This window comes from Phlebotomus papatasi, chromosome 2, assembly GCF_024763615.1.
Source record: "Phlebotomus papatasi isolate M1 chromosome 2, Ppap_2.1, whole genome shotgun sequence".
NCBI classification, from domain to species: domain Eukaryota; kingdom Metazoa; phylum Arthropoda; class Insecta; order Diptera; family Psychodidae; genus Phlebotomus; species Phlebotomus papatasi.
In genome coordinates, this window is record NC_077223.1 from 45,336,892 (window position 1) to 45,471,603 (window position 134,712).

The 134,712-nt window shown below is 33.5% G+C and overlaps 2 protein-coding genes and 1 long non-coding RNA gene across 3 annotated transcripts; 2 read left to right on the forward strand and 1 right to left on the reverse strand.

Moving 5' to 3' along the window:
• Positions 1-3,511: 3,511 nt before the first annotated feature.
• Positions 3,512-14,491, reverse strand: LOC129801252 (protein bicaudal D). The gene is made up of 5 exons (XM_055846136.1): positions 14,112-14,491; positions 9,951-10,091; positions 8,204-9,878; positions 5,051-5,225; positions 3,512-4,990 (listed from the first exon to the last, which is right to left on the reverse strand). The coding sequence occupies exons 1-5, from the start codon at positions 14,310-14,312 to the stop codon at positions 4,870-4,872; spliced, it is 2,313 nt and encodes a 770-aa protein (XP_055702111.1). The 5' UTR covers positions 14,313-14,491; the 3' UTR covers positions 3,512-4,869.
• Positions 14,492-14,800: 309 nt separating this feature from the next.
• LOC129801247 (S phase cyclin A-associated protein in the endoplasmic reticulum) lies at positions 14,801-54,554 on the forward strand. Its single transcript, XM_055846128.1, has 16 exons — positions 14,801-15,150; positions 15,216-15,397; positions 15,462-15,663; positions 15,829-18,257; positions 22,059-22,153; positions 22,219-22,387; positions 22,454-22,665; positions 22,730-22,854; positions 22,918-23,171; positions 27,403-27,542; positions 45,699-45,844; positions 45,923-46,015; positions 46,323-46,414; positions 53,677-53,841; positions 53,919-54,068; positions 54,136-54,554. The coding sequence occupies exons 1-16, from the start codon at positions 15,117-15,119 to the stop codon at positions 54,199-54,201; spliced, it is 4,554 nt and encodes a 1,517-aa protein (XP_055702103.1). The 5' UTR covers positions 14,801-15,116; the 3' UTR covers positions 54,202-54,554.
• A 24,676-nt stretch (positions 54,555-79,230) lies between these two features.
• LOC129801269 (uncharacterized) lies at positions 79,231-82,177 on the forward strand. Its single transcript, XR_008751683.1, has 3 exons — positions 79,231-79,415; positions 80,317-80,534; positions 82,067-82,177. It is a non-coding gene; the product is annotated as an uncharacterized LOC129801269 (long non-coding RNA).
• The last annotated feature ends 52,535 nt before the right edge of the window (positions 82,178-134,712 follow it).

Sequence of the window (134,712 nt, forward strand, 5' to 3'; positions counted from 1 at the left end):
AACAAAACAGCCGAATGCAACAAATTCTATTCCAACTTTCAGGAACAAATTTGTAGAAAATGATATCAACTCAAATTTGTAGACATTCCACCGTATCAAAAGGGTTCCAAATGAAAACTCTAACAAAATTGTAACTATATTTGGTAACAAAACTGTAAAGAAAACTTTTTGGAACAAACAAATATCTTCTCTAGGTACAAATTGACTCCAGAAAAAAAAATTGTTCCAACGAAAACTTGTTCCAATATTTTGGTCAGTGTCCAAAAGTTTTTACCGTGTATTGCGTGTATTTTACTGTTCGAGCTCCACGAAGAGAGCAGTAATATGATCCTTTTTTTTCATCTCCCCCCTCCCCAAAATTTTCACCATCCGTCCCGGAGATAACTTTTCTCAACAAATCTTCACGTTTCATACGATTTCTGAGAAACTGTATATAGGGATAAACGGTGGTGGAACTGAACTAGGTTTTTCAGGAGAATCTGTCTTTCCAGTGATCGTCGGATTGTTGATCAAATCCCATGAATCAAATACACAATTTCACCAGAGCTTCGACAGTTATCGCATCTTCCTCAGTGGTTCTTGGTTCTTCTTGGTTGGTCTTTTCTTTAGGATTTTTGTCACTAATTCCTCTATTTTCTTATGCATCAGTTTTTTTTTAAATTTGGTTAGTAGCGTATTTTCTTCTTTCTTGAACGGACTAGTCAAGTACCAATCCATTTGCTGTGTATAAAAGAAGAAAATTCGCTCCCAATCAAATTCAACAAACTGATGCATAAGAAAGTAGAGGAATTAGTGACAAAAATCCTAAAAAAAAACAACCAAGAACCATTGAGGAAGATACGATAAGTGTCGAAAGCTCTGGTGAAATTGTGTGTTTGATTCATAGGATTTCACCGGAAGGACAGATTGTCCTGAAAACCTAGCTCATTTCTGAGAAATGTCGTCAAGCTGTTTGTCGTGTTTGTCTATCTATCCGTGCGGATGTCGCCAGCTCTAGAGGTCAAACGAGATAGCGACTTGGGACTTTCGTGAGACCCCCCCCCCCATAAGTCAACCCAAGGATCGTTAACATGCCCTTCATTTTCCAACAAATCCTCCAAAACCATGTTTTTTTTGGGATTAATTAAAAATGTGTCGTGGGACTTTTTTTATTTTTCAACTCACTTTTTTGCGATTTTGAGATTCTAATTGGAGGTTGGTCACCTACGCCAGGCCTGAGCTAAAAGAAAACCCGAAGTGAATTTGGTGGTGCTTGTTGGAATTCTTCGAAATGCCGTGAAAATTCATGTAGAGAAAATGAGAGGTTTTTTAATGTGAAAATTGTTTAATTCCTTAGAGTTAAGTCATTTTCACAAGAAAATCCTTTTAATAATTTAGTTGAATACAGTTATTTTGGTTAATTGTGAATAATTGTCGATATTACAGCAAAAACATTGGGATGAAATTTTGAGCTGGAAGACTCATATTCTTTTGAGCTGTCCCAGAATTCAGGATATGTTTGAGAAAAACCCTTTTGTACAACACTACTTTGGTTAATAAGGAATGCAAAAGTACATATTACAAGAAGGGGCACGACCTACTAATAAGGATAAAATAGAGCAGAAAATATTTTGTCGCATTTCACAGATTTTTTGCAACCGCAGCGCCGCCTGACGTTTGTCAAGTGAGTTATTTGTGTCTCTATCTCTCTCTCGAGTTGAATTGCGCGCGATTTAAGAATTTTCCATTTTAAGTGATATTTGCATTTAATTTCTTTGTATTTCTGCAAGATTCAAGTAAAAGGGTGTGTAGTGAACAGCTATCCGTCTTCCGACAAAGATATCAAGAAGACAATTTCTTTCTATATGAGTTATTATTTCTTTTATGTCTTTTTGGCGCAAAAATATTTATCATGACACCGTGAATGAGCGGGATTAGTGTTACCAGTATGGCTATCTGTAGTTTCCATTAAAATTATCAACACAAAATTTCCAATATTACACGACTTTCAACGAGTACAGGTTTGACCTACGGGACCTACGCTAAGACGCCGGTGGGCGCAAATTATAGCTTTCTGACTTTATGATTGTATGTTTATATTTTAGGGCTGCTTCAAGAGCCTATGTTCAAAAGCATTTGTTTTTTTTTAATAAATTGAAATTGAAAATAAATCTTCATCAAATAATGCACTTAGAAAGGAAAGGATTTAAACAATTTTCACATTAAAAAACCTCTCATTTTCTCTACGTGAATTTTCGCGGCATTTCGAAGAATCCCAACAAGCACCACCAAATTCATTTCGGGTTTTCTTTTAGCTCAGGCCTGGTTTAGTTAGAGGATAAACAGGTAGACATTTCGTCCCTTTCGTCCTTATACGAAAATCTCGTTGAATTATTCCTAAGAACGGTTTTTCAAAGTCAATTGTTAAAAAGACACCAGAGAGCGCATTTATCAAGCGAATGGGGTCATGTTTGGGCTTGTTGGAAAGGTCTTGGAATTCCTGACAAGCCTGAACCGATTTCAATCTGTTATGAACCGGTAGTGAATCGGAGATGAGTGATTTATAAATCGGTTGTGATCCAATAAATTGCATAGTGTCTAATGGCCTCTACATGCTGGAGAAATTTATGTCCATATTGAAGAGTTTTTTCTACACAAGCGTAGGGAATATGCTTCAATATGGACATAATTTTCTCTAGTGTGTAGAGACCATAAGTCACAAGTTCAAGCATTTGCAAAGCTGGGAAGCTTAGTCACCCATTTTTTTTTGAAACTAAATAAATTTAAAGAAAGAAATCTACCAAAACGGAGTTTCAAAAATAGAAAAGTTAAACGACGATGATGGAGTGTTCGTAAACAGTTCAAGAAAATTAGACTCACTTATAACAACATTTTATGTGTTTATTCGCCACTTTCATCTTGTTTATTTTACATTATTTTGGGTTTATTCAATATAGATTTTTTTTTATATTTTTCTATGAGTAGGGTTAAACCAATTTTTCATCAATTTTATTCGAAAAAATGTTCTTTTTTTTCTCCACAAATTAGTGAAGTTTTGAGAAAAAAGGGCTTCGAAAATAGGGACGATTTATTTTCGTATAAAAGTTGCTTGAAACTTTCGATAGTTTCATTTTGCAATGTTAGTAAATTTATTTTGTATTGTTAAACTCTTCATTTGGAGTTACTCTATTAGTAACTGCCAGTAGAATCTCTCAATAAAATGGTTATTCACTACAAAAATTGTTGGATAACTGAGCATTGAATATTGGAAATAAAAAATGTTGCTAGATAATTTTTCATCTCTAAAGTAATATTCGTAACTTTTTTTTTCACTTTTGATGTTCTCTAAATATTCCTACATTTTTTTTTTATTTCCATTAAGCTACAATAATTTCATGCAGAGCACTAGAAGTTGATTAAAAAACAGTAGAAAATCCAAAAATTAAGTTTTATAAATTTTCCTCTACTTTATATTACTTCTTCTTTTTACAATTTCACCTTTTACTCTTCTTACTTTGCCTTCATTCTTACATTTTCTTTTTTTTTCTTGCTATCTCGTAACCGAAAAATATCCTTTCTAAGCTGGAAAATTAAACACATTTTATTAATTTTGTAAAAACATTTTTTTAAGAAAAAAGAAAAGCTGAAAATAACATTTATGCAAATATTTAACTTTTTGCTTCATAACAATTTTATTACTTTCATTGGAAGTGTTTATTGTGGCTTTATCAATTACAATATTCATTGCAAAATATATTTCGTTATTCTCAAAGGATTTTTTTATGTCTTTTTTTTTATTCTTCAAAACACACATTAATAAGGGACGGTGATATCAAAAAATCCAATTATTTCTTTTTTTTTTTATCTTGATTCTTTCGTCAATTTCATCAAAATATTTTTATTTTATGGCTCGGTATTTTAAGAAATTTCGTGAGATATTAACAATTTATTTTGCACAATTGTTCTCAACAATAACTCAAGAATTAAATTTTTTTTCTTTAATTAATTTCTTGTTTAGGACAAACGGAAGAATTTTTCAGGGAAAAACTCTTTCACAAAACATTTTTGGACGCATTTTTTTGTGTACAATTACTTTTTTTTCAATTTTAAATTCATCTTACCCTCAATTTCTTTTGTTTCCGCGAAGAGCACAATGCTGTATTACCTATCCTCTTTGCACAATTTTTTTTTATTTAATTAATTTCGTGTCATCTAAAATATTATACAATTTTTTCTCCCCAGTTAAGTATACAATTTTTTTTTCTTTCATCAATAATTTGATTTCCATTTAAGGTCAATGATGTTTAAAGATGTGATTGTTGTATTGCAATTAAATATAAATTGGTTAATAATTATAAATTCTAAGTAAATAATTGATAACAAATAATTTTTTTGTGTTTGAATAAATAAAAATATAATAATATAAAAAATATCGATTAATTAGGCAATAATTGGAGGAATATTGCAGATTTGTGTCTACACATTTTTTTTCTGCTATTTGTAAAATATAATTATTCGTGTTAGACAAGTTAATCACTTTAACCAAAAAAAAAAAAAACTACGCACAGCAACGTTCTCTCTACCCACAGCAAAGAAAATATAGAAAAAAAGAGTAATACTATTGTTCCCCATTCATAAATCTCTCTCTTTTTTGCGCGATTTCCACTCTTGGCTTTTATCAATGATCCCCCCTCCCCATCAAACAATTTTTCCCATTACGATATTTGGTCTATTTAATCTCTTTAGAGAGGAATTGTAATTTAATAAAAAAAAACGTCTCGTCTAAAGATGGACTCAAAGGTAAAAAAAAAAATAAGAAATAAGAAAAGCTTACATCTTCAGAAGAGTGGAAACTAAAGCTAAAATTTTGCGATGCATTGAGAGTTCGTGTTAGAAGAAATTATTGGGATTGGAATTGTTGCTGTTGCTACTCCTAATTGGTGTCCGTGAGAAAGATGACTTTGAACCACCCCGAGCTGGAGGCATTGGTCTTCTCGCGTGGCGCATTTCCCTGTGAAAAAAATCAATTTAGATTTTTCAAAAAAAAAAAAGATGCAAAAGAAAAACTAACCTATCCATCTCAATTTCCTCAAGACGCTGAGTAAGGGTTAGTTTCTGCTGAACTGCCAGCCGTAGCAGCTGATTGAGGGTCTTTTTCTCCTCCTCAGCTGCCACGAGTTGGTGATGGAGATCATCAACTTGAGTCACATACTCCTCACAACGCGCTGCAAACATTGCTCTCAAGCCTGCATAGCAAGAAACGAAATGGGTTCAATTTGTATTACATGGAGTTCTACTGAACAGTAAAATATTGGAATTAAACTAGCGACCGTACGTATAGACAACGTATCTGTTATAACTCTTATAACTCTGTTTATAACAGGAAAAGGTGTCTTGGATAAATGGAAAATGGTGTATGGTACGAGATAAACGGTATACTGTACATTGTTAAATATTTGAATCAAATCAGTCACAAATAGAAAGGGACAGATAATCCTAACCGGCTTAGTGTAGATGAGATTCTTAATGTGAGCTAACTCGAAATTTATACAAATTCGATTTTCAGCTGAAGTTGGGGGACGCCATTTAATTCAAAATTCGTTAAATTATACATTTTTTTGTTTAAACCAAAATATCAAGGATTTGGATGAACTGGCACAAAAGTGATATATGGGTGAAATGTAGACCAGAATGTTCTCTATAATTTTGCCATAGAACTTGATCTCATCGATTACTCAGAAGCCGAGATAATCGAGGTTGTTTGTTTCTGAACTCGTTTTTTCGACCAGAGCGCCCCAAGTATTCATTTGATGAACTTCAACTATATCAAAGAATTGTTGTATTTTGTGAGACTTTCCATTTAAAACCCTATTTTAAGTGTCTTGGTCGAGTAGAAGCAGTCAAATTGGCAACTGAGTGGTTTCAAAGCGTTATCATGGGAAAAATCAATTTTTTCACACTTAAACGGCAAAATCGGAGTGATAGCGTAGTCTGAGCGGAAAATGATGTATGGACGAAATGTAGAGACAAATGTCCAATTATGTCGAAGTAATCATCAAAATCGGTTCAGCGACAGTCGAGATAATTGAGGTTATGTGATATTGAAGTTGGTTTTTCGACTGTGGCGCCCCTGGTGTTGGTCCGACGAAGTTCAAATATTCTAGAAAGTTGTAGCATTTGGTGAGATCTTTCGTTTAAGCCCTCATTCATCAAAATCGGTCACATAGAACCGGAGATATGATTTTTTGAATTTCGTGAACTTTGACCCCTCATGTCTCCGATTCTTTTATAACCACAGCGCACTTACGCCCCATTTTGGAAACGTCCTTGACTTGACTATAACACTCTAAAATTTGATTAACTTGCACAAAGGAATTTTTGAGAAAAAAGAGTTTGAATTTCGATGAATTTTGACGCTATCGCAGCGCCTCCTGTGGTGATCTTTTGAACTTCCATCTGAATGTGCTCGAGATGAAACCAAAAAGCCAAAATTTAGGTCGATATGTTAATTAGAACCGGAGATAGAGGCCGGTCAATATTCGAACTTTGACCCCTTATAGCTCGGGTCAAGGGTTATGGATCGACTTAAGTATTTTTTATTTGGTAAGTATAATCAAGGGCTACAACATACTAAAATTTCAGCCCGATGTATAAAGGAATTTTTGAGTTATTTAACTTAGAAAATTGAAAAATCTTCTTTTTAAGAAAAATAAGCACAATGTCTTCAAATTTCCCGCGTCACGAAATTGTATACATTCAGGCGTATTTCAAAAATTGAAGCCCAAAAGTAGGCAAACTTCCATAATTGTGTGTGCATAATCTCGTCAGATGCATAATCCCGAAGTGCATAACGCCGGGACTGAGTGTATCTGTGTTATCACACTTGCACATTAAAATTTTAATATGATTCGCATTAATTGTCGCTGGTGAGAGTCCAAATGTGCAATTTATGTGTTTGAATCATTTTATATTCAAAATTTGATCTATTTGTTGATAAAAAGGTATACTTGGCCCGCAAAATTTGATACAAATTGATTTATAGCATTAATGCGATTTTCTCTTTAATTTTTTAATGTGAAAAATATTTATGCTTTAGGTAAATTTAAACTTATTTTTGCAAGCCAAGACCACTTCTTTATCAATAAATAGAAAGACCCCAAATATTAAGTGACTCAAAGACACAAATAACATATTTGGACGCTCACAGGCGACAATTAATGTGAATCACATTAAAATTTTAATGTGCAAGTGTGATAACGCCCTATGAATCGGTTCAAATCGATTGTGATCCGGTAAACGGTAAATTATGCAGTGTTTTTTTTAGGTATAGCATCTAAATCACAATTTCGAGCACTTCGTAAAGCCTAGGCCGCTTCGCCACACCTTTTACTTTGAGAAATATTTTATTCCTTGAACCGGATTTTCAACCCGGTTGCATCGATCCCAATCGATAATTAGCGGTAACCGGTTTGTTGGTATTGTTGTAAACCTGCTTTAAGGCATACCCTGCCTAGGGAATGCTGCATGGCGGTCTTTATGGGCTGAGTACCTTGCAATAGTGAATTTTAAAATTACCCCTATACTTCATGTGAGCAACTCATACTTGCAAGGAAGTAAGTCGAGTCTATTCTCGCGATGTTGGAGGGGAATTCTGTAACGCTCTGGCAATGCCATATGACAAATTGAGTTCGAATCTTAGGAGAGCTTTTTCGAAAATGCGATTCTGTAGCCGTGACATTGCCATTTCAGCTCACGTGGCATTGTTAGAAGTCACATATTTGAGATTTATGGTAATTCAAATGACAATGGATTTTGTTAAACAAATCAACAAAAACGTAATGTATTTTCATAAAATCATCAAGTAAAAGGGATTTCATTAAAAATTCTATGAATTATATTTTCGAACTCATGACAAAAAAAAGCTCGATTGGCATTGCCAGGTTTCGAACTCACGCGTGATAGTGCCACGAAAATTACAGAATTCCCCTACTGGTGCTTGTTGGAGTTAGAGGGAAATTTTCTGTGTTTTGATCCATTCAATCCATTCAGGATTTTGACTGTTTGGGATTTTGGATTTCGGGATTATAAACATGATAAATTCTCGGGAACGGTCAGAAAATACATTCTCATGGATTCTCATAAATTTTCGTGAATTCTCTCTAAAATGCTCATTTTTATCAGTGGAAAAAAAATTAAATATGCAGTAAAAATAAGCAAAACTTACTTGAGAATGTAGCTGCATCCTCCTTGAGAAGCCTAAGTTCATTTCTCAATTTGGACATTGTTTCACTAACCACAAGTTTCTCATTCTCATATTTGGACTTGAGATTAGTCAGTGCCACTTCAGCTGTATTCTTATTGGACTTGAGAACAGTTCTGAGTGTGGCAATTTGTTCCCGTTTGGCCGATAGCAAACTCTTGAGTTTAATTATCTGTTCCTGCAGATCAGAAATTTCCTCGCGATTCTCCTTATCCTCGCCACCACTGGTAGATGTACTCCTAGAGCCATGCTTATTCATATCAATGGTCTTCTCCACCGAAGCCTTCAGATATTTAATCTGATCAGCCACAGTGTCTACATACTTTCGAATCTCAATGGCATCCGACAGTGCCTGAAGATCCTCAATGGTTTGTGCCTTGGATGCAAGGGTATCGGACTTAAATTGAGCCTGAATGGCTGACAGAGAATCACTGTCAAGTTCATCACTCTTGTGATCCAGCAAAACACGATTTGGTGTCTCACCATTCACCGTACAGACTAGATGATACAATTGAGCAAGTTCATCACTGAGCACCACCAGGGTATTGCGTGCTGATCCCAAACTCTGGCCAGCATTCTGTGAAATGGCTGTTAGAATCTCTACATCAGCCTGAAGGTCGAGGGATTTCTGTTCTGTAGTCAGGAGTTTGTTCTTAAGATTGGTAATCTCATTTCTCAGCAGTACCATTGCATCGGGACAATTGAGATTCTTCTGCAATTCAATCAAGTCAGCCTTGAGTGTGTCAATTTCTTTGCCGCTCAGAAGGAACCAATTGGTATATTGGGAGACAATTGCACGAAGTTTCTCTGCAATCATATCATCCTTGGGTGTCTTCTTGGCCAAATCCTCAGCTTCAACCTGTTTCTTCAGCTGCTGCAGTGCCTCTACATGGGCACTAAGTACACTAACACGTGACATAAAGGCCTGAAGTTCACTTTGACTTTTATCCAAATTTTGCTGGGATTCCCTCAGATTTGCCGTTAGGCATTTCTTCTCATTCTCCAGGCACTCCAGTTGCTTCTCCAACTTTTTCAGTTCATTGAGATGAATCTCAGAAAATAGATCAACCTTCGTACCATCCGGAGATTTCAGTTCACTCGAGAGATCAGCTTCAATTCTCTTAAGTGCTGGCAAATCTTCATCACCATCACTATTCATATTATCTCCATCCATTCCACGGATATTGTATGCCAAATTACTGATATTATATATACTTTCCCGATTGATATGTGCATCCAGTTCCTTCTTCAGTGCATACTTGGCTTCACGTTCACCCTGAAGTGCCTCCAGTGCCTCCTCCATCTGTTTCTCAGCAATCTTCTTGAGGTTCGTCAATTCTTCCACTTGGGAATTCAACAATTCAATCTCCTCAGTCAACCGACGGATTTCATGTTTGGCACCTTCAAACTCAACCTGGGAACTCCTTAAGCTCGACACTTGCTTCTGCAACGAAATATTCTCTTCCTCCAACTCCGAATAATCCGACAGCATTCGTGTTTCGCGAAATTTCAAATCCTTCAGCTCAGCTTTGAGTTTCATCTTCTCAGCTTCCGTGTCAGATTTATCACGGCCCATATCTGAATTCTCTTGCAGCATCCGATCACGTTCATTGGCAACGCGTTCCAATTCGTGACGAAGCTATAGCAACAGCATGAGCTCTCATATTAGAAAAAGCCAAAATAAAATTTTAAAAAAACTCAATTAAATTACCTGTTTAACTTCATTCTCCAATTCCAGGATATGAAGATTGAGTGATGTCTCCATTGCGGCAGTTTCCGTAAGCAGAGATTCCTCCTGTTCAATTCCTGTCTTCGTTGTTACCTTCTGTGAGGTCTGGAATTTTGCTAGAGCCTAAAAAAATACTTCACTGTTTTAACTGTATATTAAAATTAAATACAGTAAACTCTCACTCAATCGGCTCTTATTTAATCGGGCGAAAAATTTTGTTAACAGTTTTCATGTTTAATTATGAAGCTAATTCGCTCAAATTCGCTATAGTTCTATATAGCGATTATAGATTTGGGCATCAAAGTTTGATGCCCATTTGCCCAAATGCCCATTTGAGAGAGAGTCTACTGTAAATGATTGCATTGAATTACTTAAACTTAACCCAAAACTGAAAGTCTTCTCATTTACATTGCTAGCAAAAAAAAATCACAAAAACCCACAAGATAAAATGTTCTAATAATCACTGGGCATTGCCAAAAGATGACAAAAGAACCTTGAAAATTTACAGTTTCGGGGTTATAAAATGTGAACAATAAAACAGTTCATAAATCACTTTTATAATCGATAGCGTGACGATAAAATGTTATTGATATGATAGTCTACTGGTTTTTGTGATTTTATTGGATATAGAATGTTTCAATTTTGCTACAATTTTGTCAACATTTAGAGTAAAATTGTAAAAATTCTATCATCATTTTGTCTATTTAACATTATTCATACGAGTTTTTTCGAAAAAAGAACTTCATTAATATTCATTAGAATTTTCTGTGGTTGATGGTTTGTAGTTTTTTTTAGAAATAGATCATAATAAATTAAATGCAAAATATTTAATTAAACATTCATTCAAAAAAAAAACCCGACGACAAAATTTTCAAATGTGAAAAAATTCCATTTGAAATCCCTTCAATTGCAATTGGCACCCAATATCTACTTCATCTGCTTTGTGCACTTTACTCAATCGCATGGTATTAAACCCTTTCAAATTCAATATTCCGTAATTTTTTGACACTACCCAATACAGTAGACTCTCGCTCAATCGGCTCTTTTTCAATCTCGGGCGAAAATTTTTTTTGGCAATTTTCACGTTTAATTATGAAGCAAATTTGCTCAAATTCGCTGTACACTAACGTTCAAAACTTTAAATACACCCTTCGTAAGTTTAAATACATCTGGTTTGGACCGGGAAAACGCTGCAATATCCAGTTCTATTGACTGAAATAGTTCCACATATAAACCTAAGAACAGTTTTAAACAAGATTTGAGAAAATACATGGGCTAAAAAAATTATAATTTGAGCTTCATTCAAAATGAGCTTTCTGGACAAAAATGCAAAAGTAGCTCCACATTCTAAAACTGATCTAATCTTTTAATAACCATGTAATATAAGCTAAATACTATTAGAAAATATTACTAAGTGTAAGAAAAACTGAAAATAAAACCGAGGGAATATTTTTGGTTAAAGATTATTTGGAATTTTCTCGACCAGCTGGTTTTGAGAGAAGGCGCCGACATCAGTTCTAATCTTGGTGAAAATACTTCAGGATATGTGGGCAGAGTTTCTTCAGACATTTTGGAGAAATTGATCAACAGGATGCCTCGAATATGTGAGGCGTTTATCAAAGTTAAAGGAGGATTCTTCGAGGAGTACTAAATTTGATGATTTTATTCATGTTTTTTAAATAAAATAATGAAGTTAAAGAAATGAAATTGCTACAATAATAAAGAGTAATTTGAAAAATAATTAAAAAAAATATATATGAAAAAGTAGAATTTAGGCTGAAAATTTCAATATTCAAAGAAGAAACCCCTTTCAAAATAGATCACACCGGAAACCGACCACAATCCGTACCAAAAAATATTCCCTCGGCATTATTTTCAGTTTTTCTGACTCTTAATAATATTTTCTAATAGTATTTAGCTTATATTACATGGTTATTAAAAGATTAGATCAGTTTTAGAATGTGGAGCTACTTTTGCATTTTTGTTCAGAAAGCTCATTTTTGAATGAAGCTCAAATTATAAATTTTTTAGCCCATGTATTTTCTCAAGTCTTGTTTAAAACTGTTCTTAAGTTTATATATGAAACTATTTCAGTCAATAGAATTGGATATTACAGCGTTTTCCCGGTCCAAACCAGGTGTATTTAAACTTACGAAGGGTGTATTGAATGTTTTGAACGGTAGTGTAGTTCCTCTTATTTTATCAGGATTCTTTATAATTGAGCGCTTTTTGTGGAATTTACAATGACTTAGACGCCCAATATATTGCTAATTTTGTTGACATATTGCCCCATATACCCGATTGAGAGTCTACTGTATTATGGTGACAGTCATTTTTAACATTGTAGGCGTGAAAGTGAGCTAGAATAAAGTCTGTGAATAATTTAAAAAAAAAAAACAATAGGAATTATTTAATTTTAAATAGGGGAAGTGGGTTAACTTTAAACACTTTAAATTTAAAACCCGGGGCAAAAAATCACGTAGAATATTAAATTGGCATAAAACGCCCAGTGCCGATATTCTTAATAAAAATTAAATTTTCAATTGTTTTTCCTTTCGCAAGCTCTATACAGTAGCTCTAGGGATGATAAATTCATTTTCCAATAAAGATTCTCTCATATTCACATATTTTTTCAATTTTTTGAACCAATTTTCATGTGACGAAACCTATTAGATGTTAACAAGTTATAAACTTTCGCCAAAAGAGATGTTTTGTGAATCACAAATTAGTATTTTTTTCTCTTTTGGCGAGTTTTTTTCTATCACTTTTGCAATACTGGAATATTTTGATAAATATTCAAGATATTCGCAATGTTTGGTAAACAAATGCAATTACTCGTAGAATTTATAATATCGAATAAATCGTTAAATATTCCTCGACCTTTGAAATAAAAGCTATTCAAATGTCCATTTCAGATGTCAAACTCGCTGTAAAAAAGTGGCATCTTATGCAAATTTTGTATTCTACGCTCTCTGTTTAATTCTAATAATTCTATAGCTTTGAAGCGCGATTCTTTTAAATTCACACCATTTTAAAATATTTTGTCAAACTTCTCCAAAAATATCTCCATTTTAAATTCTTGGGCCTTTTTTTAATTTAATTTACTGTTATTTTGCGATGTGATATTAAGTGAAACTTAATTTTAAAAAGTACTATGAATCTAAATTTTAGGCGAATATTTTCACAAATTTGATTATTTAATGCAAAAAAAGCTATTCAATTACTACAGTTCAGAGACTTTTAATTTTTGAAGTCTCTTTTGTTGTTGGAAACTCATCTGACTCTAACTTAACACTTGCGAACTTTGCAAAAATTCATACTCATTTCATTTCTTTCATTTAGCCCGGTCTTCTATATTTTCTTTATAATTTTAAACCATTTTTTGTGCACATAATTGGGCGTAAAATATTTTTGAGTAGAAATTATTCCTAATAATTCACTTATAATTTTTGTAGTATTTTTATTTAAATAGTACTATATTTTTTTTTAAAAATTTTCTCAAAATAAAAGCATCAGCACTGTAATTTTTCCTCAAATCTGAGATAAAATATTTCCTGGGGAAATAAGTAACTTCTCGTGAGTTTTTTATTTGCTGTCGTTTCTTTTAATTTAAAATATTTATTTGCTAACACCTAGGGAGAATGTTTTTTTGAAAATCTTAAAAATATCATTTGGCTTTATTCGGGTTTAGATTTTTTACATTTACAGAAAACTTCCAATGAGGAAAAAGTTAATGATATTGTAGTATATAAATATTTACCGAAAAATTTAATAAATTCGGGTATAAACCCTGGAATTTAAAAATAAAAGACTATACAAATGAAATTAAAAAATTGCAAATAATTTTTTACAGATAAGTCGGCAGACATAATCCAGCACTGTGGACTCCGTCTGTTTATTTCCTATCAAAATCGACAGACATTTTTTAATGGGCAAAGTCGCAAAGCAGAAAAGGGGCCAATAATGAGGGAAATTTTTCACATTTTATCTACAGAAAACTACTATTTTCTTACAAAATATTGTCGAGGGATAACCCCATGAACTCCTGGAAGAGGAATTTATATGATTTGGACCAGGAATACCCCTGAAACACAGAACTCTCCCAAAACTTCAGGAGCGCCCCATTTTCTCTTCAAATCTCACCTCCAGAGTTATATCCAGATCGTGCTTTGTGTTCTCATAGAGGGTCTCCAGCTCCTCGCATTTCTGCTGGAGATGGGCTTTCTCCTCCAGAAGCACCAGCCCATATTGTGCTGATTGGATCTTTTCGCTGCTGGCAATTTCCAAATCGCGACCCAGTCGCTCGACTTCAGCACGCAAATTTTCCACTTCACTCGCAGCCATCGTGTCAAATTCACTTATTTAACAATTATTCAATTCATTAACATTACGATTTCAGTAGATTTTATGGACGTATTGATTTCTGTTTAACATTAAAATTGGTAAGAAAAAAAGATGACTGGACGATGAGATTTTTCTTCACAAAACTTTTTTATCGATTGCAGCGCCATGAGATCCATGGAGAAAAAATTAGACAGCAGCGCTATTTAGCAACTTGTGGTGGGTATGTGAACTAAATGAAACTTCAAAAAGATGTTTTGACAACAAAATTCGTGGTAAGCCAAATGTGTGCAGAGTTTTACAGATTCTTTTGTTGGTAAAGTGCAATTTTAAGGGGATTTTTGGGGAAAAATTTGTCTTTATTTAAGATTTGGCTATAATTTTAGATTTTACTAAGATTATTGGCTAAAGTTTGTGTCATATGTTTTCAAGAATAATCACTTTTAACTAGGTTTAGTTGTTTGCCAAATTGCATCAATTTGCAATAGCTGTGTAGACATTCAATTGACCTGTGCATACAAAGGGAGATTTTTCGCTACAAAATTACAACACGTGCGATTTTAAGCTTAATTTTCTCATTTAGCTGAAGCAGACTTGAGTGTTTTGTTAAGAAAAGTATTGTGAATAAAAATATTAAGTGTTTTTTATTAAATCTGTTAAAATTGCGTTTTAATTTACTTACACAGAAGTGAGTCATTTTCACTGTCTCCTATTTGCATCGTGGGCGTTAAGTAAATTTGCCCACTAAAAGCCCCATTTTCCCATTCAAATCACACCAGAAGCACTCTGGGAGGAGTAGATGGTGCAATGGAGGGAAAGATCCTTGAGGAATCTGCCCAGAGTGAGTTCCTGGGGAAAGGGTTGCTGTGTAGAGAAGATTTGCTTGAACCTCTGTCATTCTTTCAGACATAAGAAAGCCCCCAACTGCCCCAAAGGCTTTGCTGATGGGCAAGAAACAGCCACTGCAGGGCCCCGTGTCTGTCCGGGTGCGCAGTGTTCGCAGTCGAAGTGCCTCAACGGGAAGGGATAAGAAATCAGAGCTTCAAGCCAGATACTGGGCCTTACTCTTTGGCAATCTCCAGAGAGCTGTAAGATATTGTCATTTTTACCCAGAAGATTTATTTTATAATAATTGCTTTCCTGTATTTCCAGATCAATGAGATCTATCAGACCGTAGAGTGCTATGAGAATTTGTCTTCGTGTCAGGAGACAATTTTAGTTCTAGAAAATTACATTCGGGATTTTAAGGCATTGGCCGAGTGGTTCCGGGTCTCATGGGATTATGAGTCTACTCCTCTGCCCCATAGACCCCACTCCCTAGCGTGGGAGGTCAGGAAAAGCAATCCAGTCCCCAGTAAGTCAAATATTATTCCTCTCACTTAACGCAAAACAAAAAACTCTCACTGAAAATGAATGATAGCAAAGAAAGTTCCCAAATTGACCATGAAATTATTTATTCGGGTAATTTCTTCCGCACATGTCTCAGCAATAAAATTGTCTATAATTTCTCTTTCTGCAGAAGTACGAACGAGAAACCTTTCGAGCCCGGTGGTTTCTGGTAAGTCCAGTCCAAATTATTCAGGGAAAAACAGTCCTTGTTCAGGAACTCACGAAGAAAGACGATCTCAGAGATCAAATATTCATGCATCAAATGAACAGCAGAAATTGCCCAAAGGGCCGAAGAAAATCGAAGCACCTGAAGCAATAATCGTCAATCGGAGTGTTGCTGAGAGCAAGATTGAGGATAGTCCAGGCAGTACAGATGAGAAGGAGGAAAGTGAAACTGTAAACGAGATGACACCTCGAGAAAATCACATTGAGGAGTCTCAGGTGCCTTTTGAAGAGACAGACAAAAGGATCTCCATGAATTTGGACTACAATGAATTCCTGGAGCAAGAAGAGGCCGAAAGGATGCAAGAGGAAGTCAAGAAACTCGATCAATCGGTCCAGACAAATCTCGAAGATGATCATCTAACTCTGGCCATGTATCTCGAGAAGTACAATATCCAGGGATTCTTCAAAGGAGGAACCCCAGAAAATGCTGAAGTTACTCCAACTTTGGAAGAAGCACCGCCTCCTGTGACTGTTCCTGAAATCACTGAAAAGGTGGAAGAGCCAACGGTGAAGAAACCAACTGCTCCTGTTGCAAAAGAACCAGCTAAACGTCCACCGAGCTACTCCATTGTTGTGAGTCGCGAGGAAGCCAAGACAAAACCACTTCCCACCAGGAAAGTTCCAATGAATCCCCCAGCAAAGGTACCACCTGTTCGCAAACCCCTTCAATCCCAACAATCATTCCACTTGAGCAAATCCTCATCGACTCCGGCCACTGCAACGGCTAGAACTGCCACAGTCCAGAAATCTTTGACAACTTCAAGTGTTCAGCGCGTGGGGAAGGCATCTGTGGTACAGAAGGTGACAGATAGTCGCCAGAGATTTCCCGGAGCACCGACCAATACAGCCAGACGGATTTCTGCCCGATCTAGCACGATGATTGACCTGAAGAACAACCGAACGGCCACTCAGAAGGGATTGTCCGGAAGAAGCAGTGGGAAACATTCTCAAGAAGATGTTATGAGCTCTAGTAGTACACTAAAAGCCAGTTCGGACAGTTTGAGACAAAAAAGCCGGACGGACTTGAGTTACAGAAAATCCGAACCAAAATCTCTGCCTACTGAGACAAATGATGGTTGGTTGACAGTAAAGTCTCGATCACGTCGATCAAGTCTTCACTGGTCAAATCGATTCAATCAACCTTCTGGCTATGCTAGCCTGCCGATTCTTAGCCTCCTGGATGAGACTCCAGCAGAAGAGGCTAAGGAAGAGCCTGAGAAGCAGCCAGCAGCTATCCCTGAGAAGCCAAAATCAGTAAAAAATCAACGAATTCTTGCATCTAAGCCAAAACTGCCCCTGTCAAAGTCAACAATCTCAGCCGGAAAGACTTCCAATCACCCTCCAAAAACCACAAAAGTCAATGGACTAGTCCGACAGAAATCCGATTTGGCAGAATCCAGAAGTAGGTCCTTAAGAGAATCAGCCAGAAATGAAAGATTTAAAAAGGCAGAAAACAAATTGATTGAAGTAAAGACTCCCGAGCCGGATGACGATGAAATCTACAAAGTCGATATGAATATCCAGACACTTCTTGCTGAAGATTTGAGGAATACAATAAATCTCTCAAGTTGTGACGAAATGGATGACAAAGAACTCGAAGAAAGTGATGATGATCAGAAGAAATTACTAGAGGAGCAAGAGAATCTCGAGAGACAAATCCGTGAGTTGGAAAATACCGAAATTGACGTTGACACGGAAACTGATGAGACAGACTGTGAAGTTCTCATTGATGCTGAAGACATTGATCTTGCAGTGAATGAAGATGGCTCAAAATATGGAGAAGAAGTGGATTTTTTCGATGAGAACATGACTCTGGAGATGAAATACCAATCTCTCCTCTCGGATATGTCATCAGGGGAACGTCTGGAAACCCTAGCGACTCTGCAGGCCTTTGTTGCACGTCATCCGGGTCGAGCACAGGAATTGCATCAAAAACTCTCAAGTCCCTCCAGGAGACGTTCTCTCCATGAGACTCTCAAGAAATATCAGGCTAAGCAAACAAGAGCGCAGGAAAAACGAGAATCCCTCCAGAGGGAGAAAACCCAGAAGATTCAGCAGCTACTGGCAAGAGTGGAGGATGTCAAAGCGGCTAAGCAGCAGCTGATCGAGGAGAAGAGACTGCGAATGGAGGAGAGACTCCAAAGGGCAGCTGAGAATCGTACGCAGTATTTGAAGGATAAAGTTAAGAAGGCTCACGATGAAGAAGAGAAACTCAAGGAGATTGCCTTCATTAAGAGTCTCGAAGCGCAAAACAAGAGACTGGACATCATTGAGTCCTGCAAAGAGCACGAAGGAAGACTCCAGGATTTAGAGCAGGAGCGTCAGAAACGTGTGGTAAGTAACCAATAAATTTACTCTAATATCGCACTTCTACGATTTGAGTGGCACTTTCAATTTTTTCCCATTTTTCTATTCTTACAAAATTAGAGAATTTTGTGCACTTTCAGAAACTGATTTTATCTAAAAAAAAATTGTTCTGAAAATTTCCCTTAATTTAAGATTTTCTAAACTCTTGCTTGCTAAGTGGCATTTTCAAGATTTTTTTTAAACATTAGTAAAAACATTTACGGGTACTTAGCCGATTGATTACCGATTGCGACCGATGCAATCGGGTTGGATATTTCAAGAACTTTCCAAAAAATCTAAATGTAACCAAATCGGTTGAAAAATAGGCCCTCCAAAGTGGTTTGACTTTTGAAATATTCGCATGGACCACCTCCAAAACATATTCAAAAATAAAAGAACACTGAGAAAAAAAGAGGGTGCGATTAACTTTTTTTCCTCATAACTTTAACACTTTTTAGGTGTAAAAATATATCAACATTTTTTAATGTTAATTTTACACCATTTTTAGGGTAAAATTAACATGAAAAAGGGTAACTTTAACCCCCAATACACCTAAAAAGGGTAATATTTACACCGATTTCGAATCAATACTGCAGGGTAAAATTAACATTTCCGGAATGTTATTTTAACTTTTTCGGATTTCTCTCAGTGAAATCATAGGAGCCGTTTTCGAGAAAAACAAAAAAAGAACATGGTTTTGGGGGGAGAAGTGGGTGGGGGGAATAGGAAAAATAAAAAAAAAAACATCTAGAGAGATATCCTAGAAAAGAAGATATCTAAAGAAGACCGGAGTTGATGACAATTTGGTGACAAGTTAAAAAAAGTCGATTATATAACTGCTCTCTCTTTGAGTTCGAGCAGTAATATTGCATTTTGCATAGTATACGCAGCACACAACTCAGATAATGATAATAAAATAATTATTGTGCACAATTTTTTTTTAAATAATAACTTATTTAAAAAGTTCTTGAATTAATTCTATGGAATGAGTCGTATTTACGAAAAATCTGATTTATTATTAAATTTTTAAGGCTTGTTAATATCGCCTTTGGTTTTGTGTGCTCGCTGAATTCAGTGTGTTTCCTTTATTTTTTTGTGCATGCAAAATTTTGTTTATTTTTGTTTTCATGTGTATTTAGAACTGTGTATATTAATTTTATGGAAAGTCACTTATTTTATAGTTTGTATAATATTTAATAATTTAGGTACCGTGGCCACTGACCGCCCGGTCAACCCGTCGGAACGATCAGGAGCGTATTACCTAGAGTTTTTTTTTGTAGTCCAACATCTTGTAAAAATTTTATTATTTTACTGTGACCCATAGGGTCACACAATAAAAAACTGAATTAAATCTTCAGAAATTTTAAGTGTTATAGTGGCCGTTTTTTAAGAATAAGAAAAGTACATTGCATTAAAAGAATATTTTTTACTTCAAAATATTCAAGTTTCTTCTCACAACTTTACAAATAGGCTAGAGTAGGTACTTTTGACCACTGTTAGGTTTTATGTTCTTTTGGTTCTTGTAATTTTTATATTCTTTATTTAAACAAAATGAAATTTTGTATAAAGATGCCTTGAAGCCATTTCTTCCTAATAATTCAGGAAACCTTCCGAGAATTTTTGTGTAATTTGGCCACTGTTCTAAAGTGAATTTTAATTAAATAAGAGAAGAAATAGCATTCAAACATTCAAAAATAGACAACATAACTATACTATTATTATTATTTAACACCAATTTTAGACAATTACTAGTAATGTAACTTATATAGCCGAGAAAATTAAGCTCTTTTGGCTACATCCGATTTTCATTTAATGTTTTAGAAAATCTCACTCAAGATGATATCACAATAAAATTTAGTTAATTAAGGAATGGACTTTTAGTAAATAACATCAAATATATTCATCAAAAATATGCAATAATGCAAAAGAATTTCCCTTAACGTTAACAAGTTTCAGAAGAATCCCATATTTTGTAGTGTTTTTTTACCTTGTCGAGAATTCTTTTATTAACTTGGAATTAATCTAGTCGATAAAAAAATCAAATATGGTTTTCTAGACTAGAAGTCACGAAATAATATCCATTTCCTTGTTCTACTAAATAAACATATAATTGCCTTACAATGTGATTTTACTGTTAGTCAGAAGATGTGTTCAGCAAATGACATTACTATATCTTAATAGTTAATGAAAAATTAAGTATAATAGTAACATTTCAGAAATAAAGATGCTTATTACCTATATGATAGAAGTGCCACTCAAATCATGTAAGTGCGATATTGTTTTTAGGTGGAGGATAGGTTCACCTTGTTTTACCAATTGAAAATAAATTATTATTAATGGATACCTGAAATCCGGGAAATAGACTGATCAAACGATTAAATTCGGGTAAAAGGGGTTTCCTGAATTAAGAAGCCCGAAATTAACTGTTTTTCGCTATTTTTTTTATACATTTCCATCAGTTTCTGACTAATCCGTGTCTCGGCTTTGATGGGAATGTAGTCTAATCTTTATTTTGATCATAATTGCGTTAAGCCGTCTCTCGGCTTAAGTTGTAAGTGTGTCTAGGAGGTCTAGGACAAGTCTTTATTTCTTTCAGTTGGTCCGTAGATTTTTTTGTTGTTTCCTATCGATTGAGGCACTAAAAATCGATATTGTTTAACATTGTTATAACCGGTTACGGATAAAATTCCGAAAGCAAAAAAAGAGAAAGAGAATAAAGAATATAAAGAATTTAATGAATTCGGGATTTTGGCGTTCGGGATTTTGGATTTTTCGCGATTTTGACCATTATCCAATAAGATAACGTCACAGACCATCTCGTGAATATCATTAGTTAAAAGATAAGACCTGAGAGAAATCAGAAAAAGTTAAAATAACATTCCGGAAATGTTTATTTTACCCTGCAGTATTTATCCGAAATCTTATGCTTTTTAGGTGTACTAGGGGTTAAAGTTACCCTTTTTTCATGTCAATTTTACCCTTAAAAGATGTAAAATTAACATAAAAAATGTTGATAAATTTTGACATCTAAAAAGCGTTAAAGTTACGAGGAAAAAAAGTTAATCGCACTCCTGTTTTTCTCTCAGTGTTTATACTGGGTAATAAAAGACAGAAAAGGCAAACTGGAGATAAATGGGCCGAGATTACACGCTCAGTGCAGATTTTTTTACATTATGCCTTTTAACACATTTTAGCCCAAATGGTAATTTTATTAAAAGAATTTCTGGACAGAAAACTCTTCGAAAATTCCTAAATCGGACAATGGATTCTTGTTCAGGAGCTGCAAATTATTCTGGAAACACTAATGCATATATTATGAAAAAGAAATTGATCAAAATTGAGAATTGCAGGGAAAATATTTTATAAAGAGGGTTGAGAATTTTAATTTTTTGCATTCCTGACTAAAATGCTTTTAAATTTTATACAGGAGATTTATGAAGGTTAATCTTTGGTGATAATTTTAATCTTCATTTATTTTTAATCTTCGAAGATATCGGGTTTTGAAACTTTCCAAGTTTCTTGTAAACTGCGTTATTATTTGGAGAACTCATTGATATGCAAAATTGATTAGAATCCTTGATACCACCCAGTATAATACATTCGTTTCTAAATTTACGACCAGCATGTAGTTTAAACGGTATGAGATATCAGCCTTCGGTTTTCGTTGACCACCCTTGGGCTTGAGATGTATTTTTTCCTTTTTTCCTATTTACCTCTCTAAAACGATGTTTTTTGTTATTTTTTCAATTTATTTTTGCATGTAAAGACATTTTTATATTTTTCTTCCAGGAGGAAAAGGCTGCAAAGGAGGCTGCTGCTGAAAGACGAAGATTGGAGTTACAGCAGGAACGTCAGAGGCGTCTGGAGCAAATGTGGGAGACAAAGTAAATAATATTAAAAATATTATAATTCTTTTATTTTAATTACCTATGTTATTTTGAAATTGCAGGAGAGAAAGGGAAAAGAGAGTAGGAAAGTTGCAAGATGAGAGGGAGAGGAAGCGTCAGGAGATTGCGAGGGTAAAGGCTAAAGATAGAGAAGAGAGACTTCAGGCACTCCAGGCACAGAAAATTGCAACAACTGAAGAGTTACAGAGGAAAATCATCCAAAAGCAACAAGTAGGAAAACTTTATTAGCTTTTGTCTTTAGCAATTATTCCTTCAAATCGTCATTTGGTATTTCAGGAATCGGCCAGAAGACATGAAGAAAATATTGAGCATATCCGACAGCGAGCTCAAGAATTGGGAATTCCTAATAGAAATAACGATGATCAGGCACTAAATGCCGATGGAAGCTGTGATGGTGATCTTTCCTCAACGGTCTCAGATGTGTCTGTGGAGCCAAATAAGGCTGTCAAGAAGAAACTCAAGCGACTCCGTCAAAAGCTCTCTGAGAAGTCAGTTTATATTTCAGAAGGATTTATTGAGTTAAGAAAAATAAAATATTTTTTCCATTTTCAGAACAAATGAATATTTGGCTGAAATGCCTCCACTTGCATCTCACTTCCGACGAGACAGTGAAGTTCCTAAAATCCTGAATGTAATGAATAAAGGCGGAGGACCTCAAGGAATGGAGAGACCACTTGGTAAGATGCAATTTTCTTCAGTATTTCCAGGACATTAGTTTTGTAAAATTTTCAATGTTTCAGGGCAACTTCATCGATTGGTAACGAAAGCTCAAACAGCGGATTTCCATTGTTTACTTTCACTAAATGCTCTCGAAGTGATTACAAAGGTGATTGAGGATGGGACAAAGCCCCATTCTGAGATTAGCAAGAGAGCTGTGATACTTTCGGTGCAGCTTTATAGAAATCTGTGTTCTATTTGTCCGCAAATAGCGCGACATGCAATTCTTGGCAATACCATTGTGAATCTTTTCGATGCTTTACTCTTAAGTCTTCAGGTAAGCATGTTATTTTGGTTTCACTTTTTTTTTAAAAATTCTTTTGGGACTATTTTTTGATAAAAAAAAACTATGGTTCTTATAGATAAATGTAAAAGAGATGTGAAATTGAATATCTAATTCTAAGACCATTTTTGCAAGCATCTAACTAAACCATATATTTCTTTTTAAATATTTTTTTCAATGTCATCAGAAACTGTCCAAATTAATGAAAATTTTCAAGTGCTTTAAGGGGTTACATGGGTTTCTCAGGTCAAAAAATAGGACTTTTTCTGATAATAATTTATTGTGTCGAAAATATTTTAGAAATTCCTACTTTTGGGATATGGAAGAGTAACTTTAGAACAAAATTTAAAAAAAAAATGAAAATTCGACTATTCGTAGCCGATTTTCGGAACCATTCCTCAAAAAACAGACTTGCGATAGGCAGGATTTCTCCCAGTAGGTTCATCTGACATCAAAAAAACAAATATACTCTAAGGGGATCGGTAATCTTTGTTTTTTACACTTTTGTTTTTCCCAGTTTGTCTTTGGAATCTTTGTCTTCGGTAATTTTTGTTTTTTTTGGAAACTTTGTCTTTGGAAATCTTGTCTTTCTTACATTTTGTACAAGTATCGGAAATTTTGTCTGTTAAGGTGTCTACACATCGGGAACAATTTTTGTCAAAAATTGCTTTTTTGAAGAAAATTGGCTACAGTGCTGTAAGCAGAAACGTCAAAATTCTGTCAAAAATGCAATTTTTGATGAAAATTTCTCCCAATGTGTAGAGGCTTTTATACAGAAAATTTCCCTTTATCCCAAAGGACGAAAATAAAAACTACCCAAAACACAGAAAATTTTCCTTTGCCCCAAAGGACGAAACCAAAAACTTCCCAAAAAACTGTTGTAATTTCATTATTTAATAAAATATACTTGTAATTTATAAAAGACACTTTACTTGTAATTTATAAAATACAAGATTTCCAAAGACAAAGTTTCCAAATAACAAAGATTACCGAAGACAAAGATTCCAAAGACAAACTGAGAAAAATAAATGTGTAAAAAACAAAATGAAAAAAAAACAAAGATTCCGTAAACCCTCTTTTAGAGGATTAGTTGGACCCCTGGATAAACGAAGGATTTTTCAAGAAAACAAAATTTGGATTTTTGGCAAAAGTTTTTGTATAAAAGTATCAATTTTACCCTATTTTTCAACACATTTTGTATTGTAAAAATGGTTCTGACTAATGCCTAAAGTACAATAACTTTTGTTTATTAAACATGTTTTTGGCATTTCAATGAGAATGAGTGAGATCTAGATCTAGTCATCTCGCTCATTCTCATGGGAAATTTTGAAAACGTGTTTACAAAGAAAAGCGCTAGTCATGAAGGAAGTGTAAATCCTTCGTTCAAACCGGTACAAATGTCCTGAATTCCGAGTTCGTGCCTTATTTAGAATACTCAGAATTTTTCTGAAGTTAACCCCTATCTCTGTATAATAAAGATTTAATATTATGTAACATTTTTGGTGTTTACTAAGTAAATCTTGATTGCAAGGCATAAGAATTCTGTTCACGAAATGAAATGTGAGCGTTGCTCACATGAATTATAACCTTAACGTGAAAATCTTCTAAATTGAGATTTTATGCCTTTTGCGATTTTAATAATCTATTGTTTAGATTTCAATTAAAAGTGACCAGTGATAAGCCCAGATAATCTTACGGTAGCTGAGATTCTTTACAGGTGACCTTGAAATGCGTGCAACTCGGGGTGCTTGCAACTCGGAATGCGTGAAATTTCGATTAGGAGTTGAATTTCCAGGGTAAAGAATCGCGTCGAGCCAATTTCATCCATTTTGACTGCCGAGAACAGTTTACTCGACGCGATTCTTTACCCCCAAAATTCAATTCACAATCGAATTTTCAAGTATTCCGAGTTGCAAGCACCCCGAGTTGCACGCATTTCGAGGTCACCTGTAAAGAATCTCAGCTTACATAAGCTTATCTGGGCTTATCACTGGTCATTTACTACATATTTAGGCCTTTAAGTGGTCTTCAAAGGTTTAGCCCAGTTCCTGAAGGTTTAAAAATCCTAAATAGCATTCTGGTTTTTGAAAATCTTATTGTTTATTTGCTTTCAATATTTAATCCTAAATCAAATTTTTTTCAAAAACCTTGACCAACAATAAGTAGGCTAAGTTTTACGTCTGAAGCCTGCATTACGCTTAAGGCGCTTAAACTCCAAATAGACTCAAACCGATCCTCGAGATTTTCTTACTGTAAAATTTTTTTTACCATCTGGGGAAAGGAGGGGTTGGTTGTCTTTGCTGTAAATGGATGAAATAGACTCTAGGATCCTCTCTACAACATTCAAGTGAAAGGAGGTGATAGTATTGTCTTTGATAACATTTTTCAGTACCGGTTAATTTGACCCGGTATGGTAGGAATAGGTATATAAAAATCTCGGTAGGTTTAGTGTTAAGCGCATGGAATAAAGGTTTTTTTTCCATCAATATCTCTCACCTTATATTTGGTCTCCAAAATTTTACGTGCTAAATATTCTGAAGGATCAGCCTGAGTCTATTTGGATCTTTACTTATTGGTGTATAATTGTAGTTATTATTACAGATTGACATAGAGGCCATTTACAAAGAATTCCGAAAATTATAAACGAATTTATCTAATTACCGTAAATGCGGGTGTCTTTAACACCCTCCTGTTCGTAAGCTCTTCTTCTAGAACTTAAGTATAGTCTTTACTGATCCAGTCTACCACGTCTGATCGGTGAGAACCGGTCTTAAACATTTATTAAAGAAAAGCTTGCAAACAGAAGGGGATCAAAATCACCCGCCAGAGAAGGGGACAAATTTGCACACACTTACGGTATAAATGATTTGGGACAATACAATCCTAAATTCAATGCAGCGAGACCTCATTGTAACCCCTTAGTAACCCATGCCAATCCATTGCTACGTACAAGGGCCTCTCGACATTAATTTTTTCATACGTTTTTGCATAGAAGCACTGAAACTTGATGGCAAGTTTTTTTCTAATAAGAATTGACTTATCAGTTTGATATATTTAGAAATTGTGCGTTAAAAGCCATCTAAAAATATATATTTTATAATGTTCGCCGAAATAATACAAGAACTACAAGCAAATTTGTTTCAGTCGCGGTGCAATATCTGCAAAATTTTTACAAGGAAAAGTGAAAAATAGCTTAACTTTTTATTAGGCTTGATGGTACCCTGACTAGGCACAAATTTCGGCCTAGGCAATATGATTTGAATTGTCCCAATCACGATTTTCAGAGAATTGTAATATTTTAAACTCGAAAAACCTTTAAAATTATAAGATGGTAGTAATCTACGTCACATCGCATTGTTCGCCTAGGTAAACCTTTAAACATATTTGAAAGCGATTTAAAATTGAAGCCGGCTTTTGTAATTTCACAAACAGGTTTTTTTTTCTCGTTGTGAAAAAGATTGGGAAAATTACAGTCAGCGAACCCATCTCAGGGTTGACTTATAAGGGAAACGAAATCCTTAAGCATTTATCTCTTACCGTTCTGCCTCTAACTTTGGTAATGTACATACGGACAGGTAAACATGATGGTGATATTAAGAAGCTTTCCAAAAAATCAGGTTCTCGGAATTTATTTGTAATATTTATTATTTATTATTATATTAATATTTAATAGTGGTAAATTTAGAGATATATTAAAATTTGCTATGGACTTTTTTTTAATTATCTTAAAAATATAGATAGAGTAATTTAAGGATATTACTCTATCTGTTGAGTTCGGGTAATAAAAGTCCAAATAAAAGGATTATTGTAACCAACGTGTTTTAATTTAATACATTCTATACAATTTGTCATCGCCATAATATTAAGTAAAACTTTAAAAATATCTTTAAGATCGGCATCTTACTAAAATTTAAACAATTTGTTATTATTTTATTAAACAACTTATTGAATGATTTATTTTTATTTTGAAAGTTATTATACTTAAACTTGAACTTTAAAAGAAATCGATATAAGTAATAAATTAATTATATTTTCGAATGAAGAGATGGAACTTTAAGAACATCATAGGTCATCGATCAGGAGAAGAAGGAAAAGTTTTATTTTAAAAGAATACTGTTAGATGAGGATTTTAGCATAAAAGTTGATGGTGAAATTACGCAAATTACAAAAGCTATATTCCAAACAAAATTTTATTCAAAAACTGGTACACATTTGCCTTTTGCAGTGTCCAGAGGAGAAGTCCACGAAGCAGCCCGTGGAATTATCAACAGAACTCATGTTGGCCTGCACTGTAGCTCTTTCTCCCACCTTCACGATGAAGCAGTCACACCCAAAATTGCTGGACCGCCTTCCCGATGTCATGAGGTGAGTACGAAGAGAACAGAGACAGAGACGAGTTAGATTTGTGCATGAGTGGAAGAAGTTGAGGCGAAAATGTATGGTTTTTGAGACTTGCGCACCCGAAAGCCACCCTCTTACCCTCCCCTTAAAGCTCAACAATTGAATCTCCCCAGGCATCCAATGTTTCCCTTTTCACTCATCCTCTACCCCTCAGAAAACTTGTGGGGAAAATTGGGCAATAGAACTTGTGCGTACTTTAAGGGGGATACCCTGAGAAATCTCACCACCTTTAAGAACTCTCACCCAAAAGTTTAGCTCTTTAAATACTCCATGAAATCACACTTGAAGACACATTCTACAAGCAAAAAAAAAAGAAGAAATGTTCTATAACAAAATTGATCCGGTGAACATTCTTCCATTTACGGATGGAGTTTTTGAAGAGTTACCAAAGCAAAAAAGAAATAGAATTTACCAAATATATTCATAATCATCAATGTTGTCGGAAAGGTGTAGGGAGAGCGGTGTAACGGGAAGGGTGATACAAAAAAGAGCATCAGGAGCTCGATAGTTTTGAAATGTGCTTGAGTGACGTGAATGGAAAGGGATCACCCTCCTTCAATTTTACTTCCAATTACACGGTGCGACAAAATTTACCTTTTTGTGGGTGTCTTTGACGAGAGTGCCAAAACTTGTTAGAGGGTCATTTAAGGACCTCAAATCTGCAATCCGTTTGTCCGGGTCACCTCTAGATTTTTTTGAAAAAGCATATTTAGTTTTTTGATGTTTTATAAAATTCAAAAATTCATATCTCCGGTTCTAATTATCCGGTGGTAGTCACATAAAGCTAAACTGACGCGTAATTTCATCCTCTATAACTCTTGTGAACATATCAAGCATCTACGATGAAAATGAAGTATATTTTTTAAAGATTTTTTGAAAAAGGGCACCTAAAATGGTGCATTTTTCTGTTTTTTTTCCATCTTCTAGTAATTTTCCCACTTTAATAGAGCATTTTATATGTCAAATAACTATGCCTAAAAGTTAGAGAATTTAATATTCTCTCATATCTTTTTGGTTTGAATTTTCTATCCTAATTCGTTTATTCACAATAATTTATTGAAAATAAAATGCATTATTATAAAAATAAAATCTCTTATTATATATAATTATTTGGTATCTTTGTCTAACCTACTGAAGAGCACTCTCTTTTGCACTCTCACTTACACATTTCATATAAAAAGAGGCGAAATGAAAAAAAGAGACATATATAGAAATAGAGAGAGAAGAATAGCTGTTATGAGTGCCAAAAAACTATTCATCTCTCTTTATTTCTATATACGTCTCTTTTTTTCATTTCGCCTCTTTTTATATGAAATGTGTAAGTGAGAGTGCAAAAGAGAATGCTCTTCAGTAGGTTAGACAAAGATACCAAATAACTATATATAATAAGAGATTTTATTTTTATAATAATGCATTTTATTTTCAATAAATTATTGTGAATAAACGAATTAGGATAGAAAATTCAAACCAAAAAGATATGAAAGAATATTAAATTCTCTAACTTTTAGGCATAGTTATTTGACATATAAAATGCTCTATTAAAGTAGGAAAATTACTAGAAGATGGAAAAAACACAGAAAAGTGCACCATTTTAGGTGCCCTTTTTCAAAAAATCTTTAAAAAATATACTTTATTTTCATCGTAGATGCTTGATATGTTCACAAGAGTTATAGAGGATGAAATTACGCGTCAGTTTAGCTTTATGTGACTAACATCGGATAATTAGAACCGGAGATATGGATTTTTGAATTTTATAAAACAGCAAAAAACAAAAAAAATGCTTTTCCAAAAAAATCAGAGGTGACCCGGACAAACAGATTGCAGATTTGAGGTCCTTAAATGACCATCTAACAAGTTTTGGCACTCTCGTCAAAGACACCCACAACGTGTCGCACAGTGTTATTATGCACATATGGAAATTTATTTAAAAATTAGGAAAACTCATGGGATTCAACCTTCACACATTTCTGATGCCTTGTGCATCAATTGTTATGCTCTAGCGCTGAAAGACTTGTATTTTAGGGGCATCAAACTGGATTTCTATTGATGAGTTAGTAGGAAATTTTGTGAAAACTTTGACAAGAATGTTTCATCGAAACAATGATGAAGAAAAATTTGTCGGAGTAATTGAATTCATAAAAGTTTAAGCCCTTTGCAATTTTTTTCATATTGGAATGAAAAAGGAGATAATCAACTCAAAATATTCCCATTTTTGTTAAATTTCAGCTAATAAAAATTAGTTACTGATTCATTAGCAGTTAAGATTGAATGTAGACTTTTTCGAATTTATAAACTTTTTAAATCAAAGTTATTGTACTCTATAAGTTATAGCTAGTTTTTTACATATCTTTATTTACATGTTCGGATACGTTAAAATATACCCGAAAATGAAAAAAAAATATTGGAGTCGTTTTCTAAATAAACCGATCAATGGGAACAGGGCGAAAAGAAAAATGTCCTATTCCATCCCTTCCTTATAGCCTCTACACACTAGAGATATTTTTGTCGACATTTGCCAGATTTTCCTACACAATCGTAGACAATTTGCTTCAATATGGACATATATTTCTCTATTGTGTAAAGGCCATTTGATAATACACACTTACGGAGGGAGTCACTAAATATTGACAGTCAATATCTAATACTGTTTGTCCTCTAGGCCGTAAAAGTATCTAGGACAAAAAAACCGAAAAAAGAATTTATTGCCGAAAATGTTCCAATTGAACAATGATTAGGAGCAATGTAATCTAATTGGAAATGTTAATACTTCTCAATTATGTTCGATTTTAGTCAAATCGGTTCTATGCCCTGTATTGTTCTAACTTTGACTTTATAAAATCGAAATTTCGAATACTCTGTTATACTGCTGAAAGTTGAAACTGTTCGGGTTACACTGATTTACTGTTTCGACTCAAAACCTGAAAAATTTTCGGACTAGGTATAATGCTCTTGTGTTTGAGTTCAAGCAATAAAATATGTGACGAATATTCAATGGATTTAAAAAAGGATATTGCAATAATTCTTAACATTTTGTGAACAATGGTGTTTAATAAAGCTTACGGATTACTTTATAGCTATATAAAATTTACCAATTCTGTAAAATTAATAAATTAGCACTAATTTATTGTATAATATTTGAGAGGATTTTGATTGGACCATTTCAGGTGTTAAATAGGACTTTAGCAATGTGGAAGGAATTACAATAAAAATTTTTATTAAGTAATTTCAATTGAGTAAATTAATGAATTTTGACCACTCAAAAACCTAATTTTATTAGTCAACTCAATTTTGACCAGAAAAAAATTGGATTTGGTCAGTAATGCTATCGGCACACCTTTTAGATCAGGAAAATTTCATAAAGTCAAAATTCACATTCCTGTATTCTTCAAAGGTTGTACATGTCTATCTTACTCTTTCGCACTTTTCTTCTTCTTTTAAATATCACACCAAATTAAATTTAGTTCAGTTCAATTTTGAGATCGAAAATGTGGAATGAGTGGGATAGACATATGAAAATCTTTTGAGAATTAAAGAGCAGTGAATTTTTACTTTATGAAATTTTCGTGATTTAAGAGATGTGCCAGAGCCATAAATGAATTTATCTTGCTCCACAAAGAATTATTTTTAATCAGTAAAAAAAAACGAATTTCGGCACATCTTTTAGATCAAGAAAATTTCATGAAATCAAAATTTACATTCCTTTCCTTCTGAAATGTTTTACAAATGTCCATCCCACACTTTCGCACTCAAAATTGGATTGAACTGAATTGAATTTGGTTTGATGTTTAAATTAATCACTTTTGGTCAGCAAAAAAAAATAAATTTTGGGAGTAAAGAAAATTGATTTATTGAAAATTGAATTTTGATTAGGTTAAAAAAAAAGTGGCGAGTAATAAAAATATTAATGGCTCCTGCATACCTATTAGATCAGGAAAATTTCATAAAGTCGAAATTCACATCCCTTTCTTTCTTTCTTAAAAGTTTCGCATATGTCTATCCTACTCTTTCGCACTTTTCTTCTTATTTTGAACATCACACCAAATTAAACTTTGTTCAATCTAATTTTGAGTCCGTAAGAGCGGAACAAACTTATGCAAGTCTTTTGCGAATGAAACAGAAGTGAATTTAGATTTCATGAAATTATATATCGAGCAAAAGGTGTGCCGAAGGCATAAGTAACAAAAGCATGTGGAAAATCAAATTTGCCAATAATTTCTAAAAGTTTTACAGCTACTGACAGTGCGAAAATATTTTCTTGATATTTCTAATCCAAAATTAAAAAAAAAACAATTTAATTCTATATAAATATTTTTAATTTCAGATTTTTCAAACGATTTTCAAATGAATTTAAATTGTATTTGTGTATTAAACAAGTTTTCGCATTGTATTGTTTGGATCCTATTTGGATCAATTAAGCGTAAAAATCATTCCAACTGGTAAGCCCAGTCCTATTTCCCAGGGACATTATTGAATTTCTATTAAAACGTATATAGAATCGAAAGAGAATGAAAACCACAAAATAATGGATGTTTGAGTGAAAAGTTGGGGAAACAGTGAAACTTTACTGTTTTTCTAATTTGACTCTTTTTAGCACTTAATTTTGTTCCTTTTTTTTCATTCACTCTGTGTGTGTATTAATTTAATTTCGTAGATAAATAGAGAAGCTTATTGTTTTACTTTGGAAAAAGAGGAACTGACAGAAGACACAAAAGTCTGTTATGCTGGAAATTTAAATGAAAATTAAATTTTATCCATTATGGTTGAGTATATGTAAAGTTCAAATATTGTCATTTGCGAAAATTAAACTTTTAGGATGGAATTTTTAAAATATTTTGTGTGAAATTGAAATAGATTTTTTTGTTGAATTTTAAAGACAATGAATAGAAGAAAAATTGATGATTCATTTGGCAAAAAGAAAAGTTGTATATATGCTTTGGGATTGGGCCACCAAGTGAGACGATTTTTTTTTTGGAATTTTCTTTTTAACATTAAGTGAACCAGGAGGAATATTTCACGTGTCAGTATGGCATACAAAGTGTCAGGGTGTTATTGGACAACGCTTTTCTTCAATTTTTGCCCACACAAGTTGAATGTCTGGCAACCAGAAATAAATACAAGAATTTCCTCTCAAACCAGATGGATTTTATCACTGAAATCAAATACTGAATTCGATAGTTATTTTCTCCTTCGTCTCAATATTCGCTTTTTTTGCCACCCTCTATGGTAATTAGATAATTATATATCGAACAACTATCTATGTCTAAAATTATGACAACTTGTCATACAAAACTTCCTGCATCACTGTTAAAAATTCCTCCAGGCACAGGAGTGGTTGCATCTGGTGAATTTTCCATTATGGAAAGAGTTAGACAGTGGCATTTGATGAACAAGGAACTCGCAGGAGGATTGTATACCAGAGGCAGAGGGCCAACTGGAATAATAATAAATTGAATAGTGAGGTTGTGTGGTGGGATGAGTGAGATATCATAAGCCAAAAAATGTGATTTTAATAGAGACACTGAATCGGCAACATACTGCGAGGAGTGATTTGATATTTATTTACACACAGTATGATCATCCTTCTGTCATACTTTTGTCTGCTCATTTTTGCCCTCCACATCGTTTCATTTTCATATGCAGACACACGAATTGTTCATCTCACCCTCCAGGACAATCAATCCCCTTTTTATTATCAAGTGATACAGCAAAGAGAATTAGAAAGAGAAAATAATTTTTAAGTATGATTTTATGTGACCCTTATTTAAATTTGAATTATTTACCCAACACAGGGTGGCACGTGGATAAAATCATTTCATAATAACTTGAACCTTAGACATGTATGATAGAACAATTTGGATATAATACCTTAAGTTTAAGATATGATCAGTTTCAAAGCCCGTTGTCATAAATGAACTTGCTTTTTTATCTGCATTGGATGCAAACGATGATTCAATATTGTCTCTTGCATGAAATATTGATATAAAAGAAATGCAGATACGACAATGGTCGATGCTTATTTATTTGGAGTAATTATATTATAATAATAAGCTGAAGTTAGACGGAGAGATAAATAATGTTTTTTTTATTAACAAATGCTTTAATAGCGCAAAATTTCACAATTGTTTGCTTGTTGCGTCCACTGCCATCTTAGCGTTGGTATGCAACCTTTCAAGCAAAAACGGCGGAAAACTCTTTTACAGATTGTGTAAGTTCATCAATGTGAACCTCTACACAATATTCCTCTCGGTGGCAGCCAAAATCCCGAAAAGGCCAAAATTCCGAATGTTCAAAATCTTGAGAGGGACGAAATCGACGACTCAGAATATAAGTCGAACAACTCGATTTTTTTCAAAAGGAGAATGGTCAAAAGTATATGGGCGCTGGTCCCGGAATCGCCACAAACGAGAGTAGGCGCATTTTGTAGGTACTGATATAAGATTGAAAAATTGCCGGGACCCAGGACGATAAACGTTGGGAGTCCTTCTAAAATGGCCTTTATCCTTCCGAAAAATCGTTGTTTTGACTACGAATTACGCAAGAACGACTAAAGCGATCTTGATGAAATTCGGTATAGGGTCAGTGTATGACTTAAAGTTTTTATCCATGCATACCACCCTCTCCCCCCACCCTCCATTCTGACAGCCCCCATACAAAATGGGGGCACTTTACCTTATAACTCCTTTCTAAGACGATGTAGAAAGCTGAAATTCGACAAGGGAACAAAGCTTAGGGAAGACTTTTAAACCATGTATAATATCTCCCTCCTCTGTCCCCCTTTCTGGTAGCCCTCATACAAAATGAGAGCATTTCACCTTATAACTCCTTTCTGAGAAAATATAGAAAGTTGAAATACAGCTTGGGAACAAGTCTTAAAGAAGACTTTTTAACCATACTGCCCAAACTCTTCGTCCATCACCCCTTCTGGTAACCCCCATACAAAATGAGAGCATTTCACCTAATAACTCCTTTCTAAGAGGAGGCAGAAAGCTGTAATTCGACTAGATGTCTATAAATGCATATAAAATCTAGAAAATTATTGTTAACGTTATTAGTTATTCATTTTTTTCATTCTTTTACAAACCAACTACTTCTTCTCAGAAAGGAGGTCAAAATGTTCTCATTTTGTATGGGATTACTAGAAGGGGTGGTGGAGGAGCGGGTTAACATGCATAGTTGAAAAGTCGTCCATAAGTTTTGTTCCCTTGTTGAATATCAGCTTTCTACATCCTCTTAGAAAGGAGTTATAAGGTAAAGTGCCCCCATTTTGTATGAGGGCTACCAGAACGGAGGGTGGAGGGAGGGGGTGGTATGCATAAATAAAAAGTTTAAAACATACACTGACCCTATACCGAATTTCATCAAGATCGCTTTAGCAGTTCTTGTATAATTCGTTGTCAAAACAATGATTTTTCGGAAGGATAAGGGCCTCTTTTACAAGGACTTCCAACATTTATCGTCCTGGGTCCCGGCATTTTTCTCAACCTTATATCAATATCTTCAAAATGCGTCTACTCTAATGTTTGTATGAAGATGAACCAGCGCCCATATACTTTTGATCATTCTTCATCATTGTGAAAAATAGTTTTTGTGCTCTAGAACTGTTCCTCCATGGTTTAGAACATTGATCCCAGAACAAAAGTTGTTACCTATACTAATGTCTATCCAATGACATAGGTCCCGTTTGTGGCGATTCCGGGACCGGATTTGACCATTCTCCTTTGTTTTATTCGCTTTTTGGATACTTCTTTATACCCTCTACCTTCCCTGTGAATATTATACTTGAAAGATAATTATTTTTAAAGTTATAGAGATTTTAAATGTCAAAAATCTTATACTCTGCATGTGAAATCTCAGCTTCAAATCGCTCTCCTGTAAAATTTGCCTACTGCGAGTTATTCGTTTCTTATTCTGAGCGATCGAAATTATATGGGGGAAAATGTTTAGAATAATTTTCCAAGACTCAGAAGATTTCCTGTGGTTTTCCTGTTGTCCCACAGAAGTGGGAGTAGCTATGACACTTTTAACAATTCTGGATTTTGGCTTTCGGAATTTTGACCGGGACCCTATTCCTCTTTACCTCCCCATCCGTAGAATTTCTTAAATATATTTTTTAGTTTTTTTTTAAACTATATTTCATTATTCGTCATGAATTTTAAATAACAACACTGGTAAAAATAAAAGGATCAAATTGATCCAAGTTTGATCCTTTTGCAAAGGCTGGATCAAATATTTCTTTCTTTGAATGCACATTTATTATAATAGAACATGTTAATTTGGTCCATCCTTTGAAAAAGGATCATATATTTGGATCATTTTGATCCTTTTATTTTTACAAGTGAATTAGTGGAATCGTTTGACGTTGTTATTCAATAATATTCAATAAATTTATTGCATTCAGCTTGAAACCTAGGTAAAAATCTATCTATCAAAGAAATCTATTAAAATCTTCCCAAAATTATGTTACAATAAAATTTTCTTGACAATTTTTATTTTATTAATAGTTGTAGTATTTCAGGCTCTATGCAAGGGAAGTAAATGTTGAAAAACTTTAGAATCCATTGTCTTTTAAATTGCAGTCTTTGTACATAATAAGAGCGTAGGCTTTCTATCAGCAATTTCCTAAATTCGATTCTCACATCAAAATGAATGACCCTCGATGTAATGTTAAAGGTAAAATTTGGAATCCTGGACAAACGAGATAAACCAATTTGGTTAGAAATTTTAAAATGAAATTCTAATGAGCTGGAAACTACTTAAATAATCTTCGAACTACCTTAGAATTACGTAATTATTAATTATTAGGGGAGACCGGGGTACAATTAGCCGGGGGCAGAAGTAGACAGTGGATTTTTCTCGGTTCCCTTAAAATGTACCTTGAGCAAAGTATTTTTTAATGAAAGTAGGAACACATCCCCATATTCCCAGAAATATTTATAAGTCTGATCCTGTTGTCCTACAATTTAGAAGCATTTTTACAAAATGGGTATGAAACTGCAGTTTTGATGTTTCAGTTTTTGGACCATCATTTGGTTTTCTGAGTTTGTAGTCAAGATTTCATAGTTTTACCTCGTTTCTGGTTTCATAAACCTAATTAAAAAATATTTTTCACTTGGATAATAATTATCCAATTTTTTATATAAGATGAAAAACACTAAAACAGCCCTCGGGGCAGTTGTAGCCACTCTTCCGTGGCCGGATAAAACCATCAATGATTTTTCACTAATACATGGATAATTGTTAGATGAAAGAGTACTATTGATATTCCAAGCAATATTGCCATTCGGCTGAAAAATTTGCGAAATAGATTTTTTCAGGATATTTTCATCAATTTTGCCGCAATTACAAAAATGTCATAAAAAATCGGCTAAAGCCATTTTCATTAAATCAAGTGACATATTTAGCATCAGTGGGCTTCAATGCATAAAGCGAAATAATATTTGGTATCTCCAGTTTAAAATTTCGTCTGAAAAACTGGTGGCAATTAGTACCCCAAAAATGGCTATATCTATCCAGGCCGGGGCAAGTGTAGCCAATGTGTCATACTTTTTTCATTATCTTCTCTAGGAAAAGCCAAGGATTTGAGAGCTCTGAACTATACGGTTTTATACAGCCAATATCTTAATGCTACTTATGAAACATAAAAACATTAGACAAACTTTATCATTTTTTCACAAATCATGCGCGAAAAAAAGCTTCATTTGCTGGCTAATTCTACCCCTGTCTCCCCTACTTAATTTTCGAAGTCTGATGATCCAAATTGTTTTTCGCAATTTTATGTTATACGCCCCTGTGAGTTATTATACCGGAAAGTTAATTATTCTCAACTCAAAGATATAGAGGTCCTATCCTATCTTAAAAATCCTATACTCAGCATGTAAAATCTCAGCTTGAAAACGTTCTCCTATAAAGTTGGCCATTTGACTTATTCGTTTTATATTCTGAGCTGTCGATTTGTAAATGCTACAACGATTTAGAAGAGGACACACTATGTCTTGCTCCTGGTTAATGTATAAAATCACTCGTTCTGGCAACGCGAGAAGATTTAATTAAGCAACTTTTTAAAATATTATTTACCAAATAAAGTAAACGAGAGACGAAACAGTGAATAACAGGATAGACTGGAGTAGAATTAGTTAATGGTAAAATTAGCCATTGCATTGGGTTGTTATAGTTTTCCTTTGAAAGAATATTGAGCAAATTACTTTTTATTCAGAGTCATTACCTCCCTTTCTTCATTTAAATATTTAGCAGTCTGATTGAAGGGATTGAAGCATTTTTTTTTTTACATATTATAGACAAAGAAAAATTTCATTAGCTGGCTAATTTGCCCCGGACTCCCCTATAACGATTTTGAGTTTTCTGAACACCCTCTCCCATTCCTCGTTTCTTTCTACAGATCGATTCATTCATTATTTTTATTCATTACTCTTTTTTCCAATTTATAAAAATTAGAAATTTTGGAAAAAATGCAATATAAAAATTTGAAAATGGAAATTTTTGAAATGTCTCAAAAATTCTTCCCCGTTTTTCTGAGATTCTTTTATAGTTCAAAGCTAAAAAGTTCTTTATAGCACATTTTCTAGTCAATTAAGACGAACTTAAATTCCAGTAAAAGCTTTTATATAATAACACTGTGCGACACGTTGTGGGTGTCTTTGACGAGAGTGGCAAAACTTGTTAGAGGGTCATTTAAGGACCTCAAATCTGCAATCTGTTTGTCCGGGTCACCTCTGATTTTTTTGGAAAAGCATTTTTTTGTTTTTTGCTGTTTTATAAAATTCAAAAATCCATATCTCCGGTTCTAATTATCCGATGGTAGTCACATAAAGCTAAACTGACGCGTAATTTCATCCTCTATAACTCTTGTGAACATATCAAGCATCTACGATGAAAATGAAGTATATTTTTTAAAGATTTTTTGAAAAAGGGCACCTAAAATGGTGCATTTTTCTGTGTTTTTTTCCATCTTCTAGTAATTTTCCCACAATAATAGAGCATTTTATATGTCAAATAACTATGCCCAAAAGTTAGAGAATTTAATATTCTTTCATATCTTTTTGGTTTAAATTTTCTATCCTAATTCGTTAATTCACAATAATTTATTGAAAATAAAATGCATTATTATAAAAATAAAATCTCTTATTATATATAATTATTTGGTATCTTTGTCTAACCTACTGAAGAGCATTCTCTTTTGCACTCTCACTTACAAATTTCATATAAAAAGAGGCGAAATGAAAAAAAGAGACGTATATAGAAATAAAGAGAGAAGAATAGTTTTTTGGCACTCATAACAGCTATTCTTCTCTCTCTATTTCTAAATATGTCTCTTTTCTTTCATTTCACCTCTTTTTATATGAAATGTGTAAGTGAGAGTGCAAAAGAAAATGCTCTTCAGTAGGTTAGACAAAGATACTAATATAATTATGTATAATAAGAGATTTTAATGCACTTTATTTTCAAGAAATTATTGTGAATATACGAATTATGATAGAAAATTCAAACCAAAAGAAAATGAAAGAATATTAAATTCTCTAACTTTTAGGCATAGTTATTTGACATATAAAATGCTCTATTAAAGTGGGAAAATTACTAGAAGATGGAAAAAACACAGAAAAATGCACCATTTTAGGTGCCCTTTTTCAAAAATTTTTTAAAAAATATACTTTAATTTCATCGTAGATGCTTGATATGTTCACAAGAGTTATAGAGGATGAAATTACGCGTCAGTTTAGCTTTATGTGACTACCACCGGATAATTAGAACCGGAGATATGAATTTTTGAATTTTATAAAACAGCAAAAAACAAAAAATGCTTTTCCAAAAAAATCTAGAGGTGACCCGGACAAATGGTTTGCAGATTTGAGGTCCTTAAATGACCCTCTAACAAGTTTTGGCACTCTCGTCAAAGACACCCACAAAAAGGTAAATTTTGTCGCACCATGTAATCAATGATCCGTACCCGGTTCAAATAGCATATGAATTTATTATTTGAATGACTCATCAGAAGAAAAACTTTACGAAATGCAAGAATTTGAGAAAACTATAATTTACTTCATGCGTTGGACCTTTAAAGAATTAATTATCGCAATATTTAAATTAAAACAAATTTTTATCTTTTATTTTTCTCAAATCCCAAACCGTATCTTTAAAATTTTAATTATAAAACATAAATCATGTAGAAAAATTTAAACACGTAAACTTTTAGTTCGGCTATCAACTAAAATCTGGTTTGCCTCATAAAAAAATTTTTCTCCTTTTTTTTCCTTTAATTTTTGTGTCACCCTGTGCAGACTGATACCAAATGTTGGTTAATAGAAATTTGCGACATGTGCAAACAATGAAGATGAGTCAATCAAATGCAGCGGAGAAAGAGCAGAAAGAATATGTAGATAGAGAGGACTAGTAGATAAAGTTTGAAGGAGAGATGAATGTAGAAAAGGGGCTTAATATGGGTATTTTAAATGTACCATGAATAATCTACACGCATCATTATGTGATCATCATCAATTTTACACTCTCAGCATGGTGCCATCGCAGAACAAGAGTGAGCCCCATGAAGCTTCTTATGAACCACAAATTTGGCCCATTCAGAATGGGAAATGCTGAAATTTTTACACCTTTCCAGCTGCTTCTGGAATTTATTATATTGCCACTACTGGGATTTCTTTTTTCTCCACTGTCCTTGTTAAATATTTTGACATCTCAATTATATATTACAATTCCTGGAAAATCTCTAGGTCATCGGGCTTCTCTGTGATATTTAGAGAGAGAGATTTTAAATGAAGGGAAATTTGTGGTTGTTTTTGAAGATTGAAACTAAGGTGGTAATATAATATTAATTAGTTTAGTAGAGATACCTGCACGAAAAAAAGAAATGGTAGTAGCTCTATCTTACAAGGAAGCAAGAGTTAAAAGGGTAGAGGGTTAAGTAACATCCTGCGGGTGAATCACACCCCAATTTTCGGGTATCTCCCTCAGGATTTCTCTCACTCCTCTCAATCCCATTTCATGTCCCTCCAGGCTCAATCTCTCACTGGGGTTTTACCTTCTGTTTTTGGGAGGTATTAAATCGCACTAGCTCAAGGCATTATTTGCATTTCATTATACAATTTCTCAAAAGCCACATTCAACTCTGTGCAAACGAGAATCACTTGATGAAGATGTTAATTTTACAGTGATTCATTATTTAGTAGGGGATAAGTTTTATTTGAAGTCGAAAAGGAATAAAAGTCATATGAAATTTCTTTGAGTTTAATTTTGGTTTGAATTTTTTAATTGTAATGGCTTCTGCACACCTTTTAGGTCAGGGAAATTCCATAAAATCGAAATGCACATCCCTTTTTTTCCTTAAAAATTTCTCATATGTCTATCTTACTCTTTCACACTCTTCTTCTTTTTTTGAACGTCACACCAAAGTAATTTAGTTCAGTCCAATTTTGAATACGAAAGAGTGAGACAGACTTACGCAAATCTTTTTAGAAAGAAAAGGATGCGAATTTTGATTTCATAAAATTGTATCGATCTAAAAGGTGTGCCGGAGGCATAAGAACTCAAGGGCCTTGACAGATCTGAGGATTAGCCGAGAGACGGCTTAGCGTAATTTTATTCGAAATAATGGTTAAACTTCATTTCCATAATTTTCCTTTAAGTCGTCTCTCGGCTTAAGTCGTAAGTGTGTCTAGGGCATAAGACCTGTATGTGTAGACTTTATAGTAAACGGCGGCAAACGTAATATTTTTCATATAAATTTTTATATGATAAATATCTTATTGATGAATTTAAAATAATAAAATCAAAGTTAAATATTTCTCTTATTGCAATACTTATTTAATACTTTATTTTAATATTAAATTAATTCCTTTTTATTTCGTAATTCTGTAAGTCGGGGGCTCTTTCCCCAGAAGTTTCCGAATTCATATAAATTAATGTAGTAACGCCATTATAAGTTTACTTCTTGATTTACTTAAGGGAATTAAAAAGAACCTTGCAGTGGTGCAATGAAAGGGAAATTTGTATCACTGATCCTTTGATCGAATTTAATCTATGAAGCATAACATGGACAGATGTCGAAATATCCTACCAGATAGATTTTCAATCTGTATTTATTTCTTGTCCCCCGATTGAATTTCATTGACAATTGTGAGTCATTTTGAGCGGGAACAAGCCATTGAGAGACCGTGGAGACTCTCGTTAAGTGTGCTAAACAATGCAATTGAGTATATCAATTGGTGCCCTTTTACACGCGAGACTTCTCCATGACATAACAGTCAAAGAATCACCGCCAAATGAATGGTTTTACCACTCAAAAGACCCTTTGTAGGCATATTGAGTGTATTTTGAGACAAGTTGCGCCTATAGGCACTCCTGAATAATCCTTGAAATGTTTTTCAAATACAATTCAGCGAGCTGGACAAAAAGTGGAAGCAATATTAGTTAACACATTGGCAAGTTGAGCGAAACCAAGGATTAGTTTGTTACTGTTTTTTAAATTCAATTGTATAGTTTGAATTTGCATTACAGAAAAGCACATGGTTTTGTTCATTCTAAAAATATTGAAGTACATAATCCAATTTTTGAAATGTTCCTATATAGCTCACATCCCTGATTTGACTAACTTCCCTCTTTCCTGCCTTTTCTCTTTTCCATGAATTTCCCATATGACATTCCAAATATTTTCCTCGGCGGAACTGTGAGAGGGTGAGATGACAAAGAAAAGAGCAATCTCAGGGTAGAGAGAGATGATGAAATATTATGTGATTTAGATTGCAGAAGTGGGAGTTGATTATGCACCACAGGGGTCTCCATTAACTAATGTTGGTGATGAATAAGGAATGTTATAGAATGGCTAACAAGAATGAAGTTCTTCAGCCCTAATTCAGTCGCTGTTGGACATTAATGTCTTCTTTCTATCAAGTGCTGGGGACTTGGTATTATCTAAGAAGCTTATGTAACCTCGAAACATTGAAATATGATCTTCAAGAAGTGGGTGACCCAGTTTGTACAATCATTTGTATCTAGTAATAGATTATCAACATAAGATGACTAACAATGCTAACAATTCTTCCATGATTGTTTTAAAGTTTTACTTAAAATACTTTTGTACTTAAGTATTTCATTACTTAAAGTCATTGCAATTTAATGTATATAAATTGAATTAAAAAGCAAATTTCTTAAATTGAACTCAACAAGAGTGTAGTATAATGTGGTCTATATTCTGTCGATTTTAAATATTTCGACTTTTCAGTCCCTATAATGTCCTCTACAGAGAACTTACTCCCTCCGTTTCGAAAAAGTCGTCCGATAGCTATTAGATTTTGTATGACTTTTTCTTTGGAACAGAGAGAGTAGTTATTTAATTTTAAATTTAATTTATATTGTCATTACTCTGGATTTTAATCTTACCTTATCTCGCCTTTTCTACTATTATGTCATGTTTTATATTGCCTTTATTCAAAAAAGTTCTAAAATCCAAAATGCGAAAGTTAAATTTGAAAATCACAAGTTTTGTATTTTTTAATCAAGTTCCTCTAAGGGGTTACAGAGTCATCCAAACTAAAAAATAAGATATTTGCTTTACATCTTTTTTTAACATTGAAAAATAATTGATTTGAGATCTTAAGCATAAAAAGATATAACATTTCAACTATGTTTTATGATTTTTGCATTTAAAAAATTTAGCCGCTTTAGCCCAATGAAAAATCCTATCCGTTGGGCAAGATTTCTCATTCATCTGATGCCAAAAAAACTAAATATTTCCTGCTAGTAGCTGATAAGTTAAACTCGTATTTGAACGGTGGATTTCTTTGCTTTGATCATAAATTGATCGCTCCGAATAAGAAACGAATAACTCGCAGTAGGCAAATTTTACAGGACAGCGATTTGAAGCTGAGATTTTATATGCAGAGTATAGGATTTTTGAGATTTAAAATCTCTAAAACTTTGAAATTAATTATGTTTCAAATATAATATTCACAGGGAAGGTAGAGGGTATAAAGAAGTATCCAAAAAGTGAATAAAACGATTTTTGTAAAAAATCGAGTTGTTCGACTTATATTCTGAGTTGTCGAAATATAGTCTGGAGAAATCTTGTCCATCATAATGTAAGTTTTCTTTCAAAAAGATCTCCGAAAATTAATCCCCAACGGCTGAATTTGAAAGGTTTTTAAGATAGTCATCTTATCTGTCCTATGGCCAAAAATCTTTCATAATATTTTGTTAACCCTTTAAGGACGAGACAATAAAAATTATCGGTTTATTATGATAAACTCCAGTTCGAAACTGAACTGTTGAAGCACATTATACTCGACTTACTTCGTTGCGAGTGTGAGTTGCTCACATGAAGTATAGAGGTAATTTTAAAATTCACCAATTCACGGTACTCATCCCCTAAAGAGCTCCGTACAGCATCCTCTAGGCAGGGTGTGTTTTAACTCTTTGAGGACGAGACGCTTTTCGCTGACCGAAAAAAAATGAAACCGATAAAAAAAAACTTGTGAAACGTCTTATATCTGATCTTGGAAAGTCCAAGAGAGTCTGATTCGATCTATTTTTTGCCTCTATGAACGATAGGGACAAAAATAGCCCAAAAATTTAAATCAATTTTTAGGCAATACCGATGAATGATAATTTTTGTTTTTATGCAAAATATTATGTGTAAACTTATAAAAGTTTCTAGTGTCAATCTAAGTTTCTAATTCGTCACTTTTGAGCTTAAATATTTATTACTATAACACTGAGAAAAAACTGGGGTGTGACTAACTTTTTTTCCTCATACCTTTAACACTTTTTAGGTGTAAAAATTTATCAACATTTTTTTATGTTAATTTTACACCTTTTTAAGGGTAAAATTAACCTGAAAAAGGGTAACTTCAACCCCTAATACACATAAAAAGCATAATATTTACACCGATTACGGATCAATAATGCAGGCTAAAATAAACATTTCCGGAATGTTATTTTAACTTTTTCGGATTTCTCTCACTCAGTGTATAACAAATAGTTGGAGATTCGCAAAAATATTCTAGATTCCCACAAGATCCTAATTTATGATTACGTAGAAATATTAGAAAGAAATAACTTTAGGTAGTCAGGAAAAATTATTTTCTCTAAGGGTCACGGGTGATCCAATCGTCCTTAAAGGGTTCAGCTTTTCTAGGCATAGATTTCTCTCATGCTAGCTCTTACTAAAAATTATGAAGCTACAAATATAGACTTTTATTGGAATTGTGGATAGCATTGCCTTCCGTTATACGAAAAATAACATTATTTATATTTTGTAGCATACATTTTTGCAATGCCACTCAACAGACGATTCAGTGGGTCTGATAAGTATCGTGTGTATTTGACACTTGGTACAATATTTACTCAAACACATCAGTAACAAAATCTCCTCCTGGAGAACCATCCACCAAATCTCCCAGGGATTTTAATTTCCCAATTGTGTACTTTTAAAGGGAATGAGAGAAGGTTTTGTCCCTGACAAGACACCTAAGAAAATACTCTTCTGTTCACTTTGGAACAATATGTGAATATTGGTGAGAATAGTAATTTTCCTAACGAGTTTTCTATATAGTTTTATTCGCACCCCTAATTCACTGTCACGGCGATGAAAAAAAAATGTGGATTTGAGATTTCCAACCCTGTTTGTATGCGGAATCTGGCTGTATACCCACCCACTTGAGAGTGTCATGTGCATTGATGCTGAAAATTCTCATGGTTCTTCCACAAGAAGTGTGAGAGATTTACAAGGCGGATTCCATGGTGCATTTGTTACGATTAATTCCAGCTCTCAAATCCCATTCCTCTTCCACTGTTTTGCTCTTGGGAGGACAAAAAAAAAAACAACAACATTGAGTGTGTTCCCAAGAGAGTTCATTTGTGTTGTATGTTGCACTTATGATGAGGAAGATTTTGCCGAAAGAAGAGTGGTGGGATGCAATTGATGAAAAATTCACACAATTTTATTTTCAAGTGTCTCTAAATTTTCCTTCATAACTTTATCTATCATCTTACCATTGACATAATCTTTTTGTGTGCATTAGTTCTTCCAACAAACAAATAATCTCTTTTATGAATTCTCTCAATTCTATTTGGTTATTTGTTCTTCCATCTTTTCAGCTATGCCGTTTTAATTGGCTTAATTGAGATTCTTGTGAAACGTTGTGCAAAAATTCACGAATCCGTGGAAAATCATCAGAGTGTTGTTCTTTCACTTCTTGCAACACTAGGATTACTTATGAAATTTGCTGAAATTTGTCCTAAAGGTAAGATATAATTTTCTTTTCTAATATCATTTCAGAATAATGTATTAGACATGAAAAACATTTTATCATTTACTTCAGGACCAAATGATCCCACGAAATTCCTCTCATTGGCCCAACAAACTGAACTCTTTGGATCCATCACATTACTTCATTCCACAATAGTACCAATTGGTGAGTTAAAGTCAATTTGTCTAATCAAATAATGATTGAGAAAAAAAATTAAAGTATACAAACGGAATTCCCACGAAAAACCGCCGAGAAAAATCATCAAATTCAGAAGATGTTTGTTTATATTATTTAATACCACAAATCGGTGAGAAAGAGATGTGGAACAATATTTCACATGAATCTTTAATTGACTCTATGATCTCCGATACAATAAACAACGGAGGAATATTTTGTTTTGGATATTTGAACCTAGTAATGATTTCTAATTTATGTCTTTTTTTTCTCTTCTGACTCTTTAATATGAAAACAGGGGAAAGTATTCCACCAAGAACTGTCTCTCTTGCGGCTGCGACTTTCAATTTGATTGTCACATTGGCCAATGTCGATCTCAACACTTTCCAGGTTAGTTGATTTTCTTTATGCTCTTACTTAGAATTTATGATTTTTTATGATAATGCCGTAATTTATATTATGGCAAAGATATTGCTTTAATTGTTTTATTTTTTAAATCTCAATCTTAAAGGGTGATAAAGAATCTCTGCTTTACAAAGTGCTCAAATTCGTAACTTATTATGTTTTAAAACTCGGTTGTGCTTAGATCAATTCATCAGGAAAGATATTGCGCACGCACGAGTCCCACAACTTTTTAAAACATTTTTTTTTATCTAACGGTGTTAACGGTACACAGCTAATTTAAATGAATTCAATAAATTAATTTAAATTTAAAATTTTCCAAGGTAGAAGTAATACCTACTATTGCATTTACACAGAGAAATCCAAAAAAGTTAAAATAACATTGCGGAAATGTTTATTTTACCCTGCAGTATTGATCCGAAATACGTGTAAATATTATGCTTTTTATGTGTATTAGGGGTTAAAGTTACACTTACTTTTAAAAAGTTAATCGCACCCCAGTTTTTTTCTCAGTGAGGAAAAACATTATAATGTTTATAATTAAATCATAATCGGTTGAAAACGGGTTTACACTTTTCTGAGAGATTTCAAAATCTTTCAAATGAATCCATACAATGTCTGATAAGTTAATAAATGCGTTCCCTATAGTGGTTTTTCTAGATTTGACCTTCAAAAACCCCAAAAATGAATTACTTCTGACTATTTTCGTACAAAAATAAAAGCTGGTCCGGAAAATCTACAAAATAAATAGATTCTGAAGTCTAAAAAATAATACGTTTTCGATATATTCCGGCTAACACATTAAGTACTATTAAGTATTTAATCCAGTGCACTACTTTAATTTCAAGTAGTAGAAGAACAAACTTAATAAATGTATGAAAACCAAAACATAGTCAGTAAACCCAAAATAGTCATAGGCATCGCCTTAGGGATCAGCCCAAAAAATGAGGTTTGGTGTCGGTACACTCAGGGATCATTGTAAAATTTGGAGGATCAAGCTGAATTTCAAAATCCATGAGATCTAGTGAAATTTTACGAGGATTACCGACATCAACACCAGTGGTAAAAATAGCTTTGCTTTGGGTGTTTTTGGGTACTTTTTGAAATGTCAATTGGGTGAAAAAAAACAAGGATAGTGTGACGATACGCAAGCATCGCAAGATTTTAAAATAATACACATAATACATGAAGATTGGAGAAATGGCAAAGTCAGATCAGAGTGCACATGAACATTTATTCGAAATTTATGCAAAAAGTCTAATCCTTGATCCTAATGCCGAAAATAGACACAGGCTGATCCTGGAGAATACTCAGCTCGAAAAATTTGGCGGTAAAGGATCAGCGTAAATTTCTATTAAATGTGCACATTTTGATTGCTGAAAGACTTCTTAAGTACAATATCTATGGATATATCGTACAGAAAGGAGCACTCTGATCTTTCTGTTACTCCAATCTTAGAATTTTAAGATTTTGCGATATTGCGTACCATTACTCGTTATGTGTTTGTTCACCAAATTGACATTTCTAAAAGCACCCAAAAACCCCCAAAGTTAAGCTTTTTATTTTAAGCACTGGCGCTCCTGTCGCGTAATCCCAGTAATTTCACTAGACCTCATAAATTTAGAAGATCAGCCTGATCTTCCAAATTATGGGCTGATCCGTGAGCGTATCGAAACCAATCCTCATTTTTTCGGGCTGATCCCTAAGCCAATCCCTGTGTCTATTTTGGGCTCAATATTTGATAGTTTGGGCTACCGTCAAATTTTTCGAGTTGAGTATTCTCGAGGATTAGCCTGTGTGTATTTTCGGCATAAGGGCAGCTAGAGCTTTGAAAGTATTTAGAGGTCTATCCAATCAGAGATCATAATGAAAGTAAAATATTTTAATACGATCAATATAAAAAAAAACATAGGAATTTCCAAAATTTTACTTTGGGGAATTATGAAGAATTAAAATTTTGGCAATACTAGTCTGAATTTTATGCGAATAAAAGTATGGGGAAAACTTATACCTTTAGATTTATCGTCGGTTGCATTAACAGTTGTCGTATCTGAATTTCTTTTATGCTAGCATTTGATGCAATAAATCACCTCTTCTGTTTCTTTTATAGAATTTAATAATGTTTAAGGCAATTTTTAATGGATTAATAACAATATTTAAGAAACTGAATAAAAACATACAAAATAATTTTCCTCGAAAATCTCATATCTTGTTATTCTTGATAATTGGAGTTGAAGTAATGAAGAAAATTGGGAAAATTATTTGTATAACTGCTGATGTTCTTGTTTGCAATTTACTGTGTGTGGGTTCTGTTCTATACTGTTGAGCTACTGTTTGTTCTTCCCTATTGATTGAGTTAAACATGTATACCCCATGGTTTTGTCTGCCTCAACAATATGGGTGGAAAATCCAACCACTAAAGTAAATATCGTGTTATCATTTTCTGTTTTGTTGGTGGATTTTGAATTGAGGGGAGAAAAGACACTCGAAAGAGCGATACTCTCAGAAGAAGACCATGATGGTACGATTTTTTTTTCTTTTATACTTATATCTGTGCATTTCAAAATAATTGTATTAACTTTATTTCTTTTGATCTTCACTTTTCTGGATAACATTAAGTATTTTCATACGAAGCTTCTGCGGAGACAGGAATTATTTGAATAATTCAATTGAGTGACTGAGTGAGAGATTATTTTTCAAATGTTTGTATTAATTTGTAAAGAGGACGGAAAAGAAATTATATTTCAGATTGCAAAGTTTATGATGAGATTTACGTAAACAGTAAACATTATACCAAAGACTTATATGAAGCATCTTATTGAAATTATGAGATACTTACCATCAGAAGAAGCTGATGGATTTTCTTTTTCTATGTATACTTGAAAAAAAATCATCTTTGCAAGAATATCAAATATCGAATGTAGCTTGTAAACATTATATATTATTAATTTTTTGAATATATATTCATAAGGGTGATTCAATGAAAAATACTTTGTGGATTGCTCGAATTCGTGGCTAGTTTCACATTAATATTTTAGATGAACGAATTTGTTTAGTAGCTTCTTCTCAACTTCGGGCATTTTACAGTCTTTTTTATCATCTCCCTTTTTATGTTTAGACTTTCATAAGTTATTGTAAGTGTTTGAAGTTGGTTCAAAATTATTTGATGGGAATTAGTTATCTTTCAAATGAATCCAAATTATTGCAAATGATTAATAAATAATCACTATAAAGCTTTGACCTTGAAAAATCTTTAAAACGAATAATTCAAGGTCACTGGAGTATACGGACAAATTTTTTTCATGTTTTTATTATATGTAGGAAAAGTACAACTAGAAGAAAAACATTGCCTAACTTCAATAATGAAAAGATCATCTTATGAACGCTTGTTTCTAGGATTGCAAGTGATGTTCTTTTACGTATTTGGCCTTTATCTGTGGCTGGACTGATAAAAGTATATGCATCGTAATGTCACTTTTCCGATATTATGTTCTTTTTCGCATCTTTTTCATGGAAATGTCGAAGTGTTAAAAAATAGAGGGATTATTATATGTATGTTGCTGTCTCTATTGAGTTCGAGCAATAAAAGATGTATGGCTTTAATACAATATTTATTTCAATATCCATTTGGCTTGAAACTTTGACTGTCAGAAGAGCATCTTTCTTCGGGCACTTTGTGTTGCATATAAAAATGTTCTTGTGCTTACTCACAAAATGCGAAACAACGAAGCAATTTTGAAGGCGAAAACGATCCATTTTCCGCTGAGAAAATGGAACAATGAGGGATTTTCATGAGAGTATAGACAGAAAGTGTAGAAGTGAGGGAATCTGAGGGAAGTGTTTTAGATCCCCAGAATGTAAAATGTTTGGTGTTATCAAACATTTTAGTGGGAGATAATTTATTTGTGTGGAAGCCCAATATATGTATGTGACTCATCCAGAGTGTGTCCATTGTGGAGAGTGTTTGCATTGGAATTGACGCCAGAGTGGAGACTCTCAAATTGAATAAATTTACACACATATTGAAGGATAAATTGTCAATCAAGCCAATCCCTCTGTCCTGTACTTGTAAATTCATTCACCCATCTAAAAACCCCTTTTAGAAAACGCATTTGGGCCTCGTGTCTAATTCACAAAAGGGTTAAAAGCCATACTCGAAAATTCTGTTACCTCTATACTCGTCCATCAATATTATTTCAATGATCAAAATCACATTCTGATGAAATAAACCGCAATGATTAGAAGCTGAACAAAGTTATTTAGCGTCCAGTATACAATGATTTTAAGGGATGGGGTATGGGAATACATTATATTCTTGAAAGCTAAAATGGTATTATTTATTTTTTATTTTAACATAATTTTTGAGTTTTTCTTTAATACCGTAAGTGCGTATGATTTTGTCCCCTACGCGTGACTTTGACACCCCCCTGTTCGTAAGCTTTTCTTTATTTCTAGAAGGATGATCCTTACCTTACCGATCTGACATGGTAGATCGGATCGGTAAAGACAATCCTTCTAGAAATAAAGAAAAGCATACGAATAGGTTGGTGTCAAAGTCACCCATCAGTCACGACGTGACGTAGCGTACAATGCCTAGAGGCCAAACGGATGGAGATAGAGACTTGGGACCTTCAGAGACCCTTTCCGCTGACACCATTAACATGCTCAAATTCCCCTCCAAAATCATGTTTTTTATGAATTGCCTGAAAATGCGTCATGCGTTTTCTTTTTTTTCATTTTTGAATATGGTTTAGAGGTAACCTAGGCAGATATTTCGTCCATATACGAAAATACTGTTGAAATATTCCTAACATTTCCTAATTTTACATTCTAAACGGCTGTCACAGCGTGGGCTTGTCTCTTGATTTAGTGGATATTTTCTAACATTCTTATTTTAAAGCTTTAATGAAAGATCTGTAAACAAATAATATTATTTTGGATTATATAACTTGTAATAGAGGTTATCCCTCGTTTTGGCTTTTGAGGTTGGTCACCAACACTAAGACAGCGAAGGTCGCAAGGGAGGTGAGAAGTGTCACAATCAAAATGAAAAATAAAACCATATACAGTGGCAGCCAAAATAACAGAATCACTTTGCTGCACAGCTTATATTTTTTTAACTTTTGTAGCTTTTCCCAATTTTTTGATCCCTGAGAGAAATCCGAAAAAGTTAAAATAACATTCCGGAAATGTTTATTTTACCCTGCTGTATTGATCCGAAATTGGTGTAAATATTATTCTTTTTAGGTGTATTAGGGGTTAAAGTTACACTTTTTCATGTTAATTTTCCCCTTAAAAAGGTTTAATATTAACATTAAATAATGTTGATATATTTTTACACCTAAAAAGTGTTAAAGTTATGAGGAAAAAAAGTTAATCGCACCCCCATTTTTTCTCAGTGATATAAATCTGAAGCAGAAATCTTCAAGTTATTAGAATTGTAGAATAAGGGTTGTTTTGGCCGCTAGAGATCTTTCAATAGTGAAATTCAGTTTGGCCAAAAAAATTGGAAAACTGTCATTTATTATTTCTAAATATGGCTTTATTTAAACTTATTCGATTTATAGACCACATTCTTTAATTTAAATAAAAGTGGTCCTATCGTGTTGTTCAAACCAAATTTCACTATTGATATATTCTGTGATAAATGGAGACCTCTAGCAGCCAAAACAATACTTATTTGACGTAAGGGAATTATTTGAACATTTTCTACATCAACAAACCTATTTCAACGAATTGGAATAAACAAAAATGCTAAAGGTAGTCTTTGCGGAGCTGATTCTATTATTTTTGGCGCCACTGTACATGACATAATAACGGTTTTCAAGGTTAAAAGGTCATAAAGTCTCTAGTGATCGCATTTCTCAACGAATCTCTCAGGCCATTCAAGCTGTTCATTAGACCGATTCCAATCGGTTATTATTGGTAATGAATCGGTTATAAACCGATAAGCACGAGTTGGAGCATTCCGCAAACCCGTTTCTAAATAGAAATGTGACATTGAATTCAATTCAATTCAATTTATTGTCTCGCTCTCAGTGTCTTACAAATCCATAGATTTTTCCTTAGACTAATACAATTCTTTTTTTTTCTTTGTTGTTGCAACCGACTTTGCTAGACATTATCTGCTATTAAAGCGTCTGAATCTATAATTTTTTACTTTTTACATTTTTTTTTCTAAATTTTTGACCTTGTTCAGCAATTTATTGTAAATAATTACAGATTTATTAGCGTCACAATTAGTAACGACCAGAAAAAATTTTAACTGGTTTTGTTTGTGATATACTGTTAGAGTAGAAATTCTTTAAAAATATTATTAATTTATAGGAAAGGAACGACATAGCGCAAAACATTTTTCTAAAATCAAGAAATGTTAAAAAGGCACAATCTATAAAACATTCCATGATGCGAAAAAAATACGACAAAATGTATTTCTGCCTCTATCGGGCTATTTTTTCTGCGTAATTGAAGGACTAAAATAATTAAAAATCCTTTACTAGCACCAATTCATAATATCGATTGCGCTGAAATAAATAATCCGAAATTGTCTAATTTGCATTTTTGATATCAAACGATAGGAACTAATGGATTACCACAGTTACCTCTTAATTAGCTGGAGTTGTGGATTTTTAAATTTGTTTTTTTTTATGTAAATAAAACTCAATTAGTCTTTAAAATTGTAAAAAACTACAAAAAAGTTTTTTTTTATAGAAAAATTCCTTTATTTTAAAAATAGGTGCAATCTATCCATATTGCTAAAAGGAAAGCTAGACAGCAATTTATCCCAATGTTTGCAGACAATTCATCTCCCACCCGAAGGAAAGTTTTTGATTGAATATTTTGAGAGAAAATTGAATATTCTGCAAACTTTATGGATTGGAGTTGTAAATGCACAAAAAATCCACTTGAGAGTGGAAAATGTGGGATATGTGGGTGGCAAAAGTGATGAGAACTGTATAAACACAGTGTTGAATTATTATATTTGGGTATTCTAATCAAATAGGGTGATGGAGGAAAAATCGACCCTATTATTCCTTTAACTGGGTTGCAGAAAATTTATCTAAAAGGGGAGAGGACACATTTTTCTTCTCATCTTAATTTGCAAAATAATCATTTGGTGCATGGAGAAAATATCTCTTTGCTCAGCTCTTTTTTGTGCATTGAAACGAGAAATTAATTGATTTTCAGGCTTTTCCTTTAAATATTTGCACTGAAAATCAATTCTCTGCTTTTTTTGTTTTTCTTTGCAGACAATTCTGTCCGAGGAGGTGATATCTCTCAAATTCTTAGATATTATAACGATTTTACTCAAGTATTGTGGCCCCAAGTCCAATGAAAAAGGCGAAACTCAGGCTGTGATTGTTGATCTTTTGAGCACTTTAGGATATTTCTGTGTAAATAATTCGAGGAATCAGGTGAGTTCCAAACTTTTTTAATCTTTCTTTTTGTTAATGGAAATTTTTAAAATTTGCCTTGTTTGACACTGGAATAGAATCTGATTTTCACGGAACAACTGTCGGTGGTGAAAAGTATTGTTAAGTTGCCAAAAGAAATGTCCATCCACTATTATCCTACACTAGCTACGCTTATTTGGAAGAATCCAGATGCAAAGGCCATTCTAAGTCATGAATTTGACGTTGAGGTAATGCAAAATACCTTAAAGGAAATTTTAAAAGATTAATAACGTATTTTCTTGTCACTTTTTCCAGTCCTTGGATGAATATCAAAATTCAGCTTTGGCCAAGAAAAATAAACTCCTAAATTTGCTTAATTAAAGAAAAAAAAACTTAATAAATTACTAATTAAAATATATATCAATATGCTTAAAAATAAAAGTCACCCACAATATACTCAAATTTGCAAAAAGGATTTACCAAGAAAAAGGAAAAGTTTGAAAATTAATGTTATTCATTTTGCTTTGATTTTCATCTTGAATTTACAATGCAATCTTCTTAATATTCATATCTTGATGTTACATTCATTTTATTGGCGAGAGAACAAAAAAAAAGAAGTTACTGAAGTTGAAAAATGAATTTGCGTAAAACATATAAGACTTTCAAAGAAAAATGTGTTACTAATTTAATATGTGTATATATAAAAAAAGAAAATAAATAATTTTTTACACCTACATCTGAAGATTCTTCTTAAGAGGCATCAAAGGCAAACATGAAAGACATTAAACGTTTGTTTTGTCTGCCAATTTTATGATGGTTTCGACATTTTTTCTTGTATTTTTTTTTATTCTTTTGCATTCATCTTCAATATCGCGACATTAACATTGATTTGTGCAGCAACGGTTGGATTTCAATGTGGAGAAACAGGCAATTTTTATTGTGATTTAAGTTTTCTTATTGCTCTCTGGGCGAACTCCTCAAAACGGAAATGATTTTTTTTTAAAGTGAGAAGAATATAAAAGTGGGAATTGGAATTTATTCGTGTGGGCGAAATCATTGGGGAATAATTTCGAGGTTGAATAGAAAAGTGCGAGAGAGGGTGGATCAATTGAAATTCATCCCCAGTTCCAGTAAAATGGAAATAATTGTCACACACTTCACATTTAATATCCGGCTTTTAAGTAGTTCTTCCACCTTACTGAACCTCTGCATATATTTTTCATTCGAGCACCCAAAATGTACAAAACTGGCCCTGTTTTCCATTTGAAATGAGATCGATTTCAAATCAAACAATGCAGATCGATTAGAAAATTCTTTTTTTATCAGTAGGGTAAGTTTGCCAAATTCCGACCAGCTTGCAATTTCGGCCACCTTTTTTGTTCCTCGAATTTCCATGAATTTTTAGTTTTTACATACTCTAGAGATTATACAATGAAAAAGAATAACAAAAAATGTAGCTTCGACAAATCAGATGACGTGAAAAAGATATTGGAAGAATTCCCGAAATGCAAGGACCTATGAGAATGAAGGTGGCCGAAATAGGACACCAAAGCTATGTCTATATTTTTATTCATTTTAAAATGTATTAAGAATGATTTTAGAGTAAATAAAGACGGTAAACTCTTTACAAGGTTCCAAGCAACACTCTTACAAAAGAAAGAATAAAAAAACCAATTTGTATTTAAAATATTAAATTTCAAACTTGAGTCTTTGACGCTTGCATGCAACTATGCCGAAATTTGGCACACTTACCCTAAGTGTGTTTATAAAATAAATTGAGGAAAACAACTGTTTACGTCTTCTATCTAAAGTCCTACAACTCCCCAGTTAAATTACATTATTGGGTGTTTTGTAGCCCCTAAACATATCAATTTATGAGATACTTATGACGTCTGTGTTGTGTCCTAAACGAGTCATCCCGCATATTTTATAAGTCATTAAATGCCGTCTCGAATGCACTTGGAATAAATCATAATTATGCCGATGTCAAGTGCATTATAGGAAAAAGAAATTAAAGTCAGAAGTGCATCAAAGACGAGAGGCTGACGCTGGTTTTGTCTTGCAATCAACCTGCATAACGTGGCGTCTTTCTTCCCTTTTTTCCATCTCGCTGGAGAAGAACATTTCAAGACTTCCTGCTAACACCTGCCAATTGATGGAACAATCATTTTGTGAGAAATTCTCAGAGTCACGCGGGAGCACTATAAAAAAAAAACACAGAACCACCCAATCCAAGAATAGAAGTTTCATGGGAAAAATTCAATTTTCTTGTCCATTTTACAATTATCTTGCTCCTTTCTGGCTTCTTTTCCAGCCAAACACGAGCATGTGTTTGGCCTAAGTGACTGTCGTAATTGGTGCCCTGATTGACTACTTGAGCATTCGCAAGGAAAAGAGTGGACACGGGAAAAACATTTCCTCTCTCTCTTAAGATATAATTGAATTAGCAATAAACGAAAGACAATCGAGGGGTTAATGACTAATGCACTACTTCAATTAAACTTTCGCCGTGGAGAAAGATGTGAAAAATACAATAGGAATGTAAATTTAAATTGACAAACAAAAATTTGCTGAGCGAGACAAAAAAAAGTAATTTATAAATTAGCACTGAAGTCCTATAGATTTTCTTGGAATGTAGATTTAAATTTTCTAAACAAGCTCCACCTAAAGGTATAGTTTTAAAAAACTCCCCTTGCAGGAAAGTGCTATCAACTAAAGTGGACAGTTTTAATTTTTCAATATTTATTGAAAAATACACATCCCAAAAAAATCGCATACAGTAGACTCTCTCAAATTCGGGCATATAGGACCGAAATGTCAGCCGAATTAGGCAGAAATTCGGGCGACATGTGCATATAGATATTGAGTTTACACACTCATATATAACGTAAATTGCATGAAAATCCCTCAATAATGCAAAATCACATCAAAACTAAGACAAACCATGGCAAATTTGAGCATATTTGATTCATTTGATAATCATAATGAAACTTGAAAAATGACAACAAACTTTTTTCAAATGTAACCGCTGCCCGAATTATAAAGTAGCCCGATCTTAAAAGAGCCGAATTTGCGAGAGTCTACTGTACCAAATATTTAGCTCTGTTCAGAGTCACTTTTTTATTTTTCAATAAATAAGCCACGCCCCCGTAGCATGTAACCGATTCAAAGTGAATTAAGTATCTCATTCATTCTTGAAGCCACACTCACTTGATTCTACTGCCTTAACTGAACATTTTTAATTTTTTTAATTCTTGTATTAATTGGCTTTTAAGCATTATTGGGAACAATTTTCTTCAAAAATTGCTTTTTTGAAGGGGACTACCTACAGGGTTGTAGATATAATCGTCAAAATTCCATCAAAATGCAATTTTTGACGAAAATTGTTCCCAATGTGTAGAGGACAATATTTGTAGCGCAACAAAAAAGAAAATGATGACACAAAAGGATATATTTTACAACAAAACCAAGTAGAAGAGACCGGGGAGGTTTGGGACACTTTTTCATATTTCGACTTTGAGACAGTATTCCAAAAAATCACGATAGTGTGTGACAATTTTATGCGATCTATAGGATACTCATGGGTATTGCCTTTATAAAAAGTACTCGATAGATCTCGGAAAGCAAGTTTTCTTGGAGCACATAAAATATTTAACTTGACGCTTTGTCCCAAACCTCTCCGACTTGAGGCAGTATGGGACGCAAAAGGGGATGTTTGGGACGCGTTTTTTCTCACATAATTTTCATTATTGAAGCGTGATAATTAATTTAAAATTATAGATTAAAAATATTTCTAACAGAAAAATAAAAGTGTTTAATCATTTCATTTATTAAGGCTTGAATTTATTTAGGAAAACTTATTATTAAATTATTATTTTTTCCCTTTTGAATTAATAAATTAGGATATTTTATTCTTCAAAGGAACTGCCTTCTAAATCTACCTGAAACTGCTACTCGCGTATTTTCAGGACATAAGTAACTTTATTATGTACTATCATAAAACTATTAAAACTATATTATTTCTATTATTTTAATAGATATTTGAAACAGTCCAAAAACTGTTAAAAAGAAAAAAATCTGAAAGATTTCGCTTTCCATGTAATTTTATAAAACAAATTGCAGAACTCAACTGTGCTAAAAATCAATTTTCTTGAACGTTGCGTCCCAAAAAACATAGAAGCTCCCCCTATCGTTTTTTGAATTTAAAAGAAAATCTAAAATGTGCTCTAAAAGCCGTAATTCGCAATATTTCTTAATAAAATTCGTACAGAATACTCAAAATGGTTCTACTAATCGTCCTTACTCTTACTACTTCAGTGACTTCTGTAATAGTACTTTACACATCCTCTATATCAAAAACATTCTAAAATATTTTAATTTAAAGTTTATATAATAAATTATTAGTCGCAGTAGATCTCTTAAATTGAGTAAATTGAGTAAATTCAAAAATCATTAAAACTTGAAAAATATATCACAATGGTTCATGCAAATATTTGTATAAAGTTTCATTAATGAAATCACAAATTTTAAATATTTTTCTTATCTGAGGAAAAAACAATATTTTGTCAAATTAACAAATTTTGACAAATTTTCAAGTTTGTAAAAAGGATGTTCTTACATACAGAATATGGAAAAGTTTTGTCAAATCGGTGGCCCACTGGATCTTGTTAAAAGTTTATAAAAAAGGTGTTTTTCCATATAATAGGCAAGAAAAAATTTTGTCAAATTGGTAAACAACATCTTTTTGAGAAAATTTCAACAAAATTCATTTGTTCGTTTAACAAGACATTTTTTCAGAGTAGGATATTCTACCAAAAGATTTATGAGTTGAGGATTTGATGTTGAAATGTAAGAAAATTTTCCAAGCTGATTAATACAAATCTTTGGACACATGTCCCCTTTACACTCTATGATGATTCAAATAAATCCGTGCAGTTGATGTAATGAAAATACAATCCCCTAATTAAATGCATAAATGCATTCAATTTGTCTAATGCAAACAGTGTCAGAATGGAATAAATTTTTAGAGCTGGCGAAGTATATTTCTTGTGACATTGGACATTGTGAGGGTGAATTAGAATAGAAAAAACAAGTGTTAAGAAATATATTCTTATTGAATTTAAACTAAAACAACAAAAGAAACAATATTTTGTATGCAATATATGGAAGTAATTTATAATTTTGCCTTTATTGCTATACTACAAATTGTGTCTCAAATGGAATTACAATTTTATCACAATTAGCATTAAATGCGTCCCGTGATGCATTAATTTGCATATAAATTGCATTAATTGGTATATTAACACATATTGCTATATTGGCACATTTCGAAAATTCATCCTTGAGCAAAAAAGTTTGTTCCAGCAACAAATTTCGTTTTCTTTGGTTTAAAGCATTTGCCATGCATCATGGCATTTCAGCTAAATCCATTTGGTTTTATCTTAAAACGTGCATGAGGAACATTTGACAAATAACCATCGTTTTGGCGCATTTATTCGTATTTAAGCTACTGCTAATTCTAATTGACTTGTTTTGCTTTTTTGTCCTCCAACTTCGCCAATTCCATATATAAATGATATGCTTTGTAAATGGGTGCAATTTTAAAGGAAGAATTGAACCATTTTTTATTGATATTGTGACTAACCCCCCAATTCTGAGATAAATTTTTAAGCCTTAAATCTTTAAATCGCCCTTTAAAGATCGATTCGTATTCTGTGATAAAAATCTTTAATTTTAAAGTGTCAAATTTATTTAAACCTTTAAGACTGTAAATTTCGAATTCGAAGCTAAAGTTTTACACACTTAAAGATGTCAAATGTCTATAAATCGCCTTTAATTTTAAAGCTGGTCGAGAGGACCTTTTAAACCTTTAAGTTCAGTTCAATTTGAGATTGTCAATTGTTCAAGGGGTGTATTTAATCAAAATCGGAACTTTATGCACCATTGAAACTGGAACGTCTTGTTTTGACATCTTGGATAATCAAATTTCTTTAGGGGCGCTAAAGGCTATTTTATTCAAAATTTCTATAACTCGGAATTCGAAATCTTTAGTGTCAAAGTTAAAGCTTTAACTTAAATCTTTAGGCTTCTTTATCTCAGAATTGGGGGGTAAATTAGGTCAATTTGCATAATATAATCTGTTCTTGGCGTCACTTCTAAAACATTGGACATACCCAGCATACCTCGAGCATCTCCTCTGCAAAGTGTTTCCTTTCAGATTAAAGATAGTAATTGTATTTGTCATTTTATGTAGTAAAATCGCTATTTCGATCACTAAAAACTTAAAAACATTTTTTTTTTTAATTAGCGAAAGATGATTCCTTAAACAATAAATATTCAGATTAAACATTACAAATTTGGTTCCAATCAGCAAAAAATAAAATTCTACCAAAAAAAAAGGAATTAAAAGTAAAATTCTAACTGCGTAAAAAAAGATTTAATATACAGAACTTTAAATAAAAAAGACTTTTAAAAAAACAGATAAATTAAAAATTAATTGTGATCATAAATATTTAATGAAGTCAAAATTCACATAACTACCGTTGTCAAATGTTTTACAAACGTCTACCTTACTCTTTCGTACACAAATTTAACTGAAATTAATAAAATTTATTGTGATGCTCAAAAGAAGAAGAAGAGTGCGAAAAAGTAGGATAGACATATGCTAAACTTTTAAGTAAGAAAGGGATGTAAATTTTGATTTCATTAAATTTTCCTGATCTAAAAGGTATATGTGAAAGCCATTACTGAACATTTCTTTTTAATTGAATGAACTTGATTTATTTTCTATTCTTGGTTTTTTTTCCACTGGTCACATTTTATATTTTTAGATCGTATTTAGGTTTCAATTAAGATAATTTGATATTTTTACTGAACGTATTGAATATTTTCCTAACCATTTCCTTTATTTTTAAATTAAAAATTTTGTTGATATTTATCCTCTTTCTTGACCTTTTTTGCTTTTGATCATTTCGTGGGAAATGAAAAAAGAAACAGGCATAAACCAAAAATCAGAAAGCACATTTCATAAAGAAAATAAAATAAAATTTAGGGTCAGTGTACCAAATTTCGGCATAGTTGCATGCAAGCGACAAAGTCTCAAGTTTAAGATGGAATATTTTTAATAAAAATTGAATATTTTTGTTACTCTTTTATAAGGAATGTTGCTTGGAACCTTGCATTCTTAATACATTTTAATACAAAATCATTCTTAATACATTTTAAAATGAATAAAAATGTAGACATAGCATTGGTGGTCTATTTCGGCCACCTTCATTCTCATAGTTCATTTCCCTTTCAGAATTCTTTAAATATCTTTTTCAGATCATCTTGCTCGTCGAAGCTACATTTTTTGTTATTTTTTTGCATTGTACAATCTTAAGAGCAATCCAAAAACTAAAAATTCATGAAAATTCGAGGAACAAAAAATATGGCCGAAATTACAAGCTGGCCGGAATTTGGCACACTTACCCTACCTCAACTACTGATGCATTAAAAAAATTATGACAAACCATGTATCACTGGACTCTTAGAAAAATGTTTTATTTATCCCTTTTGATGCATTTCCTTCGAGGAATTACACATTTTACTGATCAAAGTTTTGAAAACACTTGACTTGAAAATTTTTGACATTATTTATACAGATAATTGTTTTTACTGGGCATTAGAATTTGATTTTTTTTCTGCGCATACAAATTGCAGCTTTGACGCTAATATCCTGAATATTCCTTTATAAAAGCACATCACAGTTGATTAAACTTGATGGTAATGAAATCAAGTGATTTCAATTCTTTTCATAATGATGCTGATGGTCTCACTATAAACATGTAGGTTGAAATTTCAACTCCAATTCCTCATAATTACTTCCGACAATTGAAAGTCATGATGAATTAGAGGGAGTCAAATGATGAAAATCATTGCAATTTTGCACAACAATGTATGATGCAAAGATGTTGAAAAAAAAAGTTTGTTTTCACCCTCAAATTTTTGTCATTTCACTTAGTACAATTCCTCCAGGCGCTCCTTATTATTTTCTGCGACGCTTTTCACAAATTCACAAAATGAGGGGGTGACTTTGTGTTGATTTGTCCGGGGAAGGGAAGTGAGGCCTTATTGATAAACACTGTCCCCATTTATTCATATGTATGTCTATTTTCATTCTTCATCACCAATTCGAGATGAAAAATGCGTGGAGTTGCTCGCATTGTGCAAGTGACTTCAAACGTTAAATTTTCAACATGAGTTTTTTCTGCATTGACAATATTTACAGGGGAGAGAGTTTGGGAAATTATTTGAGTGCGAGGGTGAGATTCACATTTTTAAAATGAATTTTATACAGGAGAACAGAATGAGGAAGGCGACAATGGAATTTCGCAATGATGAGGTGAGTATTTCAGAAAATTATTTACTTTCATTGTTAAACCGAATCGTGTCGTACCTACAACAATTTCCTCTGCATTAACTAATGAAAATGAATTCGGAATGAGGCAGACTCATTCAGAGGGTCCCCTAATTTTATAACTTAAGACCCCTAAATACTACTTAATCTCCAAAATTTGAATGTATCATTTTCTAAATGGTGTTAAGACTTGATAAAATATAGTTTAAGGAAAAATAATAATAATAATGGCACGATGATTCATAGAGGAACTAGGCCTTCTCATTGGCGAGATTTTCGGGACATCCATTATTATTTTTTCGTATTCAGTGAGGCTCGTTGGATAGAATTTCGAAGACCTTTAAATCAAGAAAATTCCTGGTGACCTAGAAAGGACTCGAACTACTGACCACTTGCGTCATAGACTGGGTACTTTACTATTTAATCCACTTAGGGGTCACGGTTAAACATAATGCGTAATGTGTACGTATTGCACACTATTATATTTGTCAATTCTTTTTATTTGCACTTTAAATTATTTGCAATATTTCTTAGCAAAGAAAAAATCTTTATTCAGAATTTTGGCTGCTACTGATTATAAAGCAATATCAATAAATTTTATTCATTTCTACATATATTATAGGGGTAATAATATTATATAGATAGACCTGATAAAATTAAATATAATTAAGATTCATTTATAGAATTCAAAGATAATAAAGACTTCAAGGTTTCACATAACACATCTGATAAATACGGTAAAAAAATATGATTTTTTTCTTTATTACATTATAAAGAATATTGGTACTTATTACGACTATGTAACATGTTTGAAATATTGCTACATTTGTCCGGATTGAGTTCTTTTTATCGAAATGGTTCTAAATAATGCTTTTCCAAATTAAATTATATTTAAATTGTACAGATGAGTATCTGATATATTCTACTTTGAAATTTTATTGCGGTGACAAAAGAGCAAATTAGGGTCGAAGGAACACCTAGGAAAACTGGAGCAGCAGTAAAAACGGTATACTTGTAAACACTACAATTTATACTTTACAGGATGAGACCTATATCAATACATAGATACTATGAGGATCATTGTCCATTGCAGAAATGATCGACATAAGTCCAAGTAGTGTAAACATATATCAGTGGTTCATGCACCCCATGTTTACTATCGCCCCAAGTCTCCTCTATTGACGCTTGTCATAACCTATTGGCACTTTTTCTGTACCATTTGGGATATGAAATTTCAACATCTATCCTCATAGGAAAAGGGAAATTAAAAAATAAAACCTCATAGGGGAAGTGCTCATAATTTTGGACAGTCTGCTTATAAGCATCGAAGTTCCAAGTTTGAAGTGCGATATTTTCTATACTAATTGACATTTCTTGGTACTCTCTTTTCAGAAGGGTTGCTTAGAAACTTAGCAAGCTATTTATCGTCTTATTTTTATTAAAATTAGTTTTAATACGTTTAAAAATGAATTGATAAGTAGAGGTGACCTTGGCTCTTATTTTGGACAACTTGTTTATTAATTTGTCCAACTTGGCTGTAAATTTGGACAGATAATCCGCCTCAATAGGATGCTCATTGTTCTTCATTTGATGAACCAATCTTACCAAGTCCTCTTCATGTTAATGTAAGGGTAACGTAGAATGTCACAGAAGCCCGGAAACTTTCCATATCATTCATTAAAGTGAGTTGACTTCGATACTCCAAGTACGTGCGGATTCGCTCATTCCCTGACCTTTCCGGGAGCCTTTCAAGGCATTTCTCGCTACATCTCTTTCGTAGAGATGATGCTCCTTTGTTTTTCTAGGCATTTGTCCAACCTAGTCATCACAAAAGCTAAAACTTCACGAAATTTCGTGAGAAAACACCTGTCCAAAATAAGAATCATCACCTCACTGGTGAATGTCTTAAAAAATTTCCCATTTTTCACACGAAAAATATAATTCACAAGGCAAATCTCACTTCAGGTCAAATGTACAAATCATCAGTAACGTGAATCAACACAATATTCAATGAATATTCAATAATATCACTCAAAAACAGCGAACAAAGTTTGTTAGTACTTCACCAAAACTAAATAAGACTGAAGTAAGCCACGAAGTTCTGTCATATTTCTCGTAAGCAATTGCTCACACTGAATTTTCAACAAAGCAATTTCAACTCAAATCATATTCAAATTTTAACGTATTTAGTGTTAAAATCTTCCAAAAAGAACAAATATTTAGATAGAATTCATTATTCATCAAATATTGGAATAAAAATCCATCATTTTAATCAATTTATTTTTAGTGTCCAATGTTATCCTCAAAGTGTCCAAAATAAGAAACTGGACAAAATTATGAGCATTTCCCCTACTACTTGTTGCGTTTTAATAAACACATTAAATAAATTTCCATATTTCGACAAAAATGCAAAAAAGTGCCCCTTTCGAACAGGTGTTCCTCCTTCGACCCTATATAAAGATTAAAAAGACTCTAAATAGAATATTTCTCTATTCATTTTGGAAAGTTTTCAGAAATTTTCCGATTTGCCTGAGAAGTATGAATAGTACCTATATTTCTTATTGTTTATGAACGAATAATTAAATTTTAATTATTTTTTCTAAGTGTTTATAAATCCTATTAAATCAGTTGCAAACTGGTAAACTTAATAAACCAAAAACACGTCACGCAACTTTTTCATTTTTTAGAGAGTATTAAAGAGCACACTTAAGTGCTGGACACCACTACGACTTAAGCGAAAAGACGATTTAACGTAAATATAATTAAAATAATGATTAGACTATTCGCATCAGTTTTCCATTAGGCTGTCTCTCAGCTTAAACCGCAAGTCTTTCTAGGGCATTAGAAAGACACGTATGACTTGTCGTTTGACAAAACCTTATGCGTGTTTCAGATTGGAAGATTCACTGAGTTCTCGAAAGTCTCAAACTCCTAAAACAAGTAATTTAATTTATTTTGTAAATGATGGATTATTGCGAAAATCTTGATTGATAAGGAATTAAGTAAGTCAAGCCATATGGCTAAATTTAATCTTTTTAATGCTGTGTAAAACTCAATAAAATAAGTCGATTATATAACTGCTCTCTGAGTCCGAGAAGTAAAATTTGAGCTTTACATCAAACATATTTGGAGTTTAGTAAAGTATGGTCTTCAGACCTAAGATATAGATGAGTCTCTTAAGGTTTTGGATTTCTAAACAACAAGTAATTGCAGTAACTTTTTAAAGTCTGAAAAGACCAACATATAATCGCTAGTCAAAATTTACCTTAAAGTTTCGCCAATTAAAAAATTAAAACAGTTTCATACAGCTAAACCTTAACTTTGAGGCTTTTTCAGGTTGATCATTCATTTGCAAGAACACAACGATGATCTATGCATTATTAAAATTTAATGTTGTCCATTTATACGTAAAATTTTCCTTCGCTCTATGTATCCTCAGTGAATCAGATTTAATGATATATCACTGACTTTTTTATTTTAATTTTTCTGAAATGAATTTGATAAATCTTTTCTGTTATTTAGAATGTGCTTAACCGATAAAATGCAGAGGAGTGGAAAATTTCGATGGAGAGTGCTTGAGTGAAAATGTTGCATTTGAGAAACTCGCACTGACTGAGAGTACGAGTGAATTGATTTTGCCTCTTCGATTTAATCCTCATTCATCCATTTTCTACCCAACTTCTTGAGGACATGTGGGGTTTTCCTGGGATGGAAAATCGCAAAAATCGCATGTGTCTATGTGCAACTTAAGAGGGACGAATGGGCATAATGTGTATTCGAGGGCAATGCCATTGTATGAGATGTTTGCGGGAGAAAAGAGGATAAGTGGTTGCAGTGCTCATAAAGAAGTGCTCACGACAATTTTCCCATTTTCTCCACAAATGGACGAAGAAGTGATCTGTGGCGAAGAGAAATTTTTCCAGTAGGAGGGTGGAATGATTTGGTAAATGGTAAATCTCCATCTCACTTTCTACATGTACTTATTTTTTTCTTATATCCAATCAATGGAAAATCGCTTGGGAAAATTGTGAACTGTTGAAAAGAATTTTAAATTTCAACATTGTTAGCTCTGTCAGTCCAGGAAAATGTGTAATATAAAAGTTCATCATAGCATCACATAACTGAAATTCTTTACAATCTTAGTCTTTGTGGTGGAAGGTGAAATTTTACCTCATCTGATGGGGTTCAAATTTTCATATAAAGTGGTTATAATTTTAATACGTAATCAGAATTTGATTATTGGTAGAGTAAATGAAAGGAAAACGATTTTCCAAACCTCTATTGCGAATTTTTCAAACTAAGCGTTTTTGATTTCACTGATATTCCAATTAAAACCTTTCCAACGATATTACGTACTATATCTGAAAGTTCCGAACTATAAGACCTATCTAGGTCACCTAGACTCTGCTAGAATAAGTAAATCACTAACACGTATTGCACTCAGTTTTTGCTCATAAGCTGAGATTCTTTTCAATCAAGTTTCAAGTTCTTGGGAAATCGAAGTGCATGCGATTAATTGCGTTTAAAATCAAAGGGAGTAAGTTATCGTGTCGCAGCAATTTATCGATTTCTTTCAATGAGATTAGTTTACTCAGTCTTTATTCTTCAAACTCAAATCACAAAAAAGTTTTACTACGCACGCATTCCGAATTGAAAGCACTCCAGAGTTGCATGTAAAAATATCAACTATATAAACTTATGTTTATCTGGGCTTATCACTGGCTTTCCCATAATACTCGTCGTATGTGTTTTACTTTAAATCTTGGAAAAAAAACTCACTAAAATCCATATAACATTTTGTTTTTTACGCACCAATATGTATTTTATGCTTGTTTTTTGGATGGCTAAAAGAGGATAAATGTGTGGACCATTAAAATACTCCACAAGTAAAACAATAATAGTACCTAGAGTGTAAAAAGAGGAAATGGGCTCGGAAGGTGCATTAAATATCCATTAAAACAATTTTCCGTCTCATGGTAGTAATTTTTGTTTTATTGCCACAGCCACAAATTTAGTTAAAGATATTGCAAGTGCTTACGTACTGTAAAGTAAGCTTAAAAATTCTTGCTTTTCAGTGTATTACATTTTGTTGCTTCAATTCAAAACAGTATAGAATATACGAACTTGATTTATTAAATTGACAATTCAATTAAAATTGAGATTTTTAAATTTTTGTTATGTATGAAAAGGTGATGCTAAAATACTCCACTAGCTCCAGCTAGCAAATAGCTCCACTTATTAAAGATCCTAAAGTTCAGGAAAGCTTTGCGAACTTTCCCATTCACTGAGAAAAAAAAGAGGGTGCGATTAACTTTTTTTCCTCGTAACTTTAACACTTTTTAGGTGTAAAAATATATCAACATTTTTTAGTGTTAATTTTATACCTTTTTAAGGGTAAAATTAACATGAAAAAGGCTAACTTTAACCCCCAATACACCTAAAAAGGGTAATATTTACACCGATTTTGGATCAATACTGCAGGGTAAAATTAACATTTCCGGAATGTTATTTTAACTTTTTCGGATTTCTCTCAGTGTTAGATCAAAGACACTAACATAATGCCTATAGAGCTGATTGATCGATTTAGAAACTGATATCCAATCGAAAAATTATTTATTGTTTATTCTCAGAAAATAAAAGTTTGTCAAAATATTTGTATAGATTATAAGAGAAATTTGTAATCTTTTATAAAAGGTTTGTAGTTTTACAGTAATTTTTGTAATCTATTTGTAAATAATCTAATACAAAGGTTTGTTTGACTTTAAGTGAAGGTAAAAATTTGTATAGCTTATTGTAATAAGAATAATAATACAGCTTAGCCTTTTCCTTATTTTTTCGTCAATCAATATTACAAACTTCTTGTTTCCTAATCAATTAAATTGTAGAACAGTTTGTAAGTGTACTTATTTGGCAAATTTTACTCCTCGAATTCTTTCATTTTCGAATACATTTTATAGATGTAGCCAAGGCGAATATTTCGTCCTAAGACACTTCTTGGACACCTATGATCGAAAACCATTTCGATATCGAATTTTCGAACATCAAAGTTTAACCACTTTGAGGGGCCTATTTTTCAAACGATATGCTGAAATTTGGATTTTTTTAAAGATCTTGAAATTTCCAATCCGACTGCATCGGAGTTAATCGGTCATGAGTGTAGGTATACTACCCGTAATTAATGTAGGGGAAAGCACTCTCCCTTCGAAGGTTTATGCCTTCGAATAATGTGAATTTTCGTTTAGTTTTCCTAAGAGAATTATACATTTCTATTAAATATTAGTTGGCTCATCATCAATTGTTAATAATTCTGTGATAATTTAGTGTAAATCTCTTACGAAGAACAAAAGAATTTCACATTATTCGAAGGCAAGTACGTTCGAAGGGAGAGCACTTTCCCCTATCTTTCTTAAAAAAATTTCAAAAATATTTTTTATTTTTTCGAAAGGTTGACACGGCTAGAGGCGAAATGGTAAGAGACACCGACTTCAGGTCTTCAACGACCCCCCATAAGTCAACATTATCTAAGTCAGTCCTTTTTTTCTTTTTCCTCCCACCCCCCTCCTTCCTCTTCAAAACCATGTCTTTTTGGGTTATTTCGAAAGCGACTTATTCATTTTCATTTCATTTTCGAATATGTGTTAGAGGTATATTTGTATCCAATGATGAATATTTTTCCTTGGACACCTATGTTCGAAAACACTTTCGACATCGAATTTTCAAACATCAAAGTTTAACCACTTTGGAGTGCGGATTTTTCAACCGATTTGCTTAAATTTGGATTTTTTTGAAAGATTTTGAAATTTCCAACACGTATGTATCGGACTTGATCAGTAGTGAACCGGTAATATATCCGTAAATAATTTACCTTTCTTGGATTTACATTTTTATTTTTTTTTGTACGCTTGTTACTTATGCTAAAATATTTCAAAAACTACTTTTCATAAGCAATTTCTTATTTCGCAATACCCAAAAATTATTTTAAAACACGGGTAGCTCTTTCTCGTGAGTTCGAGCACTCCGCGAAGCTGGGACGCTTTGCCATCTGTTTTATGCAAAAATATTACAAATAATCCTCATCAGACATTTTCGTTAGATAAAACCAACTGCAACATTTCTGAAAGTTTGTTGTTGCAAACCTTTACCTCCAAGTTTTGTAGTTGAATGAAACTGTTTTGTCACAAATTATCTACAAACTATAATACTGGAACTACTTTTTACAATTTTTTTTCAGTTTTTATCAGCTTTTATCAGACATTTTCGTTAAATTTTACAAAATACAATATACAAAAGGTTTGTAATGTTGACAAATTACCAACCTTGATCTCCAAGGCTTGTAGCTCATCAAAAGTTTTTGACATAGATTCAAACTTACATGTGAAAAAACAAACTTTTGTATTATATCAACAGCATGAGCTTATTTTCTACAAACTTTTTTTTGAGTAGGGGAGACCGGGGAGGTTTGGGACAGAGGTAGTGTGGAACGAGGCGATTTTTTCATTAATTATTAAAATAAATGGGATTTAACTACTACTCAATCATAGGCAACATTAAAATGTATAATGCTCCTTTTTGCGAAATTAACCTTCATTTTGGGTACTTTCACGCATTTTTCTTTTTAATCCTTTATCATAGATAAAATAAATCTTGTAAATACTATTACTATTTTTTAAACTCAAACCAAATAGCAACAAAAATGATACAGTAATCACAAAGTCTAATTATTTTAAATTCTTGAGCGAAATTCCTTATCTTCCCCTATTATTTTTTGGATTTTTCCTAACTTTTTAATAGAAAATCATGGCCTCAATATCGAAGATTTTCACCCTTTTCGCAAAACTCTTGCAAGGGGAAAGAGTTCATCAGCAGTAAAACACGCACCCCTCCAGTAAATAAATTGTGCGTGAAGAACATTGTGAAATCACAATAATTTTGTGACTTTTTCGGACGTGTGTCGCAGCGCAATCAGTTAAATTAATACCAAATCGCTGAGGACACAATGAGTTTCCGGTGTTTGCGCACAAAGGTGTTGAAGATTGACCAACAGACAATAAAAGTTGAAGCGCGAGGGATGAAATACCACAGTCAATGTAATTACAGTCCATGAGATATTATTTACAGCAGAAGGCACTTTGAGCATAATATTTTTATATGAGTGGAAGGACATTAGACTTTTTTATCGAGTTTAGAATTTGCGTACAGGTGATATTTGTGATGTATTCCTGGTTGTATGAGTCAGGAGTCATTTATTAGATCCTCAAATGATTTTTAGTGTTGATATGTGTCTTAAAGTGTCTAGGAAATCACTCAAAACTTGTCATCTGACTTTGAGTCTTTCCTCCCATTTTGTTGAAATGGTTCAAGATCATAGATGGAACGGTCTATTTGATGATTTTCCATTCTTCGACCGATATTTTTTTCTGATGATGTATGCCCAACAAAAAGACGAAATTGAAAGGCGAATGAAGAAGCCAATGAAGAGAATGATGGTGTTGTAATATGAAGAATCTTTGATAATTAGCTACACCGGTCGATGAGTCGACAAAATTTTAACCCATGAATCAGGCCACGTTCAGCTTTAGAACTAGGAGAAAAAAAACGTCCAAACCGAAGAGATCTGACAAATGGATTAAAATCTTATACTCAGAAACTTCATATTTTTTTCCTTCCTCCTCCTTTGGCTGCCTTCTTTCAATGAGCGCCTTCAAAAATGCCCACAAGACGAAGATTGAAGGGGCGTCAGCTAATTTTGATGTTGGAGAAACACACCTCAATTGCAACCTTTCCTCCATATTCCCGGACGATGATAACTTTATCTCATGGAAAATATCTCTCTGCCGCCTCCATCTCCGTTTCCTTTCCTTGCTGACTCGTGGAAATCCCATATAGATGAAGCGCCCGAGGTTGAATATTATTTTTATCGCTAACCTATAATTTCTTACCAACTAAAGTGGCTCAATGGTTAATGCAAAAAGCTTTTAGGGGCGGCTTTGGCGGCAAAATACAAGTTGAATCAAGGTGATGGGAGGAAAAAAATTGTTAAGAGAAAATGACAAAGTGAATTACTAAACATAAATAATAATTTTACAGTATATTGAGGGAAAAGGAAATGGAAATATAATCTTATTTGGTTGTTTCTTCTCTCTAATCCATATAATAAAAGATCATTTGCTGTAATACAAGGAATTATACACATAAATGAAGCCTCATTTAGCTGTTGCTGCTCTGAGGTCGGAAAATTCTAGTGAGAATAGGGCGTAACATCATGAGAATATAAATATAATGAAAAATCTGCAAAACTAATTTCTGAACTAATTGATCAATTTCTTATTTTACTTCAAAATTTACCCAAATTTTTTTTTAAATAGAATACAATTTCATTTCGAAAAAAATAATTAAGGTTAATAAAATTGGTTCATTAGCGGTTTAGAAACAGTTAGTTTTTAGAGACCGCAAAACCTTTCCATTGAACGAAAATTTGCCACAATCGGTTGAAAAATTCGCTCTTTAGGGATTTTGTAACATTTGACCTTCAAAAACTTTTAAAATTAACGATTAAGGCAATTTTAATAGATGGACGAAAAAAGATAACAAATTATGGGTTCGCTGAAGGCTTTAAGTTTCTGTCACTTTCTATTTGGTCTTTAGCTCTATATACGACCAGAAGGAAGAACGAACGCACAGTAAAAAAAATGTGTAAAATTTGACTACTATAATAGTGCAAAATCAACCATGGCACAAAAGCAAAATCGTTGGTTCTTAGGCGGATGAGATCTCTGGCTCGACTCTCACAGTTGTGAGTTCGAGTCCCGCCCGGTGCAAAGATCTGAGTGTTTAGAAAAAGACATTTTCACTGTGATAACGTAATAAAAATGCACCGCCTCTGCCCAAAAAACTCCGAGAGCATGAAAGAAGCATCCACATCACGGGGAAGGCGCTCCTGGGCTGAGCGGTCTACATATGGATTTAGCGAATTCCTCCAACACGGGATAAAACAGCAGCAATATAACATGATTACATTGTAACAAGTATTCCGACACGATTAATAATAATAACCATTTTAGTTGTTTAATTTAAAATGTTTAAAAAATGCACAACATTTTGGTAATTTATTGTCACGTGGTTGAAAATTACCACTATTATAGTTGAAAAATTTTCAACAATGTTGTTTAATTTGAAAATGTGTAAAATTTTAATACTATAATAGTGTGAAATCGAATAAATTAATTATTTAATTGCGATTTGTGTAAAATTTCTCATTGTTATAATCATGAAAATTTTTCAACAATGTTTCGTGATTTAAAACTATTTGACAATTCTAAAAATTACCACTATTATAGTATGATTACAGTTTTTCACATTATTATAGTGTGAAAAAATACACAATTTTATGATATTTTTTGTCACATGATCAAAAATTAACACTACTATAGTTTGTTCATAATTTTTAACACTATTATAGAGTGAAGCCTTGTGTATTTCAACTAAATTTGTTGAATTTTTAAACAAAAGTTGTTGAATTTTGAGACAAAAGTTGTTGAATTTTTAAACAAAAGTTGTGTAAAAATTGTTGAATTTCCTATTAAGACTTATACTTCAGTCGAGATGCTTTTCATTGGGCAAAAGTCATATAGAACATCAAATATTTATATGCATAATAAATATATCGTGAAGATCCGAGCATCAGATGTAATTATTTCGCATTTTAGGGGGGATCCCGAGTTCAGGAAAAACCAATAAGCATGTCTAAAAAGGCAAAAAAAATCAAAATCTTCGAAATGAAAAGAAAATTCAAAAATAAACAGAATTCAACAATTTTTGAATTTACACATAAAAATTCAACAATTTTTAAATTCAACAATTCTAAATTCAACATCTTGAAAATCAACAACTTTAAATTAAACAATTTTAAATTAAACACTTTTGTGAAAGATTACACACTATAATAGTGTTATTTTTTTTTATTGTGCAGATAAACTGAAACGTATTCTTCTGAAAAACGTCTGATTCGCAAAGACATATTGGGAAAGAGTCTTTTGATGATGAACCGTGCAAATTTTGAGATGCGTAAATTCAAGGTATAAATGTATTATCTTTCTGTAGAGATCGAGTAATCAAAAAGTAATTTCCCTACATTTAATATATTTTTGGGAGCAAGGAAGGAACCTTCACACGTATTTAAGGCTTTTATTCCTTTTATCGGAACTAAATCGGTGCTCCTGGACAGTCCCCGTGGATTGACTGATCCTTCCACCCATGAGGCTTAAATTGAGCGTCGAAATACGCGAATACCTCAATCACAAAGCCAGTGAAAACTCGCGGATTCTATCTTGCGGAAATGACTACACTCAACACAAATGTCCTTTTAAGGACCGGCCCTAGTATCATTTCAATGAATATTAAGGGTCTGTCGACGAGCAAAGAATGTCTTCTTTGTGATGTTTGTGTAAAATATAAATGTGATGTTCTTTGTGTTCAGGAGACCCATAGGGGCCCCTTGCAACGTCGATCAAGGATTAATGGAATGAAGTTGGATATTGAGAGGGCCCATGAGAAGTATGGTAGCGCCGGTAGCGCCATGTAAAATCGGACATTGACGTCAAAACGGTTGCGCTCACTGACTCCAACAACATAGAGATCTTGAGCGTAGACTCTGAAAACTTCTCGGTAACATCCGTTTACCGTTTATCCGATTTGTTCTCGGCGACTTTAACTGTCAGAATATTCTCTGGGGCTACGGTACAACGGCTAGACTTTTCCCTTGAATTGTCAATCAGATCATAGGCCCGTTTGACCGATCAATCATCAGTGACTAATGTGACCAAATGGCCCTCTAAACCAATTTAAAAAACTTATGTTTAGAAATAAATTTGAAATTTACTACTAAATCTTAAATTCACATTAAATGTAAAAGTTTTATTTTTTTTTCAATGTTCGTGAATCAGAGATTACTTCTTCTCAAAATTAAAGTCTTAGAACTCTTCCCAAACTTTCGACCTTCGGTATGACTAATTCAATAAATAAATTAGGTGTTTTTGAAATTTTGTGTTTAGTCTTTCTTTTTCTTATAAAACGACTAAGACACTTATGCATTGCACTTTTTAAACAGTTTTCTAATAAATTTTAAAATTTTTAAAATCGATCTGATTTTTTAATGGTTTTGGTGTTGAATAATCTCTATGTCGTTTTACGTGATTACGCTCGTGAATTTATTTTCGGGGTTATATAAAGAAACTCTTATTTTGTCTATTACACTTGTGAATAATGCAATAAGAACAATGTATTTTCTGATAACAATCTCAATATCAATTTCGTGTCTATTCAAACGCCATTCAGGCTAATGTAGTACAAAATTCTCCCCACAATCAAACTGTAAGACAAATTTATGGATTAATTGATTAAATTACCTTTCCATTATCGGTAAAATATTGGACAATCAATGAGTTATTTGATTGAATAGGCAATTTGTGTCGAAATTTGAATAAAATAACTTCCCCCCCAACTATTCGTCATGTATTAATTTTGGGGATAGAGAAATGCTTTTTTTTTATTATTTTCCTCCAGATATTCTGAAATGCTAGGATTGTCTTTGTTCTGGGTGCATTTTCCGGCGATGAAGAATAAACGTGTGAGGTGGATTGAAAATTGTTGCGGTCAAGAGACATAAGAAGTCAATGGTTAGAGCAATAAAAAGAATGTCCCCAAATATTAACCAAAGACGCAGTGTATGAAGTCATCACAAAAGAAGCCGCGAGACATTCTCAAGAGGTGTGTGCAAAAGAGACGATGGGTAAATATGAAATGGTAGGAATATTTACACAATATTTTCTTCTTCGTGATCTCTTCATCCTCCTGCCACCCAAAATAAATCCGCAGCCACCTTTAAGAAAACTTCCCACAATAACAATTCCACCGTCAATATCGTGCATATTTGCTCAAAACACCGACAGGAGGACAAAATTGCAATTTTGTGTCCTGCTTCTCATTCAACACTTCAAAATTACCCATTTACTCATCAGTGAAGTATTCTCAATAATTCATAATAACTTCCACCATATCTATTTCACCATCACAGCACAGCCAATTGCCCATTTTGGTTAATGGGCACGTGGCCTAAATAGTGCCTTAAGCTATTCCGGAGACTTTCCTGCGATGAGCTACAAATGCTTTTCCTCATCGAGCAATATTCTCTTGCAATCAACAACTGTGTTTATACCCTCGAGACATGATCATCTTAATCATATTAAGCCACGGAGTACTTCCCACACCCAGAATCTTTCAGCATTCCTTTGTTTCCCTTCGGACCATCCTGGTGGTGTCCCATATGAACAAGGATACTTTGAAACTGCCATGTGAAATTAACTCACTTTTCACGCTAACACTTTGTGCGATTTACACCGCGTTATATGAGGGGCTGACAAGTACTAAAAAATTTCCAATGGGAACAAAGATAAAATGCTTATTTCTACAAATTCCATGTTCAGTGCACTGGTATATCTATCAAATCGGCGGCAGTCAAAATCCCGAAAGACAAAATCGTGAATGGTCAAAATCTCGAACGCCAAAATCCTGAAAGACATAATTCTGAATGGTTAAAATCCTGAAGGAAACGAAACTACAGAAGAAAATGTGTGAAATAATTTCCCAAAACACAGAAAATTTTTCTTCACTTCCACACTGAGAGAAATCCGAAAAAGTTAAAATAACATTCCGGAAATGTTAATTTTACCCTGCAGTATTGATCCAAAATTGGTGTAAATATTACCCTTTTTAGGTGTATTAGGGGTTAAAGTTACCCTTTTTCATGTTAATTTTACACTTAAAAATGTTTAAAATTAACATTAAAACATGTTGATAGATTTTTACACACTAAAAAGTGTTAAAGTTACGAGAAAAAAAGTTAATCGCACCTCCTTTTTTTCTCAGTGCAGCGAGCGCGGACGCAATTATGAGAGTAATTCGTGTCCACGATAAAATTGTTCCAAATGATTTGATATTTCTATAATAATACATTATGATAAATATAAAGTGTTTTTACCTTTCTTTTGGTGAAACTCTCATCAAATTCTGTTCATTTTTCACTGAGATATGAAATAATAGTGGAAAAGAGAAGGCAACTGATCGTGTACAAGTATCTAAAAAATCCTGGAATCAATTACGCGGACCTTGGAAAACTCACAAATACTGACTGTCCGGAAGGTGATTCTTCGATTCCTCGACAGTAAAACTATTGCCCAGAAACCTGGATTTGGAAAAAATCGGGTTATTGGAGATCGAGATTTGGAGAAAATGATGATCATGCGCTACAAGAACAATCTTTCGACATCTGTGAGGGATATGGCTAAAAAACTTAAATGTTCTCTCAATCTTGTGCATAAAATCAAACAGAGGAATGAAGCCTTTTAAAGCCCAAGCAGCCCCTCATCGCACGAATGCGCAAAGTCAGCCAGCTAAAGCACGAGCTCGGGTGCATCTTGATGGATGATGAAACGGGTCCCGGTCAAAATCCCGAAAGCCAAAATCCCGAATTCTTAAAAGTGTCATAGTTCCTCCCACGATTGCACCCCTTGCTGGAGGCAAAGGGAAATCTTCTGTGTCTTAGGAAATTATTCTAAACATTTTCCTCTATATAATTTAATCCCTTTCAGGATTTTAAACACTCTTGATTTTGGCTTTCGGGATTTTGGCTTTCGGGATTTTGGCCTTTTCGGGATTTTGGCGTTCGGAATTTTGGCTGCCGCCGGATGAAACATACGTAAAAGGAGACTTCAAACAAGTACCGACTGCAATATTACACCGCAAAGTCTCGCACAGGATGTAAGAAAAAATAATATATCCCTGACTAATATATTAGTCAGGGTTAAGTTATATTTATTTCAGAATCATTCTTAACACGTACAAGCCCAAAATGTAATTAATTTAATAATTTTGCTTTTTTAAGGACTAAGGATCATCCCATCCACCCTTCACGCCGAATATGTATAGTAGGGGTTTTATCTTTTTATATTCAAATTCTTGAATCAGAATAGGGTGGATTGTGGAAAGGGGGACACTTAAGAAAAAGTTCAATTTCAAATGCATTTTTAAGCCGAATAAATATATATTTTTTTCATTTTCTTTGCATCATGAAATTGCTCGTGAAATATTCTAACAGAATCTTAACAGTTTTTAACAGATATTTCAACCAATTAATTGGAATATTCCATAAAATTAAAAAACAACACATTTTGAAAAGATGAACGAAATTTTGGAAAGCGGGACAACATTTTTTGGAAAGTTGGACAAAGTGATATTAATGACAAAATATTATACGAAATATGTAGAAAATCAAATGTTGAGGGTTTTCTGCGTATATTTGCACATTGGATGGTTATGCCAATCCCTCCTTTATGTCCGGGTAACAGTTGAGGAACGCTAATTACCAAGAACTTCCTGGACGTCCAACCAGAAAGAGGTTTTGTAAATTTCACAGACGCCTCGCGCTGTCCAGCAGTTATAGCTTTAAAGCGGATGCAACTTCTTTAGCAGATTTGGATACTTCATCCGGCCCGGTCCTTTTACACTTGCTCTGGGAGCTCTGTAGAGGCTCCTTTTTGTCTTTCCTCAGGTATTTTTGCGATATTTACTACCCACTCTATCAGGAAAAGTGATCTTCGGAGTCTGGAAATCCTTGCAGCCTTTTCCAGGAGATTTTCTCCTTATCAGCTGCTAACTGCTGTTGCAACTTGCAACTATTTCTCCGGGTACTTATTGATCTTTGTCGTCCTCTTTAACATGATTTCACTGTACAAAACCACCAAATTCATTAACAAAATCAACTTGTCCACGATTTAATAAAACTTGCTTTGAAAGCAACCCGAAATTAAAACACTTTTCTAGCCTTTTTAAATGTGATATTTGATAAATATTTTTTATTCAGCTTTTAAATGGATGTATGTCCTTCGATTTTTACTACGGACTTAATAATATTTCACAAATTATGCCGAAAAATCAAACAAAACACTTTGATATTTTCCTAGCAACTTCCATAAGAAACAGAGAAAATGACAACTACTGTGACCTATAAGAAATGGATCCAGCCACGGATGACAGACCGGATATTTCCATGAGTGCCCATGGAAATAACCACTGGAGATCCCTTAGCTTTCCACCTGGATTCTTACCCCTGGTGTTCCGCATGGAATAAGGACGGAAATTTCCCTTTATATGGGTGGAAAACACCAGGGTTAATCCAGTGGTTTTCTCTTTGAGATATACCACGGGTAGACTCCCATGGAATCCGTGCGGAATACCAGTGGAAATTTCCAGCAGCAATATCCAGTGGTAGTCCATGGGGTTTCCCAAGGGATTTTTCAGTGATACCCCCGGAAATTTCCACTGGTAATCCTCTGGTTTTCCACCATGGTTATATGAGTGGAATGACAGTGGAAATTTCCAGGGTGATGAGTGGATATCACCATGGGTAGTCCAAGGGTTTTCCCGTAGAAAGTTCCAGGAGGAAAATTCCATCTTTCAGATGGAAAATCCCAAAGGAATTCATGTGGAGTACCAGTGGAATATTCCAGTGTAAACATCCAGTGGAAGACCCTTGGTTCTCCCACGGTTATATACACTCATACACATGGTAATATCCACTGGTAATCCTGTGGTTTCTCACCACGGTTATATGAGTGAAACAACAGTGAAATTTTCCCTGGTGATGGATGGAAATCACCATGGGCACTCCGAAGGTTTTCCCATAGAAACTTCAAAGTGGTGAATTCCTACTTCCAGGTGGAAAATTCCAGAAGAATTTGTGTGGAGCACCATGGAAAGTTCCAGTGTTCTATTTTATTAAAAAAAAAAAGATTTCACTCTGCGATATGTCTATTTTAATATTAATCGAAAGAATTTATCACAACGGTCTCTGTATTTCAAATGTAATCGACGAGTCGATGATGCGTTCGATGAGTAAATAACGCCATTTCAGCGCACGCGCATTGCTCACGGATTTTTCTGGAAGTCGTGGTGAATTGGTTCTTGTGCAGTTATTTGTAAAAAAAATACAATTAAAACTTTGAAAAACCAGTGACAAAAGTGTGCGGGATGAACAATAGAACTAGTTAAATAAAGTGACACGGTTTTCAATGCGAAATAAAGAAATTTAGTGCGCGAAACACAAAAAAATCATCTTCTCCGTCTCATTCTTTGTGTTGACAAGGTAAGACGCCATTTAGAAAAGAAAATACCGTCAAATCAACTTTCACAAGTTTTTCTTGAATATTTTCCAAATTAGTTGAGATATTTGAATATCCAGTGGGTAATACCACCACCGAGGCTGGTAGATACCCATGGAAACTGCGTGACGCGTCAATACAAAATTACAATATACTTCACCAGTGGAATCCAAGGGGATTAAGGGTGGAATTCACCAAGTGGACACGTGGATAATTCCACTCTGTTACCAGTGGAATTTCCATTGGATCGCGCCGATTTTTCTTATATATTCACAATTCAACAGCACATAAAATCCATTTTATTGCTGTGCTTTCCGGAAAGTCATGCAAAATTTTTTCTTGTATATTTTGTTGAAAATACCCAAGAAAGCTATAATGAACAAGAGATTTTACCTACTTCCTCCAAAAATGCAAAGATTTTCTTAGATTTTTCTTATATATTTTGTAAAATATTCTCTTTTTTTAATTTTATTTTATTGTTCAGAAGATTTTTACTGCGCTTCCGCAGAAAACGTGAGATTTTTGGGATTTTCTTGTATATTTTGTTAAATATATTATAGACACCCATGTTGATAAGGAGGCTCATACTGCTTCCCTTCTCTGGTAAATCTTACAACAAACACTTTTATCTTGGGTATTTCTGAAAATTTACAACACAATCCTAAGAATTTAGGGGATTTCCTTGTGAAAGTATGAAGAATAATCTGATCAGCGTTAGTATTTTGGGTACATTCAATAAAATGATCAAGGAAATCCTATACAATATCTACGATTTTCTGGAAGAAATAGGAGAGAAGCCCTGAGCAATGTGGGCTCCTTGTATAGAAATGGATTTGTATTATTTGTATAAACAAATAAAATAAATAAGCTTTTCATATTTTATAGACCATATTATACACGATAAGGCGATGAAGTCCTGTGCCAAAATAGTCGGTCAAATCAAAGACAGCAATAGGCCATGCAGAAAGCGTAAGAAGGCAACGCCAGCAATTCCATTACCAAAGAACACTTCAGCAGTACCTGGGCCATATACTCAGCGAGATTTGAAATCGTCTGAATCTACTCATACATCTATCTATCGTCTAAATCGTAAGCTGTGTAAGGTGAGTGTCTTTAATAATTTGTAGTCTACCAAATTATAAAAAAAAACATACAATAGCACTATTGTAGTAAATTAAAGTAGCGTGTGCACGATGAATTTTCGATTCGTATGATATGCAGTCAAATTCAGGAGGATTCGGACTTCGTTTTTTTTCGTCGATGTCATTTCAAGATAATTTATTAATCAGGTGAAATGATAACTGTCTCATTGCGATCCATCGCTATTGTCGAATGTCCATTTATGGACAATCGAGATAATAACTTGCATTTTTGTCGCTAGTGTCGATAATTCTCGCCACTAGCTTATCGACGCCTCCGGACCTGTCGATTTGTACTTTCGAAGTGAAATTAAGTGAACATTTTGATTTTTTTTTAGTAAGTATCCTTTTTCCTATTTTACTCTACTAAATACTCTTTTACTCTTTAATATATACCTTTTTTATAGATAGATAGATAGATTTATTTTCTCTTAAAACATCTGCGGCTGCCACCGACTTCAAGACCGACCTCATCGGGCAAGACGGCAGAAAATCCCGAATCACTCGTTGTATAGGCCATATTTATTTTCATATTCATCATTAGACAACATATGAATGTGTTTTGAGAAGCTTTGCAGATGGAAAGAGGTGGGTCCCAGCATTATTCTTTTTTTATGGAGCTTGGTCTATAAAAACAAAAAGAGGAATGGTTTCATAACCTATAAAACTTAGGCTGTTCCCCATCGAACCGGCAAACATCATCAACGTACTAAAATAAGGTCCCGGAAACACAACGATCATCTTTTCAAAGGATTCCAATTCTAAGGCTGTGGGAAAGATGTTTAACCTGTCCTGCAGTCCGGAAGATTGAGAAATACTGGGTAATTTTGAAGACAAATCTCAGGAAGCAGGCCAGACAGCCGAAAATTCGGCGGATTTTGCGAGGAAGTGGAAGAAAACGATCCATTATCGTGGAAAGGGCTTTGTCGTCAACTCCTTAATGAAGGGAATATTAAAAAAAAATGCGGCGAGAAGCCATTGGTCTAAAAAGAACCAAAATTTCAGAGAAATCCCAATAAAATTATATTTCCGTAAATATTTGTATTTTTTATATGCTGTGGGTAATTTTTCAGAGCCATTATTCAATGGAATATTTGGCACTCAATGGGTCAAGTGGTAGAGCACTCGCTCTATGATGCAAGTGTCCCGGTTTCGAATCCCCTTTAGGTCACCAGGAAGTTTTCTGGCGTTAAAGGTGTTCGGATTGCATCCAGTGAGCTTCACTGCACTTGACTCCACGGGGCATGGAACTGGCAACCTCATCCCGTACAAGAAAAAATAATATAGCATGTCTAGAAATCTCCTTGCGGGAAAGCCCAGTTCCTTCATGGAATGTCGCGCCAGCATTATTTATTATTAGTCAATGGGGAATTTCAGCGTGCACATTTATTTACGTAAATTAGCTAGGCATACCTATCTCTAAAAATCAAGTCATGCTCATGAAAATTTGGATGAGTGGCTAGTAACGGTTACTTTCTTTCAACTTTTCTTTCTAGGTGATCAACGATTCCTGCTTCTTTTGTAATTCATTATAATGTAAATATTTTTTCAATCACGTCAATATTTTTTATATATGTATCTGAACATTAAATTAATTTGAAGTTTAATTAGATTTTTTTTTAAAATTAAATGTATTATTTTTTTTTTATTTTATTAAAAAAGTGAAGTTAATACATGAAATAAAATGTTCTCTGCTATATATGACCAGTGTTATTACTTTAGTCTCAAGCTTGAACGATAATCTGAAGTACAAAAATTGCCTGAACGCTTACAGAAAAGTATATTCTTTAATAGAATGGAGATATTTCATTAGGCATAAAAAAAAGAAGGTCGCATAGAATTGACATGTCAACTCCAAGAGATTCTTAGTATCATCGATATGACAATACTTTCGCCGCATTCGAAGAGTATAGTGCTAAAAGAGGATCTTCTGTTGCATCGCCATCGCTCTCTTCCAGCACCAAGTCATCAAGAGGAAACATTTCTTAACATCCATGAATTGCCAATGCAATGGTCTGCCAGTGGAATGACATGGTACAGCTCTTACCATGTGGATTCCATTGGTATCCCATGCGAAAATACCGGCTGGTTTTCCGAGATCACCCATGGAGTGCCAGTGGAGTACCAGTGGAAATTACCCCGCCCAGGTAAAGCAGTTACCACTGGGTTGCCATTGGTATCCCATGGGAAAACACCGGCCGGTTTTCCGAGATCACCCATGGAGTGCCAGTGGAGTACCAGTGGAAATTACCCCGCCCAGGTAAAGCAGTTACCACTGGGTTGCCATTGGTATCCCATGGGAAAACACCGGCCGGTTTTCCGAGATCACCCATGGAGTGCCAGTGGAGTACCAGTGGAAATTACCCCTCCCAGGTACGGAACTTACCACAGGAATTACCTTGGTGTCCCATGAGAAAATACCGGCCAATTTTCCGAGAGTACTCATGGATTTCCCATAGAGTACCAGTGGAAATTACCATGCGGCAGCTTTAGAATTTCAACGGGAATGCCCATGGATTTCCACTGGATAACACCACCACCGAGGCTGGTAGATTCCCATGGAAATTGCGTGACGCGCCAATGCAAAATTACAATGTACTTCTACAGGGGAATCCAGGGGGATAAAGGGTGGATTTCACCAAGTGGACGCATGGAACATTCCATTCTGTTACCAATGGAATTTCCATTGGATCGCGCCGGATTTTTCTTATAGGGACGCATGCAATACATTTTTTAAATTCTTCTTGCAAGTCACCCTTTGCTTGTTTTATAACGATTTTTGCATTTTTAACTTGTCAAATAATCACAAAATTAGGTTTAAATCTTTTTATCGAAAATTGAAATATTTAATTAATTTATTATCAAGTTTTTAAGGTGTCTCACATTCCACACTGCTTTGTCCAACTTTCCAAACTGTCTCGCTTTAGACAATTTACTCTACTCTATAGGATAAGCGAGAGTCTACTGTAGTGTAGTTGCGACTCAATACCACATAAAATTATGCTATTTGAGCGCCCCTGTAAAAGTTTTCAACCATTACATCAGAAAGAGTAACAAGCGAGAGGAAAAGTTACAAGAGCCTTACTAATACTCCTTGTGGTATTTGCAAGGGAGGATGTAACAAGTACCAATATTGCTGGAAAATGGTTGGGAAATTTTCTAAGAGTGAAAATGTATAAAGGGAGAGTAATGAGAATTTATGGGAATGTGAGCATGAAGCTATGGGACTCTGATTCTCAGGTGTCTCTTTTGTGCCTTATAATGTTTTCCTGTTACATCCAACTTGTCCTCCTGATCCCACCATCCAACATCCGGTATAAAAAACATATCCTCCTAACCCAAGCAAATGGACAAAAATGCGACATTCTGCACAACACCAACATATTGTTGCAATTCAGACCAAGTTTGGATGGTGGAAAGTTGGACAATTTAGTGCACAAAACATTCTAGAGACCAAAGTGGAAATTGTTCCCGGGAGGAAAATTGCGAAAAGACATAAAATTTATCATGAAGCACATTCCCATTCTTAGCATTTGGAAGCGGACAAATTTTGTTGGATATATTGACGCAATATGCCGAAAAGTATTCTCTTTCCACAAACTTGTTTTCAGAAATGCCTCTAACTCTTCATGTGATGATGTTTATCCAATTTTCACGATGAAATACAACGTCTTGAGATATTGATATCAAAATATAAACTCAAACACGAGTGTAAACAATTTGTCTAGGGTAGAATGTCATAAATATTTTTGTGGTTTCTGCTAAAGAACGCCAAAGCATCAAATCCTGGACAGACTGTGATGTGGTACGCCTATCATATTTGAGGAATTCCCTCCCGAAAAGAAGGGCCTCAACATGAATTTTCATCCCGAAACGCACTTTAGACACACACACCAAACTTGAGTGGATAATTCAATTAAATTTTCTCTCTGCGTGGATGGATTTTGGAGGGAAATTGAATTTGGACTCTTTCTCATACGCAACATGCTAGCATTATAATGAGATATAAACATTATTAAATGTAGTAAATCATCATTTTGCGTCCATCCACTCGAGAGAATGCTAATCAAATTTCAACACTAACTTTCCCTCAAATGTTATTCTTTCATAAATGTGACACGTTTTTGGATCACTCCTCCTCAAATGTTTCTATTTTTTCAACTACATCTCCCATGGACACTTTTTTCCTTTCTCGCCCTCAAGTGTAAGTACAATTTTTCCGCTTTATATTATTATTTTTGATAAGGAAAAAGAAACACTGAGCAATAAATCGAAAATAAATATTTATTCTATATATAACTTGGCAAAATGATGGCATTCAATAAAAATTTCGAAGAGGAAGAATCAACATGGAATTTCGACACAAAGTTCCAATTTTTTTTTTGTTCAACAAAAAAACATCGGGACAATTTCTTGTGCGCCAATGAGGATTAAGTGAAAATCCCTGATATACTTACCTCACACGAATTCTTCAACAGCTTCTGGACTTCCATCATCTGGATAAGTCCATCTTGAGAGACTAAAAGACAATGATGACATATCATCAAATCTCCCTACTGGTCTCCGGTTCTTTTTTTTTACATCCGCCTCTCTGAAGTATCGCCGAGATAATAATCCAAGTTGGACTAAATAATTTGCATCCTAAAAGTCGATGGATTTGGGAGGAAAGACCTAAGAGCGATATTAAATAATCCACTCTATACATTTACTTTCTAACACTTTTCAACCCTTCGTCCAGTTAATTTTTAATTATTAAGTTACACTACTAAAAATTGGAAATGTTTTTAGTAACACACAAAAAACTCTCGTGTTAGTGAATTTTGAAAGTTTGAAAAGAAAGCTTATAATAAGAATTTTCAACTGATGAATTATATTATTAATTATCTGAACTAAAAGTTATGATTTGCAGAAGCACTACATCCTGAGTAAGTTCCGCTGTATCATTTTAATTTATTCCCTTTTAAAATTTATAGCAAATGAATATTTTACTGTAGAAAATTGCCATGTATATTACAGGTGTGTTTTCAGAGAGGGGAACTCCGTCCGGATGCGGCAACACTATTTGTGGAGTTTTCAACCCAATATCAGAAACTACCTTTTCTCCAGAGCCTTCGACGTGCTCCTTGTCTTTTCAGTGGTCGAATGTTGTCAGTGCCCAAGAAGCAAAATAGCTACCTTATAGAACCAAGTATTAGACAAGTCTTTTGGTGCACTTTTAAAAGACTTAAAGTGAAAATTTTCTATGGAAATTCCTAAAGCAGCTCTTAAGATCCTTAAGAGTGCGCCACTTTACCTATAGTAATCTCAGTTAATGGAAGCAAGAGCGTTATAAGTAAATAAAAAGATTTTTAGTTCTATAGTGCCTCACTTAGGGAATTCTACAAGACCATTTTAAGAAAAAATTGCTGCTTGGGTGATCTGTGGGTTTCTTGGGTAGAGGACGTTTTGCATTGGCGGGAAGAATCCAGGATTTTCACAAAAGATCTCAACAGATGCACCAGAAACTCTTCGATCATTGTTGTTCCTGAATTATCGAAGAGTGTCTGGTGCATCTGTTCTTTTGTGAAAATCCTAGAACTTTCCCGAGAATGCAAAATGCCCCTTACTTAACGAAACCCACAGATCTCTGACAATACTCGACCACTGAGGAAGACAGGGAGCGTATCGAAAGTTCTGAAAAAGAAGCAGCTTTTGGTCTTAGGTTGAAAACTTCACAAATAGTTTCCATCCGGACGGAGTTTCCTTCTCCGAAAACACATATTTAATATTTTACATAAAAAAACGAACAATGGAAATAAAATCGTATAAGAAAAACCATTGATAATCCAAGATAAGCTTATGGTAACTGATATCCTTTACAGGCAACCTCGAAATTTTTGATACTTATACATAGAACATGAAAAATTCATTTTTCCGACTTTCTGGTCTGTTTTTCCGTTTTTCCTTATGAATAGAGATGTCGTCAAGAAGTTTTAGAAAAACATATCAGGTGGATGACATACAGTGTCAGCCAAAAGTTTCTTGACAAATCTATGTTCGAGAAACCAAGTGTAAAAAATTATAGAAAAAAAAATTTTATAAATTTTTCTATTTTCAAATAAGTTGCTTTATATCCAAAAATGTTATTTATGTATTTGGAAAAAATTTCAATAATTTTATTTCATGTCAAAAATAATTGTTTTTCCAAAATTGAGCGTTGTTCATCGGCCAAAACTTTCTTGACACTTTTGGAAAGAAACTCAAAGTGGTCAAATACGTAACCCTAACTTCTTTTAATCCTGTTATATTTTGAATTTATGCCATTTGAGAGATAAATTGTTGGTCTGCACATTTCTAAAGTTAACAATGGTCAATTTATGCATATAAAAATGGTGAAAAATAATAATAAAATAATGTATCTTTTGTTACTTTATAATTCAACTTAAAATAGCAAGTTAGTAGAAGTTACAAGATGGGAAATCATGCAGAAATAGTGCCGGGAGGAATCTTCGTCGCTTCGATTCAGGGTTTCAATTCAGTCAATTGATAGCTACATTGTAAGAATCTCTGATAGTGACCTGATGATTATCTACCCCAAAAATTCAGACTCATTGGTTGCTGAAGGAACACAGATCCCAAATATTACAAAAATCAATCACAAATTGAAAAAAAAATAATAAGAATGGTTGGGTGACCCCTGGATTTCATGGGTAAGCAAGTCCAATCTCTATAATACATTACAGATTAACTTTTATAACGCGTTTTAAGTAAAACACGCCAGATAAGTCGACAATAAGTAATTTTTGTCCAAAACTTAATTTTATTTTTATTTAAATTTATTTTATTTTTAACAGTACAATTCGAGGTAGAGTTCCTTAGATATGAACAACGCAACGGTTGAATTCAAAATGTAAAATTTGAGGTTATGTAAAGAAAAGTTTTGCGTGGAGCCTGAATTAGAACCATATATTCTCTGGTGTTTCCTCAATATTATCGTATTAAACTAACTTCCTTGACAAATTCCATTTATTTAAAAATAAATTATCTTTACAGCTTTTTTTCTTAATTTAGGGAAAGTGTATTTTATATGAATTCCGTTACGGTTTTCAAAATATTGTTCAAATTCTAGGAATAAGAAACGATATCTACACCCCCAACTAAATGTTCATATTTGAGGAACTCTAGGGTAAGTGTGCCAAATTTCGGCATAGTTGCATGCAAGCGCCAAAGTCTCAAGTTTGAAATGTAATATCTTTAATAGAAATTGATTTTTTTTATAACTTCTTTTTAAGGAGTGTTGCTTAAAACCTTGAAGACAGTTTATCGTCTTTATTTACTCTAAAATCATTCTTAATACATTTTAAAATGAATAAAAATGTAGACATAGCTTTGGTGCCCTTTCATTCTCATAGTTCCTTGCCCTTCAAGAATTCCTCCAATGCCTTTTTCACGTCATCTCGTTTGTCGAAGCTACATTTTTTGTTATTCTTTTGCATTGAATAATCTCTAGAGTATGTAAAAACTAAAAATTCATTGAAATTCGAGGAACAAAAAAGGTGGCCGAAATTGCAAGCTGGCCGGAATTTGGCACACTTACCCTACTGTAAAAATATTTTGTGTGATCTTTTGAGTGATTTTTGAATCCGTTCAAGAAAACTTAAATTCTTACCTAAAACAAATTTTGAAAAATCACAAAATTGTTAATCATATCAGAAATTGATAATTTTATATTTTTTCGAAATCTGTTTTGGGTTAGAACTTAAGATTTTTAAACGCTGTTTATGTAAGTGTATACGAATTTTTACCCCAAAATAGGTATTTGCGGCTAAGATTGACTCAAGGGCATGAAGAAAATTCATCACGATATTATGAATTAAACTCTGTTCTGTTTTATAAGAACCTCTTGGCTTTTTAAGTCAGCAACGGACCAGTAAACTTATTGATCATTATTGATCTGATTTTCATTAAAGTTTATCCATATATAATTAAATATTTAATCTCATAAAATATTTTAATCCCATCATGTTCTCTGATTGGCTGAAATTATTTTAATATTTCAAATGCTTTTAAAGGAGATAAAATATTTTATAAATTTCAGTTTTTTTATTTTGGATGTCGATAATTACTACAGTAGAAATATTTCATTTTAAATTTCATATTCATAATTCTGTCTGCATTTTCGCGCAGTGTATGATGATAATCAATGGAATGACCAGTAGGGATTAAAGGCTCATTTTCACACGCATGCCAAGTCTCCGGCGATTAAAATTTACACCCAAGGAGACTCAGCCAATTTTACCATGACACGATCTGGGGATCAAGTTCGTCGGAGCGTCAGCGCCTGACATCGATTTCGCACTAATTAGCTCACAATCTGAAATCTTTTTGTGCCACAAAGCTGACACCGACAAAAAGAAGACAATTTAGTGGCATAGTGAATGCAAAAAGTCCGAGGATCTTTCAGTAGTTCTCTCGCAGATTGATTGATGCTAAAAGTCAATTACTCATTGGGTCCGTTTTTGCCTTTAATCTATTTCAACCTTTTATTCTGACTTCTTGTCTGATAGTTCTTTTACAGATTGTTTTTCTTCTCTCGCCTGCCGAACATCGTGATTGACAGATAAGGATAAAATGTTATTTTTAATTGAATCACCACTGGCAAGGAGGAGTCATGGGTGATGTATTGAAAACACCAAGATTTTCCTCTTGTTTTGACATTCTGTGAGTCTATATTTGAGAGTTCAAAGATCGAATTCCACTGGAAAATGTCTCTGATGTCGAATGAAAGCGTTTGTTGTAAAAGAAAATGGAATTAAAGGGAAAATGTATAGCAGAAAGACTATATATGATGGATATAATATATACTCTTCGTATGTGGAATAATAATGGAGAAATGTGTGTAATTAGATAGTTTTTCGCCTTTCAATCAAACAATGGTGAAACTTAAATCTCTGTTTGTCTTTGGAAATTCAACCCCTTTCTCTCCCTATCTGTTGAACCCCCTTCGATATTTAGCAAAATTAAGGATGCCTCAAGGTACAAAAGTTATGCTAAATGAAGAAATAAAAACATAACTCCAAAAGCCATACGGTCTATATTATTATTATTTTTTTATAACAGCCAACCCCAATATTTAAAAATATTTTTATTAACTTCCTCCCCATTTCGTAATATCAACAAAATTAGTCGGAAGAATTTCCCGTCTAACAGACCTGAAAAAAAAAGAAAGACAAAAAAGAGTCTCAAGTCTCAAATGAAAGGATCCCTTTTTGGGGAACTTTTGATTATTGATTTTCTCTTTTTGATTTTTTTTTCCTCTCGTGTCATCTTTCTCTTTTACGGAGGAGCAGCCTCTGTGAGACATAATATTTATACAAAAACAAGACAAAATGTCACGTTAAGACAACAATCTTGTGTCTCATCCATCCTTTCGATGGCTTTTGTTTGTCTTTTCTTTTTAACTGTGTGGACCAAGTCCAAAGGAGTCTTCCCAAGTGGCGGTTTTCTCCCCCTTGCAACTCACTCCCGAACCACATCAATTGGGTCAAATTACACACAAAGAGACGAAAATGTGTAAATATTGTCCATCTCATTCTCATCATCCTAGTCTCGTCCTCCCATGAGCTCACATCACTGTTCACAATTCTGATTGCTAAAGCAGTAATTTCTTTCGACTTTAATAAAACTTCAGGAATTTTTAGAAATTAAAAAAAAAGAAATCAAATAAAATTCTATAGTAGCTAACAACATGAGGAAAACTTCGTAGTTCTGCTTTATTCAAGCAGTTCACAAATTCTTTTTTCTTGGTCCCGGTCAAAATCCTGAAAACTAAAATCCCGAAAGCCAAAATCCCCCGAAAACCAAAATCCCGAATTCTTAAAAGTGTCAAAGATAAATTTTCTGTGCGTCTTGGCAAATTATTCTATACATTGTCCTCCATATAATTTCATCCCTTTTAGGATTATGAACATTCGGGATTTTGCATTTCGGGATTTTGACCCGTTCGGGACGTTTATTTCGAATTTCGAAATATTCATTCATTCATTCATTTTCAACCGCTTATCCATATTCTTTCCGTACAGAAGTAGATCTTGAAAAATTCGAAAATCTATTTGAAGACCCAAAAAAGAGACTTTCTTACTTCTTGATAATTCCGCAAGGTGGATGAGGTACATCCTGTTCGAATTTCGAAGTGCTCAAGTGTCAAAATGTGATGGTCTTCACATTGTTGTGAGGAAAAAAACAGAACAAAGACGCTTACTGTTCTTGCCCCAGTATTTAATCACTCCATAATCACTGAGTAACTCTTTTGCGAGCTTTTTAGTGTGATATTTGTTAAATTTTCCCCAACTTGTTCGAGAATTTAGTATGAAAATTCGAAATTGAATTTGAATTCTTTGAACTTCAACGACTTTTTGTGCAAATAGAGTTCCATTTACCTTTCATCCAAGACACTATTGGAGAATCAAAATTTACTTGTGATCGGGCTCATTGGGGAATTTCGAAATAAACGACCTTAATTCTGAAATTAAGGCTAAATATACTATCATCATTTTTGGGAGTGTAGTCGAACGGAATTCGATCTTAATTTCATCCATGTTTGATAATAATGTACTTGAGGTCAGGTTTTTAGCATTTTTACTGGAACACTCGCTTCGATTTCAGTAAGTACGACGTCTTCATCGAATGAAATAGGAATTTCACCAATCAACCCTGTGACTTTGTCACCCTGCTGTTTGTATATCTTTAGTTCTATAACACTTAAGAATGGCCTTTACCAATCCGATCTACAACATTCGGTTGGTGAAGAAGATCCTTAAGTGCTATAATTAACACTAAATCTACCAAGACCCGGTCAAATTGACCGGTTTAAAATTTAAACGGTACAATATCACTATCAAACTTTATGAATTTCTTAAAATATGCATGTAATATATTTTTAAGTGTTTAAATTTTAATTTTCTAATTCTAAATTTCTAAATTTTCTAATTCTTTTCTAAGACAAATTTGTCAAATTGCGGTTTGTCATTTGACCGAAAAACGATCAAGAACGGTCAGTAGGTCTAGTGTTAAAAAAAAGCTTACGAACAGCTGATGGGAAAGAAACCTCCATAGACCAAAGTTTTAAGGTAATTGTCTAACCTAACTTTGTTCTACTTCACTTAAATTGAAAAACTTAAAGGGTAAAACGGGTTAATTTGGAATGGTGTCTAATTTCGAACTTTGAGATTTCTTGACAGTTTTAGATGACAAAAACCACGAATGTAAAGTCTTGTACATCTTCATGGTTTTCTTCTATTCATTGACCATCTGAAATGGTGATAAAATCTTAAAATTTCAAAATAGATATGATTCCTAATTACCTCATCTTACCCTTTCAGCTTTTTCTTTACTTTTTTATTCATTTTTCTGTAAACTATCTATTCTAATTGACTTAACTTTTGAAAAAAAAACAGAGATAATTTGGTAATGAATCACTTTTTTCTTTGCACTCACTGTATCGAAAAAAAATAAAACGTTTTCCACTTTGAAATTTAACCGTCTTCAGTTTAGAGTAATATACTATACAAAAAAAAGTTAGTGCACATTAGAGGGAAGTGGGGCAGTTTGAATTGGGGCAACTTTGAAATTGGATTTTTTCTCTTATTTTTAAGTAGAATTTAGCCTCATCATGATATAATTCAACTCTACAACGCAAATGTGAAAATAATTGAGATTATGATAATGCCCAACGCACAATAACTTTTGTTTAGTAAACTTGTTTTTGACTTTTCAGTGAGAGTGAATGAAACATAGATCTAGTCATCTCGCTCTCTCTCATATGAAATTTTGAAAACATTTTTGCCGCAATTCAAGTATGCCCCATTTCTCCCTATGGCACATTCGGCACGCTCTTTTCCAGAAGAATTTTTATCATCCTTCTTCTAACTTCCGATAATATTCTCATTAAATGGGGGTGGTGGGTGATGTACTTATTTAAGAGTGATCGTGTGAAACATCTGAGATGCTTGCAGGCGTCAATTGACGGTGTGGAGTGAATCTGTAAAAAGGTTTTCCCTTTTCACTCATTCTCACCGCGTGAAAGTGAATGAAATTTACGTTGGGGTGTGAGGATGAAGAATGGAAAATGTTTTGTTGAAAATACCAAATATACAAATGCTGCGGCTGCCTCTTTCAATGCACTAATGCATTTCCAGCCATTGAAGATTTGTCTGTGAAAGACAACCATTAAATTTCCCACCCGAAATAGGTCCCCATATCTCATGGAGTGAAAAAAAAGAGACTCACACTCAAGACGCATTTTCATTTCCATATTCGATAGCAAGTTCCTCATATGCAGAATGGTAAAAATATAGATGTTGGTAGAGAAATAGAATTGGAGAGATATACATATGTAATGTTTAGTGTTGGCGCTTGGCGCTACGTCTCAAGCATTTACATAGTCTTCGATAATCTCGTGGAAATCTTTCTGGAAATATCGATGCGTCTGGAGCATTTAGTTTTCCATTAGAGAATGCAGTTATGGGTAAAAAGAGAAATCCATGAGGAGTCCTGCTCTCTTTGGACTAATGGATTTCCCCACACCAATAAATATGTTTTAAATGCACGACCGTCAAAAGTTGCCTTTTTTTCGTTAGTTCTCTTCTTTGAAGATCACTCTTCAATTTTCCTTAGAAATATTTACGACTCTTTTTCATTCATTCCTCTAATGTGATTCACAAATTTCATCCGATGAATGATTTTTTACGAGAGAACAATTTTCCCAAGAATTTATTAAGAGAAATTGAACTGTGGTGACTTTTATTGCTCAAAGTCCACGCAGAGAGCAACATTAACTATTTATTTTTCTTTATGTAGCAAATTTCATTCTCGACCTATTTTTTGAAGTGAGTATTTTATTTTAGTGTAATTGTACGAACCTGAGAGGTCCCGACTGCATAAAACTTTATCTTAGTTATTACTGGTCTGTTTAGCAGAAAGAAATTGTTTCGGATTAAGGTTAAAACGCGTGGTTGGTCTTGTACACCTCTAAACTCGTAGTTAAAACTAGATCGCCGAATTCTGTCACACGTTCTGCGAAAACGAAAAGTTTTGTAACGTTGTAGGCCTGTCTATTCGTAATAAAATCTTTAGAGGACAAACGGTTAGAGATAGCGACTTAGAACTTATGGAGAAGCCCCACAATAATACCAATTTGCATTGTTTGAAGGTTTACTCTGTGTGAACCATGCCAACATTCCCCTATATTTTAGAGAACCTGGCTACATTTTGGTCATATACGGAAACACCGATTAGTCATTCCTAACAACTTGTGAGTGTTTTGAACAGACTTCTGTTCACTTGGTTCGTAAGTCCAAGGGTTTTTGTATTTGTGCACAGAGAAAGCGACAATCATGGGTCTAGGATAACTATGGGAAATCTATATAGTAACTATTAACTCAGAGTGGTTATAGCATTCTCCTCAACAGCGAATTATTTCCTGTCCTGGAATTTTTTTTTCTGGGTGAAATTTAGGGAATTGGGTATTACTCGTTCTGATTATTGACTTTCTCTGTAAACAAATCCAAAAACTCTTAGGATATCGAACCACGCGAACAGAAGTCCGTTCAAAACACTCACAATAAATTAATTTTGCATTGAAAACATGATCTGCTGATTCAATTGTACGCATGATACCATTTCTTAGACTCGTATTGAGTCAAAAACACATTGAAGTTCACATAGCAATTGGTTAAGGTCAGTGGCAAAGACAGTCAGAGTGGATGCTTCCATTTAGCTCAGAGGTTATAGCATTTTCCTAGATAGACAAAGATCCTAAGTTTAAGCCTGGGTAGGGGGGTGGGGTATGTATTCCTTATTATAAAATTTTTCAATATTAAAGCTTAAGAAGGTTTTTTAGAGCATATTTCTTGATCGAATTATGTCATTTTGGGCTCGTCAGAAAGGTTCTGGATTCTCTGACAAATCAGAAACAATTTCAATTCAATTATGAACCGATTGGGAACCAATAACTAATGTTTATCCGAAACTCAATTGTTTTACGTCTAAGCTATTTTGATTAAACTTCTGATTGATTCATAAATCGGTTTAAATCGATTATGAACCGGTAAATTTTAAAACGAATTACGCAGTACAGACAAGTTTGCGAATTCTTGGAACTTATGTTGGACCCCTAAATAACTTTATTTAGGTAAATTTGTGAGAGAGCAGTATACGAGAATAGGATCTTAAGTCACGAATTCGAGCAATTTGCAATGCTCGGACGTTTTTTATGATTGTTTTGATTAAATATCCATTTAAATTTCAACATCGTCTATCCTTATTGATGTAATTACCAGGTAAAAATATTATTTTCATTTGACCCTTCCCAAAAGTAAAATGGTCATACTAATAACATTAGTCTTGAAGTTCTTTTAAGGATAGTTTTTTCTTTATAAAAATTTTGGTACTATAAAATATGCTGAAAGTAGTTATGTTGAGTTCCCGTTTCTCATACCAGAGAGCTTAAACATATATTGTTATTCTTTATGACTCTGGGATATTCTTTTCCAAATCAGACTCTTTCTTTTATAACAGCCCTTCATCATCTTTTCCATGGTTTTACTGCCCAGCGGTCCAGTGAAATTCTTGTTCCTCTTATAGCATTGGATATTTAGGATTCCTGCGAGGCGGTAAAACTGAAGGAGCCACAGACACTTTTCTCCTACATCAAATCCACTTGGTTCTCTATTTCCACCCTCGTTATTTTCTTCTACACCATCATATATAATGGGTGGACTTTATATTATACTTTTAGTACTTCCCTTCATACTGCATCTTACCCTCTTTCCTAATCTTTCTGCCCTCTTACAACATTCTCTCTCTCTCTCAGTCGTTCCTTTGGTATATAAAATATACTTAGTTTCGCTACAACATAATGCTTTTAGGAAGTGCACAAGGTCGTCAAAATTTATGCCTCTCTGTGTATTTATAAAAATATTATTTATTCTGACGTTTAGTTAATAAGATTTGTGTCTCAAATGTCTCTACAACATCTTCCGTGTTAGAATACTCCCGTTGAGAGTTTCACAAAGACTCCCCAATTCCAATGCAAAACTGACGGTTTTCAAATATCTTATAGAGTAGAAATTTGAGAAGAGTTCATGGACATTCTGCGAGGGTTATAAACTAAATGCAATTCTTCAGGAGAAGATCTAAAAGCAAATGTTTAAAGTGCTACAGAGGGGAAAAGAATGGATAATAATATTGCATCAATGAATAGAGACGTGTCTCTTTGGCTATAATTAATTTGATTTGTCAGATTGTGCAAGGATAAAATTCTGTTGTTCTTTGCTTGCGTACTCTGTAATTTTCCATAATGTACCATGGTAGTGAAAAGATTGGAAAAGTGCTTTGTAATTTTATTGAATTATTGTCAAAAATTGTTTGTTGTGCTAACGATATTTTTGCTGAGATTGTTCGTCGTGGAGATAATATTATTTATAAATATGCACATTTTTGTATTTAACGACACATGATTTCATATGTTACAGCAAAAAGAGTGTTTTATCAAAAAAAGAAAAAAACACCTAGAAAACCAAATTATTTCCGTATTTTTTTTATTCAGAGTATTAAATCATCCAATAAAAAATTTCTGGTTCTATAAATGTTCATGAATTAAAATTAAAATTATGATTAAATTATTATAATACTTAAAATATTATTTAAAAAAAATGAAGTGCATATTATAAAAGATTTGAGTTCAAGTATTATAAAAAAAATACACTAAAAGAAACATTGTTAGTGAATACAACTAGACAATAAAATAAATTAGACTTTGGTCAATTAAAGGGATAAATTTGACCAGTAAAAGTATTTTATGGTAAATCATTAAAAATGTATATCTTTCCGCGAAGAATTCCAGAAAATATGCCAAAATTGTATAATTAACATTATAAATGTTTGCACCGAAAAATAAAAACTTTTTTTGCATCAGTAAAAAATGTTTTTAAAACTATTAAAAGCATAAAATTCTAAATTGATACTGTTCAAATTTCTAATCAAAAAGATACAGTTCGAGCAATAAACATTTTCTACTGCTCACTGAAGAATTCACTTTTATAAATTGGTCATCGTTCCAGCTTAAATAGTCAAAGGTATCAATTTTCGGTCTTCAATAACCCCCCTTAAAAAATTTTTCAAAGGTTTTTTTCTTTTTCACTAATTCTTCTAATTACCCCTTCAAAATCATTTGTTTTCTTGGGTTTTCTGAAAACGGCACCCGCAATTTTTTTTTAAATCTTTGGATATGTTTTGTGGAGTACGACCAGGTGAATATTTTTCCCGTTCATACATAGGGGAAAGGCTCATAATTTTGACCAGTTTCTTATTTTGGACACTTTGAGGATAAAATTGGACACCTAAAATAAATTGATTAAAATTCTGGATTTTTGTTCCAATATTCGATGAATAATGAATTCTATCTAAATATTTGTTCTTTTTGGAAGATTTTAACACTAAATACGTTAAATTTTGAATATGATTTGAGTTAAAATTGCTTTGTTGAAAATTCAGTGTGAGAAATTGCTTACGAGAAATATGACAGAACTTTGTGTTTACTTCAGTCCTATTTAGTTGTCGTGAAGAATGTTTCTTAGTTTTGTTTTTTTTTGAGTGATATTATCGAATATTCATTGAATATTGTGTTGATTCACATTAGTAGTGATTTGCATATTTGACCTGAAGTGAGATTTGTCTTGTAAATTAGATTTTTCGTGCGAAAAATGGGAAATGTTTTAAGACATTTACCAGTGTGGTGATACTCCTTATTTTGGACAGGTGTTTTTTTCACGAAATTTCGTGAACTTTTAGCTTTTGTGATGACTAGGTTGGACAAATGCCTGGAGAAACAAATGAGCAATCTACAAACGTGATTTAGTGAGAAAAGCCTTAAAAGGCTCCCGAAAAAGCCAGTGAATAAGCGAATCCACACGTACTTGGATTACCGAAGTCAACTCACTTTAATGAATGATATACAGTAGACTCTTCGATATCCAGCACTTCGATATCCGGGTGACAGCTGCCAAACACTGGCGGTTGATATATTCAAAATTATTTTCACTAAACATGAATTTTGTCCAGAGTGAATTAAAGTATTATTAACATTGTATCGAAGTTTTTAATACATAATTGTGATAAAAAATAAAACATAAGCACACCATGAAGAAAATTCTCTTTTTCTTTGTCAGACAGAAAATAACTGCACAAAATAGAAAAACCGTTGATCATTCAAAAAACCTAAATGTCATTTGTCCCCCAGTCAGCCGGATATCGAAGAGTCTGCTGTACTAAATTTCTGGGCTTTTTGTGACATTCTACGATTCCCGAACATGAACAAGAAGAGGACTTGGTAAGATTGGATCATGAAATGAAGAACAATGGGCATCCTGTTGAGGCGGATTAGCTGTCCAAATTTACAGCCAAGTTGTCCAAATTAACAACCAAGTTGTCCAAAATAAGAGTCAAATTCACCTTTACATATCAATTCATTTTTAAACGTATTAAGACTAATTTAAGTAAAAATAAGACGATAAATAGCTTGCCAAGTTTCTAAACAACCCTTTTGAAAAGAGAGTAACAAAAAAATCAATTAGTATTGAAAATATCGCACTTCAAACTTGGAACATCAATGCTTATAAGCAGACTGTCCAAAATTATGAGCCTTTACCCTACTTATGATTGCAAAATTCGACATTTTAAGATTTTAAAGCTCGAAGTTGAACCACACCCCAATACATTTTTTGATTTTTCTTTTGAATTCGGGTCTACCAATATACAGTAGAGTCTCTTAAATCTGAATATCTTAAATTCGAACGACACGCGGTTAATTTCAAAATATCAATTGTGGGGTGTTGAAAAAAATTTGTGTTGTAAACGATTGAAAATCATATTTCTGCGTGCTACTTCCTGAATCACTCCTGAATTACTTTAAATGCATTATGAGTGAATAAAATAAAAAGGAAGTTCGTCACCACGAACATTTGTGAGAAAGTATGGGCATTTGATTCAAAGTGCAATTTAATTTCAGATAAATTCCGTTAGTTTTTAAAATTTCGTTCGAATTTGAGAGGTGAGAAATATCAAAAACACCCCCAAACTACCCCAAATACTATATTTAATTTTCGAATATGGCTTATGAAATGTCTGGGAGAACATTTATTTCATATATCTCAAAGACCGCAATTTATTTCTTCTATCAATTTTTTAATATCACTTTTAAGTTCTGTAAGTTGACATTCGATATGGATGAAAGTCATTTCATGACAAAAAGTCATTGATTTTTTTTTTAAATATACCAAGCTTTACCCCATTTTTTTTATTTTGAAATAATCTTCTTAGCACATATAAAACAGTTTAAAATTGAAGTAAATTATTGCTCTGGAGATTTGGCACCAACGCTAAGACGGTGGTGGACACAAAGTCACATATATTTCTCATAAACCTTATTGTAATGCGCTATTAAGTGTTTGTTGATGAAAAGAATTCTCTGTCCATCTATCAATTCACCTATAACTATTGTACGGAAAAACAATTAACGGAGAGTTCTATGTGTTTCATGAGTTCGAGCATGCCGCAAAGCTGGTACGCTTTGTCATCTTTTTATTCACCAAATTACGTTTTTACCTACCATTTAAAAAATATATAGTCCAGTTTAGTTTATATGACAAATATAATGCATATTTTAATTTTATAAAAGTGTGTAAAGCTCTTTTTTATAAACAATATGCATATACCTACCAAATTATGGCAGTATGGGAAAGTGCCCATGCTTTACACGGTGCCAAGCTTTGTAATGACTAATTTTTCCCTATGCCCCGGAAGAAATGTGACTCCGCAATATATATTAAAAACAGGACATTTCCGTAGTTTTTAAAATATATGTGCGATGAATCATATTTATTGAAAAACATTGTAAAATTTGGTCATTATGAAGCTTGGGACCGTGCAAAGCATGAGCTGGGTACTTTCTTCTACTTTGAAAAACATTTTTATTATTCTGAAATACTAATTTTACAACAGTAACATTTTGCTATACAAAAAATAGAATAGAAATTTGGAAAATGTCAACAAGTAAATAATGTGTGAAATATTATGTTTAAAATTTAAAAGAATGTCTTGCAAGAGAGACAGAGGAAAATTGACGAGTTTACCGAATACTTCAAGATTGTAAATTACTGTTAATTACACGTGAATTTATGAAATGAAGAGAGGTCATGAGAAGGTGATTGTCGTACCAAACTTATTCTTCTCTCAGGCACTATGTAATAATAAGGATGAGAAAATGCACTTCTTAAAAATATGTACCATAGGAAGCAACCCTACATTTGAAATATATGTACATAGTTTTGAAAATATACATCATGAGTTTTCTTTCTTTTATTCTCATTCTTCCCTCACTCAATTTGCCTGTAATTTTTTTTTCTGGGCAGAATTATAAATGGATCGCATTTGGGATTTTGGCACAAGAATTCACGGCGGCGACCAATCTTAAGTTTCACGATAAATCCATCGCGTTCTCTGGTAAGGAGAGACGCGTGAGGGTGAGCGAAGAGTGAAATTTACAACAAATGATATGCAAATGATGACATCTGTTATCAAAATGCGTGAGGAGTGAATATTCTTTTTTTTTGTCATCTGAATTAATGAATACTAAATTAAAATTTTTCATCTAAACCAAACATTTTTTTTGCCCATCGTGTCTTTTAGGTGTTATCAGTTTGTGTGAGAAATTTATTTGGTGGTTTTATTTGCTAGCTTTTTTTTCAACCACGAATGGAACCTAAAGAGGTAGCGCGATAAATGCATGTAACATGGAGGGAATCACCTTCCCAAATTATCCCACAGAGTAATATTATTCCCACCCAAGGGATACAAGAGGGGTACAAAAATGTGTGTACTGTAACTTTGTAATTGAGGAATTGAAGAAGTCACATTGGACAATTCGGGAAGGAAGCTCGAAATTTATCCAAATTGTGGCAATTGTCTGAGCGCGTGTTGAACGCGTGTTTCCGCCACGTGTTCGGGAGTGTGAATGGGTGAAACCACTGTGCAGACATGGCGAGACCTTAGAATGACGTTTTCCTCCGAGTTTTACCCAATATTTTGGCTTAATTCACTTTTTTGTCCCATTGCCTAAGTCACTTTTTCGATGCACATGCCCAAAAACACAATAATTGACTGTCCACTTCACTTGACTGTGTGAAATTAATTTCAAGGGAAGATTTGTAATTTCCCCGAAAAAAAGTGTCTCAATTCGTTGCTCATGTCGTCGACTTTTTTCAAATTTACAGTACATACCTAAATAGTTCGTGCAATAGAGTTAATTTAACAAATCAAATTTTGATATGGACATTTTCTACCAAATTCATAATTTGTTATCTTGTAATTACAAGGATCTTTATGCTTATTATAATCTCTCTATCTCTAAAACCGGTAATATAAACCTACAATTCTAACTTTATTATTAATCTGTTAAAGACCAGTGAATGGATCACCGGTGACTGAAAAAAGACTTTTTCTATACTCATAGGACTAAATACATTTTCGTCCCATTTATAATAAAAAAGTTTTTAATAAAAATAATAAAAAAACTATTTTTGTTTTTGGGACACCGTTGACTCAATGATCCTTAACCATCTGGAAACGAAAAAAAAATTCACTGACCGAAAATCAACAAAAAAATCGAACAAAAACAAAAAAAAACTCAAACCTTAAGAAATCGAATTTAAAGTTTATTTACCTCTAGGGGGAACTGGGGCAGTAGTAATCTGGGGTAGTTGTAAACACTGTGATTTTTTTCATTAATTTTAAGACTCCAGAGGATAAAACCCATAAGCATTCATAGATACCATGGGGATGTATGTCCACAGAAGAATTGGTCAATAAAATCCTAATACTTTAAAAATAAAAATCATTTTTCCCGAAAATGTTGATATTTCGATTATTTTGAACATTTGGATTTCCACCTGGAAATTAAAAATTGTGTAAAATAATCGAAATGTAGCAATACCAGTTCTTTCCTACATCTTTTAGGATTATATTTATGGATTTACTAGACAAATTGAGATTCTCATTATTTCAAAAGAATTAATAATTGGTCAGAAAACAGCATTTGGGGTAGATGTAATCAGGCAATTTCAATTTCACAAAATGAGTAGGTAAAAGAGCGGGAAATTGACCTTCATGCGAAATATCTATAATTCATAGATTACGAAAAAAAATTGGTGGCGCTGTGTTCAATAAAAAGTCACATGATGTCAAAATATGGGGAAAATCCATTGAAAAATGTCTTTGATATGCATGCTTTTAGTTTTTTTTGCTATTTTAATTATTCTTTGTAAAAAGTGTCATGATTTTTTGAAAAATATACAGTCTTTATATATCTCTTAAGTAATTAAAATAATCGAGAGTGGTGCAAAGTTAATTTCGAGAGTGGGAAAAAAGGTGTTTACATTCTCCCCAGAAAGTGGTTACTTCTACCCCAGGTATTTTGTGAAAAGAGAAAAATGCACAGGGACACAAATTTTATTTTTATGGAAAACTCAATTGTTTTCCAGCATCCGCATTACCCTCGACGAATTGCCTATACCCAAGGGTAAAACATGAGCTAAGAAATATTTTCCAAAAAATCACGATGTCCTTGGAAAATCACCTCAAATTCGCATCTATCGAAAATGGTTACATGTGCCCCAGTCTCCCCTATAGAACGTTAGAACATAACCCATAAAATTTAAGAAATTTTCCTAAAAAACAGCGAGTAAAGAAAAAAATGAAAATGTAAAAATTATAAAAATATACAATCATCAATCAGAGAATTGGAAAATTACTCACCATTGAGTTTAAACATAGGGGAGACTGGGGCAAAAAGTTACAAAACGAATATTTTATTTTTTTACAAACTACTCGAGCGCTTCAAAAATTTCTAATTAGCGCAGTTTTATAATAAATTTACCGCTCTACAACTTTGTAAAAGTAATTTTCCCCTATTTTGTAAGGAAATACGTTTATCGAGCCAATTTCTAAAAGGTAATTTTGTGGCTATTCTCAAAAATGCTGGGGCAAATAGTATCAGGCATAAGATACTATCACATTTTGATTCGATTCATTACAGGCTTCTGTAAATTTCAAAAAATAGCTAGAGCACATATTTTCATAGAAAATTTATTCATCTACACCTTTGTAAAATACCGTTTTCTCTGCGAGAAAAGTGAGATAACGAGAGAAGCGCTTTTCAAACTATTTTAGAAAAACACACACAAAAGACTGCAAATCGTTTGACCAACACAAACAACAAGCGGCGAGACATGAAAATAACGTTTCTTTTCACCGTGAGATATCAGAAATTGCTTCACTTTTTTGTTACTTTTTGCTCTATATCTTTTGTTACTTTTTACCCCAAGTGGCCATTGTCCATTTTTAATAAAAGGATTTCTGGAGAAAAAAAAATTATGTGAAATTCTAAAATAGATAGCGGATTCGTATTCAAAAAATCCAAATTATTTAGAAAATATTCACCAGAGCATCAATTTTGGAAAATAAGTAGGTAATAATTGTTATCTTCCGCAAGGAAAATATTTCAAAAATAAGGCTAAAAATTTTGATATTTTTTATTTTCTAAATTCCTTGTTAGAATTCTAAGAAACTTACGACATTGAAGAAGGTATATGGAGGCTATCTATAGAAAAAAATTTGAGCCACTATCTTTTTTACCTTGGAAGATATTAAATTTTGAATTTTTCGATTTGTGACTTTTTGCCCCAGTCTCCCCTATCGTCTGTTGCGTCTACCTCTGTCGTATCTACATTTCTTTTGTGTCAGCATTTTACGCGAGAGCGGTCGTCTGTATAGTAGCTTGCACCGAATTCAGATACAAAACAAATGCAGATACGACAGAGGTAGACGCAACCGACGATATGCATTTAATATATAGCAAATAGCTTAAGGTTTGCAAAAACATATAGAATCCTACAACCTTCTACTTTGCGATTATGTTAAAATTATGGTAAGTGTACCAAATTCCGGCCAGCTTGCAATATTGTCCACTATTTTTCTTCCTCAAATTTCCATGATTCCTTAGTTTTTTTCATATTCTAAATATTATACAATGCAAAAACAGACAAAAAATGTCAGTTATGCGAACGATATAATGTGAAAAAGACTTTGCAAGAATTCCAGAAGGGCAAGGAACTATGAGAATAAAGGTGGGCGAAATAAGCCACCAAAGCAACTTCTACATTTTTATTCCTTTTAAAATATATTAAGAATGATTTTAGAGAAAATAAAGACGATAAACTGTCTACAAGGTTCTAAGCAACACTTCTTAATAAAAAGTAACAAAAAGAAAAACAATGTGTAATAAAAATATTGCATTTGAAAATTAACACTAAACCTACCAAGACCCGTCAAATTGACCGGTTTAAAATTAACACATATTTAAACTGTACAATATCTCTATCAAACTTTATGAATTTCCTAAAATATGCATGATATATATTTTTCAGTGTTTAAATTTTAATTTTTTGTTATTTTCCAAGACAAACTTTTTGAATTTCCTACCTTACCGCGGTTTTTCATTTGACCGAAAAACGACCAAAAATGGTCGGTAGGTTTAGTGTTAAGCCTTTGTCGCTTGCATGCAACTATGCCGAAATTTCGCACATTTACACAATATTCTCTGTGGAACAACGGTAACCCAATTGTTAATAAAAAGTTAAAGGATTAAATATGTATAACGTGTATAAACAAATCAAGAAGATGAACTGTCTCCGGATGCGTCAGGGGTGCAATACTTTCACACCCACAGGAAAATACAAAATTCCTTGCCAAAGCTTTCGGTGCTTCAACGCGCCTTCCTCGTCAAATTTGTGATTTGTCTCTGAAATTGTGTATATACAAAGTTTTGTTCATTACAGAAAAAAATGAGAATTAGACGCGAGTGCTCCTTCTTGGACATTCATCTGGATATCTGGATCTTGGACATTGTTGCTTCTTGACCAACTTGGCATCAGATCAATGTACAAAGAAGGAGCACCCGTGACAAATTCTCAATTTTCCCTGTAAATTATCAATTGAAGCAGTGTTAGGACACAATTTCACTTCACAAGTTAACTTCAAGTTAGTTGCATGTTTTTGACCATTTTGAGTAACTTTTCAAATGAGGCAACAAACTTTTGATTTTTCAAAAATTACCAACTTTTGGAAAACAATAATTTTTTAAATGAAATATAATTAATTATTTTTTTTAAATATATAAATAAGATCTACGGATTACAGGAAATTAATTTGCAAAAAGAAAAATTCGAAAAAGTAATTTTTTCTATCATTTTTTTGCACCGATCATACGTGAGGCAATAAACTTTTGACACCTACTGTACCTATTTTTTACACAAGAAAAATTTAGTTTATGTGGAAAATTTTATTCGGATTCACTAGGAACATTTAAAAATTTTATTAAAAAAATATTTCAATAAAATAGTTTCTATACTTTATTTTATGAAATAGGTATTTTAAAGTTTCAATACAATGTAACAATTCAATTTCTAAACCTATTTTTTTAAGTTTTGGTTCGTTGGAAAAGTGTTTCTGTTCCTAATAAATCCAGATCAAAATTATTTAAAAAAAAATGAACGCATGTAGTGTAAATTACTATTATTGTTAATTAAGTTTTGATGGTTTTGTTTTAATTTTGTAATACCAAATATCGGACAATATATTAAAAGTATTAAATCAGGCATATTTTCTGTTCGCCTTCACTGCTCTCATTTCTTTGACCAATTACTGTTTCACCCTGACTTCTGGGCGCCGAAAATCGTGTGAGCCTCTAGCGAACCACGGTCTAATGTACGTGACAAAATTGCAGCGTAAATATTTTCATTGTGAGGCGTTTTGATATGAAAATGAATAAAAAGCGAAAAAAAAGGAATTACAATATCGACTTGCTGCCGCCGTTTCAAGTGGAAACACAAAAGCCACTGACACAAGTTCCATTCATCTTTTTCACCATTGAATATAGCCCCAGGAATAAGGGAAGGAGTCAACCCGGGGAGGAAACTATAAAATGATTGTTTTCTATTTTATATTGAGAGGAATCATATTGCATTTAAGGACGCGTGTCTTTTTTTTTCTTCTTTGGCTAAATTAATATCACAACAAATTATTCGAAGTTGGGAGGGATAAGCATTTTTATATTTATCCTCAGCACTTGGATTCTGGGGCGTTTCTCTTAACATCCTGCCACTGAGTGTGGTTCACTTTTGGGCAAATAATGGGAAGGAAGAATGAGGAGGAGTAATTACTTGTCCGTGAAGAATTGGCATAAGGAACAGTCCTCCTGGGTAGTCAATTTTATTCCTATGACGTCATGTGATTTATGGTTAGTCCACGCGGCGATCGCAGAGCAATTGGAAAGAATCATAGAGAGATTCAGGATGTGCACAAAGATCTCGTGCTGAGACTATGGAAGGAGTCATAAAGAGAATGGCATTCGAGAGTGGGTGGATCAATCATTCTTTCTGCTTGATTTTGTATTGGAAATTTTCCCGAGAAGAATACCCGAGTCTCGGGATAGGAATCTCCGGAGGGAATAATCTCATTTCTTATTGTCTATCATGTCCTCTTGGATAAGTCCGAGCCGTGAAAAGAGACCGTGTCAGAGTCCTTTGAAGCGTACACCATCTAATCTTCACAGTTGATGGTGTAAAAAGTGTTTGTCGGAAGGTACAAAAAGATATCGTCAGTCGCAAGAGCCTCTCAAAAAGGAGTCCCATCTTCACTCTTGTCAATGGAATAATTACACAAAGGCTCATTCGTCTTTCGGTCTTAGCTATTTTATTCCTCCTTTTGGTGTTTGTCTTATCACCGAACTTGATCTCTCCCGTTTCTTTAATTCACGCAAGGTGTTGTGTTGATCTCGTCGAGAACATGAGAAAAGAAAAGAATCGAGCTCATAATATACTTTCAATTGATCCCAAAGAGATTGTCATTTGATATAGTTCATGAGAATTGCTCTAGGCAAAGATCTGATTTTTGAAGAGTCATTTTCACATTTCAAGTTCATAATTTTTTTATGTCGTGAAAATTAAGGATAAATAAAACTCATGTGAATATTAAAAACGGTTCTGATGCAGTAAGATAAAAAGAAAATGTTCATGTGGATCGGAATGCAGTCTAAATACGATAACTTTCAGTTAAGCGATACGTTCGTTTTCTTTAAAAACTTCTTCATGCAAAAACCTTCTTTTTACTACTCGAACTTCACGGTGAGAGCAGTATATAACCTCTCGATTTTTTCACCCCCACAAAATATCCACCATGTCGGAGACCGCTTTTCTCCACAAATCTTCCCGTTTCAGATGATTTCTGAGAAATTTCGTCGCGCTGTTTGTCCGTCTGTCCTTCTGTCCGTTCGGCTGTCGCCAGCTCTAGAGGCCAAACGGTTAGAGATAGAAACTTGGGATCTAAGGGGAACCCCCCATAAGTCGACCCAAGGATCGTTAAAATGCCCCTTATTTTTCCCCCTACCCCTCCAAAACCTTGTTTTTTGGGATTGCAGGAAAACGCGTCATGCATTTTTTTTTTTCATTTTCGGATATGTTTTAGAGATTATTATTTTAGAGCTAGTTTTAGAGACAATTGATCATGTGTGAAAATTCTGTTGAATCATTCCTAATAACGGGTTTTCGAGATCAAAGATTAAAAAAGGATCTAGGGAGCGCATTCATCTAATGAATAAGGTCACGTTTGGGCTGGTTGGAAAAGTCTTGGAATTTCCTTTAAAACTGAACCGATACCAATGGGTTTTGAACCGGTTCATAACTGATAACTGATTTTTATTCGAAATTCAATTATATTAGTCCTAAGTGATTTATAATAAATCCGTTCATATTGGCTGTGAACGGATAATGACCCGGTTATGAACCGATAAGTTATTTTTGCCCGAAAATAAATTTTATTAGTCTTATAATTATTTTTTTGGCATCTTTTGAGTGATTTACAAATCCATTTAAATCGGTTGAGAAACGGTAAAAAATGCAAAAGTGGATAGCATCTATCTAAGCCAAGAGTTCTAGCACTTCGCAAAGCCTGCACTGAGAAAAAAGAGGGTTCGATTAACATTTTTTCCTTAGAAATTTAACACTTTTTAGGTGTAAAAATATATCAACATTTTTTAATGTTAATTTTACTCTTTTTTTAAGGGTAAAATTAACATGAAAAACTGTTAATTTAACCCCTAATACACCTAAAAAGGGTAATATTTACACCGTTTTCGGATCAATACTGCAAGGTAAAATTAACATTTCCGGAATGTTATTTTAACTTTTTCGGATTTCTCTCAGTGTGGGACGCTTTGCCACCCTTTTTAAATAAAACGAAACGCGTTGCTAACCCAGCGAGCAGAGTTAGCTGAAAAAGGTAGAGTTTCCAGCATATTTTTGCTGAGTCAATCAGAAAAATATGCTGAGCGTTCAGCAGTTTTCGAATAAAAAGTGTTAACTAAATATATGGAAATGTTACTGCCGGCCGAGTTTCGTTTAAAGGTTGGCAGAATTCAGTTAAAAATACATATCTTTTCAGATGAATTGAAATCGGTTAGCATTTGGTGCTCGCTGGGAACTAAAAGTTATTGTATTTTACGTACATTGCGATCCACATACACATAATTTACACAGTTGTTGAATTCTTCCTAAGAAAAACAGAAAAAAATCGCAGTGGAATAGACTTCGTAAAATCCTCGAATTCTTGAACATTACGGGCTTCCCTACACAGTAAAAAATTTTTAGCTACTTTACCGTGATTTTCATTGTAAATTTTACATTTACATATAATCGTGTGTACTGATATACATTTATGTAATTTGTACACATTTTGTCTGAGAACTGTGTAGTTTTACACGAAAAATTTACACAAAAATTTAAATTACACATTTTCCGACCACGCGTTTTACTGAAATACATATTTGAGTAACTTTACAAGAATAATTGTGGTAAAAAAGCAAACCAACGATTATCTTTGTAATCTTTTCTACTGTGCATGGAACTGACACTCTTAAAAGAAACTTTAATTATATATTAGTACGTAAGTGATGCTAAAATATTTTTGAGGAATAGCATGGAAGCTACTAAGTTCGAGCATTTTGCAAAGCATGTAACCTTTTGCCACCCCTTTAATTTTAAGCAATGTCACTCATGATAAACTATATTAATTTATCTGTTTAGTATTTAGAATTCAGTAAAGGTCACTATTGAACGAATTTGCCTCCCCCAACTTTGCGATTGAATCGACAAAGAGGAAATTGGATGTAGATGAAGGTGATGGAAAAACTTATACACCAAGTGATGTAAGTCCAGTCAACATTGATGTTCCACACCCAGGAAAAGTGGCTCATTGCGTGATGAGGAAAGATAAAAGTCACATGGACTGCCATTGTGATTCACCTTTGGGTGAGGTGTTCAAATCCTTCCTTCTGCACCCTCTTCTTTCCCCCAGGATGTCCAGACATGATCAATGGTGATGGGAAGGAAGCCGGGGGAGTAATCTGCCGCCAGTAAATCAGTCTGAGTGAGCGAGCGATTGAAAAAAAAGGCAGATGGACAGCAACACCGATGACCATCAGCTGGTAACTTTAGGGGGTAGCCTTGTTATTATTGTATTTGATTACAGTGCATAGATTAGAGTTAATTGTGATCACCGTCACGAAGCTTCTACCCGTGTCTTTGTGACCATCATTTCACGACTTTAATCTTCACGCTACTGGAAAATTACATCTCTATAATACTGCATTTTAAAGTCAAGATAGGTGGATGCCTCTAACAAAAGCTCGAGAAAAAGAATTCCTGATGGCAAGAGGGCAAAAAGGGCAATCACATTGGGAATTTTAGGATTTTGAAAGCGTAAAAGAGAAAGAAGGAAAAGAAAAGCAAGAAAATCGGATAACATGAAATGGCAGGAAATGAAAATTTATTGCGCAAATCTTTAATGCTGACTAATCACGAAGTCTGGCACAGGATTTGAGGAAGAAGAAAATCTACAAGGCGATTGCCTTCATCCCATGAATGTGTGATGCGCACGGATTTATTCCTTACCTCATCTTTTCTTTATTTCATTTTTTTTACTTGATACTTTTTTCTCTCGAACGAAGGATTTTTATCCGTCTTAAAGCAGAATCTAAGGATTTTCATCGGTGCCTAGATAAGACAGATAACACTGGGATAAATACTTCTAAAAAAAAAGATTTCTGTTGTACATAAATAAATAAAATTGCAGTAACTTTTACTAAATGTTGCATGATCTGCAAATCTCACACCAAATTAAAAAAAGTAAAGGTAAAACGCAAAAATACTATAAAAGAATTTTTAAAGTGCAGATTATTTAAATTAAAGCACAAACTATAAACATTTGGCATAATTTTGCAAAACCAACTGTAGAAGGATGTGTTTGATATGAATTTTGAGTGGCAAGTGACGTGCACTCAATTGATCCATTTGCCTGCCTCTTTATCAGTCCATATGGCTCAATTTTATATTCTAATTCTGCCGTAGTCTCAGCCCTCACAGATACTCTTTTCCCTGAACCATATACATGACATCGTCAAATGATGGGTGGTGGACGTGTGAATAAAATTTCTACTCTGTCATGTTTATTTTATCAGAGAAATGTGCGCAACCCAAATAGAAAAGAAAAAGGTTGGGCGGGGGTTACCAAAGAAATGGCTGGAAAGTGAAATGAATTTATGCAAAATCATCATAAAATAAACCATATCACGTGTAGTTTCATTTTTTCCCGTCGACCCTCTCATAATTATTTTGATAGATCCACACGAAAGAAGAAAAAAAAAGAGGAAACATTTGTAGATGGGAAACCCGGAGAAAAATTCACAATTCATTTCACAGCAATTTATTTTCATTTAAGGAGGTCATCAAAAATTGATCAATTGCTCTTTCGACGAAGACGGAAATTTTTTTCTAAAAAAACTTTTTGCCATGATTTTTAAATAATTTGTAAAAACAAATTGAACAAAATAGTATATCAATATGGAAATTTATCATAAAAGCTCAATAACAAATTTTCTTAATTTATTTGACTAATCCCTCGAATATAAAATAAGTCGTGTTACCTTTAAAAATATGGATAATTAAAATTACTTTTTGTAAAAATAGCTGTTTTAACTCTGCATACGTTAAGTGCCACACAACCCTATCAAAAGTTGACGAGAAAATTGTATAAAATCGAAAGAGAACCTGTGAATTTATTTTACGTAAATCCACAAGAAGGAGTTGAAAAGTAAAATATTTCCTAAATTATGCGAATTCACTGAAATCTTAAATTCATATCTCTTACCGTTTGACCTCAGACAAATGATAAAGCGGACGAACGACGTAATTTTTTAAATCTTTCAGAATTCCAAAATTTTGCCTCGTTTGGGTAAATCAGCTTGCCATATATATTTTCCATATAGGGAACCATGAGACTACATTCAGTTGGGACTATATAGAAAACCCCATTTTTCGCTTATTTTTTAAGAAAGCTCTTATTGACCCATAAATTAATTTATAGATTCACAACTGTTTTGTCTATATACATTACAATATTTTAAAGCGAAAAATGGCAATGCAGCCCCACTTCCCTCTAAAAACAGAAAATATATGTATATAAAGACTTCGAGCAATATAATAATGTTTTATTCAAACTCTACATATCCCACCCTCCCATGCGTCTGCCGCCGTCTTAGCGTTGATGACCAGCCTCCGAAGCCAAACGGCAGAAATGCTTCTTCATTGGCTGTGTAATCTTTCAAATATTTGATGTTACAAAATTCATTTTAAATATTACAATGGCAGAAACCTAGCGCAAAGGCACAAGGATGTAGAGTGCGTTTTTTTTTTGTAGAGTTAGCGCATAGCCAAAAGCTGTTCGCGCTCTCTAAATGGAGATGTGATCTCCGAGAAGTTAAAAAAAAAACAAATTAGAGATAGATAATTAGATAAAATAAAATGCAAAGAAAAATTTAAAAAAAAAAAAAGCAAGGCTAAACCATATCTCTTTTATTATTAATTGGCGTCATTGAAATTGAAATCCGAACGGACCCCCGCCAGACGGAGCCCCAAACAAGTAACGGCAGGCGACTTCAAACCAGACAAAGAACGACGCCCCCCCGGACATCCCCCCACCCTCACAGACCACGCCCCGGCACCCGAGCGTCCCTCCCCCAGAGAGTCGCGGGTCCGCTCATCACATTAGGAGGAAAAAGAGAAAACCAGTTAAGCTGGAAAAAAGAAACCTCAAAAAAACAGAACCGCGCAAACCCAGGGAGAACGGTCAGACTCCTGGGGCGCCCGGCACCGCTCAACCCTTCAGGCGGCCCCGCAAGGATAAAAGGCGGAAAGACACACGGGCGACGCCGAGCCATACCAAGTCAAAGCCCCCAAACCGCCGACAGGAGCGGTCCGTATAAACGGGAGACCATTCGGAAAAAGAAATCAGCCAAACAAGCCTCATTAAGCTTCTGATATGTCAAAAAAAAGAAGGAAACACTCCATTAGTAAAAAAAAAAAAAGAAACAAATAGATTAATAAAAATAGCAATAATATTAATAATAATCTAAACATTACAAAAGAAAAGAAAAAAATAGAAAAAGGTTATTTGGAAAAGTGAACCTCTTAGACACTCAAATGGTACAGAGAACAGACATAAAGAAGAACAAGAAACATCGCCTCAACAAGTGTATACATGGCCATCGAATCTTGAGCATAGCACCCCCAGTAGTTTACGTCTATCAAAATCTCGTACACGAGATTTGATTGCACCCATAGACAGAGGTATACCTTCTCTATATAAATTATTTATAGTTATGGGAGACTTAAAATTTAGGGACCTCTTGAACCACTCATATCTAGGTCTAGGAACGGGTACTAAATCGCCTGATCTTGAGATGTCATTAGCTAGAAGGAAGGAATTTAAATTATTATATTTGAAAAAATTATTAGAAAGAGCAACTATTAAAAGTGCATAAAAGGACAAAATATTCCACTTAGAAAAAAGATGAGCGGTATGATCAAATCTACCAGAGTGTGAAATTATTCTCATGATTTTCTTCTGTAAAACCAAAATTGGACTCAAAATAGAGCTACAAGAGCATCCCCAGAAAGGCAACCCATATCTCAACTTAGATTCTACCATGGCATAATAGTAGGACCGCAATATACCATCAGTACCCAACTTGCGAATCATATAACAGTATCTCAGAAGATTTCTAAGGTCCTGTGAGAGATGAGTGATGTGTTTGCGCCAATTCAGTCGATAATCTAACCATACTCCTAGGTATCTAAACTCATTGACCCTATAAATTGGAACACACCCCCGAATACACGGCCCACTCCTTGGTCTATCGCAATGCCCAGAATGACACACTGTATGAACCCTTGAGCCCAACATACGACTCCCAGGATGGAACACCATTACTCTGGATTTTTCACTAAGAACCATTCGCTGGCTGTCAAACCAACATCTCAACAGGCTCAGGTCCCGATCAATATCACCCCAAACACCCTCCTCCGAAACACCCGCGTAAGCAACGGCTATGTCGTCCGCATATGCTATACTTCTCCCAGTTAAACCCAAGTCAAAAATATCATTGAAATAAATGTTGAAAAGGAGAGGTCCCAAAATCGATCCCTGTGGAACACCACAATGATCGAGCAATGATAGTGTTTCCGGAATATTAAAATTCGGAAACAAATTTATTTCCAAAATTAAAACTTTTCACGTAGGGTCGAAGGAACACGTATTGGCACTTTAAGAAATCATATCATATTGGTACTCCATTTTGTACCGTTTAGGATATGAAATTTGATAGCTTATAAGAAAAAGTAGATTAATATAACATATTTTACTTGTATTTTATTAGATACAATAAATAAATTTTAACATTTTGAAGAAATTACCAATAGGTGTTCCTTGCCAAAAAGGTGTTCCTTCGATCTTAGTATAAAATTTCATAAAAGCATATTCTAAATTTTAAGGTTTCTCAACTACTATAAGATCATCTTGACTCAACATTCACTCTATATGTTTGACATTAGATTGTCTATTTTTAAACAAAGAAAAAACTTTACCAATAATTTATCCAAATGATCAGCAAAAGATCAAATGTCATCAAGTAAATAATTAAAAACAAGTCACTAAATTCATTTATATCATATCTTCATTGTTAAATTTATTAATTTTTAGAAGAAAATCAAAGAATAAAGTCAGTAAAAAAAACTCATCATTGAAGAAATGGTTTTTGAAAAACGAAAAATTATCAGTATGATCATTAACAGATATGACTACAAGAAAGACCTAAAAAGTTAAAACAACTCTATAGTAGAGTTGAATTAACTCTACGAATATTGATGTAATTGTTACTCTTTTTCGTTGCAAATTTTAGTAAATAAAGTTAAAACAACTCTTCGTGCGAGTTGAATTAATTTGTCGGATATCGAAGTAATTATTACTCTTTTTCGATGTAAAATTTCATCTCTACTGAAGTATATGCTTAAGTGTTTTCATTTTAAGAATGTACTTCAGTTAAGAAGATTTTCGTGTGACAAAGTTCATATCGAACATCACTTAGAAATATGCCTAACAGTGTTTCATAAAGACATGTGTTTGCATAATACGTGATATTTCGCTCGAAACATACGGAACTTGAGGTCAAGAAAATATTAATAAAGAAAATAATAAAATAAAATAAAAAACTTAAAAATGCAAGACATATCCATTTTGGGATTTGATAGTTATTTTAACTCTAAAAAAAGAATTTTTTAACTCTTGGAACGATTTATTTTAACTCTTAAAACGAGTTATTTTCAATCTTAAAAAGAGTTATTTACACTCTTTTGTCACGCAAATTTTAGGAAAAAAAAGTTAAAACAACTCTTTCGAATATTACACCTAAATAGATGTAAAATCGACTCTAAAATATAGTTAATCGAAAATCACAACGAAAAAAAGTTAATTTAACATCGATTTGAGTAAGTTTTACTCGATTATTTTTCTGAGTGTAGGAAAACATTAAATAAGAATTAAAATTTTAAAACCAGTATTAGAATAAAAACAAACTAGACCAGAAAAAAGTTCAAAAAGAAAAGGAAAAAAGAGCAAATAAAAAATTGAAAAGCTTATTGCTCGAAAAAAGATTCTTTTAGTTATAAGGTAGGTAATTCAATAAATCTACTTGTCAGAATGTAAGTCGAATAAGTCGATTTTTTTCTAAATTCATTTTTTTCGCTTTTCGGGTACTCCTTGACACCCACTACCTTCCCTATGTTTATGCCAGAATGTTAATTATTCCCAAAGTTACAGGAGTTTCAAATCTTAAAAATCCTACTCGGCATGTAAAACCTAAGCTTGTAATCGCTCTCCTGTAAAGTTGGCCATTCGCGACTTAAGGGAAACTGGGGCACCACCAAACACGGGGTAACCACCAAACACTAATTTTTATTTCTAAACTACTTGGACTATCTCGACCATTCCTTCAGTGGAAAAGCATCCCTAGTGCCTATAAATTCCTATCGGTCTTATCTTCTGATATCCAATATCCGATTAAAAAATCGCAGTGTTTGGTGGTACCCCGTGTTTGGTGGTGCCCCAGTTTCCCCTATTCGTTAATTAATGTATGATTTTTGAACATTTTACTAATTATTTCCTTTTTTTCTGTTGGTCACTTTTAATATAAATAGTTATTTTACTGTTTTAAACATGTAAAGCTTTTTTAAATGTATGTGTATAGGTATAATAAAAAGTAGAGAAAGTATCCATAAGACTGTTTTCCTACACCTGAAATTTAACGTTTTTTGTAAATTGAGATATATCTGTTATCATGTAAGATTTTTATCTTTATGTTAGTTTGACTACTCGAATATCCTTGACCTCAAAGCCACATAGAGGACATCTTTTTCCTGTATATGAAAAACAATTTCCTTCCGGATTCAGTTACGCTCTTTTCCTGGACATTGAGTTTGAATGTCGTTTGGGGAAAAAAATCAGGGGCATCAAGAAGGGGAAAAACTCCGTTTCTGTTAAAACGAAAAATTTCCAAGGATGAGGAAAAAGTAGATAAGTGATAGTCAATGATAATCACAATTTGATGGTCTTTTGGCAACATTTGCAATTACCATTTCCTCCATTTCTCCCCTTCGTGTTGTTGGCTTTTGAAAGGCAACTGTTTGGGCTTTTCCATAAAAGACCAAAAGAGAGAGTAATATTACAGAAATTTGTATTCTATATCTTGAAGGAATGCCGAGAGGGTGGAAAAAACATGTGGTCAAAAATGTCAGCAAGATGTATTGATTTATGGTATATTCAAATGTTGAGAGTATTTTGGGCTACTCTCAAGTCCAATTTTATACATCATTTGCTAAAGAGACAAATGGAATGATTTTCATCTTTTTCTAACCATCTTGGGCGCGCTTCTTTTAGTCGGCAAACGCGTCTTCAGATAAATTGATTATTTATTGGCGGTTTCTTCTTTGGCGATTCTAATCTCCCACTAAATACGATAGATGATTAGTAAGAAAAGACAGTGGATTAAATTTATGTTCAACACCATCAACTTTTCCTTTCAAAAATCGTTTATCGTTCAATTTAACCGCATATTGCGAAGTGGCGGCAAATGCAAAGATGGGTGAGCAAAATTCAATTTTAACCAACGATAAATTCTCCAATAACCATCATTTATAGCTCTAAGCATCTCCATTTGCGTGAACTTAACTGTACTCCCCGCAGAGATTTGAGATATGTCCCTGAAGACACAAATGCTAAGTACAGTGGCAAATAAGTGTCACCATCGATTGATCTTAGAGTCGAGTTGATGAGGAGCCGTCTTTTTTCCTCATGGACTTAGAGATTAAGAATCCCCACAAGACCAAAGCAAAGAGACTACCGGCTCACATTGGGAGAGAATTAATGATCGGATTCACAATGTATAAATGGCAAGTAAATCAATCAAACTAATGTGCAAACTGCATTCAAATTATCTCTCCAGGCTTAATTTTCCAGGCCATATTGGCGATGAAACAGGTTGGATTCCAGCCTGGTAATCTCTTCTCAATGTCTCTTCTGCGCGCAATGTTTAAGCCACAAATAATATTTTGTTTACTCTATTCACACGATTGACTCACTCAATCAAAATCTAGATAATTTATCTGTTTGCTCTGTGATACGACCAAAGAGCTTTTGTCGCATTTGTTCTCTCACTTTATCACATCACCGTGCATTGGATTTTCCCTGAATTTTCCGTAAAGGGGATCAATTAACAAATATGTTACTTGACTCTTATATATGCCCCTGATGTTCAATCGTGGGAAATGTTTCTCGTTTCACTATAAATTTACCTCTTTTTGGTTAATAATTTATCAGTAGCCAATTTGTTTAGAGATAGAACATATATTTGCTAATATATAATTTATAGAATTAAAACCCTTGAAAATTTATCAGCTTTTTTAGGTGAACTCATGAAATGAGAATAATAATAATCTTATTCTTGTTCGCATAAACCAATGATATGGAAATTCTTTATACCGACTTTTCGTCTATAATTCGAAAATGATATTGAAACACTACTGTTTTGTAAGATGAAAGGTAAATTAGCATTGCATACAGTAAGGGCATTGTCGAAATCGAAAAACAAACGGTTTGAATTTATAACTAGCAACATAGAATGGTACCATTCAGTAATAATCTTTCGAAGAGACAAAGCCACTCCAAAGCCATTGCCGCTCTGAATGGATAGGGAAATGAGAGTGTTCATACACTCTCATTTCCCTATCCATATTCAGAGCGGCAATGCCAAAGCCAAGCCAAACCTATTCGAAAATCTACCGAAAGCCTAAAGTGCAAGTTCATGTACCCGCCGCTTTAGCGCTGATTGTTCTGCCATTTCGAATTTCAATATTTTTGACAATTTAATCGTTAACATGTCAACAACAGTGTGCAAACTTTTGCTGCAAAAAGTGAATTTTTGTATAATTTTGTGGAATTTCAGGATGCCAAAACGTTAAATTGCAATTTCATTCAAACAAATGTTTGTTTCATAAACTTACTCACTTTTGTGTAACTCGTCAATTTAAACGTTCGAACTTCCAACGGGTTTTTAGGTAAGTTCTCTCTGATATACCTTCGAATCGGTAGAGAAAATACCTCAACCCGGAGATAAGGTTATTCTTGTTCAGAATAACCTTCCCGATTTGAGAACTCTCTCCGGTGAAGGTTTTTCCTTTACCGATTCGAAGGTATATCAGAGAGAACGAGAGAACTTACCTAAAAAACCGTTGGAAGTTCGAACATTTAAACCGACGAGTTACACAAAAGTGAGCAAGTTCATCAAAAGGATATTTATTTTAATAAAATTGCAATTCAAATGTTTTGCCATCCTGAAATTCCACAAAACTACATAAAAATTCAGTTTTTTCAGCAAATGTTTGCACACTGTTGTTGTCATGTAACGATTAAAGTGTCAAGAAGAATATCGAAATTCGAAATGGCAGAACAATCAGCGCTAAAGCGGTGGGCATATGAACTTATACTTTAGGATTTCAGTAGATTTTCGAATAGCTTTGGCTTGGCTTTGGAGTGGCTTTGTCTCTTCGAAAGGTTATTACTGAACGGGCCATTGTTTACCTTCCACAAGATTTAATCGGTTTAAATCGATTAAGAATCATAATGAAAACAAAACTTTGAGGAAAACTCATTCTCATGGGCAACAATTCTAATTCTTCACACTGTAATTATTTCCTTCAGAAAAACAATTATTTTGCAATTAATTTTTAGGTCACTGTCATGTTCAAATAGACTTAGGCTGATCCTCGACAATGTTTAGTCTGTAAAATTTGACAGTAAGGATTTATCCCAAACTGTCATACATTAAGAGCTTCATCAATTATACAGATCCTTTTCATAAATTGCTTTACCTATTCTTTACTGCCAAATTTTACAGGCTAAATATTTTCGAATATCGGCCTGGCTCTATTTGGGTCCGAAGACTACCTTTAATATAATTTATATGCGTAAAAAAAATTTTTTAATACAAACTACACCACATTATTTTCAGCAATTTTAATGAAATTCAATTCATAAAATCAAATAAAAGTTTAATGGATTTGAATCATATGAAATGATTTGCTTTTAACGCCATTTCCCAGAGCATATTTTTATTGCAGGAAATAATTATGGTTTTTTTCGTGAAACTCTTTTATTTAGGAGGTCACCCCTTTCCAAAAAAAAAATTCTTTCAAGCCTAAGAAATCGATAAGCAGGCGCGGAAGAAGAATAGAAAGCTTTAACCCTTTTAGCTGACTTATAACTCTATTAAGTAATTTAATTGCTCATACAATAAACCTCGTAAACAATAATATCAGCATTTCCATAATCGTAAAGCAGAGAAAAAAATTTAGCTTAGGCAGTTTTTTTTCGTGAATCTTTGTGGATCCCGCACTATTTCTAATAGTAAGTTTCTGGTTTTGTGGCAGCTCATATAAGAGTGGGATAGATTGGGAGATTTCTTAAGGTGCCTGGAAATATAGCGTCTTTGGTGGATGAGAAATCTCATGAAATTCGGTTCACTAAATATTGAAGAGAAGAGAGATCGTCTCGCCTCAGATAAAGGCGGCGCCAAGGTAATCGAAGAATTCTTTTCTCCTTCACATCTTTTATATTCTTATTATGAGGATTTTAGTGTCAAAAGGTATAAATGTTTGAACATGGACTTATGGCGGACATTTGAGGCGAAATATTTCAACCACCGTGAAAGATGCTTCCACAAAAATTCCTCTACGATGTCTCCCATTGGCGCTCCCTTTTACCATCCGCAAGATGATGATCACAGGAATGAAACGTGTGGCTCTCTTTTGGTGTGTCAGTGAGACAAATTTAATATTGTAATTTTCTCCTTTTGTTAGCCGCCTTATCTCATGGTGTCGTCCACACTGGAGACTCTCTTGAAGGATTGATCATGTGGCGGTCATCAGACTCTGCCGCAATAGAAGCGGTCGCGACACAAGAATTCACATCTCTGACCACGTAAGCTCGATGGAATTTTGGGAATGTTCAAACTCTCTTATCACTCGACGATGTCTCATTCAAATAAATTCCGGAATTGTCTACCACAGGTTCATGTTTTTTTTTTCATCTCAATAGAAGTCAAATAAAAAGTTCTGATGGTTCTTTTATATTTCAGGGAGTCTCACTTGCCACTAATAATCCTCAAATCCTTCCGAAGTTGGTTGAAAATTGAGAGAGGGTAGTTTTCATCATATAAACTCCCATATGCCATCACTTTAATTCGAATCTCCACGCCCATTTTAATAATTTATTAAGAAAATTATACATTCATAACTTTTTTTCCCCACATTATCAATTTATACATTGTGACAATTTGATTTACGCGTGCAAAAATCCATTAATTTTTCTGGTAAATTTTCCCTTCAATCCGCTAAAAGCGCGTACCACTCTTTTACTCTATATTAGTTTTGCGATAGGCAAATTAGTGCTTTTTATGCACCATTCTTTGTCCGGACATCTTCCCCTTCTGCTACTGGAATTGGTTAACATAAAATTGAAATGTAACCATTTTTTATGTTTATTTTTTTTTGGTACGTATGGGCAATTTTTACCACGATTTATAATCTATCACAGTTTCTGTGGATTGAGGTGAATGCGAAAACACGTCCAATCAACCCTAAACTTTAAACAGCAACTCATAATGAGGCATATTTTCTTAAATTTAATTTAAAGTTTAAATAAATTTTGCCCGGTAGTCTAAATACGGAACGATAAGATATATCAGCTTGTACATTAGTTTTTAGAAAAATTTTTTTTTAAATATTGAAAAAAAACTAGCAGGATTGGATGTTCTTCAATATTATTTGTATTTAACTGCTCGAACTCAAAGAGAGAGCAGTTATAATCGTCTTTTTTCAACTTTTCACTGTTCTGGAGCTTAAACGGTAAGAGATATCGACTTCCAGTCTTAGATGACCCCCAACAAAAAAACAATATCTCTCGACGTTTTTCCCCTCCCCACCCCACCCCCCTCTGTCCCCTCCAAAACCATGTTTTTTTCGGTTTTTCTCAAAATTGACCCAAGGGTTTTCAATGATTTTCGGATATGTTTTAGAGGTAGTCTAGGCGAACATTTCGCCTAAACATACTTATGACTGGAAAATTAGTCATTTTGAATTATTGAAGGTCAAAGGTCAACTATTTGGAGGGCCCATTTTTCAACTGATTTGGTTAAATTTGGAGTTCCTGGAAAGGTATTGAAATTCTGAACCCGGCTGTATCGGTCTTCATCGGTAATGAACCGGTTAAGTACCGATTTTGAATAATTTTTTCGGAATTTTTTTTTACTTGATCTTAAATTTGTTCTCGAGCCAGAGGTCAAACGGTAAGAGATATCGACTTCTGGTCTTCGATGACCCCCAATCTCTTTGCCAAAGAGATGACAAAGCCGGGACGCTTTGCCATCTCTTTTTATTATATAATTATATCTTTAGGCTTCCAATTAATATGCTAATTTTTTTATAGGGGAATGTAGGCATGGTTCGCAGGCAGTGAACTTTCAAACGATGCATATTTTCTCCTTGTTTGCAAAAAGTTAGTTCGTCATTTATTAGTCATAAAAAATAGATAATTCAGTCAATGAAAAATACATATTGTTCCAAACATCCTCGGCCTCCTCTAAATATTTTACCTTTAAAACAACTTTAACCACCCAAAATAATACTCAACTATTTCTATTCAAAATCTGGTTGATTTTGATTACTTTGAGTGCGTAGCTTTTAAAATAAAAAAAATTATAATAATAATTCCAAGCCAATATTTAGGGTTTTTTCACTCTCAAAGTTAATTTTCCTACACTTTAGTTGCAGCAAATTAGAAATCGTAATTGAATTCATCATTTTAAAATTTTATGTAAGAAAATGCGTGAATGCATTGAATAAAATAAGAAAAGGACATCCATTAGAAATATATTTCTACCACGATTCACTTAGCAATGATGGTCTTTTGTCAGCGCAAGACTTATTGTTGTGCAATGCACACCCCAGGAAACAGAATTAAAGGATTATTGAGATTTTCACTCTGTGTGAATCCTCTTGAACCCTCAGCTTAATCCCTAAAGTGTAAATCGAATATTATCGCATTAGTACATCATTTCCATGTCGATTTTTCTTCCACATCGTTTGTTTCTTTGTCCCGAGTTGGGTCATCCCTTTTATACTTCACTGGAACTTTATACAAAGATGTACTTTTTACGCGCAAAAAAAAATTTATGGGTCATATTATTGTCTGAAGAAAGTCACCAGATTCTCTTTCCAACTGTCCATGGCGCATATTTTTTTTTTGAAGAATGAAACAAAATACGAAAATGAAATAGAATAAATTAATGTTGTGGTTAGAGATCTCTGTGAGTGATCCCCTCAAATTGACACAGTAGGATGAAGAAGTGGACAAATATATGTGTAACAATCCACACACTCATCGAGGGTAATCATGATAATATGTAATGTAATCAACTAATAACGCGTTTCAACCCAACCCCAGTTCTTCTGCCACAACAACCATATCTTCTGTGATCACATCGTGAAAATCAATCAATCCTGATTAGAGACACCCTCAGAGGACTTTTATGCTACTTTTCACCTCACCCTCCTCCCATTGTACCCTTCACTCCAAACAACCACAGAATGTAGCAATTAACATGCAAGCAAATATTATAACTTTCTTAATTCATTTTCTTTCGATGCTTGACGTGACAATTCTTTTATTGCTTTTAATAAAATAACATTTTATGGAGATATTCCGATATTAATATATTTAATTTACTAGAATATTATTTTATACCGTAAAATTAAAAATTCCTTGGCATTGTACATTTTATCTTAAGTGTAGGTATATGCCCGAGAATTAATAAGATCGGTATTAACCCTCTAACGGTGTTTTCTTTTATATGCGAAAAAAAGTTCTAAAACAATGTTTTCTAGGATAATTATGATCCAATAAAGTCGAAAAACTATCCATTCTTCGTTATCTCTTTTAGTTTAGGCGCTAGGTGTGAAAATATAAATTTTTTTTAAACTCTTTTTGCTTCTAAAATTCACATTTTTACTTTTTTCAAATTTTTTAAATAAAATATACAAACTAGAATGACATATCTTTCAGTAAAAAATAAATTTATTTTAGTCAGATAACTTTAAATTGGTATTTTTATGGAAATTGGAAATGAGTTTTTTTGCACAAATATTTTTTGTTGCTTTTTCTCTGACCTGTCACACAAAACTGGGAATAGCAACAAAACCAAGAGTCAAAATGAGTTCAAACTTTCAAGAGATGTTTATAAGACTATTACCGAGGACACTATAACACTTTTAAATAAATAAAACCTTTATTGTCGCTGTAAATGTGATTTTTGTGAAGACCGCCTGGAGGCGGTCTTACCCGTTAGAGGATTAATAACATTAAAAGGGTTTTTTGGCAACCAAAATTCGATCAATTTTGAAATACGTATAAGGTAAACTTGAAAACACTAAGAAAAAAAAACTTTACAAACCTTTCATTTTAAAACAAAATTATCAAAAAAAATTAATATTCTAAAGATTATTTCAGGAAGATTAAAATCTACTTCATTATATTCACTTTACTTTAAAAAAATTAAAATGTTTTGCTTTTCGTAAGATAAATCCCTAATCTATGTAATTATTCTAGTTACCTCCTGATACTTTTTTTTTTAACATTTCGTGAATTTAAGTCCAACTTTTCTTAATTTCAAAATATGTTTTTAGGTTAACCTAGAGCTTATTCTTCTATTTGGAAATTTCTTGTTTAATTCCAAAAACGAGAAATTCATTATCTAAAAATCGACCCAAATATGACATCAACCCCCTTTGAATTGCAAGAGAGTTTTCTTCGCTTTTGACCTTTCAAACCAGGTAGTAGGAATAATTCAAGAGAATTTTAGTATATAAATGAAATGTCCGCCTCTACAACCTATAAAACTTATCCAAAAATTAAAAAAAAAACAATCGCACAATGCGTTTTCGAGCAATTCCAAAAAACATGGTTTTGTACGGGAAGGGGACTTATGGCAGGGTTCCCGAACTTTCCAAGTCTCTATCTCTTACCCTTTGGTCTTTAGGCATGACAAAGGTCGGAAAGACAAGCAGTGTGCCATCATTTCTCAGAAATTGTCTAAAATGTGGCGATCTTTTGAGAAAAGTGACCCCCGGGGGGTGAAAGGTGGAAATTTTGGGGATGAAATCGAGGAATTATAATGCACTGCCCTCTCTATGTTCGACCAATTATGTACAAACTTAACATTTACTGTATAAAAAAATTTTTAATCGAAAATTTTTGTAAAATTAATTTTTATAGTTTGATGATACTCGAACTCCGTTCAGTTAAACCCAAATATTGTAAAGCCACCCTTTGATATTTATATACCACTAATTTGATATTATGTTTAATCTGGAGGCAGCTAAAATCCTGAAAGCCAAAAACATCAAAGCCAAAATCTCGAACGCTAAAATCGCGAAAGGGCCAAAATCCCGAAAGCCAAAATTCTGAAAGCCAAAATCCCGAATGTTTAAAATCCTCAAGAGGGATGAAATTATATGGAGGATAATGTGTAGAATAATTTCCCAAGACACAGAAAATTTCCCTTTGCCTCTAGAAAGCGCAGGTGCAACCGTGGGAGTAGTTATGATATTTTTAAGAATTCGGGATTTTGGCTCATTCGGATTTGGTTTTCGGGATTTTGGCTCATTCGGATTTGGTTTTCGGGATTTTGGCTTTCGGGATTTTGGATTTCGGGATCTTGACGGGACCCGTTTGATCAATTTTCGTAACCAACCGTCTGGTTGTTCGTTTCTTGTCAGTTTGATTTCGTGTTTAGTGTCACATCACATGAAGATCGTTACATAAAATTTTCGTTTCTCAATAGTTCCACGGATTGGACTAAAATTTTACAATACTTTATCTAGATCTTATTACTGAATGTTCCTGGACATGAGATATAAGAAGGACAAAAATAAGTTTGAATACTTTAAGTGAAAATAAGTTTAAAACAATTATAAATGATTATGGATGAATAATTGATTATGCATATGAAAGACCTTTTGAAATGCTACAGCTCTTCAGTACATCACAACTTCGTGAACACTAGTTTTCAGAACGCCAAAATACAAATCTCAATTAGCATCAACCCATTTGCGAATTAAATGAATTTATACTGCTCCAACCTCCAACTCCACGGAGCGGATTTCAAGGTCAAATGTTGGAAAAGACCTAGAAAGCGTATTTTTTCAACCGAATTGTCTCATATTTATAGGTTTATTGGAAAAGTCTTGAAATTTCTGAGAAGTTTGAACTCTTTTTAATCGGTTAAAGCGGTAATGAACCGGTTTAACTATTTTTTGACCGAAAATCAATTCCATTATTTTTCATTTAGGATAAATGTCCTGATTCAAAACCATTTCTAGACGCTTTAACTTTGACAGAAGATTCAACACATTAAGTTAATATTTTTTCTGAGGAGAATTACATTAATTTGCTTCTTGGCTCTTCTAGAATGTTACTGTTTAGTGAAAATTCTTTAGATATAATTTGAAAACTTCTTAAATAAAGAAAAATACGCGAGTGCAAAATGCTGCTATTGGAAACAAATTAATCCAAATGGAGACAAGGGAAAGTTTCTAATAGGAAACAAACAGTGTAAGTGAAACCCCGACGAAAGGCTTCCAAAACCTTGCTGAGTTGCTCTTGAGTGCAGGAATTGTTCTCATTCCTGGTCTTTTCTCCTTTCCCATCTAAAACAATAAGAAAATCTCTCCAAAAAAATCATATTTCCGGGGTTTCCTATTGAAACATTTGCAGACACTTCAGAAAAACCCTTTTTGGTCACGAAATAGGTAATTATTTCATTTGAAAACTTCACGTACTGTTAACAATAAAGATTATCATTTAATTTAACCAAAATTAGCCAGAAATATGAAATAAATGTTAAATAAAACGAATAAACAACAGTCACTTCATTGTGTTTTTCATTGGAAAAAATGGTCGAACGCTGAAAAATTCGATGGTGAAAAGGTACACTTTTAATTTTTCTGAGAAATTAACAAATTAAAATTTGTGAATATAATTGGATTTTTGCTTTATTTAGAGCAAAATTAACTAAATAATGAAACTGAGGTATAGAAAATATATAAATATAGCAATTTAGTACTGTATTTATAATAAAAACAATTACGTTTCCATTTGGAGTAGCGAAAAATTTCCATTTGGAGCAGGTTTTGCATTAGCTTTATTTACCCTACTTTGGGCGATCTTTTGAGTGAATTATGAATAGGTTCAAATTTGTTGTGAACCTATAAATGGTAAATTATGCGAAAGTACTTTTGAGATATAGGATCGAAATCACAAGTTTGAGTATTTCGTAAAGCATTGAAGGCTTGCACTCCTCTTTTTTTATATATTACACCTGTATTTTGTGTGATATTACTACATAAGTAATACATGTTATTCTTTGCTTAGCTTCTCGGAGAGCTTATAACTTGGACTGCTTTAAAAATTATTCTTTCTTTCTCAAATTTTAAAAATGCGCAATTTTTTCTAGTAGTTTCAAATATTTAAGAAAATTATGCAGTTCAATTGATTCGCATTGTAGTAATGCTGTGTGCCCTTTTCATCCATTCCTGCTCTCTCCTGCAGGACGAACAGTGGAAAGCAGGAAAAAAGTTAAAAGCAAAAAGGGATGCCTACAAAGGGGGAAATCAATTTAAACCCCTGCAGACCATATGGCCTCAAGTAACGGAGAGTGATCGAGTGAAACAAAAAGTGGAAAATATGATTGTAACCCCCTCCTGCCCCTGAAAAAAATTTAATCCACCCCTCTGATTATATTTATACTTTTTCCGTCAACGTGGGTGGATTGGGCAAACGACTGGCAATCCTCGAAATCCGACGAAAATTTATTCATTTGACAATATTTTCACCCCAAAATGATGTGGTTGCCGGCGTTCCGGGGATCAAGCGAAGACAAACACTACGGACTAATGTTCATTTCCCAAATGCCATCCAATAACTCATGGAATATTGTCGGGATTTTGTGATGATGAAGAACCCCAAGAAGTTGGAAAGCAGTAAAAAAAAAAGTAGTCAGGACTTACCACTTAAGAAGTCACTTTCGAGAGGATTGAGACATTTTACAAGAATTGTCGCCATTTAGTGTGTGATGCAAGTGGCTGCAATTGCCATAGAGGCTCTTGGTATGTTTGAAATTGAGCCGCCAACATTTCTGAAACTGCATCCAACATCCAAAGCGCCAGACTTCTGCTTTTTATCACTATTCTGGCACGACACTTTTTTAGTAAGTTCTCTTGTCGAAACTCCGCATTTTTCATGTTTTTCTTCTCTTAACAATTCACCTACAAATAAGGCAATTAAAAAGTTTAACTATCAAAAATTGTTTTTTTTTTTTTGGGGATTGCTTAATTTCTCACGATTTTTGAAAATTTCAACATACGGCTGCACAGAATCTCAGACTGAGATATTTTGAGAAATACAGTTCAAGTGGTTTTTCAAAGGCAATATTAATATAATTCTCGAATAAGAAATTTACTCAAGTTCAAACCATATTTATAAACAATATCTACAAGGGAATCATTTAACCTTTAACCCTCTGAGGATGAGTGGGTTATCCATCATCAGAAAGTAAAAAATCAGCCGTAAAAAATTAAATTTTGTGCAATAAAAAAAATACTGCAGATGTACAATCAACTGATCTTTAAAGGATTAAACCAATTTTGCATCAGTATTAGGTGAGATTCTTAACAATCTCACCTACTATAATCCTAACAAAATTTCATGTCCTCCGATCGCGCTCAAACTTGGCCAAAATGTGTTTCGCCACTTCCTGATCACGAATATATGGGGGGCTAAGTTACGTTCCCGGCCGGCCGGCCGGCCGTCCGGCCGGCCGTCCGGCCGCTCTTTGGAGCTTAATAGCTCCTAAACTAAAAAAGATATCGACTTGCGGTTTTCGGCAAAGGTTAAATATCGTATGAAAATTGCAACTTGGTGCATTGACCCCCCACCCCCCACCCCTCCTTCCACCATTTTGAAGACCCCCCTTTTTTTGTTTTCTCAATAGCTCAGCCCCTATGGCATCGAGCGGGCTCAAATTTTAGTATGTTATAGCTGGGCCTTAGAGCTTTCCATCAATACCAAACTTAAGGTCCCCGACCCCCCTGACCCGAGCTATAAGGGTCCAAAAAAAATTTCTTAAAATGGCCATAACTCCGGTTCTAATTATCAGAATTTAAAAAGTGAGGGCTTTTTGGAAAGCTCTCGTGAAATGCCACTTCCCCTTCTAACATCGCAAGTTCATAAAACCACCGCTAGGGGCGCTATTATTAAAAAGAAAATTTTTAAATCTTATAAGTTAAATAACTCAAAAATTCCTTATGCAATCGGGCTGAAATTTTAGTAAGTTGTAGCCGTTGATTATACCTATCAAACAAAAAAAACCTTAAGTCGATCCATAACCCCTGACCCGAGCTATAAGGGGTCAAAGTTCGAACATTAATCGGCCTCTATCTCCGGTTCTAATTAACATATCGACATAAATTTTACCTTTTTGGTTTCGTCTCGATGAGCACTTTCAGATGGAAGTTCAAAAAGTCACCACGGGTGGCGCTGTGATAGCGTCAAAATTCATCGAAATTCAAAGTCACTTTTCTCAAAAACGGCATTGTGCAAGTTAATGAAATTTTAGTATGTTGTAGTCCAGTCTAGGACGTTTCCAAAATGGTGCGTATGTGCGCTGTGGTTTCAATAGAACCGGAGATATGAGGGGTCAAAGTTCACAAAATTCAAAAAATCATATCTCCGGTTCTATGTGACCGATTTTGATGAATGAGGGCTTAAACGAAAGATCTTACCAAATGCTACAACTTTCTAGAATATTTGAACTTCGTGGGACCAACACCAGGGGCGCCACAGTCGAAAAACCAATTTCAATATCACATAACCTCAATTATCTCGACTGTCGCTGAACAGATTTTGATGATTACTTCGACATAATTGTAGAGCACATTTGTCTCTACATTTCGTCCATACATCATTTTCCACTCAGACTACGCTATCACTCCGATTTTGCCGTTTAAGTGTGAAAAAATTGATTTTTCCCATAATAACGCTTTGAATTCACTCAGATGCCAATTTGACTGCCTCTACTCCACTAAGACACTTAAAATAGGGTTTTAAATGGAAAGTCCCACAAAATACAACAATTCCTTGATATAGTTGAAGTTCAACAAATGACTACTTGGGGCACTCTGGATGAAAAAACAAGTTAAGAAACAAAAAACCTCGCTTATCTTGGCTTCTGAGTAATCGATGAGATCATGTTCTATGGGAAAATTATAGAGAACATTCTGGTCTACATTTCACCCATATATCACTTTTCTGTCAGTTCATCCAAATCCTTGATATTTTGGTTTAAATACAAAATTTGTATAATTTCACGAATTTGATACAAGATAACTGAATGGCGTCTCCCAACTTCAGCTCTAAATCGAATTTGCATGCACTCCGAGTTAGTTCACGTTAAGAATCTCACCTACATAAGCCGGTTAGGATTATCTGTCCCTTTGATATAGTACTCGAAATTTTAATTGTTACTTATTATTTATTATTACTGGCAAAAAAAAGTAAAAATGGCTCAGTGGGAAAAAGAAGTGAGAAATACTTGATATCTCGTGGACATTAGACTCCGCATGAAATAGATCTCTCAAGAAATTTATTTATAATGTGTGTATACAATTTGAAATTACTTTTAGGGTGTAGTATAACCCTTTAAGGACGATTGGAACACCGGTGTCCCATAAAGAAAATAATTTTTCCTGACTACCTAAAGTTTTTTTTCTTATGTCTGTACATAATTCTAAAGTAGAAGGTTTAACCCTTTAAGGACGATTGGAACACCGGTGTCCCATAAAAAATAATTTTTTCTGACTATCCAAAGTTATTTTTTTCTTATGTCTGTACATAATTCTAAAGTAGAAGGTTGAAGGAATTTGGAATATTTTTTGCAAGTCTCTATCTATTTGCTATGTAGTAAATATTTAAGCTAAAAAATGGCGAATTTTTAAATTCCCAAATTCATAATTGATTTTATTTATTTTTTATATTTCCAATTTTTTTTAAGTAAAAGCCTTTTGGCAATAAAATCTACAATGCTCGTACGTAATATTTTTCATTGAAGCGAAAAATATTATGCATTGGTATTGCCAGAAAAATTACATCAATTTTTGGGCTATTTTTGTCCCTATCGTTCATAGAAGCACAAAATACACCGAATCAGACTCTGTTGGACTTTCCAAGGTTAGATGTAAGACTTATCATTGATTATGTTTCTCAGTTTAATTTTTATTGTTGATTTTCAGTCCGTAAAAAGTGTCTCGTCGTTAAAGGGATAATCTAAGTCACGAATACGAGCATTGTGCAAAGCTGGAGCGCTTTGCAATCAATCCCTTTCCCAAGATAAGCCATTGCGCCTAGACATGTTAAAGTCTCTTCAAATTGACATCCTTCTGGTATTTTGTTGAAGGTGTGGTCAAGCAAAATGTTGCTTATTCCGAAAAATTAATTGCAGCTCAAATTTCTTGAGTGTTCTTATCCTTCAACGAGGCAGACAACACGAAAAGGCCCATGTGGACGTGTGGCGGACCACAATTTACCAGCAAAATCTGATCCTGTCTCCAGAGAGTCCCATGTGGCGACGCAAAAAAAATAGATTCCTCCAGCTTGGGCAGATGGTTCATCTGGTAATGTCCGCACATTTGTTTGTCTTTACTATCTGTTGTGGTTTCCAATTTTTCTAAGTGAATGAGGTTTATTGAAAACATAAAGGATGAATCAATCAAACTTTATCAAATAAATTTTCTATCAATTTTCTTCCAGCATCACGACAAAGCCACTCCAGGGAGATTAATTTTTGTGGTTTATTGAAAATAGAAGAGCAAAAGTAAAAATAAAAATATAGTGTTTTATATCCCAGCCACAAAATCGAGTTTGCAAACAAGTTTTTATCTCAAGCTGCGTCTCTTGTAGGATTTCTTTTAGATATTCTGTGTTCTTTCCAGCAACATCTCCACCCATTGTCTGGACTCCTGCTGTTAGCAAGCTATATAAATCGCCTTCAGAACTCTAACCATTGGTGGACAACTCGGTAAATCCATCGACAATCCAGTGGTATTACAAAAGAAAGAAGGCAAGAAGATCACGATTTCTTTTTTCGCCAATTATATATGTTTAATATAGTTCTTTTTCTGAGTATAATGACAAAAAAAGTTCCGTAAAGGACGTCTGGTCAAAAAGTCTATAATGGAGGATAAAATTGGGTGGAGTTTATCTGCTCAGTTTCTCAGAGAAATAAATTTGCAAAAAGAAGTGATCTCCTCTGCAAATCTGAATATGGAAACATAAGAAACTTCTAACGAAGCATCTGCATGTGAAACACAAATCAGAAGCAACAGAAAAACCAAACCCCTCCTTTGAATCACATATAATTGTTCCACATGCCCATAAATCACAGAAAAAAAGTAAATTGGTAATGAAATAAAATAAGTAATAATAAAAATCCATAAAATGCCTCCTCACAAAGTCACATAAAGCATACTTTTGGGGTGTCAATCGGAGGCATTTTTATGGTAGCAACTTGTGTTATGATTTCTCTTCAATGATGCGACAAGAAATTGGTCATCGACTTGGAAATAATTGAAATTATTTCCCTTCTGTTGAACTGCGCTAATACATTTATTTTCACTCATTGAAACGCACTTTTTTTTAGCACAGGAACCAAATGATTGTTGGTTCAACAGGACAAGTGGAAAATACGCCTCGAGGGGACACAATCATCAACGAATCAATGCACTTCAATGGAAATTGTCCTACGTACTCAGAAAATAGTGCATATGCTTCGCATGGATTAAAAGAGTTAAGTAATGAATTTAAAACACAACAATAAAGAATTCCAGTTCAAAGATTAAACTAAAGATTTGTTTATTATACTTAGGGAAAAGTACTCTCCCTTCGAACGTTCATGCCTCCGAATAATGTGAATTTTCTTTTAGTTTTTCTAAGAGAATTATACATTTCTATTAAATATTAGTTGGCTCATCATCAATTGTTAATAATTCTGTGATAATTTAGTGTAAATCTCTTACGAAAAACAAAAGAAATTCACATTATTCGAAGGCATAAACGTTCGAAGGGAGAGCACTTTCCCCTACATAACATTATTTATAGAATGTTTATAGCCATCAAGATTTTAGGAACTTTACAAAAAAAACTTATTTATAGCTAGGGTATGCTTTTTTTTACTGCCCGAACCTCACATTGAGAGCATAGTATATATTCCTCGCTTTTTTCACCCCCAAAATTTTCACTTTCCACAACCCGGAAATCACTTTTCTTAAGATATCTCCACGTTTCAGACAAAAGGATGTTACGTTGTTTATCCGTTTGTCCGTCCGGCCGTTACCACTCTTATAGAGGCCAAACGGTTAGAGATAAATCCTTAGGACTTTCGAGGGACCCTTCCATAAAACGACCCAATTTCCCTACCGTCAGGACGCGATTACGCATCGTGCGACTTTCTTAAAAAATATTTTTGGATATGTATTCACTGAGAGAAATCCGAAAAAGTAAAAATAACATTCCTGAAATGTTAATTTTACCCTGCAGTATTGATCCAAAATCGGTGTGGTGTAAATATTACCCTTTTTAGGTGTATTAGGGGTTAAAGGTACCCTTTTTCATGTTAATTTTACCCTTAATAAGGTGTAAAATTAACATTAAAAAATGTTGATATATTTTTACATCTAAAAAGTGTTAAATTTCTGAGGAAAAAATGTTAATCGCACCCTCTTTTTTTCTTAGTGTTAGGGATTACCCAGGCGGACTTTTCGTCCATATACAAAACTACCGCTCAATCATTCCTAATAAGTTTTTTATAAATCAAGGTTTAAAAGACTCTAGCGTATTTCTCAACCGAATGCTACAAGGTGTTTGGCCTCGTGTAAATATATAATCTCTATCCTGAAACTGATTTTACAAATAAACTATAAATTTTCTACATGAACTCAGTTTTTTATTGCCGCATTAGTAATTTTTACATAAACAAAAAATATTTTATTTAATAAGCGAAAATTTTTAGTATAGTAGTTTAGAAGATTGTGAAATTAATAATTGGGCTGTAAAAATTGGTTTTAAAATTCAAACGACGAAAGTACTCGAAAGAGCTTATTTATAAACCATTTTAGACAAATTTAAATACGGGTTTTCTTGGTTCATAAATCACTAAAAAACCAGCCAGAACTGATAATACTTCGTAATTCGAAATCAAATTGTTCCAACCCAATTCCATCCCAGTTCCAACCAATTCAATTCCAACTTTATCGCGTCTACATTATAGAAGCAATTTTCATCAAAAATTAACCTCTTAAAAAAAATTTTGACGTTTATGCCAAAAATGATAAAGAAAATTTTCTTTAAAAAAGCATTTTTTTAATTGCTCGTAATGTGTAAACGTTTTTAAGGATGAGACACTTGCTGACCAAAAATCAAAATCAACAATAAAATGAAACCGATAAACAAAACTAACAAAATGTCTTTCCCCTAACCTTGAAAAATCCAATAGAGTCTTATTCGATGTTTTTTGCTCTTATTGACGATAGGGACAAAAATATTCCAAAAATATAAGTAATTTTTCTGACAACACCAATGAATGCTAATTTTCACTCTAATGAAAAATTTTACGTATGATTGTACTATCTATTCCCACAAGGGTTTTCGCTTTAAAAAAAAATCACATTTTTCAATCAACAAAAAAATTCGAAATAAAAATAAATAAATAAAATCATTTATCAGTGAGGTCATTTGAAAATTCGTCATTTTTTGAGCTTAAATATTTGGTACATAGGGTAAATAAAGCTTATTCAAAACCTGCTCCAAATGGAAATTTTTCGCTACTCCAAATGGAAACGTAATTGTTTTCATGATAAATACAGTAATAAATTATTATATTTATATATTTACTATACCACACAGTTTCATTATTTAGTTAATTTTGCTCCAGTTTTTTTTATTTAATTTTTAGTTAATTTTTTTGGAAGCCTTTCGTCACGGTTTCACTTACACTGTTTGTCTTCAATTAGAAAATTTCCCTTGTCTCCATTTGGATTAATTTGTTTCCAATATAAGCACTTTGCATTTGTGTATTTTTCTTGTATTTAAGAAGTTTTCAAATTATATTTGAAGAATTTTCACTAAACAGTAACATTCTAGAAGAGTCAAGGAGCAAATTTATGTAATTCTCTTCAGAAAAAAAATCTTCATCAAAAGTTAAAGCGTTTGGAAATGGTTTTGAATTAGGACATTTACCCTGGAAAATAAATGAAGATTGCAAAAAAATGTCTTAAATTCCATAGATTCCTAACTTATTGTACTTTACGATTTTAGGAAAAAATAACGTTAGGTAGTCAGGAAAAATCATTTTCTATGGATTACAAGTGACTCAATGGTCCTTAATGTGTTAAAAAATTACAAATTATACCAATAAAAAACTTTAAAAAATCTCGAAAAATGTTAAATTACTTAAGATAGCATCTACATACGTTACAACTTCGAACATTCCGCAATGTTTGGACGCTTTGCCACTCCATTTTATGAAATAAGGAATGCTTATATTTTATTTTGAGCTTTATCAAATAGAAGATAAATTGCTGTATGTAATAAATTAATGTGAACAATGTACTATCCTCATAATAAGTGAAAAAAAATTAAATAGAGTTATTAAAAAATCAAATGAGACTTTTTAAATGATGATACATACACTGAGAAAAAACAGGGGTACGATTAACTTTTTTTACTCATAACTTTAACACTTTTTAGGTGTAAAAATATATAAACATTTTTTAATGTTAATTTTACAACTTTTTAAGGGTAAAATTATCATGAAAAAGGGTAACTTTAACCCCTAATACACCTAAAAAGCATATTATTTACACCGATTTCGGGTCAATACTGCAGG

Bases quoted from the DNA above. Each gene is read 5' to 3' on its own strand.
- LOC129801247 (XM_055846128.1), top strand. From the start codon at position 15,117: ATGGAGGGAAAGATCCTTGAGGAATCTGCCCAGA. The intron at 15,151-15,215 runs GTGAGTTCCTGG...TCATTCTTTCAG, and splicing joins CCTTGAGGAATCTGCCCAGA to ACATAAGAAAGCCCCCAACT. The intron at 54,069-54,135 runs GTAATGCAAAAT...CACTTTTTCCAG, and splicing joins GTCATGAATTTGACGTTGAG to TCCTTGGATGAATATCAAAA.
- LOC129801252 (XM_055846136.1), bottom strand. From the start codon at position 14,312: ATGGCTGCGAGTGAAGTGGAAAATTTGCGTGCTGAAGTCGAGCGACTG. The intron at 9,879-9,950 runs GTAATTTAATTG...CTGTTGCTATAG, and splicing joins TGGAGAATGAAGTTAAACAG to CTTCGTCACGAATTGGAACG. The intron at 4,991-5,050 runs GTTAGTTTTTCT...TTTTTTTCACAG, and splicing joins GAGGAAATTGAGATGGATAG to GGAAATGCGCCACGCGAGAA.